We start from the raw sequence: 108,723 nt of genomic DNA on the forward strand, positions 1-108,723 counted from the left end.
TCTGGAAGCCCTCCACCTAGCTTTTTGTCAGCCGTCAACCACTGGTGTCTGGAAGAGTCCTCCACCCACCCACCAGTTCCTCCCCCAGTACCCCTGGCCATTCTACTCATCCTTCACTGCCCACCTTGGATGACCTTCTTTGACCTTGCCTACTACCAACAGCTTGCACCTAATTGGCTGCACTGACCAATCATTTATTTATCCACATACTAACTGTATAGCCTGCTCTGGGCCAGCCATAATGCTGACACTAGACTCGGTGGGCAGTCAGAGCCCTCAGTCTGCTGGGGCAGGCCAGTCAACAGCAGCGGCACGGAGGGCAGTGATAGAGAGCTGGGGAGGAAGGAAGCCAGCAGTTGTACCTTGGTGGGGGGAGGTGGCAGCCTTTTCCCTACTTCCCTCCCCAACCAAACACTTTGCTTCTTAGGGCAAGGACCACCCTGTCTCATTGATCACTTGTCCTGTGCCTATCTCAGGGGAGGCAACAGACAGGGACTCATGTTTGGAGATCTTCCCTTGGATGGACTTGCTCTTGGCCGCTCACCTTTCCGTACAAGCCCCACAAGGCCAAAGCCCTTCATGGCTAGCAGAAGGAGCAGGGGTTATGGAGTTGGAAGCTCTTGGTTGGAACTGTAACTGCCAGTAACTTGATGTGTGACTTTGGACACTTCCCTTGGCCTCTCTGAGCCTCACTTTTTTTGAAAGACAAAGGAGGATAATAACACCTTGCTATCTCACAGGGTTGCTGCAAAGATCGAACGAGATAACTAGTGGATGCAACAGGGACAGGAAGGCCTGGCACCCAGTAGGTGGGCAGGGCGTAACTGTTCATTCATCCACCTCTCTGGGCTCCCCACACTGCAGAAAACCAGACAAGTCAGTAGCACAGTGGAGCTTTCCATGGGAGACAGAGCATTTAATGAGAGCAAGAGCTGGACAGTGTGGTCAGGAATCCCCCCACCCAAGGAACCACACACATACTCGGTCCTTGATGGGGTTTCCTGAGGCTCTCATACTTTCTCCTGCCCTGGAAAATGCCATCCAGGAGCTCATCTCTTTGCTGCTGCCTCTCTTCCAGAGCAGCACAAGAAGGAAATAAAATGGACTTGTGGGGGAAAGAAGATGCTTGTCTCTCGTGTCTGTCTCTTACAGGGGGGTTCTGAAGATTCCCACAGCCACTCTGGAGTTGTTGCCCCACTTTGGGGTCTTTGTCCGAGTAACCTCAAGTAGATTGGCCCACAGGAAGGGGTTGTTTGCTGAGAGATCACCAAGCACTGCTCATTCTCAACGATCCTCTGTTGTCACCAGCCATGGCTGTGAAGGCCAGTCAACGAAGGGAAGATTTTCCCCAGAGGAGCCCAAACACCGGCATGAAAGACTCTGAAGTGGCATAGCCAGTGGAAGTTAACAGCTGTGTCCACTCTGAGCCTCAGGCGAGGGAGGACCTAGACAGCCCACTGTGGCCCCCAGAGTGCCATCACCACCCATACTTGGAGTGTGGAGTGTGATCCTAGCTATTTGGGGATGGCAGGGGAAGCAGCTCCCAGAAAAGATGAGCTGCCTGGGAGAAAAGGGGGACCCCAGAGGGTGCCGGCCAGGGCGTCTTGGTAAATGTTGGCCCAGAAAACAGGGGACCAAGGAGTTAAAGGAGGCTCACTGGAGAGGTGGGACAGGGGGCCAGTCGATTAAAACAGAACTAAGTGATGAAGGGAGTAGGTCAGCCTGTGGTGTAGTGTGGGTGAGAAGCCAGGTGTCATCCTGGAGTTGGCAACTCAGATTCCTCATCCTTTGGTGGTGGCCACAGGAGGAGTTCCCAGAGGCTTCAGGAGGCTCTGATTCCCACTCTCACTCCAGCAGTGGGAGGCTGCTCAAGACCAGGCATTCCATCCCTGGCTGGGGTGTCCCTTCCAGAGTGACAGAGATGATCTGAGGCTGCTCAAGGTGAGCTGGAAGGGACATGGGCACTGGTAGGTGGTTGTCTTAGCTGTCAGCCAGGGGATCTGATTCCCATTTAAACTACCTAGGACGAAGCGAGTGACAACCAGAGCCCCGTGTGGGGGATGCCTGAGGCAGAGCGGGTACCGGAGCCTGCATCCCGATCCCTCGGCTACCTGGCCTCCCTCACAGAGATAATGGCAAGGCTTGGGAAAGATGGGTCCAGCAGCCCACTGAGGGGTTCCCTTCATTTCCGAGCCTGCCCTCCAGCTGCCCATGACCATCTCTGCATCTGGGCCTGGAGGAAGAGGTGGCTCATTGGCTGGGTTTTGGTGGTGTGTGGGCATCGTTGGGTCATTTTGGGGTGTGAACCCCAAAACTCTCTACAAGGTGTGCCAGAAGGTTCGGTAGTCCTGAGGAGGGTAAAGGCTGTGTGCGTTGTCTTGTGGCTCTTCTTAAGTCTCAATATGTGTCACATTAGCCCAGTCAGGGAAATTATCCAAGTCAAATATGGCCCGTCCCCAGGTGTTGACAGCCAAAAACACACAGAAGACTCCAATTATGTTCATTATGACTCCTGTTTTCACCTGGAAAAGAGACAGTGTCAGAGTCAGCACCCTGAGGCCTGCTGGGAACTAGCGTTCTCAGAGATGAGGACAAAGGGTTGGCTCACTGGGCCTCGATGTCCCTGTGCCATGCTCTGTCCCTGGCTGGGGTGTCCCCAACCCCAGGACAGCATGACTTCATGTCCCCCAGGTATCCTCAGTGCTCAAGGCATCCCTGGGAAGTAGGCAGAATGGATGGGTTCTCTATGCCCGTGAGCATTTGGAAAATGACCTCAGAGAGGGGACAGGAGGCAACAGCTTAGGCCATTCAGGGAAACAGTGACACAGCCCAGTGTGTGAGCCCAGGTTCATTGCTCACCCCAGTGCCTTAACCATCCTACAAGGACGTGCCAGCTTCCCCGTGGACCTCCCCAGGCTCTTTCTGATGCCTGCTCTGCAATCTTCCCTCATGGTCACTAACCATTGCTTCACTAGCCTGTTGTAGATATTTTACTGGGGACTGGAATCAAGTTTGCAGTCCATGGTTTCTGGGACCCACCCTTTTTATGAAAATGCTCCATGGAGTCCCCGAGATACCCAGCAGAGGCTCTGAGATAATGAACACCCGATTGGTCCCAGGTACATTTCTGGCCTCCTGGGCTCACACACTTGCCCCTTTCCAAGCCCAGAGCTGCAAAGCTGCCCTTCTCCCAGCCAAGGTGACAGAGCCAATGAAGAGTTCTTCCTCTGACTACATTTGTTTCCAAGGCATCTTCTACTCCCAGGCAGTGGTCTCACTCTTCCTCTCCCTGCTTCTACCTCTTCAGACACCCCTACGAATCTCTGTGACTGTCATTAGCATCCCCCTGCTGCCTAAGCCTGCCCTGCCTATCTTCATGGTTCTTGCTAATTTGTCAAGTTCATCCTTGGCCATGTGAGTCCCTCAGCCCCACCTTCACCCCTTCCAAGGACTTCCCTGGTGCCTGCACAGGCTTCTCCAGGTGGGAGAGTCTATAACCCACCTCAGAGAAAGAACAATGTGTGAGGTTTGAGATCATCCTAAAAAAAGAAGAAAAGCTGCATTATAAATGTCAACAATGGCCGCGGGTCTGGATGTTCCGTGGTATTCCCAAGTCATATGACATCATTTTGAAACTCTGTGATTTGCAAATGGGGCTCCCTTATGACAACAGCATTATAGTCCGACGGGAGTAAATAAAAACAGCTGTGTTACCATGTCAGCAACCTTGAGGTGCCCGTAGGTGAACACGATGGCATTCGGAGGGGTGGCCACAGGCAACATGAAGGCAAAGGAGGCACTCAGGGTACAGGGCAGCATGACGTACAGCGGATTGAGGCCGATGGAGCGAGACTGCGGAAAAACACAGCACTGCAACATCACCGTACAGAACACAGAAGCTCTTGGGGACGTGATTCTGAAAAGGATTCTCTGAATGTGCCGGGTACGTTTGAACCTCTGTGCCTCTGTCTTGGTTCCTCTCCCTTTTGCCACGTCTCTGGCAGATAATTCCACCTACGGAACACTGAAGGCTGAGCTCAGAGGCTACCTGCCCTGGAAGGCCTGACCCCCTCAATTCATTCAACATGTATTTCCTGGGCACCTACTATGTGCCAGAGACCATGCTGAGTACTCAGACTGTGCTCAACCTCACAGTGCCACGTGCACATGTCTGTCTGTCCTGCCACAGACTGACAGCCTAGAGGCCAGGGTCCACATCTTCTCTCCTGCATATAAATCTGTGGATGTGTGTGTTTTTCTACATGCGTGGGGTCATTTTGCACATGGAATTTGGTAGCCACCTTTTAAATTCTACACTTTAAAATTTAGCCACATCTAACAGCACCTATCAGAGAGTAGGCACTCATTAAATATTTGCTGAGTGCATGAATGAATGATGTAATTCCTAAAATCTATCAAATCAATCATGTATCATGCAGATTTACATGTGCGTGAGGGCAAACACATGCAAACATGTTTGTTGCAACAATGTAATGGCAAAATACAGGAAGCCAACTCAATGGTCATTAATAGCAGGATGGTTAAATAAAATATGATACATACAAATGATGGAATAATATGCAGCTGTAAAGAATTGGATAATTCTTTACTAATAAGGAAAGATCTCCAAGACCTACGGTTGGATTTTTTTAAAATTAAGATGTATGGCCAGGTGCAGTGGCTTACACCTGTAATCCCAGCACTTTGGGAGGCCGAGGCAGGCAGATCACCTGAGGTCAGGAGTTCGAGACCAGCCTGACCAACGTGGTGAAACCCCATCTCTACTAAACTACAAAAATTAGCTGGGCAAGGTGGCGGTCACCTGTAATCCCAGCTACTCGGGAGGCTGAGGCAGAAGAATCACTTGAACCCGGGAGGTGGAGGTTGCAGTGAGCCGAGATCACACCACTGCACTCCAGCCTGGGTGACAAGAATGAAACTCTGTCTCAAAAAAAAAAAAAATTAAGATGTGTAATGACTATAGAATGATACCCTTTATTTAAAAAGAATGTGTGTGTGTAAAATATCCAGAAAAATACCTGAGAAATTAATAACAGAGGTCATCTCTAGGGAGGAGGCTAGAGGATTAAGGTCTGTATACATCTTTGCATTATTAGACATTTTTAGCCATATACCATCTGCAATTTAAAAAAACTATACTGTGAGCATGTTCCCATTTTATTACTCTTTGAAACTGTGATTTTTAATGGCCTGATAGTGTTACATTATACAAATATATGATAATTTATTTCAGCAAACCCCCTGTTAGTATGGACATATTTGTATAATAATTCTGTCACACATCATCATAACATATGTTGGTAGGCATCTCTGATTATTTTCCTAAGATATATTCCCAGACACCAAATTGCTGAGTTAAGGGGTCTGGGCAGGTTTAATGTTATGGTTCCTGTTGGTAAACAGCCCTCTGAAGTGACTGCACCAAGTCCCACACCCCCTAGGAATCACTGAGGGGTCCCAGGCAGGGGCCCAGCTCTTCCCTGGCACCTCTCCCCCACCAGCCTCATTTTCCTGGCTGTGGGTACCTCAAGGTGTCTGCACCTCACACTCCTCTGCAGCCCAGCTCAATGACCATCACCTTTTCCTTTCTCACAGGTGGATGTGAGACAAGAGTGTGATGGGCCTTGGAGATAACGGGGGGAATTTTTACTTGAGGTTCCTGGTTCTAGAAAAGCTTGTTTTCAAAGACCCCGTTAGGGCTTGCATTTTCCTGGTTTGGATCCTCGGTGCTCCCAGTTAGGGCTGGAGATGACAAAGCCAGGGCCTGTGCTAGGAGAGGGGAAGCATCACCACCACGTGCCCAGTATCAAAAGGTGCTCCTCCTACTGGGCGTCTATTTGGACAGTCTGCTTAGGAGAAGAGGAGACAGGCCACTTTGCTATTTTGAACACTTTCACCTCCTTGCTATTTTTAACACTTTCATCTTCACTTGGAAGAGAAAAAAACCACTTAGGTTTGCTTTTTATACATGAAGACGCCCAGGCAGCCGAATGGAAATTCACCACCTTCAATCCAGTGTTCAGGCCCTCTGTAAATCTGTCTCCCAATTCCGGAATAATGACAGCCTCTCCCATGCTCATTTTGCGGTCTACAGAGGCTTTTCACAGCCCTCATCTTACTTGGCCATCAGCACAGCTCTCGGAGGAAAGAACTGAAGGGCCATGTTCAGAGATCCCTCATCTTGAACTCGGGTCTTCTGACTGCGAGACCAGGGATCTTTCCATACGACCCTGAAGCTGGTACATCTTTGCAATGGATGACAGAAGGAAATGCAAAAAAAAAAAAAACAAAACAAAACAAAACAAAAAAACAAAACAAACAAAAAAAAAAACCATAGCCACTGATTTTCCTATAAGCTCTGCTTTCTTCTCAATCCCATCTCAAAAATATGCTTGTCCATAGAAAAGAATGCTTTAGCCTGGCACTCAGCAGCTTTTCCCACAAACAACAGCTACCTCTCTCAACTCCCCGGGATCCTTTATCCCTGTGCTCACCAAGCAAGGCTTCCAGAACTCCTCAGTCATGTGCACCATTGCCTTTACTTGCGCTGCTCCATCTTCCCAGAATTCTCTCTCCCTTCCTACCTACTCCCAAGGCCCCACTCCTCCAAGGCCTCTTCCTGGGGTTTCCAGCCAGTGGTGCTCCTGGTCTGCAGTCCTCCTGCACACCTGTGCTACATGCTCAGCGACCACGGCACTGGCCTGCTCCTCCTTAGCCCAAGTCCTGTCTCACCAGCTTGAAAAATAATCCAATTAGATTTATAAAACACACTTGAGCACTTGGTCCATGGTTGGTGCTTTGGTCAGCACGAGGGGTACAAAGAGGAGTGGCAAAGCAGCGGAGGCCTCAGGGGCAGAGGCATCCAGGGTCCACAAATCCACGTCACAGTCAGACCCGGGTCTCCAAAGCCTGGTCTGACTCTGGCCTGGATATCGCTGCCTTGTCAGGGACCCACAACATGGCCATGTGTTCCTGTGAAATGGAAGGGCCCCTCTGCACCATCAGGTTACTTACCATGGAGGCAAAGATGGGCAGGAACAAGGTGGTAGTGGCCACGTTGCTTGTGCACTCAGTGAACACGGCAACAAGCAAGGACAAGATCAAGGTGATGGCTGCCGGGGGCACTGCGTGCAAGGGCTCCATCTGCTTCCCCATCCACACGGACAGCCCCGAGGCCTGGGAAGCACCAGGAGGGCAGTCATCTCAGGGCTCCCAGCTTGCAGTTCCTTCAGGGCCAGAGCAAGCTTGGCCCATCCTCCCCTCCCGACCCTCTCTCTCTACACCTCATAGGTGACCTCATCCATTCCCACCATTTTCACCCCTGTCCTCACTCTGCTGTCTCCTAAATCTGTATTTCCAGCCAGCTGGCCTACTACGTGGATTTACATACCCATACGTCTTCTGGAAATGTCCACCCAGATGTCCCAAGAGAACAATAGACTCAACATGCTCCACCCTGCATTCATCCTCCATAGCCCAGAATCTGCTTCTCTCTCTGGGCCTCCCAGTTTGGTGAATGGACCCACTGTCCACCAGCCATCCAGCCCAGTAGGCTGGGAGTCACGCTGCCGGTCTCTGTTCCCCTCCTTCCTTATACCCAGTCAGTCACCAAGTCACCCAAACGTCTCCCATCCGTCTCCTCCTCTTCAGTCCTCCACAGTTTTGGAAGCTCAGGAGAATAACTTCGACCAGAAATTGAGGGTTTAGATTTAGAGCTTTGGGCTGAGAAGAGATTGTCCAGGGAGAAAATGAAGTGTAAAAAGAGGAGAGGCCAAGGACAGAGCCTGGGCAGACACTCCTGTTTCAGGGAGAACAGAGGAGAAGTCAGCAACAAAGCCTGAGCAGGAATAGTCTGAGTCCGAAGTAAAGCCGGAGACTGTGCTGAGCTGGGGGCCAGAGGAGGAGAGAATGTCCACAGAGTCCAAAGTTCTGAGCCTGAGTGAGATGTAGGCTGCAGAGTCTCAGCTAGTTCTCCTCCAAGCCCTGCCCAGCCCAGGCCCCCACTCCAGACATCAGAGTGATTTCCTCACGTGCAGATCTGACCAACTCACCCCCTGGCCTCAGTCCTTCAGTGGCTGGCTACTGCCTTCACCATCAAGTCCACACCCCCCTATCTTGGGGCCCTCAGAGAAGTGGCTTCTGGTAGACTCACCAGCCTCATCTTCTACTTCTCCTCAGCTAAATACCTCACATTTTTCCCTTGCTTGTGTGCCACTTCCTGAAATGCCCTTTCATATATGTGCCCCTCCGTAGTCTGTGAAGTCTGTCACGAACAGGGACCATATCTCAATCTCCTCTGTGATCTCTGTGCCTGGCCCAACACTAGGGACATAATAGGAATGATGGATGGATGGATGGATAGATGCATGGATGGATGGATAGATGGGTGGATGGATAGATAGATGGGTGGATGGATGGACGGATGGATGGATGGATGGATGGATGGATGGATGGATGGATGGATGGATGGTTGAATGGATGGGTGGATAGATAGATGGGTGGATGGATGGACAGATGGATGGATGGATGGATGGATGGATGGATGGATGGATGGATGGATAGATGAAGATGTGAATAGATGCATGGATGATGGATGGAGAGGTGACTAGATGGATGGATTTGTTCACCCCCGCAAAAACTTAGCACCCACTAGGCACCAGGCTGTGTCCTAGATATTGAAGAAACAGCAATAACTAGACCAAGTCTGTCTATTACACTCCTGGATAGCTGGGCGGGTAGACGGTTGATTGGAGGACAGCAGCAGTAAGCTGGCTCATCCCTCCCTCTGGCTCATTTCTTCCCCGGGAGAGAAAGAGGGAGGTAAAGAAAGTTATACTTTTGTGTGTTTTCCAACATGTTCCTCTCCTCCTACGCTGCTACATACTTAGCTAAAGAAAAATTTTGAAGTAGCTACCATGTTAAGTAGCCAGTAGAAGGCCCAAAGATAGTAGTAAACAATATTGACTAGGACTGGAAAGAAAGATTTCCCTCAGACAAATCAAAGCAGAGATTATTGTGATCAAGCCCCAGAGGGTACCTGACAGTCTCCTCTGCCTCTCTTGGCTAACCACGGTCACTCATTCACTCATTCCTGCAATCGCTCAAAGGTTACTTTCTGTCTTCCAGGCCCTATGTGTGGTGTAGAGTTCCTAGATGACAAGACAGAGTCCATGTCCTCAAGGAACGTGCGGTTATATGAAGGATGCAGGCACAGAAACACACAAGCCCAGGGATGGAAGGGTGGAGAAACACCACCCTCTTGACAAAGAAGAGGGCTCTGGGCAGCCTGTGGCTGAAGAAGTTACCTCGGATCCTTTAGCCAGAGCAAATCCGCCCCCTAGTAGCAGCACGATGCCCCAGGGCACTTTCTCCTGGGTTACCTTCCAGTCCAGCAGGGGAGGCGGATAAAATGGAGTTTTCCTTTCTGGGAAGAAAAATACACACACACACACACACACACACACACACACACACACACACACACCACCATAGCAGCATTAGAAGACAAAAGAAATCTAATCAAGGGGGAATAAAGCCAGTAAGGACAATGAGGTACCATCTCCCACCTATAAATTAGCTGAAGTTTACAATAATATATACATTGCTGGCGAGGATATGGTCAAACTATTACACCCACTGCCAATAGCATCATAAATCGGTACAACTTTTTGAAAAGCAATTTGGCCATACATTTTAAGGGCCATTAAGACTTTATATTCTATCACCCCAGCAATATTACTCCTAGAAGTTTATCCTAAAGAAAAAATACCCTCAAAGGAAAAGCTATATGCAAGAAAACATTAATTTATGGAAATAAAAAATTCAGAACAGCCAAAATGTTCTACAACAGGAGAATGATTACAACCCCTCAGTGCAATATAATGCCATTATTAGAGAAAATATATTTGAAGACTGTAGCAATAGTGGGAAATGTTTATGGTGTAATATCAATCAAAAGTGGAAGAAGAAACAACAAAGAAATAGGATTCGAACTGTGTGTGTTCTGATTATAATGTAATATATAGGCACATTAGCAAAGACTGGGAGGAAGAGAGAAAACAAAAAATTGCTGAATGGAAGTCAGTGTTATGGAAAATTTGAAACATTTTCTGTTCCTGTTGTAATATAAATAAAATTTCAAATGTTAAATTCACATGTTAAAAAGCAAAAAAGAGATTTTGCACTGAATAATACCACCGGCGGCTTGAAAGCCACTGTTTCCCAGGCTTTTGTAGCCAATCCTCTTGGATGTGATGGGATTTTCTCCCTCTAGGGCCCAGGGCATCCCATAGTGACCCTTTGCTTCCAGGTTCCAGTCCTGATGACTGGGTGATCAGAACAGGAGACTTACCTTCCTCAGTCTGGCTGCGGAAGTTAAACTTGGGCTTCTGTGAAGGCACAATGAATAGCAGCGTGGCCACTAAGATGGCCACAGTGGCATCGGAGACATACCTAGGTGGGGAAAAGCACAGCTCATCTGTTGCAGAGACAGTCACTCAACAAACCCATCCCAACTCCGGCATTTCTGTGTCCAAATGCTCCTATGCAAAGAAACAGGCTCACATAGCCCTAAAAGTCAAGGTCAAGAGTGGTGGCCGGGTGTGGTGGCTCACTCTTGTAATCCCAGCACTTTGGGAGGCTGAGGCGGGTGGATCACGAGGTCAGGAGTTCAAAACCAGCCTGGCCAACGTAGTGAAACCCCATCTCTACTAAAAATACAAAAAATTAGCCAGACATGGTGGCAGGCGCCTGTAATCCCAGCTACTCGGGAGGCTGAGGCAGGAGAATTGCTGGGAGGCGGAGGTTGCAGTGAGTTGAGATGGTGCCATTGCACTCCAGCCTGGGTGACAGTGTGAGACTCTGTCTCAAAAAAATAAAAAAATAAGAGTGGTGTGGGAGACTGAATCCTGGCTAGAAATCAAGATGCCCACAGTCTTGACCACCAACTTTGGGTGACCCTAAGCAGCCTGCTTCCCCCTCTCAGCGTGCATTCTCCATAGGTGTATTTCAGGACCTCTTCTTGACCAGGTTCTCTAGGATTCTGGGTTCACCAGGGTGACCATGAGGACTTTGGTGCTGACCTAAGCCGACCTTCAAAACGAAATGGCCATCATAGGCAGCATCTCCCTGCCCGCATCTTCTGCCTTTTCTAGGATGTACACATTTCTCATCCTTTCTTCCATGCTGACAACGTCTTAGCCAGGAGAGAAACTACATGTACCCCCTTTGCCAAGTGTCTGTCTATGAAGCTCCCTAGATGTGTGCCTTTGGAGGGATTTGACCAGATGTGAAGATGAGAAAGGGAAGATGGCAGAGCAGAGATTTGGAAACCAGAGCTCTGGGAGCCCTACTCCTAGCCCAGGAAATCTCTCTCATCACAGCTGTGGCCACCCTGCCTGGCCAAGGATTTTCCGCTCAGCCTACTCAGGGAGGAGAAGATACCACAGGAACACATTTAGGGTCTTATTGTGAAGCTTGGTCAGAAAACAAAAATGAGTCATGAAACCAACAGAGTGCTCTCTGAAACCAGCTCCCAAAAAAGGAGAAGTCTTGACCAAGCACGAGTGCCTGGCCCACATTCTTCTTGCCACCTGTAGCCGAGAACAGCAGCATTTAGGCACCAGTACACTAAGCCAGTGGTGTCTTTTTTTTTTTTTTTTTGAGACAGAGTCTCTCTGTGTCACCCAGACTGGAGTGCAGCGGCACAATCTCGGCTCACTGCAACCTCTGCCTCCTGGGTTCAAGTGATTCTCCTGCCTCAGCCTCCCGAGTAGCTGGGACTACAGGCATGTGCCACCACACCTCACTAATTTTTTGTATTTTTAGTAGAGACAGGGTTTCACCGTGTTGGCCAGGATGGTCTCGATCTCCTGACCTCAGGTGACCCACCCACCTCAGCCTCCCAAAGTGCTGGGATTACAGGTGTGAGCCAACGCGCCTGGCCCTAAGCCAGCGATTTCTACTGAATCAAAGACTTACTTTGTCTCACCCTCCACCCAGGCGATAGTCAGCCAGCCGGGCATGAAGCCGGGGTCTCGGGAGAACCACAGGACGATCAACAGGAAGAAGCAGATCAGGACGTTGATCTCCGCGAAGGACAAGGGTCCCAGCTTCCGGTACTCCTCCTGCAGCACCTTGAGGGCAGCCTTCTCGTTTTTCTTGTTCTCTAGCCCACAGCCCCAGTACTTTTTAAAACTGGAGAATGCAAAGATGAGAGAAGGGCAGGGCAGACTGGTTGGCTCAGGTGCTGGTCAGATGCAGCCTAAATGTTCTACAGCAGAATGTAGCAAAAAGACACATAATGCTGTCCTCGCCTGCTATGGGGCATGAAGAAAGGCCCTTCCTGCCTCTTTCCCCGTCCTGTTCTTCCATCCCAGAATGTAGTAGGGAAAATCTCTGTAGAGAGGCTAGAGGGTCTCGGCAGGTGCTCAGCCACCTGGAGACTGGCTGCTCCAGGGTCACTTGGGGGAAGGCCATAAGAAGTTCCGGAGCCTGCACAAGGTGGGAACAGGGCTCCCTTGCATGCTTCCCAAGTCTTCCTCCTTCCATCCCAGCCTGGAGCTGCCTTCGATGGTGCTGGGATGCCAACCCCCATCACCAAGGTGGCTCAGGGAGACGCAGGGAGTGAGTATGAACCCTGGCAGACAGGGCTAGTCAGGGGCAGAATGGGTCCTTGAGTTCCCTGGAGCTGCGGGTACAGGATTAGGGATCCAGGAGACCCTGGGGTTAGCAGCAGGCATGGCTAGGGCAGGAAGGAAGCCAGCCCAGGATGGGCGCCCCCATCCTGGATGGACCCCTTGGGACCAGTGTCCATTGTCCAGGGTGTCCTGCAGGGCCTCCCCTAAGGTGGTGCTGGCAGGAGGAGGCAGGGAGGAGAGGAGGTTCTTGGAGGAGGTGTAGAGGGGAGCTCAGCTCTGGAGGGGGGATAACTGGGGCCACTGTGCACAGGACTAAGGCCTCAAGGTATGCTGAAGATTCCATTCACACATTCCAGTTCCAGCCACTGTTGGTTTGAAGGGGTGGGCAAGGCCAAGAGTATTGTCCTGGAGAGCCCTCCCTTGTGAGAGCCCTTCCGGGGGCCGTGAGACATAATCACAGGAGGGCAGGGGTTGACGGAATAGGAGCTCATTCCTGAAGCCAGTGCTGAATGTGAACAGCCTTGGAGAGTGTGAGGGCCAAGTGTTGGTGTGATGGTGGCTTGGCCTGGAACATAGGGACACCAGGACATCAGGTCACAGCTTTCTGGGGCGCTCAGGGGTCAGAAAAGAGGCAACACTGATGGGATCTCAGGTGTGCACAGCTGGCTAGGATCTACCTGCTGGGCAACAGGGCAAGGCTGTGTGTCCTGAGGGTCACCCGCTAGGGACACTCTCCAGACATCAGGCATGGGGATGGCTCTGCTGGTGTAAGATGGGGCCTCTCTGCTGTCACGCCCTTGGCTTGGTAAAGTTTGTGCTCTACCAAGCATCTATCTGCTGCCAGCTGTCATCCTATAGACCCTGGGGCTCAGCCACGGGCTTCAGTTTTCCAGGATAAGGGGTGACCTTGGTATTACTAGTGGCCCAGGAGTCAGAGCCTGCATTTGGTGCTGGCGGCTCATCCCCAACACCATAGTAGCTGCAGACTCTGGGGCTGCGTGGAGTATGCAGTTGTCCAATGCTGGTGCCTCACAGTGGTACCGCCAAGCCTTCAGTCTCTCATGCTGAGCAGCTTTGCTCTCATCTCTGGGTTAGTTTCATCTGGTGATGACGAGGCTGGCATGAGATGCAAGTAAATAGATCCAGTTGGCCTGTGACGGGCCTAGGTCAGGGTCAGGGGTGGGGACCACAGAATCCTTGTGCAGCAGAACAGCCTTCACCATGATGCACCATGGTGAACTTGGACTGAATATGCTGCAGAGCCAAGGAGAGGGGAGAGATCCTTGAGCTTTGCGTGCTTCCACCCTGGCAGGGGTCCCAAAGAACCCTCATGGCTATTACAGGAGGTGAGCCCGGTTGGGACAGTTAGGCATAAGCAGTAACAATATCCCATGTAGTTCTTGGTGGTCCTGGGGTGGGGTCTGGCCCCTTTGGCTAGATACAGCCTAGGAGGCTGCACTGGGCTCCTCAGTAAGATGGTTTCTCTGGATTAGGCTAGAGGCCAAGACCTTCACCTCATTCTCCATGACGGTTCAGATGAGGAACTCAAGTGACAGCAAGAGCTGACAGTGGAGCTGCTTCCTGCCGCTGAGACAGGCGCTCCCTGGCCTCAGCTGGGGAGGTCCATGAGGCCACAAAGGCAGGCAGGGACCCCCAGGTCCTAGTTTGTGGCAGGACGTGGCCTGGGCCAGAGCGCTGTTCCCACCACTCAAACCGAATGTAAAAGCTGTCCTCTACCTTCCAGATCTGGAACCAAAACAAAGCTCCTGTGAGCTACCCCGGCCAGCCACACTGCACGCGTCCAAACTAGAGTGGCCCGTCGGGAAGGGATGGGTCTGGACTGCAGCCAAACACCCCACCACGAGCATGCTCAGAAGCCCCCTGCTGCAGACACCCTCAGGCTCCCCTGCCAGTCAACAAGAGCTGACGAAGGCCATGCCAGGCTGGGTGGACTCAGCTTAAGGTTCTTGGCTGTGAGTCTTCAGAGGCCTGACATCCGCCTCTGGCCACACAAGAAGCTGATGGTGCCCTTGTGGCCCCAGCGCCACGCTATCTCCCTCCTCTTTCTCAGTAGGCCTTGGGGTTCTAGGGCAGCCCCGGCCCCAACTAGTGCTTCTGACACCTGGTCATGCTTAGGACTGGAGGCAACTAAGTGTAGCAACCCTCAGCCTCCCCAAGAGGGGATGCCATGCAGTGGGAGCCAAAGTGCCCGGGTTCAAGTCTCAGTCCCCCTACTTCCCCGTTACACACCCTGTTGACCACATAACCTCTTCATGCCTCAGTTGCCTTGTCTGTAAATTGGGAATAATAATAATAGTGCCGACCTCACAGGTTGTTGTGAAAATTAATTAAGTTTAAGAGTGCTTGGGCCAGGAGAGGTGGCTCACGTCTGTAATGCCAGCACTTTGGGAGGCCAAGGAGGGCGGATCACCTGAGGTTAGGAGTTCAAGACCAGCCTGGCCAACGTGGCAAAACCCCGTCTCTACTAAAAAATACAAAAATTAGCCAGGCGTGGTAGTGGGTGCCTGTAATTCCAGCTACTTTGGAGGCTGAGGCAGGGGGGGAATTGCTTGAACCCAGGTGGTGGAGGTTGCAGCAAGCCGAGATCGCACCACTGCACTCCAGCCTGGGTGACAGAGCAAGACTCTGTCTCAAAAAAAAAAAAAAAGAAAGAAAAGAAAAGAAAGAAAGAAAAAGAGCGCTCAAAATCGTGTCTGGCACATGATGAGCACTCAATAAATGTCGGTCATTATTATTTCTGTTGCCCCATGAGGAGACACAGATGCTCACCTGCAGCAGGTTCAAGACCATTTCCTGAGAGACCTGTTTGATGGATGTGAGCAAATGAACAGGATTTTGACCGTGGTGCAGATTCAAGAGGCAGGGCAAAAAGAGCTACTGTCCAAGCCAAGCTGGGTGGCCAGGCAGCCATGCGAACAGTTTCCCCTGCCCCGTCCACAGGCAGGACAGAGTGGGGTTTGGGCAATGATCATTAATATTGTTATTCTTACTATCATTATTATGATTGTTTTGTATATGTAGAGCAACTTTTTTTTTTTTTTGAGACGGAGTCTTGCTCTGTCGCCCAGGCTGGAGTATAGTGGTGTGATCTTGGCTCACTGCAACCTCCACCTCCCAGCTTCAAGCAATTCTCCTGCCTCAGCCTTCCGAGTAGCTGGGGTTACAGGCGTGCGCCACCACGCCCCGCTAACTTTTGTATTTTTAGTAGAGATGGGGTTTCACCATGTTGGCCAGGCTGGTCTCGAGCTCCTGACCTCAGGCAATCTGCCCTCCTTGGCCTCCCAAAGTGCTGGGATTACAGGCGTGAGCTACCACGCCCGGCTAATTTTTGTATTTTTAGTAGAGATGGGGTTTCACCATGTTGACCAGGCTAGTTACAAACTCCTGACCTCAGGCGATCTGCCCACCTTGGCCTCCTAAAATGTTGAGATTACAGGTGTGAGCCATTGCGCCCAGCCTGTATAGCAACTTTTTAATGGAGTTTTGAAAACAGTTCCTCCTTCAGAAGAAAACTTAGGAAAATTCCCTATTTTCCCCATGAAATCACAGGTTTCCGTGGGCACTTTTGCCTCTCAGCTCTGCAGTCTCTTCCCTCTGGTCACACATTCCCCTGGTTTGACTTGCCTCGAACTCCCTGTGGATGGAGGCACAGAGAACATGCACTTAACTCAGAGCTGAGTACTTTCTATCCTGGTGTGGCCTGATCACCTTTGCACCACAGATCAATTTGTGTGTTTTAGAAAAACAATAACTTTTTTTAGCTATTTGTCAGCCACAGGTCATGGTTTCTGTCCAAAGTCTGGCTGCCATCAAAGGTGACCCCTGCTGAACTTGCCTGTGTGCTAGGAACAGAAAGGTAAACTTTCTAGGACCTGTACACTGCTGGGAACATCAGAGGTATTCAGTAAATGTCTGGGTTTGGATGGATTTGGTCGTAATCACTCCTGGTTTTACTGGACTTAAACTCCCCATGCATTGAGGAACAGAGCATATGCGCTCAGCTCAGAGCTAAGTCACAGGTTTGCCGTGACCTGGACTGATGGACCCATATGGCGAAGAGGAAGCTCCTCCAGCAATGTCGAACTGGCACGTGGGGACCAGCTTATCTTTAATTGCTTTAACCTGCCTGCTCTTCCTCCCTGTGCCGGGAGCTGTGCGGGGTGCCCGGCATCCGAGTGGCTCTGGACGAACTCAGAGTCACTGGAACCTGAATGCAGATACTAAAGGACAGGACTGTGATATGCCCAGGGGCCGCTCAGAGATGGAATGGGGGCGGGGAAAAGTCAGGGAAGCAGCATTTGAACTAGCCTTGAAGGCTGAGGAGGTGGGAAGGTAGAGAATGGCATTCCAGGAAGAGGGGACCAGGTGTGCACAAAGCTCAGTGAGCAGCCTGGGGTCGAAGGAACAGGAGGGCGGACTAGCAGGAGACAGGGCTGGAGAAAGATCAGGGCCAGACACGAAGGACTTTGTAAACCTGCCTATTGAGTCTGAAGGCTCTTCTGCAGCTTTGAGGCATAATTAGGCATAATTAGGCTGTGAGCAGCTCAAACTTACTTGAATCTCATGTAAACAAACTGGAGCCACAGCCAGGCGAACAGCAGCATTACCAGCATGTTGGGAAAGGCAAATGCAAACCAGGAGGCAAAGTTCACGAGGTCCTTGCTGTCAGGAAACAACCTACAAGAAGACACCCGCCCCCACCTCAGATGCTGAGCGGTGGGAGCCAGCCTGGCTCTGTGCGTGGGGGCGGAGCAGCAGGTGGGCCCTGAGAGGCAGGCCTGTGTGGGGGCCACATCCTCCTGAGGTCTAGCCACCAAGTCCATTGCCAAGCATTGTCCCCTAATCGAGTGGGAGCCTCAGAACATGGCCGCAGCACAAGACAAGGCCGAGAAACGACCCACTGACTCTTCTGTGTGTCCAGGCCTTGCTAAGAGTCTCATGAAAGTTATGGCCCATCCCTCCAGAAAAATACAACTTTGTGGCCGGGCGCAGTGGCTCACGCCTGTAATTCCAGGACTCTGGGAGGCCGAGACAGGTGGGTCACAAGGTCAGGAGCTTAAGACCAGCCTGGCCAACATGGTGAAACCATCTCCACTAAAAATACAAAAATTAGCCTGGCGTGGTGGCGGGTGCCTGTAATCCCAGCTAATAGGGAGGCTGAAGCAGGAGAATCGCTTGAACCCGGGAGGCAGAGGTTGCAGTGAGCCAAGATCGCGCCACTGCACTCCAGTCTGGGCGACAGAGCGAGACTTGTCTCAAAAAGAAGAAAAAAGAAAAATACACCCTTTATACACATGCATGTAATTTGGCTGATAGCTCTGGGGATCCGCAGAGACCTCAGCAATCTCACCCTGTGGGTTTCTGCATGGTCCTCCCACTTAGCAAAGCAAATCTCAAAAGCTTCCCAGAGTGGAGGCTGGAGGAGGGTCACTTCCGCGCAGGCCCCGCCTCCCATCCCTGGGGCTCTGCTAGCCCCAGGGGCGCCCCCTTTAGCTCAAGAGTGTCAAAGCAGGCGCAGAGCTTTCCCCACTCAGCCCAGACAGGCTGCTCTTCCCAAAGAAAGTTGCCAGAGAACTGGAAGGATATCATTACAGAAAACACTCCCGAAATTAAAACAAACGGGTTGTTGAACCTCAAGTTTCTGCCCATCCAGGCTCCAGACCTGTCCTTTCCACCTCCCGGCTCCTGCGCCCACTGCCCTCCCCACCCCTGTCCAGGCTCCTGTCTGCAAAGGATGGCGCCACCTTAGTTTTGTTCCTGCCCACTGCGATTAGTACATACCTCAATTAGTACATTTATTTACCAGACGTGCCTGGAAGCCCCAGGCATCTTGCCACCCTCAACAGACCATGACTACCCCGCGGCAGGGCCCGGGTTTCTCTCCCTCTTGTGATCCCAGCCCCACCCAGCAGAAGGCCAGGCACAGAAATGGGGTCCTCATGGCCTGCATCCCTTTGTGGCCAAGGCTGGAAAGTTCCAAACCATCCCATGGTTCACCTGACGCCTCACAAGGGGACTATAACGAAGCAGTGAGGCAGTGAATGACCCAACCCCAGCCCTTCATACCATCTGTAGACCTCGGCTATCATGGGACCATCACCATTAGCCACCAAAGGCAGTGAGCCAAGGGAGTGGTGGGGAGTCTTTTAGAGGTGTCTATTTTCTGCAAGTTTCAACCAGGGACCCAGCGTCTGGAAGTACATTGTCATCTGCCATGCCTTTAGCTCAGAGTTCAATCCACACTCCCTCTCTGAGCCAGAGTCCCTGAGCCCAGGGGAGGTGGTGGGTCTTGAGTCACAGCAGAAAGCAGACTTGGATGTTAGCTCCCCTGGCACCAGCTCCCTATCCTCTCTATGACTTCTGTGTGAGCACAGCAGTGCCAGGACACAGAGGCTGGATGGGGCCACATCTTTCCACCCCTGCCAGGCTCCCAGGCCAGGTCTGACTGCCCTGAGCTCCAGGACTCTGCAGAGGAGCAGAGAGAGGTAGGCAGGTCCCTCCAGCCCCGGTACCCACTTTGTTGTCCCCAGAAGGTGTGACAAAGGACTCACTCGTTCATCTGGCCCAGGAGCACCACGTTGGGTCCCGTCCCGGTCAGGGTGGCGGTGCCCCCAATGCTGGCCGCGTAGCAGATGCACAGGGTCATGGCCTTACACAACCTCTTCCGCTCTCGGTCCTCCCGCTGCCCCAGAGTGGGGCCTTCAAAAATCACTTGGCTCCCTGTGGTGGGCACAGCGCTGTTAACTGAGCCGGTCATGGGGGCTGCCCACCCAGCCCCAGGTCCTGACTCTGCTGCTGACCTGAGGATCGGGAAATCCCAGCTCTGCTGATTTAGCTGCCCCACTGGGCTCCATAAGAGTTGTTGGCAGGGATGTGCCCGATTCCTCTCTGTAAGCCCCAGGACCTTGCCCTGGGTCTGGCAATCAGGCCGTCAGCCACAGACCCTGAGTCTACTGCACTGGGCTGGGGATGGTAAGGGAACATGGCAGACAGCAAGGCAGATGCTGATTTGCCCTCCCTGAGCTTGGCACCTAGCAGGGAAGCAAGCATGGGACACCAAGGCCGAGACCTATGGAAGCAGAGAGCGGAAGGATTTGAGCTGCTCGAAGAGGTCAGAAAAGGCCTCCTTGAGGATGAGCAGGAGTAGCAAGGAGTCAGGGGCACCCACAAGTGCTCAAAAGATGCCCAAATGAATAATCAGGTGAACACACTGATTTCTGCAACTGATGGGAACCGAGCGTGGGATTTTGTTCAAAGCTCTATTAAAGGATCCAACTTTTATGCAACAATCCCCTTCCTAAAACTTATGACAACAGTATTTTCTTTTTTTTTTTTTCTCTATGCGTGTTTAAAGGAGGGCTCCAGGAAGCAGACAGGGAGAAGGAGGTGGCCAAAGCATTTGCCAGCAGAGGGAGGGGAAGTCTGCTGTTGTGGCCTGGCAGTGCCCTGGCCAGGGGCTCACCTGGCAGCTCATTGGCCTTGCCCTTGTCCACCAGCTCCAGGCCGGCCTCAGTGGCTGCGCTCGTGGCTTCCATCTGCTGCAATATGGCCTCCACAATGGGTACCATCATGGCCGTGGTTGCCGTGTTACTGATCCACATGGACAGGAGGGCTGTGACGCCCATGAAGCCCAGCATCAGCCTGCAGAGGAGGGGCAGGGAGGAAAGCCAGAGAATCCCCACCCCACCCCCGTGCTCCCTGGGGAGCAAGTGGGGACTGGGTCCACCCCTGCAGGGATGCACAGATGTTGAGGCCAATTCAAGATCGGATATTGGAATAGGGATGACAGTTTTAGAGCCTCGCCTCCCTCCCTCCTTCCCTTCTTTGCTTCCTCCATTCCTCTCTCCCTCCTGCCTCTCCCACACACATGACTAATTTCTACTCTGCTTGCTTCTGGGGTTACCAAGAGGCCTCAGATCCAGTGGTGGTTCTAAGGAGCACCCCTGCCCCACCATCTAGCAGGAGAAGCCCAGGCATCCAGATGGTGCCAACTCAATATGAGCTTGCCCTGGGGTGTGCTGGAATACCCCTGCGTGCAGGCAGCCCCAGCGTCCCACTTCTAGCTAGGAAATTCCCACCCACCCCCAAACCCTGCCGCACCTCTCAGAAGTTCAGCAGGGCTAAGCAGAGTAGAGGTAGGGTGAGCTGGGGAGGGAGCTTGGCAAAGTGTGACTCTTCTCCTGGCTGCCACTCCGCCCCCGCCATCTCCCCTCCGCCCCCGCACATACACTTGGACCCTTCCATGCTGCAGTGGAACTATCACACAAACAGTATTCAGACAAAGCCCTCCCTTTGCTTATAGCCCCTGCTCCCTTCTCTGCCGTCTGTCAGGAAGACTCCTCAGGGTCCTTCAGAGTCTGCCCAAACAACATCCTTCCTCTGGGACCACCCTCTCAGCGTGCGCCAGGTGGGGCTGGCCTGACCCTTCTCAATCCTCCTCCCTACTCTCATCATTGCTGTGCTGGGTTCAAAGCACCTGTTTCCATGTCTGTTCTCTCCTTAGGCTGTGAGCAGGGCAGGGCCTGACTCTGCTCTGTGGCTCCACATGCACCATCTGTCCAAGGCTAGGGACAGAAGGAGCTCGGCTACTCTCAGTGTGTGGGCCCCGCTGCAGCCAGGCTCCTCCTCAGGGCTCCTAGTTCACCTGCGGGCAGGAGCAGGGGCAGGGGTAGGAGCCTGAAGAAGGGACCTAGGAGCTGTTCTGCACCAGGACCCAAGCTGCTGTCCACACAGGCAGACATTATGGACCCATAAAAACAAAGCCTGGGACCCAGGCTAGGAGGAGGGGGAGAGTTTGCATGAATGGAGTTGTCTTAGAAGATCCCCATGTGTCCATGAGCAAATCACTTTATCCCTCTCTGCCTCCAATTCCTCAACCACAGAATGTGGGCGGTAAGAAGAATACTCAGCTCTCAGAGTTGTGGTGAGAATTAAATGAGGCAATGAATAAGCTCCTGGTATCATGCCTGCGGCCTTGTAGACACTCAATATACCCATTATGATCATGATTGATTCTGGTTATGATCATGATTATATTGACTCCATGGCTTAGCTGGAAGTGGCTAGCTAGATTGGCAGGGGAGATCTTGGAAATGGAGAGAGAAGCTGGGGTACTGAGTGATATCGGGGAAAATAAGTTAAGAAGCTTCTTTGCAGTGGGAATAGATGCTCCAGCTTAGAGAGAGGACCTTTCTGTTTCCCCATGAGCTGGGTAGTTGAGCCACTTCTGGCCTGCTTCCCCTACCCCATCAGACACAGCTTGATCCAGCCTCTATCCAATTTGTTCCCTGTGGAACCCTGCAGCTAGCTGCCTCCCCCAGGAAGCCTTCCAAGCCTGCAAGGGCTCTTGCTGACCCACCTCCTCTGGATTCAGAAGACCCTTACTTACTGCTGCTCACCATGTGCCACCACCACGCATGCATCTGGTCTCTCCAGCTAAAGCTATAACGCACCCCACCCAGCCAAGTCCAGGTAAGCCCATGGCCAGCCCTCACCAGTGGGTGGCCTGGTCTGTGCCACCCTCCACCCCTTCCAGCCCTGGGGCTCATGCAGAGCCATGTGGCAAGAGAGGGAAGGCGTAATTACTGTGCAGGCTTGGCCCCCACCCAGAGGAGCGTGCGCAGGGCGATCCTCTTGTGCAGGTTCCAGCGCTCCACAGCCACGGCCATGATGAGGCCGCCCAGGAACAGCATGTTGGTGTCCTTCATGTACTGGACACACACCTGGAGCGCGGCACGGAGGCCCCATCAGGACTGTCCCTTGCCACACCCTAGAGCCACCCAAGTCCCCAGATGCTGACTTCAGGGACAGCTTGGAGTGGGGAGGCAGGCTCAAGTGGCATCTCCCTGCCAGGGAGAATCCACAACTGAGGGTTTTCCGGTCACCCCCAGGCCTGTGTGGCTCACAGTGGGGACTAGAGGAAGAGACAAGGGGAGAACCAGAAAGTCACCAGGATCCCCTGGGTCTGCTCACCTGCTTGGAGTCCAGAATCTGGAAGAGTGGGAAAAGCAAGACAGGCATGAGAGAGGTGACAGCCAGAGGGATGACTTCTGTGCACCAGTAAATGGCCATGAGGATGATGACGTAGGCACACCTGACAAACTGAAGAGACAGTCCTGAGGCCTCGGCATGTGGCCGCCTCACTCTCCCCACCCCCAGAACACTCCGGATGGCGGCTGGCATGGATTGTCGACACAGTGCTGATCTCAGAGGGATTCCCCTCAAAGTCATCCTGTTCCCCAGCCCTGGTCAGCACAGCTTTCCCGGGTCAGGCCAGGGAGGCAGGCATAGGATCTATCCTCAAAGGACTCCTTCCCCATTCCCACCCCTCCTCCCTGCCTCCCTCCTTCCCAGCTGTGTGGTTCTAGGCACGTTCTTTCCTCTTCTCAAACCTTGGATCAGCTGCCTCTGAAAAGAAAAGATCAAGAATAGGACAAGGAATAAAAGGAAAAAAGGAGAAGGAGGAGGAAGGGATAGAAGAAAGAGAGGAAGGGGGATGGAGAAGGAAGAAAAGAAAGGAGGAAGAGGAGAAGGAAAAGAAGAAGAAAATACCTGGGTTTTTTTGTTATTTTATTATTATTTTATTTTTGAGATGGAGTTTCGCTCTTGCCACCTAGGAGACCATTGTTCTAAGAAAAGTGACTCAGGAATGGAAAGACAAATACTGCATGTTCTCACTTATAAGTGGGAGCTAAGCTGTGGGTACCCAAAGGTATATAGCGCGGTGGAATGGATACTGGAGACTTAGAAGCTGGCAGGGTGGGATGGGAGGGAGGGATTTAAAAACTACATATTGGGTACCACATACACTGCTCAGGTGATGGGTGCGCTAAAATCTCAGACTTCACCACTGTACAATTCATCCATGTAACCAAAAACTACGTGTACCCCTAAAGCTATTGAAATAAAAATAATAATAATTATGTAATAAAACTAGCCACCTCCCTAGGTTGTTTTATGGTTCATCAGCATATATATATATATATTTTTTTTTGTGACAGAGTTTTGATCCTGTTGCCCAGGCTGGAGTGCAATGGCACGATCTCAGCTCACTGCAACCTCCGCCTCCCAGCTTCAAGCGATTCTCCTGCCTCAACCTCCGGAGTTGGGATTACAGGCGCCGGCCACCATGCCTTGCTAATTTTTGTATTTTTAGTAGAGACGGAGTTTTGCCACGTTGGCCAGGCTGATCTCAAAATCTTGACCTCATGATCCGTCCACCTCGGCCTCCCAAAGTGCTGGGATTACAGGCGTGAGCCACGGCGCCCAACCTTAGAGTTCCTTCTTAGATGTCTCCCTGCACCCCCTCCACAGTCTGGTTTGCACCCTTCCTCTGAGTACCCTCCCCAGCCATTAGCATATGGGGTTGTCACTGTTTCCTCAACTGCCCTTCTACCACCACAACCAGTGCGTGACTCAAAAGCACAAACAGTACAGTGAGTCCTCACTTAGCATCATTGATTGGTTTTTGGAAATTGCAATGTGTAAACAAAACAACATAAGCCAATATTCCCATAGGCAAATTGCTAGAAGCAACAGTTAAATTTCTACAGCATATTTCTGGTCACAAAAACATCACGGAGATCTTAAATAAAGACCAAAACACTTCCAATATTAAACACTGAAAGGAATGTGAGCTATACATATACTTAAGAAACACTAATAAAAACAAGTTAGATAATTATTTGCCCAGTTACGGCAGGTCAGGGTCTTGGGTGACCAGAGCCTGTCCCGGCAGCTCAGGGTACAAGGTGGAAACGAGCCCTGGACAGGATGCCATCCCATTGCAGAATGCACACTGACACGCACGCCCATGCTCACTCAGGGACCATACAGACACTCCAATTCACCTAACGTGCACAGGTTTGGGATGTGGAAGGAAACAATAGTAGCTGAAGAAAACCCATGTGGACACGAGGATAATGTGCAAACTCCACACAGACAGTGGCCCCAGCCGGTAATCATTTTCTTTTCTTTCTCTCTCAGTCTTTTTTTTTTTTTTTTTTTTTTTTGAGACAGAGTCTTGCTCTGTTGCCCAGGTGGGAGTGCAGTGGCACAGTCACAGCTCACTGCAGCCTCCATCTCCTGGGCTCAAGGGATCCTTCCTTTTTTTTTCCCTCCCTCATCAACATTATAGTGAAATGATGTTGAATGAATCAACATTATTCAAGAACCTGCTGTATTTGTAGATCACCGTCCTCAGCATCCAGAACAGGCCCAACACTCAGGATATCTTTGCAAATGCTTGCTTGCTTTTTTTTTTTTTATTTATTTATTTTTGAGATGGAGTCTTGCTCTGTCCCCAGGCTGGAGTGCAGTGGTGCGACCTCGGCTCACTGCAGCCTCTACCTCCTGGGTTCAAGAGATTCTCCTGCCTCAGCCTCCCGAGTAACTGGGACTACAGACAAGTGCCACCACGTCTGGCTAATTTTTGTATTTTTAGTAGAGACAGGATTTCACCATGTTGGCCAGGATGGTCTTGATCTCCTGGCCTCATGATCTACCTGTCTCGGCCTCCCAAAGTGCTGGGATTACAGGCATGAGCCCCTGCGCCCGGCCATCTTTGCAAATGCTTATTAAAGGAATCAATAGCATTCATCTGAGTTTAACTCTGACAATGCTGCTGAAGAACAGGTGCACCTGTACACAATCCCTGCTTCTCATCACCCAGAAGAGCGTGTGTATTATTTGCACAAAACAGCGCAGGAAGACTTGGAAATTCTTTGTCGGGGTTGTGTTATCAGCCACAAAAAATAAATCTTTTTTCAGCATCCCCCGAGCAACCCAGGGCACCTCCCTACTGGGAGGCAGGGTTCCTCAGCCTCGGCACACTGACATTTTGGGCTAAATGATTCTTTGTTGTGGGAGCTGTGCACTGCAGGATGTTTAGAGCATCGCTGGCTCCACCTATGAGATGCCAGTAAGACTGTCTCCAGTTGGGACAGCAAAAAAATGTCTCTGTGCTTTGCCAGAGTTCCCCTGTTGTGGGGCAGGTTGAGGGCAGGAGAAATGATCAATGCTGGTTGACAGCCACTGAACTAAAGGCGGAACAGCAGCGTGACTGGAAGCCCAGGCTTTGACACCAGACAGATATGATTGGCGCCCACTGTCAGCCACTGTCTGGCCTTTGGCAGCCACTAACTTCTTTGGGGCTTGGTGTCAGGGGTGTACCACTGGGCAGGCCATGAGAACGATCCCTCCAGGGGCAGACAATGAGAGGGCGCATTGGAAAGAATTTTAAAACAATAATATTAGCTAAAAGTTAGTTTGCTTCTTACTACATCAAGTGATAGCAATTTTAAACAATGTCGCTCATAAATTACTCCTCCTGCTCCCAATCCTGGTCCCTGTCCCCTCTTGTTTCATGTCTTCACCTGCAAATCGTGGATTTAAGAGTGCTCATTCTTCCCATATGGCGCACAAAGTCCTCGGTAACTTTTGATTCTCTAAACTTAGAAGCAGTAGGTGGCGTGCGTCACCAGTATACACTGTGCATTCCTGGAGGAGTCAAACAGACCCACTAGGAAAGATGAGACACAAGGTTAACTGCCCCTCACCTCCGTATCACTATTTGGAAGCCCAGGAGGTGCCTCATCCCTGAAGTCAACAGGCTTGACCCCTCTAGTCTAGAATGCCTCCACAGTGTCAAGGGAGAGGGCAGGATGGGAAGCGGATGTTAGAAAAGTTCAACATTCACAAGTCAGGGTATCCTGACACACCACTTAATGAAAAAATGCAGGCAAAACCTACTGTGTGTGTGTGTGTGTGTGTGTGTGTGTGTGTGTGTGTGTTTGGGAAGAGAGAGAGAGAAGAGATTGATCTGGAAAGATGTTCATCAAAATGTGAATAACTTATGGGATTTGAGGGTACTTTTATTTTTACTTTATATCTTACAGATTTGCAAAAAAGAAACCTTTTACATTTTAATAAAATAAATGATACAATAAATCTATCATTTATTTTATTAAATTTTTTTTAATTAAAAAAAGACCCAGAGAAAGGATAGAGAGAGTGGAGCAGAGATGAGGCCAGGAGGGAATCCAGGTGGAGACAGGAAAACTGGAGACAGTCGGTGAGGAGAGGGGCCTGGGTGTTGGCAGAGGGTGGCGTGCCCTAGGAGTCACCTCCTGGCAAGGACTGTGTTGCTCAGGCTGCCAAGATCCTCCCAGCTTCTCACCAGCTTCCCAGCTGCCCTGCCCGTGCTGTGTACCCTCTGGGTTTCCTTGCACAATGGGGTGGCCATAGAGGGTGGAGGCAGGGTGACCGAAAAAGGCACAAAGGGAAAAAACAAGAAGACGAGGTCCAGGGTCCTCACCCAACCCCGTCAGAAGGAAAGCTCGTGAAGGCAGCCTTTGGAAGGACTCTCTCTGGGTTCTCCGCTTCCCCTCCCTGGTCCTCACTCACAGGACAGCTTAATCTCTCTCTGTCTTACACACACACACACACACACACACACACACACACTGAGTTGGGGTTTCCAGTTCAGGGTGTGTGTGTGTGTGTGTGTGTTTGTGTGTGTTTGTGTTTTTTGTGTGTTTTGTGTGTGTGTTTGTGTGTCTGTGTGTGTTTGTGTGTGTTTTGTGTGTGTATTGTGTGTGTTTGTATGTTTGTGTGTCTGTGTGTTTGTGTGTGTGTCTGTGTGTGTTTGTGTGTGTTTTATGTGTGTTTTTGTGTGTGTTTGTGTGTCTGTGTTTGTGTGTGTTTGTGTGTGTGTTTGTATGTGTGTTTTGTGTGTGTTTGTGTGTGTTTTGTGTGTGTTCGTGTGTTTGTGTGTTTCGTGTGTGTGTGTTTGTGTGTGTGTGTTTGTGAGTGTGTGAGAGAGAGTGTGTGTGTGTGTGTGTGTGTGTGAGAGAGAGTGGGGTCTCCTGTGGCAGGAAGGTCAGCCAAGCTAGTATAATCATTCCAGGGAATATCACTCCCTACCAGCAGAGCTGAAATCGCAGCTCTCCTGCCTGACTCCTTCCCCTGGACAATAACAGCCCCAAACTTCCTGCTACAGAGGAAGTGTGGCTGCTCACAGGTGGTGTGGCAACTGCAGAGCCTCCACAGTTGGATTTGCTGTCCTTGACCCATCCAGGGCCTGTGCTAGGCCCACCCAAGGGCTCCTCCCAGTCTCCCCCTCCCCCATCCTAGGAACTAACCTTAATCCCTTTTGATTCCCAAAGCCTTAAAGTGTCAGAACCAAACCACCTAGCCCCATTGTACAGATGAGAACACCAAGGCCCAGAGAGCACAGGCACTTGGCTAAAGTCACACAGATGAGAGAATGGTGGAAGTCCAGTTCTCTTGCAGGTTGGCTTCCTGACACCCAAGTGCACTCCCTTCCTCTAGAGCTCCCCCCCAGAGCATCCCCTGAAGAGCTCCTCTGTTTCCCAAACCTGCCTGGGGAGGGGAGTGGGGGGAGCTGGAGGTTTCCTGTCTGGGCTGAGAGTGAAAGGGCTGAAAGAAGGAACGAGGAAGGAGCAGCCAGCAGCCACAAAAGGCTTCAAAGGGCTCGGGCCTCTGCCAAACTGGCTGTGCACAGCCCAGCGGAGCCTGCCCCCACCCTGCGGCCAAGGCCATTCATTCTCTCTCTCCCTCGCAGAAGCATTAGGAGACTAGGGCCTGGGAGGAAGCTTCCCTGAAACTCCAGGTCCTGCCACCCAAGGCGTGAGCTCTGGGAATGTGTCCCGCCTCCTGCTACAGCCCCAGCAGGCAACAGGCAAAGCAGGCCAACCCCGACCTGCCTGCAGCCTGGAGCAGGATTATGAATCAGATGTGGCTCTCCAGGTTGGAAGGAATGTGGATCATAGATAGAGACACGAAGGCCCAAGGAAGGACCAGAGAGTGGCAAAGACAGCGCAGGATCCACGTGGGTGATGGTTTTTTTCCTGTAGGTCCCTCCTGACGGCAGAAGCCACCTACAGCTTGAAGTCTTCTTTGGCGAAGGGAAAAGACAGGAGAGAGAGAGGGAAAGGCAAGCTCCCAGGTTCCCTGTTGGCGCAGGTGGCATTTTGTGGGGGAAACGGGGTTATGCACTGTGGGGAGATTAGATTCGGAGCCAGGGGCTGAGGCTAAGGCTGGGATATGCGTGGCTGAGATCTGTGCTCACTTCGAGGTTTCCGTGCTTGCCTGGACGGCTCTTGCGCCCTGGGATCTGTAAACCCCAAGGGTGGTGCGCCCTGGAGTCGCCATGCCCCTTGGATTGTTTACAGGGCACCTCCCATCTGGCACCTGGGGCTCCTGAGTGCGCGCGCCCCGGGAGAGCTGTGCCCCCCGCGAAATCCGTGGGCTCCAGCTCAGGGCTCCCGGGTTCGGTGCCCGTTAGTGGGCACCGGACGCCCGGTGTCCGAAGGGCTGCCTGGAGATGCAACTGACCTTGGCGGGCATCAGAATGACGAGTGGCAGCAGCAGGAGCGGGGTGACGAACAAGATCACGAAGGACTTGAACTTGGAGACATAGCTCAGCGCCGAGGCCATTGCGCGGGAGGGACACTGGCGGGCGAGACCAGTGAGGGGCAGCTAGAGGCGCCGCGGGCTTAAGAAGGGGCCGCAGTCCCCGGGGATTGGGGAGGGGGCGTTGACAACTCCGCCCCGCACGGGGGCGCCTCCCCGCGGCCCTGGGGCGGGGCCACCCCTCGGGGTCGGTGGGACGCGCCTGCCCCCAATTCTGCCACCCGGCGGCGGTGGGAGGCGTCTTTGGACTCCAACGCTTCGGGCCAGCCCTCTAGGGGCAGGCTGGGCCCTAGTATCTCGCGCTCTCCAAGCCTCTCCTGCGCTGCCCGGGCAGAGGTGCGTCCCGGGGTTGCCAAGCGGGGCGTGTTTTGGTCACTGGTACTGCCCGCTTTGGCGTGAGGCGCCCTCCCGCGTCCGCACCTGCTCTTTCCTGGGCTCTGAAGGGTCCCGGATGAAAATCTCCGCAGGCCTCTGGGTCTCTCAGGTCTATCTCCCCGATCTCCCTCTCCTTTCCACCTCCTTACTTCCGCCCCTACTGTGTCTCTCCGAGAGGTGTCCCCCGACGCCCAGCGCCCTCCGCACCGCGGGCCTCACTTCCCGGTCCCCGCTGGCTTCCTCGCCACGTCCGCCCCACTGTAGGTGCAGGACCCTTTTCCCCCGCTCGCACTCCCCCGCCCGGAGCTTCTGGGCGATCGCACAGGGAAGCGAGGCCACTGTCCTCCGCGGTCCCAGGGGCTCTCGCGCTCCAGTGGACACTGCGCACCGCAAACGCCCGGCGGGCAGATGCGGATACGCGTCTTGGAGGGGCCCCACCGAGCCCCAGCAGCCGCAGCTGCCCGCCCGACCCAGGTCAGAGGGAAACGGAGGTCTAGAGAGGAAGGGACACAACTAAGGCGACACTGAGACAGTCGCCCATGTATTCATTCAGCCCGCCAGGCAACAGACAGGTACCGAGCACCTCTTCTCCGCGAGGCCCCGTTTTGGGCACTGGAGACACACGGATGCAAAGACATCCCCACCTCTGTGATTTTCTTCTTTCCTCTCTTCTGCCTGCCTCTCATTCTGCAGCTTCCTTTCGGGGAGTCTCATCCATGCTGGTGGCTTAACCACAGCCTGCTCCTTAGTGATTACCGTCCTCTGCCTTCAACCCAGCCACGATGCCAGAGTCCCAGATTTCCGTATGTCCAACCTTCCACAGACTGGACGTGTCTCAGGCCCGAAAATTCAACACATCCTGAATCAAGCTCATGAGTTCCTTCCTGTGACCTGCGCCCAAGGGCATGCATTCTCCCAATTCCCCTCCTGCAATTGCCTCCCTCCTGTCCTCTTCCCTTGGTAGCTCTCATTCATGTAGCCCTGGGTTTTCCCGCCTTTCCTCTTGTCTCCAGGGCACTGAGCACAATTTGTACCTCTTATATTTATTGGTGTAATTTTTACTTTTTACTTTTTTATTTTGTGTCATTTTATTTTTAATTGACAAATTATTGTCTATATTTATGGGGTACCATGTGATTTTTCAATGTGTGTATAATTGTGCCGTGTTCAAATCAGGCTAATGAGCATATTTATCACTCAAATATTTATCATTTCTCTTGTTTTTGTTTTTTGTTTGTTTGTTTGAGACAGAGTTTTGCTCTTGTCGCCCAGGCTGGAGTGCAGTGGCACGATCTCGGCTCACTGCAACCTCTGCAACCCAGGTTCAAGCAAATCTCCTGCCTCAGCCTCCCAAGTAGCTGGGATTATAGGCGTGCACCACCACGCCTGGCTAATTTTTTGTATTTTTAGTAGAAACGGGGTTCCACCATGTTAGCCAGGCTGGTCTCGAACTCCTGACCTCAGGTGATCCGCCCATCTTTGTCTCCCAAAGTGCTGGGATTACAGGCGTGAGCCATTGCGTCTGGCCCAAATATTTGTCATTTCTTTGTGGTGAGAACATTTAAAATATCTTGTAGCTATTTTAAAATATATGATACATTATTATGATGTAATTTCTATTTACTGTTTTATTCATCACCACCTGTCCAGTTAGTGCCTTTCTCAGTGCCTAATCCAGGGTGTGCACTCAAACCTTTTTGTCTGGGCTGCATGAATGAGAGCAAGTAAACAACTTCAGTTCTTTTTACTTTTCTTTTTTTTTTTTTTTTTTTAATTTTACTTTAAGTTCTGGGATACATGTGCGGAACGTGCAGGTTTGTTACATAAATATACATGTGCCATGGTGGTTTGCTGCATCTATCAACCTGACATCTAGGTTTTAAGCCCCACATGCATTAGGTATTTGTCCTAATGCTCTCCCTCCCCTTGCCCCCCAACCCCCTGACAGGCCCCCGTGTGTGATGTTCCCCTCCCTGTGTCCATGTGTTCTCATTGTTCAACTCCCACTTATGACTGAGAACATGTGGTGTTTGGTTTTCTGTTCCTGTGTTAGTTTGCTGAGAATGATGGCTTCCAGCTTCATCCATGTCCCTGCAAAGGACATGAGCTCATTATTTTTTATGGCTGCATAGTATTCCATGGCATGTATGTGCCACATTTTCTTTATCCAGTCTATCATTGATGGACATTTAGGTTGGTTTTAAGTCTTTGCTATTGTAAATAGTGTGCATGTGTCTTTATAGTAGCATGATTTATAATCCTTTGGGTATATACCCAGTAATGAGATTGCTGGGTCAAATGATATTTCTGGTTCTAGATCCTTGAGGAATTGCCACAGTGTCTTCCACAGTGGTTGAACTAATTTACATTCCCACCAACAATGTAAAAGTACAACTTCCGTTCTTAATACAACTGCTTCCAAAGGGATTCACCAGATCATGGGCTCTGAGGCTAGAGTGCCTGGGCTTATATCCTGCCCTAGCTCATCCTGGCTGTGTGCCTCAGACGAGTTGCTCTCTCTGAGCTTATCCTGTCATAAATGGAGATAATAGCACCAACTTTGAGTTTAAACGGCTGTTTTGGAGATTATATGAGTTCATGCTCAGAGAGTGCTTAACTCAGTGCGTTGGCATATAGTCAGCTGTTAGTAAACATCTGTTCTTGCAATTGTATGCAAAATACCCTGGTTGGTGAGGCCTTAAGAGAAGGATCCACCAACTCTGCCTAAGTAATGAAGGAAGGTTTCACAGAGGAGGTAGCAGAGCTTGCAGTGAGCCATGATCACGCCACTGCACTCCAGCCTGGGCAACAGAGCCAGACTCTGCCCCCAAAACAAAAAACAAACAAACAAACAAAAAGACTTAATGGCTAAGTAATAATTTGCCAGGCAGCGGTGGAGGATAGTCAAAATTAGCACCAAATGAAAAAGAATATTAAGATTGTTAAGAAAAATTCCAAGGCCAAAGTGCTACAACAACAACAACAACAAGCTAAATAAATGGAGAGATTATACCAAGTTCGTGGATAGGGAGACCACACATTGTAGGACTATCCATTTCTCTCAAATTAACCTATAAATTCAATTCAATTCCACTTAAAATCCCAACAGGATTTTTAGTTAACAAGCCTAAAATTCAGGTAGAATAGCAGGTAAGCCAAGAATAATTACGACACTTCTGGAAAAACATGGGGGAAATTGCTATTTAGACTTCAAGAATGACTAAGTTGTAATACTTGATGAATTCATTAACTATTGGCACGAGGTTAGAAAAAGAGTAGAATAGAGCCTAGAAATAGACCCATGGTTGCCTGGAAACTTTATTTACAACAGAGATTGCATGATCTATCCAATGTGTACTCTCAGTTGCTGGATCAATTAGTTTTTAGCAATATAGACATTGTTCTTTCACTAAGTATGCTAAATACATGTAGGAGAAGTTTGAGCATAATTTCTAATAATAAGGTTATTTCTGATTTTTTTTTTTTTTTTTTTTTGAGATGGAGTCTTGCTCTGTCACCCAGGCTGGAGTGCAGTGGCACAATCTTGGCTCACTGCAACCTCCGCCTCCTGGATTCAAACAGTTCTTCTGCCTCAGCCTCCCGAGTAGCTGGGACTACAGGTGCGTGCCACCACACCTGGCTAAATTTTTTTTGGTATTTTTAGTAGAGATGGTGTTTCACCATATTGGCCAGGCTAATCTCGAATTCCTGACCTCATGATCTGCCCACCTCGGCCTCCCAAAGTGCTGGGATTACAGGCGTGAGCCACCGTGCCCAGCCTATTTCCAATTTTTAAATTTACGAGTCTTATTTAATTATTCCCAAGAGCTGAACATAAGAGTTCAATTTATGCACACAAATTTTTTTACCAAAGGAAAGCCCTACCTCTTGTCACACTCCTACTTCACAGATAACTTAAAATTTTAGCCACATATTACATTGCACTATAAAAAATAAAGTAATGAAAAAGAAAGTGCACCCGAATTTATATCTTGTATTGGTAACTTACCATAAAATGCATAAATTATATTAGGTCATGATAATTTTATCTTGATGTAGCTACTTTTAGTAACCTATTAAGGGAGGAGACCACCCCTCATATTGTCTTATGCCCAATTTCTGCCTCCAAAGAAAGAAGAAGTAGAAACTAAAAGGCAGAAATGAAATCCACAGGCAGACAGCCCAGCACCACACCCTGGGCCTGGTAGTTAAAAATCTGCCCCTGACCTAACTGGTTATGTTATCCATACATTACAGGCATCGTAAAAATCCCTGTCCTGTTCTGTTTCATTCTGATTACCGGTTCATACAGCCTCCAGTCACATACCCCCTGCTTGCTCAATCGACCATGACCCTCTGACGTGGACCCCCTTAGAGTTGTGAGCCCTTAAAAGGCACAGGAATTGCTCACTCAGGGAGCTCGGCTCTTGAGACAGGAGTCTTGCCGATGCTCCCGGCCAAATAAACCCCTTCCTTCTTTAACTCGGCGTCTGAGGAGTTTTGTCTGTGGTTTGTCCTGCTACACTATCATCAGACTGTGTTCTGAATTTCTCAGGTCTTTCAACAGTATTTCTCAAAATATAAATCTAAACATTAGAATATACTTCTCAAACACAAAAATACATTATTCCCTAACTTAAGGTATGTTACTGACCTACATAAAACTATTTGGGAATATTTAGTTATAATGGTATATAGTACATAATTGTGTGATGCAACTCTTTTCCCTACTTGAATCATTTAATATAATTTTAATCTTAAAACTGAGATAGTAAAAATCTACTTTTTGGTATAGAAATTCTAAAATGTGGCGTGTTACATCAATTTGACCTCAGGTTCACTTTGCAGTTATTGGAGAAATGGTAGATGGCAACCCTCTGTACTATTTCGTAACACCTGATGAGTCAAACTATTTCAAAATAAAAAGCAGTTTTAATTTGTGGCAAATAAAAATATACCTCAGACTGATGAATCCAATTCTTTCCAGTTTATTTTTTTATTTTTTATTTTTGTTTTATTATTATTATTTTTTTTTTGAGACAGACTTTTGCTCTTTTGCCCAGGCTGGAGTGCAGTGGTGTGATCTTGGCTCACTGCAATCTCCACCTTCCAGTTTCAAGCGATTCTCCTGCCTCAGCCTCCCTAGTAGCTGGGATTACAGGCACCTGCCACCACCCCCAGCTAATTTTTGTATTTTTAATAGAGACGGGCTTTCACCACGTTGGCCAGGCTGGTCTCGAACTCCTAATCTCGTGATCCACCAGCCTTGGCCTCCCAAAGTGCTGGGATTGCATGCATGAGCCACCACACCCGGCCCCAGCTCACATTTTATGGTTGATATTGGTAGCTAAGAAAATTGTGATACTAGGCTAGGCACTGTGGCTCGTGCCTGTAATCCCAGCACTTTGGGAGGCCAAGGCAGGTGGGTCGCTTGAGTTCAGGAGTTTGAGACCTGCCTGGGCATCATGATGAGACCCCCATCTCTACTAAAAATACAAAAACTTAACCAAGTGTGGTGGGAGGGTCCCTTGAGCCCAGTCGGTGGAGGTCGCAGTGAGCCATGATCGCCCATTGTGATGAGATTGTGACAGGCAGACAAGCCAGGAAGTGCAGCAAGTGACTAGGATTTTCTTAGATTTTGGATGCTTTCATTTGTATCTTACTTATTTAAACTTACTTAAATAAGTAAGTTTATTTACACTTACTTGGGCATGGTATGTGAGTATTTCTATGGACAGAGCTGCTCCATTGGTCACTAGAGTAGCCTTATCAGTTTTTTTTTCCCCACATTTTAACTTGGGAACACTTTTATTTGTAAACAAGCTTTGATTGCTAAAAAGGCAGGTCCTGGATGTTGTCAACAGAAGAGAATATTGGTCAGTGTTCCCTGGGTTAGACTTAAAACTATTATATTTATGGGGGTGCTGCCAGTCAGCTGGGAGTCTATGGTTTGGCAACTCTGCTCCAGGCTGTAGGGAGATGGTGGGCGGCTCCACAGTCTTCTCGTTCTGCACTGTAGAGGGGCTTCACCCAGATTGAGGAAGCAGAGGCTCTTGGGGACACGCTCTCATGACAGGAGCCAAGAGTGCTGGTGGGAATTTGCAGTACCTCTTAAAGCTTCTGCTCAGGTACAGCACGCTCACCTCTTTCACCTACTAGCCAATGCAAGTATCGTGTCCAAGTCCAAAATCAATGGAATGGGGGAAATATACTCTGTCTACAGGGAGGGGTGGCAAAGGTGGGGGGAATTAATAATTGTGAACAAATAATATAATCTACCACCCACAGTAAATATTATTAAGTCCAGGGCAAGACACTTGTGTCTCTCTCTTTAAAGTGTATGGAAACGGTATCAACTTATGTGAGTTAGAAGAGCTCAGTTCTATGAGTTACATAAATTCAATGATGGCTGTCACAGGGATGATAATTAACATACATATTCAAATTGGAAAATGAAATCTGACTCTTTTTTGGGGCAGGAATTAAGTCTGATTCGGATGATTAATTTGACAGTAAAGACTAACTTTGCCAATTAGTGTTTACAGAGGATGCTTCCCATAACCAGCTGAGCTAAATTTGTAGCTCCAAGGTTTTGGCGAAAGTATATTTAAAACACATGCTACTAGAAAATCATTGTCTATTATGTTGGCCAAGGTGTGTTGAAGTTAACATTTTTATTACCCAAGATCTTTCTGAGTATACTGGGTCTTAAAAGATGCTTCTCAAGAGGATCAGTTGAACCCAGGAGTTCAAGGGTACAGTGAGCTATGATCACGCCACTGCTCTTCAGCCTGGGAGACAGAGCAAGACCCTGTCTCTAAAAAAAAGAAACAAAAGGAATATAGGGATAAATAAACACCAAATTTAGTTTAGCTTTAATCTGTGGGCAGGGGGGCATGTGATTAAAGAGTGACACTTCAGCTGTATCTGAACCGTTTTATTATTTGTAACTGGCTATGATACAGAGATTTTTATCATATTATCCTTTATTCTTTTAAAAATATTTTAAAGATGGCACAATAAATATTTGTAACATTTTAAAAGGGGCCCTCATGCATTTAATACTAGAAATGTATTCATGAGGTGCAAGGTATAAGATAAAGAAAAAAAAGTATTTCCTACAAAATAAAGAGAGCTGATGTCCCGCTAACTGAAAATGTAGTCCCCTCCTGCACGATCCTTTTTTTCTGGAAGCAGGGGTTGTTACGTTAGAGAGAGCAGCCCAGGATGAAAAGGCTGTACTGTGTGTTTTTCACTTAGGCAAATTTCTTTTTATCCCTGTGTATATAAATGATGTCTGAATTAAAATGCAAACTTTGATCTCTTTCCAAATTGATGCTGAGTCCAAAGTTGTGTGTCACTGTAGTATTAGTAGCCTTGAATCCACAGTTTCCTTTGGGCTGAGTGAGGTTTCACATTTTCCCCTTCACTCTATTCAGTTCTTTTCTTTGCTGAATGGCATGCAAATCTTAAGTCCTTTTTCCCCGCTCCAGATGCATTCAGCAATAGAAAAGATGAAAATATTTGTGTTGGGGGGATATCTTTCCATCAGTAAAATGTGTACTTTTGTTTTTTTTGAGACCGAGTCTCCCTCTGTCGCCAGGCTGGAGTGCAGTGGCGTGATCTCTGCTCACTGCAACCTCCACCTCCCAGGTTCAAGCAATTCTCCTGCCTCAGCCTCCCGAGTAGCTGGAACTACAGGCGCCCGCCACCACGCCCAGCTAATTTTTGTATTTTTACTAGAGATGGGCTTTCACCATATTGGCCAGGATTGTCTCGATCTCTTGACCTCGTGATCTGCCCACCTGGGCCTCCCAAAGTGCTGGGATTACAGGCATGAGCCACCGCCCCTGGACAAATGTGTACATTTTTATGGCACATTGCATATCATTGTTAAAGATGCCATATAAAGTTTACCCTCTGAATTAAATTAGATGATGATTTCTTTTTTAAAGAAAATTGTCAGAATCCCAAATAAGACATCTGTGTTGGGAATGGAAGGAGAGGATTAGTGTCAGATATTTCAGAAAAAGACTCTGTAGGACAAACTTTTCCCTCTACTGGAAGATTCTCAATAGTGTACACACACTTGGTAACGTCTATCTCAACAAAACCCTCTCTTCCTTACACACCCGTCCCTCATCTGTTTTTCTTGTGGCCTTGGTGGCAAAGCTCCTGGGAAGAGTTGTTTATACTCAGTGTCTTCACTTTTTCTTCGCCCATTCTCCATTGAACCCATTGCAATCAGGATTGTGCAACTCCATTCAGATCAAGTGTCAAGGTCACCAGTCACTTCCAAATCACTGATCTAAGGGCCACTTTTCAGTCTTTATCTCTCTCCCCCTTGGCAGCATCTGTTACTACTGAGCACTCTCTCTTACCACACCTTCTCTACTTGCCTCCAGACGCCACACTCCCTGGTTTTCCTCCCACCATCTCAGTGGCTTCTTCTCAGTCTCTTTTGCGAGTCGAGTTCTTCTGAAACTCCAAACATTGGAGTGTCACAGGGCTCAGTTCCTCCCTGATTTCATCCAGTCTCATGGCTTTAAACACCATCACATGTAGACAGCTCCCAAACGTACATCTCCAGGCCAGCCCCAGCCTCTCTCCTAACTCCACATTTGCATCTCTGACAGCCTACTTGACAACTCTACTTGAATTTGTAATGGGCATCTCACACTTAACATGTCCAAAGTCACTCCAGAATACCATTCCCCAACCCAAACTGCAATCTTTCCCATCTTAGTAAATAGAAAGTCCTTTTTTTTTTTTTCCAATTGCTCAGGCCAAAAGCACTTGGATTGGGCCAGGAGCAGTGGTTCACGCCTGTAATCCCAGCACTTTGGGAAGCTGATGCAGGTGAATCACTTGAGGTCAACACCAGCCTGGCCAACATGGCAAAACGCTGACTGTACTAAAAATACAAAAATTAGCCAGGCGTGGTGGCACGTGCCTGTAATCTCAACTACTTGGGAGGCTGAGGCAGGAGAATGGCTTGAACCCGGGAGGCAGAGGTTGCAGTGAGCCAAGATCACGCCACTGCACTCCAGCCTGGGTGACAGAGCGAGACTCTGTCTTCCCCCAAAGCACTTGGATTATTCTTGACTTTCTCACACCCAGGCTTCCAACCCAGTCCTCTGGGCTTTAACTTCTAAATATATCTATCATGCAATTATTCTCATCACCTCCATGGGAACTAACCTGATCTAGCCTCCATGCCTGGATTTCTAACTGATCTCCCTGCCTTCACACTTACCTCTTTTCAGTCTATTCTCAGAACAGCCCCCAGAGACAACCTTTTAAATGATCATTCCAATCATGTCACTTCTCTGCTCAAAACCCTCCACCGACTTTCCACCTCACTCACCGTAAACCCAAGGCCTTCCAAATGGTCATGTGTATATTAGTCCATTTTCGCATTGCTATAAAGAGATACCCGAGACTGGGTAATTTATAAAGAAACGAGGTTTAATTGGCTCATGGTTCTGCAGGCTGTACAGGAAGCATGATGCTGGAATCTGCTTGGCTTCTGAGGAGGCCTCAGAAAAATTTCACTCATGGTGAAAGGCAAAGCGGGAGCAAGCATCTTCACATGGCTGGAACAAAAGGAAGAGAGAGCACAAGGGGAGGCACTACACATGGTTTTTGTTTGTTTGTTTTTGGTTTTTTAGATGGAGTCTCACTCTGTCGCCCAGGCTGAAGTGCAATGGCGCGATTTCGGCTCACTGCAACCTCCGCCTCCCGGGTTCAAGTGATTCTCCTGCCTCGGCCTCCCGAGTAGCTGGGATTACAGGCGCCTGCCACTATGCCCAGCTAATTTTTTTGTATTTTTAATAGAGATGGGGTTTCGCTATGTTGGCCAGGCTGGACTCAAACTCCTGACCTCGTGGTTTGCCCACCTCGGCCTCCCAAACTGCTGAGATTACAGGTGTGAGCCACCGTGCCTGACCAGTGCTACACACCTTTTTTTTTTTTTTTTTTTGAAATGGAGTCTCACGCTGTTGCCCAGGCTAGAGTGCAGTGGCGCAATCTCGGCTCACTGCAAGCTCCACCTCCCAGGTTCATGTCATTCTCCTGCCTCAGCCTCCTGATTAGTTGGGACTACAGGCTCCCACCACCATACCCAGCTAATTTTTTGTATTTTTATTAGAAACAGGGTTTCACCATGTTAGCCAGGATGGTCTCGATCTCCTGACCTTGTGATCCACCTGCCTCGGCCTCCCAAAGTGCTGGTATTACAGGCGTGAGCCACTGCGCCTGGGCTACACACTTTTAAACAACCAGAGCTCGTGAGAACTCTATCATGAGGCAGCACCAAGGAGATGGTGCTAAGCCATTCATGAAGGATCCACCCCACGATCTAGTCACCTCCCATTGGGCCCCACCTCCAACATTGTGGTTACAATTCAACATGAAATTTGGGTGGGGACATAGATCCAAACCATATTAATGTGATCTGGCTTCCTGCTACCTCTGTCCTCTCCTCCTACTTCTCCCTGCCTCCCTCACTCTACCTGAACTGCTCCTCCTTGCTCATCCTGGAACACACCATGCCTGCTCCCACCTCGGGGCCTTTGCAAATGCTGTCCGTTCATCCTGGAATGCTGTCCTCACAGATATCCACACCACTGGCTCCCTTACTTCTTTCAGATCTCTAAATAGTCTCATCGTATAAGAAAACCTTTTCTGGGCCAGGCGCGGTAATCTCAGCACTTTGGAAGGCCAAGGCCGGTGGATCACTTGAGGTCAGGAGTTTGACACCAGCCTGCCCAACATGGTAAAACCCTGTCTCTACTAAAAATACAAAAAATTAGCTAGGCATGGTGGTATCCACCTGTAATCCCAGCTACTTGGGAGGCTGAGGCAGGAGAATTGCTTGAACCTGGGGGTTGGAGGTTGCAGTGAGCTAAGATCATGCCACTGCACTCCAGCCTAGTGACAGAGCAAGACTCCATCTCAAAACAAACAAACAAACAAACAAACAAACAAAAACCCTTCCTTACACTCTATACAAAAATTAATTCAAGATGGATTAAAGACTTAAATGTTAGACCTAAAACCATAAAAACCCTAGAAGAAAACCTAGGCAATACCATTCAGGGCATAGACATGGGCAAGAACTTAATGATTAAAACACCAAAAGCAATGGCAACAAAAGCCAAAATAGACAAATGGGATCTAATTAAACTAAAAGCTTCTGCACAGCAAAAGAAACTACCATCAGAGTGAACAGGCAACTTACAGAATGAGAGAAAACTTTTGCAATCTACACATCCGACAAAGGGCTAATATCCAGAATCTACAAAGAATTTAAACAAATTTACAAGAAAAAAACAAACAACCCCATCAAAAAGTGGGCAAAGGATATGAACAGATACTTCTCAAAAGAAGACATTTATGCAGCCAACAGACACATGAAAAAATGCTCATCATCACTGGTCATCAGAGAAATGCAAATCAAAACCACAATGAGATACCAATGAGACACCAGATAGAATGGCGATCATTAAAAAGTCAGGAAACAACAGATGCTGGAGAGGATGTGGAGAAATAGGAACACTTTTACACTGTTGGTGGGAGTGTAAACTAGTTCAACCATTGTGGAAGGCAGTGTGGCAATTCCTCAAGGATCTAGAACTAGAAATACCATTTGACCCAGCCATCCCATTACTGGGTATATACCCAAAGGATTATAAATCATGCTACTATAAAGACACATGCACATGCATGTTTATTGTGGCACTATTCACAATAGCAAAGACTTGGAACCAACCCAAGTGTCCATCGATAGTAGACTGGTTAAGAAAATGTGGCACATATACACCATGGAATACTATGCAGCCATAAAAAAGGATGAGCTCATGTCCTTTGCAGGGACATGGATGAAGCTGGAAACCATCATTCTGAGCAAAATATCACAAGGACAGAAAACCAAACACCACATGTTCTCACTCATAGGTGGGAATTGAACAATGAGAACACTTGGACACAGGGCGGGGAACCTCATGCCCCAGGGCCTGTCATGGGGTGGGGGGCAGAGGGAGGGATAGCATTAGGAGAAACACCTAATGTAAATGACGAGTTAATGGGTGCAGCAAACCAACATGGCACATGTATACATATGTAACAAACCTGCAAGTTGTGCACATGTACCCTAGAACTTAAAGTATAATAATAAAAAAAAACAGAGAAAACCTATTCTGCTTACCCCACACAAGTAGCAATCTCAAGCATAATTCACAGCTGCCTTCCATGCTTTGTTTATTTTCACCACCTGATAGAGTATAACTATTTTGTTTGAATCTTCTCTCCCCTAATAGAAGATAAGCTCTATTAGAGCAGAGACCGTCTGTTCTGTTCAATGCCACAGCACCCATCACCTGGAATTTTCTCTTCCATGGTAGATGCTCAACAAACACCTGTTGAAGAAATGAAGGTGGGAAGAAGAGGGACAAGCTAGTGTGACTTCCAGGTTTCTGGCTTGGGTGGTGGGAGGCTGGTGATGTCATTTACTAAGATAGGGATATATCACAGGAATGGAGGTGGGTGGAGGTGGGGAGGGCAAGCTGGTGAAGTTTTATTGTTGCCTGGTTGGATTGGAGTCACCTGCTGTCTGGAAGGCAGATAAGTAATTTAGATTTCAGGAGAGTGGTCCTGCTGGAAACGGAGAGTTGGAAGTCATCTGACAATGATTTCCCCAGAGAGAAGATTTTATGCTGAAAAAAAGGAAAGGGCTCTGCCAGAACCCTTGAGACACCAGCCTTTAGCAAATGGAAGGAGGAAAAGATGCTGATGGAGAGGACAAAAAAGGTGCACCAATGGAAGAAGGAGGAAAACAAAGGCAGAGGAAACCAATGGAAATCAAGGATTGGAAGGGATTCCGGAAGGAGAACCAATGGAAATCAAGGATTCAAAGGGATTCAGGAAGGAGAACCAATGGAAATCAAGGATTGGAAGGGATTCAGGAAGGAGAACCAATGGAAATCAAGGATTCAAAGGGATTCAGGGAGGAGGGAGGGGTCTACAGTGCTGACTGTTGAGTGCTTGAGGACTGGGCAACAAAGTCATTGCAGATGGAGTGGAGTTCAGTAACAGTGGAGGCAAAAGCCAGGTTGAAGCAGAGTAGGGAGAGAATGGGAAGCAATGCAAAGCAACACCAGCAAGATTAGATGGCTCCTTCCAGAAGTTTGACTGTGAGGAGAAAAGAAAAGCGAGGTGTACTTGAAAGGACTAACGGGTCAAAGGAGATTTTCTGTTTGTTTATTTGCTTTTTTAATGGGAGAGACATGCACAAATTTATATGTGGGGATGAGAGAAGAGAAGAGGCTATAGGAAGTAAAGAAAAAGAAAGAAGAAATAGGAATGGGAATGCTATGAAAGAAAGCTGCGGAGGGCTGAATAGAATTGCCTTTGATAGGAAGAAGGAGCTTGGGTAGGGACGAGTGAGAATGCAGAGGTGCAGGGATCAGGGAAGATAGAGCTATATCAGTAAATAAAGCCAAAAAGAAAGCAGAAAAAGCTGTGCGTGTTACCACAAAGCTAGTGACGGGACACTGGGACCTCTGCTGATGTTATACTCAGAAAATCCCAAAGCCTCCAGGAGTGGGCTGGCCAACAGAAAGAAGAAGGAAGCCCAGACTCCACCTTCCCTCTTTCTTACAAATCTCTTGCAATGCATCTGATTGTTGAAATGCGAATCACAACTGAAGCCATAGCTGCAAAGAAAACTGCAATGTAGGAAATTACACAGGAGGAGGGTAGAATGGATATTGAGTCCCAATGTTCCATATCCAGCCACCCATGTTATATATATATATATATACATACATATATACATATACAAATATATATTATAATATATTTTACATAAAATATAAAATTATAAAACAATGTATAAAATATATAAATATAAATTTCTAATAATATATTTTAAATTTAAATATATGAAGATATTTTTACATATACAATTATGCATTATATGTTATATATATACACTATATATTTTTTTTTTGAGAGACAAGGTCTCACTCTGTCACCCAGGCTGTAGTACTGTAATGTGGTCATAGCTCACTGCAGCCTTGAACTCCTGGGCTCAAGCAATCCTCTCATCTTGGCCTCCCAAAGTGCTGAGATTACAGGTGTGAGCCACCATGTCAGGTCTATATTTGTTTTTTTATATGTAAATGTAATGTATTTAGACATATATCATCTTTACTGAGATATAATTCACATCTCATACAATTTACCCATTTAAAGTATACAATCAATGGTTTTTAGTGTATTGACAGAATTGTGCAACCATCATCACGATCAATCTTAGAACATTTTTATCACCCCACAAATAAATCCTGGGGGTGGAGCAAGATGGCCAAATAGAGGCCTCCACCTGTCATCCTCCCTCCTGCTGCCTTCTGGACAGCAGGCGACTCCAATTCAACCAGTCAAAAATGATATAGGTTCTGCTGTATCATTTTTAATTCTGGTTTCTACCTCCACTGCTACTGAGCTCCACTCCATCTGCAATGACCTTGTTGCTCCGTCCTCATGCTCTTGACAGGAGGTGGTGCAAGATGGCCGAATAGAAGCCTCAACTGTCTACACACAAAAAAGAACCACTGTAAGAACCAAAAATCAGGTGAGTGATCAAACAACCTGGTTTTAACTTCATATCACTGAAAGAGGCACTGAAGAGGGTAGGAAAGACAGTCTCAAGTTGTCGATGCCATCCCTCCCCCATCCCCTGGCAGTGGTCATGTGGTACAGAGAATTTGTGCATTTCAGAGAGGGAGAGTAGAGTGATTGTGGGACTTTGCTTCAGAACTCAGTGCTGCCTTATCACAGCAGAAAGCAACACTGGGCAGAACTCAGCCAACACCCACAGAGGAGCATTTAGACCACCCCTAGCCAAAGGGGAATCATCCATCCCAGCGGTTGGAAGCTGAGTTCTGGCGAGCCTGGCCACTGCAGGCTGAAGTGCTCTGGGGTCCCAAATAAACTTGCAAGGCAGTCTAGGCCACAAGGACTGCAACTCCTAAGCAAGTTCTGGTGCTATGCTAGGCTCAGAGCTAGTGTCTTACTAGGGCATGAATCTTGTGAGACACCAGCCAGGGTGGCCAAGGGGAGTGCTTGTGCTATTCTTCCTCCAACCCCAGGCAGTGCAGCTCATAACTCCAAGAAAGACTCCTTCTTTCTGTTTGAGAAGAGGAGAGAGAAGAGTAAAGAGGGCTTTGTCTTGAATCTTGGATACCAGCTCAGCTACAGTAGGATAGGGCACTGGGCAGAGTCCTGAGGCCTGATTCCAGGCCCTAGGTCCTGGATGACATTTCTAGACATGTCTTGGGCCAGAAGAGAACCCACTGCCTTGAAGGGAAGGACCCAATCCTGGCAGAATTCATCATCTGCTGACTATAGAGCACTTGGGCCCTGAATAATCAACAGTGGTAGCCAGGTAGTGCACACCGTGGGCCTTGGATGAGACTCTGAGATGTGCTGGCTTCTGGTGTGACACAGCTATAATGGCTATGGAGAGAGATTCCTTCTGCTTTTCTAAAGCAGAATAAAATGGACTTTGTCTTGCAGCATAAGTACCAGCTCAGCCAAGGTAGAGTAGAGCACCAAGCAGGCACTTATGGTTCCTGATTCCATGCTGGGCCCTTAGATGGCATTTCTGGACCTGCCCTGGGCCAGAAGGGAGCCCACTGCCCTGAAGGGTGAGACCCAGGCCTGGCAGCATTCACCACAAGCAGGCTGAAGAGCCCTTGGCCTTGAGTGAACATTGGTGGTATCCTAGCAGTACCCCACCTTTGACCCTGTGGGCCTGTGGTGGTGGTGGCCATGGGGAGAGACTCCTCTGCTTGTGGAAAGGGAAGAGAAGAGTGGGAAAGATTTTGACTTTGGGGCTTGGATGTCAGCTCAGCAGCAATACAACACCAGGTGAATTCCTAAAATTTCTGACTCCAGGTCCTGGCTTCTAGATAGCATCTCTGGACCTCCCCAGGGCTGGGGAGAACTTGCTGTCCTGAAAGGAAAGACATGAGTCTGGCTAGCTTTACTACCTGCTAATTGCACAGCTCTAGGGCCTTGAGCGAACATAGGTGGTATCCAGATAGTGGTCACGGTGGGCCTTGACGAGACCCAGTGCTAGGCTGGCTTCAGGTCTAACCAACTGCAGTTCCAGTGGTGGTGACAACAGAGGTGCTTGTGTCATTCCTGTCTCAGCTGCAGGCAGATCAGCACAGAGAGATGAACTCTTTATTTGGGAAAAAGTAAGGGAAGAGAGCAAGAGCCTCTTCCTGGTAACCCAGACAATTCTTCTGGATCTCATCAAAGACCACAAGCCAGATCAACTCTGCTATTAAGAGAGTGTGATGCTTTCTTGAGTATGACAGATGCATTTTTCAACTCCAGAATTTCTGCTTGATTCTTTTTAATTGTTTAAATCTCTTTGTTAGATGTATCTGATAAAATTCTAAATTCCTTCTCTGTGTTATCTTAAATTTCATTGAGTTTCCTCAAAACAGCTATTTTGGGGCACATCTTCTCAGGACCTCCTGAGGGCTGTGTCATGGAAAAAAAAAAAAAAAACAGCTATTTTGAATTATCTGTCTGAAAGGTCGCATATTTCTGTCTCTCTGGGATTGGCCCCTGGTGCCTTATTTAGTTCATTTGGTGAGGTCACATTTTTCCCAGATGTTCTTGACCCTTATAGATGTTCACTGGTGTCTGGGCATTGAAGAGTTAGGTATTTATTGTAGCCTTTGCAGTCAGAGCTTGTTTGTACCCATCCTTCTTGGGTAGGCTTTCCAAGAATTTTGAGGGACTTGGGTTTTCTGATCTAAAATTTTGGTCACTGCGACTGTATCTGCACTTGGGGCATCCCAAATCTAGTAACACTGTGGCTTTTGCAGGATTGGCCAAGCAAAAGAAAAAATCAGTGAGTTTGAAGACAGGCTATCTGAAAATTCATAGTTGAAGGAGTCAACAGACAAAAGAATGAAGCACACCTACAAGAATTAGAAAATAGGCTCAAAAGGGCAAATCTATGAGTTATTGGTGTTAAAGAGGAGGTAGAGGTAGAAAGTTTATTCAAAAGGATAATAACAGAGAACTTCCCAAACATAGAGAAAGATATCAATATTCAAGTACAATAAGGTTATAGAAAAACCAAGCAGATGGCTGGGCGCGGTGGCTCACGCCTGTAATCCTAGCACTTTGGGAGGCCAAGGCTGGCAGATCATGAGGTCATGAGATCGAGATCATCCTGGCTAACACGGTGAAACCCCGTCTCTACTAAAAACACAAAAAAATAGCCGGGCGTGGTGGCGGGCGCCTGTAGTCCCAGCTACTTGGGAGGCTGAGGCAGTAGAATGGCGTGAACCTGAGAGGTGGAGCTTGCAGTGAGCCGAGATGGTGCCACTGCTCTCCAGCCTGGGTGACAGAGCGAGACTCTGTCTCAAAAAAACAAACAAACAAAAAAAGAAAAACCAAGCAGATTTAACCCACAAAAGACTACCTCTAGGTATTTAATAGTCAAACTCCCAAAGGTCAAGGATAAAGAAAGGATCCTAAAAACAGCAAGAGAAAAAACACAAATGACATACAATGAAGGTTTAATACATCTGGCAGCAGACTTTTCAGTGGGAACCTTGCAGGCCAGAAGAGAGTAGCATGGCATATTTAACGTGCTGAAGGAAAAAAACTTTTACCCTAGAATAGTATATCCAGTGAAAATATCCTTCAAGCATGAAAGACAAATGAAGATTTTCCCAGACAAATAAAAACAGAGAGATTTCATTAACATCAGAGCTGTCTGAAGGAAATAAATGCTAAAGAGAGTTCTTCAATCTGAAAGAAAAGGACGTTAGTGAGCAATAAGAAATCATCTGAAAGTACAGAACTCACTGGTAACATTAAATACACAGAAAAACACAGAATATTATAACACTGTAATTGTGGTGTTGAAACTACTCATATCTTAAGTAGAAAGACTAAAAGATGAATTAATCAAAAATAATAACTACAACTTTTTAAAGACATAGTAGAATAAGATATAAATAGAAGCAACAAAAAGTTAAATAGTGGAGGATGAAGTTAAAGTGTAGAGTTTTTATTAGTTTTCTCTTTGCTTGCTTGTTTGTTTATGCAATCAGTATTAATTTGACATCAGTTTAAAATGATGGGTTATAATGTATTATTTGCAAGCCTCATGGTAACTTCAAACCAAAAACCAACAGATACACAAAAATTAAAAGCGAGAAATTAAAACACACCACCAGAGAAAATGACCTTCACTAAAAAGAACACAGGAAGGAAGAAAAGACCACAAAGCAACCAGAAAACAAATAACAAAATGTCAGGAGTAAGTCCTTACTTATCAATATAACGTTGAATGTAAATGGACTGAACTCTCCAATCAAAAGACATAGAGTGGCTGAATGGGTGAAAAAACAAGACCCAATAATTTGTCGCCCAGAAGAAACACACTTCACATATAAAGACACACATAGACTGAAAACAAAGGGGTGGAAAAAGATATTCCTTACCAATGGAAACCAAAAAACAGAAGGAGTAGCTATAACTATATCAAAATTATATTTCAAGACAAAAGCTGCAAAAAGAGACAAAGAAGGCCATTATATAACAATAAAGAAGTTAATTCAGCAAGAAAATATAATGATTATAAAAATATTTGCATCCAACACTGGAGCACCCAGATGTATAAAGAAGATATTATTAGAACTAAAGAGAGAGATAGACTCAATAAAATAACTGCTGGAGACTTCAGTACCCCACTTCCAGCAGTGGACAGATCATCCAGACAGAAAATCAATAAAAAAAAAACATTAGATTTAATCTGCACTATAGACCAAATGGACCTAATAGATATTTATAGAATATTTCATCCAATGGCTACAGAATATGTATTCTTCTCCTTGGCACCATTCTCAAGGAGAGATATGTTAGGCTACAAAAAAAGCTTTAAAACACTCCAAAGGATTGAAATAATATGAAGTATCTTCTCTGACCACAATGAAATATAACTAGAAATCAATAACAAGAGAAAGTTTTGAAATTATAAAAACACATGGAAATTAAACAATATGCTCCTGAATGACCAGTGTGCCAATTAAGATATTAAGAAGAAAATTGAAAAATTTCTTGAAAAAATGATAATAGGAACAATATGCCAAAACCTGTGGGATACAGTGAAAGCAGTACTAGGGGGAAAGTGTGTAGCTGTAATAAGCACTGACATCAAAAAAGTAGAAAAACTTCAAACAAACAATCTAATGATGCTTCTTTAAAAACCAGAAAAGCAAGAGCAAACCAAACCCTAAATTTGTAGAAAAAAGAAATAATAAACATCGGAGCAGAAATAAATGAAATTGAAATGAAGAAAACAATACAGAAGATCAATGAAATGAAAACTCGGTTTTTTTGAAAAGATAAACAAAATTGACAAAGCTTCAGCCACACTAACTAAGAAAAAAAATACAGAAGACCCAAATGAATAAAATCAGAGATTAAAAAAGGAGTCATTACAACCAATACTACAGAAATCCAAAGGATCATTAGGGCTATAATGAGCAATTGTATGCCAACAAATTGGAAAATCAATTAATAGAAGAAATTGATAAATTCCTAGACACATAAAACCTACTAAGACTGAACCATGAGAAAATCTAAAATCTGAACATACCAATAACAATGAGTAATGAGCTCAAAGCCATCATAAAATGTCTCCCAGCAAAGAAAAACCCAGGACCCAGTCATTTCACTGCTGAATTCTACCAAACATTTAAAGAACTAATACCAATCCTACTTAAACTATTCTGAAAGAGGAGAAAGGAAGACTTCCAAACCCATTTTCCAAGACCAGTACTACCCTGATACCAAAACCAAACAAAGGCACATCAAAAAAAGAAACTACAGATGAATATCCCTGATGAACATTGATGGAAAAATCTTTAACAAAATACTAGCAAACTGAATTCAACAACACATTAAAAAGATCTTTCATCATGACCAGGTGGGATTTATCCCAGGGATGCAAAAATGGCTTTAACATATGCAAATCAATCAATGTGATACATCATATCAACAGAATGAAGGACAAAAAACATAAGATCATTTCAACTCATGCTGGAAAACCTTTGATAAAATTCAACACGCCTTCGTGATAAAACCCTAAAAACACTGGTTATAGAAGGAACACACGTCAACATAATAAAAGCTATATATAATAGACCCACAACTAGTGCCATATTGTATGGGGAAAAACTGAAAGCCTTTCCTCTAAGATCTGGAACACGACAAGGATGCCCACTTTAAAACTGTTATTCAACACGGTACTGGAAGTCCTAACTAGAGCAATCAGACAAGAGAAAGAAATAACATACAAATTGGAAAGGAAGAAGTCAAGTTATCCTTGTTTGTAGATGATGTGATCTTACGTTTGGAAATAACTAAAGACTCCACCAAAAAACTATCAGAACTAATAAACAAATTCAGTAAGGTGGAGCATGCAAAATCAACATATAAAAATCGATAACATTTCTATTTATTAGTAGTGAACAATCTGAAAAAGATATTAAGAAAGTAATTCTCTTTACAGTAGCTACAAGTAAAATTAGATACCTAGGAATTAACCAAAGTGAAGGATCTCTACCATGAAAACTATACAACACTGGTGAAAGAAATGGAAAGGACACCAAAAAATGGAAAGTTATTCCATGTTCAAGGATTGGAAGAATCAATATCGTTAAACTTTCTGTAGTATCCAAAGTGATCTACAGATTCAGTGCAATTCCTATCAAAATACCAATCACATTCTTCTCAGGAATAGAAAAAAATTCTGCACTTTGGGAGGCCGAGACAGGTGGATCGTGAGGTCAGGAAATCGAGGCCATCCTGGCTAACACGGTGAAACCTCATCTCTACTAAAAATACAAAAAATTAGCTGGGCGTGGTGGCGGGCACCTGTAGTCCCAGCTACTCAGGAGGCTGAGGCAGGAGAATGGCGTGAACCCAGGAGGTGGAGCTTGCAGTGAGCCCAGATCGTGCCACTGCACTCCAGCCTGGGTGACAGAGTGAGGCTCCATCTCAAAAAAAAAAAAAAAAAACCGGGAAAGAGAATAAGAGTAAGTATATAACAGGGACTTCATCAGGGTGAAAGTATTGGAGGGTACCTTGCCACCGAAGATCTTCTATCCACTTAAAGAGAGACTTAAGGGTGGCAGTCTGAGGTAAAACCAGGAGCCACTAAGTACCAAGAGCCTGAGAAACTGCTTGGGTGATTTGACTAATAAAGGCCGGTCTGTTATCAGACTATATAGAGGTAGGAAGGCCAAACCGAGGAATTATGTCTGACAGAAGGGAATAAATGACTTTGGTGGTCTTCTTAGACCCCATGGGAAAGGCCTCTACCCATCCAGTGAAAGTGTCTACCCCGACCAAGAGGTATTTTAGTTTCCTGACCCGGGGCATGCGAGTAAAGTCAATTTGCCAGTCCTGGGCAGGGGCAAATCCCTGAGCTTGGTGTGTAGGGAAGGGAGGGGGCCTGAACAATCCTTGAGGGGCAGTAGAATAGCAGATGGAACCCTGAGAAGTAATTTCCTTGAGGATAGATTTCCACAATGGAAAGGAAATGAGAGGTTCTAAGAGGTGGGCTAGAGGCTTGTAACCTATATGGAAGAGGTCATGAAATGACGACAGAATAGAATGGGCCTGTGAGGCTGGAAGGAGATATCTTCCTTGGTCCAAGAACCGTTTGCCTTGTGTGGGAAGAGATAGGTGGAAGTTTCAATGAGGGAGTAGGTGGTAGTGGCCAGATGAGAAGGAGAAAAACTGCCGTGAGGGGCATAAGTTGGAACACTAGCTGCCTTTTTAGCTACTTTATCAGCATAAATGTTGCCCTGAGCGATGGGATCTGATGCCTTTTGATGGCCTTTGCAGTGATTGGCTCCAGCTTTCTTTGGAGGTAAAGCGCCTTTGAGAAGTGTTTTTATTAAAGAGGCATTATTGATGGAGGACCTTTGCATAGTGAGGAAACCTTTCAGCCCATAAAACAGCATGGTGCAGGATATGGGGCCAGTATAAACACTGACGTGTAGTCCCTTTGCAAGAGTGAGGGCCCGAGTTAAAGCAATGAGTTCGCTTGCTGAGAGGTAGTGGAGGGGGGCAGAGTGGTAGCCTCAATGATAGATGTGGAAGATACTATAGCATAGCCTGCCTTTGCTGGTGAGTGGCAATTAGGCCTGGTGGAACTGCCGTCAATAAACCAAGTGTGATCAGTGTGAGGAACAGGAAAGAAGGAAATATGGGGAAATGAAGTGAATGCCAAGTGTATCAGAGAGATACAGTCATGGGGGCCAGGTGTGGTATCAGGAATAACGTGGGAGGCCGGACTGAAGTCCCGGCCAGGAACAATGGTAATTGCGGGAGACTCAACAAAGAGTGACTACAGCTGAAGGAGCCGGGAGCAGAAAGTATATGTGTCAGGTGTGAGGAAGAAAATAGATTTTGGAAGTTATGAGAACTGTAGAGAGTGAGTTGAGAGAAGTTTGTGATTTTGAGGGCCTCTGAAAGTATTAGGGCGGCAGCAGCCACTGCACGCAGACATGAGGGCTAGGTTAAAACAGTAAGGTCAAGTTGTTTGGACAGAAAGGCTGCAGGGTGCGGTCCTGGCTTTTGTGTAAGAACTCTGACCACACAGCCCTGCACTTTGGCTGTGTGTAATGAAAAAGAGTTGGGATGAGTTAGGGAGAGCTAGTGTGGGGGCAGCTTCTAGGGCTGTTTTTAAGGAACGGAAAGGAGTGGTGAAGGGATTTAGGATCTATGGGGTCAGCCGGGTTTGGTTTTGTGAGTTTACATAATGGTTTAGACAGGATGGTAAAACTAGGCATCCAAAGGCGGAAGTACCTAACCATGCATAGGAAGGAGAGGAGTTGTTTTGTAGAAGGGATGGGGTTTGGGGAATTAGCTGGACACGATCAGCAGGGAGAGCATGTGTGTTTTCGTGAATAATTATGCTGAGACAGGTAACAGATAAGGAAGAAATTTGGGCTTGACTGAAGTAACGGGAGCTGTCTGTGAAGCCTTGCGACAGTATAGCCCAGGTAATTTGTTGAGCCTGATGGCTGTCAGGGTCAGTCCAAGTGAAAGCGAAGAGAGGCTGGGATGAAGGGTGCAAAGGAATAGTAAAGAAAGCAAGTTTGAGATCCAGAACAGAATAATGGGTTATGGAGGGGTTGTAGAGGGAGGTGTTGATAGGAGAGTGTATGGCTTTGGCACCACGGGGTGGATAGGCCAGACGATTTGGTTGATAAGGCCAGATCCTGAACTAACCTGTAATGCTTGTCTGGTTTTTGGACAGGTAAAACAGGGGAATTGTAAGGAGAGTTTACAGGCTTTAAAAGCCCACGCTGTAACAGGCGAGTGATAACAGGCTTTAATCCTTTTAAAGCATGCTGTGGGATGGGATATTGGCGTTGAGTGGGGTAAGGGTGATTAGGTTTTAATGGGATGGTAAGGGGTGCATGATCAGTCGCCAAGGAGGGAGTAGAGGTGTCCTATACTTGTGGATTAGGGTGGCGGGATATGAGAGGAGGATGCGAAAGAGGCTTTGAACTGGGGAAAAAGCGGCAACGAGGTGTGGCTGTAGCCCAGGAATAGTCAGGAAAGCAGATAACTTAGTTAAAATGTCTCAACCTAATAAGGGAGCTCTAGGCAGGTGGGGATAACTAAAAAAGAGTGCATAAAAGAATGCCCAAGTTGGCACCAGAGTTGGGGAGTTTTTTAAGAGGTTTAGAAGCCTGGCCGTCAATACCCACAACAGTTATGGAGGCAAGGGAAATACACCCTTGAAAAGAAGGTAATGTGGAGTGGGTAGCCTCCGTATTGCTTAAGAAGGGGACGGACTTACCCTCCACTGTAAGAGTTACCCAAAGTGTCTGCAATGGTCCAGGAGGCTTCTGAGGCGATCGGGCAGTGTCAGTCTTCAGCTGCTAAGCCGAGAAAATCTGGGAAGGAGTCAGTCAGAGCCTTGGGCCAGTTGGACAGTCCAATTTCCAGTGGGGACCTGCATAGATGGGACATGGCTTAGGAGGAATCCCAGCCTGCGGGCATTCCTTGGCCCAGCGGCCAGATTTCTGGCACTTGTAGCAAGCTCCTGGGGGAGGAGGTTCTGGAGGAACCCCTGGCAGCTGCGGTTCGGGTATTTGGAAGTTCTTGTGTGCTGGATGTGTGGCTGGGGTTTGTCTCACAGTGGAGGCAAGGAATTGCAACTCAGAAATACATTGCTACTTGGCTGCCTCTACTCTATTATTGTACACCTTGAAGGCGAGGTTGATTAAGTCCTGTTGTGGGGTTTGAGGGCTGGAATTTAATTTTTGGAGCTTTATTTAATGTTGGGAACAGACTGGGTAATAAAATAAAATGCATATTGAGAATAAGATGGCCTTCTGACCTTTCAGGATCTGGGGCTGTAAAGAGTCTAAGGGTTGCTTCTAAGCAGGCCATGAACTGGGCTGGGTTTTCGTCTTTACCTTGAGTAGTTTCTTTAAGTTTGTCATAATTAACAGCTTTGTAAGCTGCATTTTTAAGCCCTTCCACTAGGCAGGAAACCATGTCATCTCACCTAGCTATACCTGGGGAATAGCCTGATAGTTCCATTGCGGAATCTTCTTGGGGAACTGCTCTAATGCCTTCCTGGAGGTCTGGCTCATGAAGCCGGCAGTTATCAGTGTGAGACTGGGCTAGAGAAAAAACTCTTTCCCATTCATCTGGGGAGAGGGTAGAAGTTAGGATGACATTTAAGTCACTCCAAGTTAAATTGTAGGACAGAGTTAGATATCGGAATTCCTGTATATATTTAGTGGGGTCTGATGAGAAAGAGCCTAAATGCTGGCTGATTTGGGAAAGGTCTGATCGAGAAAAAGGCACATGTACCCTGACTATGCCTTCAGCTCCAGCCACCTCTCTAAGAGGAAATTGTTGGGCAGGTGGGGAGGGCTAGTCATGGGAACAAAACTGTAAGCCAGACTGGGTGTGAGGAGGAGAGGTGATAGAAGGATTATAGGGTGGGGGAGCAGAGGCTGAGGAAGAATTGGGACCTGGCTTGGCCTGGCAAGGAGCAGCCTGGGGAGAAGGGGAGAGGTCAGATGAGTCCGTAGAAAAGAAGGATTCAAAGGACTCAGAGCTTGGGGTGGAGACTGAAGGAACAGACAGGAGAGAAAGAAGAAAGATTTAGGACGAGTCGCATTGGGAGCAGAGACTAGGGAGGGACCGATGTGTAAAAGAATGCCTGGACATCAAGCACCTCACACCCTTTGCCCATTTTTGATGAAAATTATCTAGATCTTGTAAAATGGGGAAATCAAAAGTGCCGATTTCTGGCTATTTAGAACCATTATTGAGTTTGTATTGGGATCAAGCGGTATTGCAGAAGAAAATAAGACGCTTAGATTTTAGGTCGGGCAAGAGTTGAAGAGGTTTAAGTTCTTGAGAACACAGGCTAAGGGAGAAGAAGGAGGAATGGAGGGTGGAAGTTTGCCCATAGTGAAGGAGGTAAGTTTAAAGAGAAGGGTAGAGACATGGAGAAGGGGGTTGGGGAGCAGCCCTGGGCTGCAATGTGGGTGAGCAGCCAAAGCAGGCGTCCCTGCAATTGACTTGCCACCAAGGGAATGTGGGCGAATGACCAAGGCAGGTGTCCCTGCAGAGATCAGGCACCAGTGGAACGTGGGTGAATAATCAGAGAGGCATCCCCGCAATGATTAAACACCAAGGGAAGGCTGCCTTCCTGAGTCCGTGACCAGCGCCAGAGTTTTGGGTCCACGGATAAAATGTGTCTCCTTTGTCTCTACCAGAAAATGAAAGGAATTGAAATTAAGAGAAGGGAGAGATTGAAGGGTGGCACCAAGATTGAATGGAGAAAAAGGTTGAGGGATAGTGAGAGAGGTTGGAGAAGAGAGTAAAAAGTGGCCGCTTACCTGATTTAAAATCGGTGAGATGTTCCTTGGGTTGGTTGGTCTGAGGACCTGAGGTCGTAGGTGGATCTCTTCACAGAGTGAGGGTGAGGACAGGGGACTGACTGGTCTCCCAAAGTAGTCCCACTGACCTGGGTCTTTGGCACCACATGTTTCACGTGTCTGTGAAGAGAGCACCAAATAGGCTTTGTGTGAGCAACAAGGCTGTTTATTTCACCTGGGTGCAGGCAGGCTGAGTCCAAAAAAGGAGTCAGCAAAGGGTGGTGGGATTATCGTTACTTCTTATAGGTTTGGGGATAGGCGGTGGAGTTAAGAGCAATATTTTGGAGGCAGGGGGTGGATCTCACAAAGTACGTTCTCAAGGGTGGGGAGAATTACAAAGAACCTTCTTAAGGGTGGGGGGGAGATTATAAAGTATATTGATCAGTTAGGTTGGGGCAGAAATAAGTCACAATGGTGGAATATCATCAGTTAAGGCTATTTACACTTTTTTTGTGGATCTTAAGTTGCTTCAGGCCATCTGGATGTATATGTGCAGGTCACTGGGGATATGACGGCTTAGCTTGGGCTCAGAGGCCTGACATGCACCAACAGTGACCAAGCTGAGAGTCAGATAAAGAACTCAATCCCTTTTACAATAGCTGCAAAAAAATGAAATGCTTAGGAATATACCTAACCAAGGAGGTGAAAGATCTCTACAAGGAAAAATATAAAACACTGCTGAAGCAAATCACAGACAACACAAATGAATGGAAACACATCTCATGCTCATGGATGAGTAGAATCAATATTGCAAAAATGACCGTACTGCCAAAAGCAATCTACAAATTCAATGCAATGCTCATCAAAATACCACCATAATTCACAAAACTAGAAAAAACAATTCTAAAATTCATATGGAACCAAAATAGAGCCCACATAGTCAAAGCAAGACTAAATAAAGAGAACAAATCTGGATGCATCACATTACCTGATTTCAAACTACACTATAAGGCCATAATCACCCAAACAGCATGGTACTGGTATAAAAATAGGCACATAAACCAATGGAATAGAATAGAGAACCCAGAAATAAACTCAAATACTCACAGCCAACTGATCTTCGACAAAGCAAACAAAAACATAAAGTGGGGAAAGGACGCCCTATTCAACAAATAGTGCTGGGATAATTGGCGAGCCAGATGTAGGAGAATAAAACTGGATCTTCATCTCACCTTATACAAAAATCAACTAAGGATAGGCTGGGTGTGGTGGCTCATGCCTGTAATCCCAGCACTTTGGGAGGCCAAGGCGGGCGGATCATGAGGTCAGGAGATCAAGACAATCCTGGCTAACATGGTGAAACCCCGTCCCTACTAAAAATTCAAAAAATTAGCGGCATGGTGGCGGGCGCCTGTAGTCCCAGGTACTTGGGAGGCTGAGGCAGGAGAATGGCGTGAACCCAGGAGGCGGAGCTTGCAGTGAGCCGAGATTGCGCCACTGCACGCCAGCCTGGGAAACAGCGAGACTCCGTCTCTAAAAAAAAAGAAAAGAAAAGAAAATCGACCGAGGAGGGATCAAGGACTGAAATTATAAAAATTCCAGAAGATCATATCGGAAAAACCCTTCTAGACATTTGCTTAGGTAAAGATTTCATGACCAAGAATTCAAAAGCAAATGCGACACAAACAGAGATAAATAGGTGGGACTTCATTAAACTAAAGAGTTTTGCGTGGCAAAAGGAACAATCAGCAGAGTTAAGAGACTACCTACAGAGTGGAAGAAAATCTTCACAATCTATTCATCTGACAAAGGACTAATATACAGAATCTACAAGGAACTCAAACAAATCATCAAGAAAAATACAAACAATCCCATCAAATAATGGGCTAAGGACAAGAATAGACAGTTCTCAGAAGCAGATATACAAATGGACAACACAGGATAATGAATTAAGAACTTGGGGCACAGTCATACAATTGGACATCTTATAGCAATTAAAATGGATAAACTACAGCTATGTTTGAATAAGCATAAATCTTAAAAACATAAGACTGAGGGAAATAAGTCAGCTGTAGAGAGATATATACATTTAAACTCCATTTGCACAAGGCTTAACGTACAAAAACAATATTATATATTATTTATGGGTCCATACATGTGTAGTAAATGTTTAAAAATTATGCAAGGGAATAATCAACTTCAAATTCAGGAGAGTAGTTATACATATGGGAAGGCAGGGAAGCCAAACTGGAGTACAGAGGAGACTTCAACAGTTATTTCTAATATTTTATTTCTAAAGCTGAGCAACGGTGAACAGATTATTCATTATATTTCTGTGGTTTTGCCATTTAAAAATATTCATAATAATGTTTTTACTTGTATGACATAGTGAGGGGATTAGTTCAAAAACACACTTAAGGTTTATAGGAAGACGAAATTTTATTTAAAATATAAACAGAAAGGGAACTTCGGAAAGTCAGGTCTCTGCTTAGAAAAGTTAGAATATAAATGCAAGGACAACCAAGAAGATATCACCAAAACCCTGGCTATCATTTACAAGATGTAATTAAATAAAAACCTAATTTGCTTAATTTAAACCCAAAAGGGACAGTGACCTGTACCCAATCAAGAAGGAATTGCAACAGAAGAGAAATTGTGCAAACAAAAGGTAAGATTTCCTAGCACACTAAAATGACTTCCTCTATTATACATAAAAAGAGTGGCCTATATGAACCTAACTTGGAAATTGGTATGTGCGGTACTTGTCTTCTGCCCTGGGGAATGGTACAGATGGCGCTGGAAGTATGAGTGGAGGAAGGAAAGGAAGCAGAGGGGTGGAGCTTTCGATCATACATGATTTGCATGTTCTCAACCATATGCCCCAGAATGTCTTGGTGACTCTGGACATCTGGTGTTTCTTCCCACCAACAAGGCTACTGTACAGGTAATGTAGCCTGTTCAGACCTTGGGGGACTGAACAAAGCGGGGCAAACGGGGGGATAAAAGACAAGAGACAAAAGAGTATATTTGGAAGAAGGGGTCAGAGGGCACCTTGCCTCTAGTGGAAAACGGCCCTGAGCTTTACACAGCCCTCCGTATTTATTAGGTAAAAGAGATAGCGAGAAAGGAGGGGTGATTGTTGGGTAATTGTCAGTCGGCAGTTTGGTTCACAGCAGGCTTCTAAGACTGCATCCTTTGAACAATAGGCGCTAGATTTCTCAGTAGATAACTTCAAAGAGCCCGGTGCCAGGGAGTGAGGCCCCCAGCAAAACTTTTGGTGGCAGGCACAGTGTGAGTTTTCTCACATCCTGCATTAATGATAAACAGTTTGCTGTTTGATCATATAGCCCCTAGTGGAAAGCTGAGTTGGTCACAATCCCTTTGGCCTTTTCAGCTCCCAACAAGGTAAATATAAGCCAGTGTGGCCCAATCTGTATTGCCTCACTTGATTTTGCCATCAGCATCCCTACATGTAAGTGTCCCTGTAATGAAAGATGACAGAATTCATTCTCCTAGTAGCATCCTCTTTTCTTTGTTGTTGTTTTTTCTTTTGAGACGGAGTCTCATTCTGTCACCCAGGCTGGAGTGCAGTGGTGGGATCTGGGTTCGCTGCACCTCCACCTCCCGGGTTCAAATGATTCTCCTGCCTCAGCCTCCCAAGTAGCTGAGACTACAGGCATGTGCCACCATGCCCAGCTAATTTTTGTATTTTTAGTAGAGACGGGGTTTCACCATATTGGCCAGGCTGGTCTCAAACTCCCGACCTTGTGATTTGCCCGCCTCGGCCTCCCAAAGTGCTGGGATTACCGGCGTGAGCCACTGCACCCAGCCAATAAATTGTATCTTGATCTTGGAAAGAAACAAAAAGAGCCCGAACTGAGATTTGAGACTCAAAGATTGCCTTTGCATCCAGCCAGTTAACTGCCTGCAACAAACAAACAAACAAAAATCAATGGTTTTCAGAGGGAGCTAAAAGAAGCCAGCATCTATACAACATAATATTCACAATGTCTAGAATTCAATCCCAAATTACTTGACAAGCAAAGAAACAGATAAATGTGATCCCTTTTCAAGAGAAAATACAATCAAAGGCCCAATCCAAGATGACCCATATGTTGCAATTATTAGACAAGGATTTTAAAACACCTCTTGTAACCATGCATAATGATGTAAAGAAAAATACATATCTGTAATAAATAAACAAATGGAAAACCTCAGCAGATAAATAAAAACTATACAAATAAACCATGTGGAAGTTCTAAAATTGATTAAAATATCTAGAATTAAAAATTAACAGCAGATAGAAGATGACAGAGGAGTCAGTGAATTTGAAACTAGATCAACAGAAATTATCTAGTCTGAAGAAAAATACAATAAAATAGAAGAGATCCTCAACATCAAAATGTCTAAGATACTTTTAATGAGTCCTAGAGAAAGAGACAAAGAATGGGGCAGAAAAAAATCTTGCAAAACAGTGGCTGAAATTTCCCCCAATTTGGTAAAAGACATTAATTTACAGCCACAAGAAATTCAGCAAACCCCAGTCAGGATAAAGATGAAGAAAACCATGTGTAGACAAATCATTATGAAACTGCTGAAAACCAAAGATAAAAAGAAAACCTGATACCTGTCAGAGAAAAATGACAGATTACATACAGGGGAATAACAACTCAAATGACCATGTACTTCTCACCAGATACTATGGAGGCCAAATAACATTTGTAATATACTGAAGGAAAAAATGAACTGTCAACCCAGAATTCTACTTCCAACGAAAATAGCCTTCAAGAATTGGGGCAAAATAAAGGAATTTTCAGATAAAAGAAATCTATAAGAATTCATTGCCAGCTGAGTGCGGTAGCTCATTCCTGTAATCCCAGCACTTTGGGAGGCTGAGATGGGCAGATCACCTGAGATGAGGAGTTTGAGACTAGCCTGGTCAACCTGGTGAAACCCTGTCTCTACTAAAAATACAAATATTAGCCAGGCCCAGTGGTGGGTGCCTGTAATCTCAGCTACTCAGGAGGCTGAGGCAGGAGAATCACTTGAACCCAGGAGGCGCGGCTTGTAGTGATCCGAGATCGTGCCATTGTACTCCAGCCTCTGTGACAAAGTTAGACTCCATCTCAAAAACAAACAAACAAACAAAACAAAACAAAAAACACCACCAACAACAAAAAGAATTCATTGCCAAAAGACCTACACTACAAAATAAAATGTGCTTTAGTCTGCAGGGAAATTAAAATGTATGGAAAGACCTTCAATAAAAACTCTGGACACTAAAGCTCAGGTGAGCTACCTGGCAGGTGATCATACATCAATGTGCTAGGAAGGTGCTGCATCCCCAAGCATAAATTAAAATGGAATTCGAAAAAATATTTGAAGAATCCAAAAGAAGGCAAGAAAGGAGGAACACAGGAACAAAAAACAAGAGGCATACAGGAAAAATGACAATAATGTTGCAGACCTAAATTCAACCATATCAACAATCATATTAAACGTTAATATACTAAGCACTCCAGTTAAAATACGGAATTGGACCCTGTTCACAAGATGGCGCCAAAAGCGAAGAAGGAAGCTCCTACCTCTCCTAAAGCCGAAGCCAAAGCAAAGGCTTTAAAGACCAAGAAGGCAGTGTTGAAAGGTGTCCACAGCCACATAAAAAACAAGATCCACAAGAAAAGAAGATCCACCCACCTTCTGGCAGCCCAAGACACTGTGACTCTGGAGGCAGCCCAGATATCCTCGGGAGAGTGCCCCAAAGAGAAACAAGCTTGACCACTATGCTATCATCAAGTTTCTGCTGACCACTGAGTCTGCCATGAAGAAGACAGAAGAAAACAACACACTTATGTTCATTGTGGATGTTAAAGCCAACAAGCACCAGATCAAACAGGCTGTGAAAAAGCTCTATAACGTGGATGTGGCCACAGTCAACACCCTGATCAGCCTGATGGAGAGAAGAAGGCATATGTTGAACTGGCTCCTGATTACGATGCTTTGGACGTTACCAACAAAATTGGGATCATCTAAACTAAGTCCAGCTGGCTAATTCTAAATATATGTATATCTTTTCACCATAAAAAAATATGAAATTAGAAGTAGCTCCCCAACTTACTGCTTGCTGAAGAAAAGGCATAGATCATCCATTCCCATTGCTTCCATACTCATATGAAATATTTGGTATTTATCTACCCAAAAGTAATATGCTGTTCCACTCCCCTGTACTCTGCCTTCTGCCTCGAATGTCCTTCCTATCTCATACCACCCTCACCTCCAGCATTCAACACACACACACACACACACACACACACACACACACACACCACACACACACTTACACTCCCTCATGTCTTACCTTTCCGTGAAGGTGATATGATCTGACCACTCCACTTACTCCAATTAAAATAGATCATATCTATGCATGGGTGAGATTATATCTTGCTATGCAAGCTCACGAAGAGCTGAGACTTCATTTTGTTTGTGATTGTAGCCCCTGAGCCGGGTGTATATAGGCTATTTAGCTATCAAAAACATTAATCAGTAATCAAAATTAAGTAGTGAATATGGTAGGCTGTTCTCCACGAATACAATTTATAATAACAAACTTGAATAGGGGAGTAATTCAACCCAGACTATGCCCTCTGCTTTATAAAATAATATCCTGCCAACTTGGCATGACATTGTATTTTTTTTTCCTGACCAATACTGACATATTTGCTCAAGCAAATTAATATTCTTCCTTTGATTCATTTTGTTTTGGAGGAAATAAGTTCACATGTCAATGTAAAAGCTGATCCTTACAACCTCTCCTCCAAATGAATTTTCATATCTTCATGATAAGAAGATAATTAAGGAACAATAAACTTTTCTTTAACTTTGTCTTTTTTTTAGACATAACCCTGGCCTTCTGCATGGAGCCTCATTACTGAGATAGAAAAACAATGATGTGCTGCTAAATATTTAACAACCAGATCTTGGGGATGGGGATATACTCTGATTTGTAGCATTTGCCCATTTCCATGGTTTAAATACTCTCACTATGACCAATTTTAAGGTATCAGCATGACCTTACAAATGGAACATTAAGAAGAGGTGGACGGATCAGGCCCAGTGGCTCATGCCTGTAATCCTAGCACTTTGGGAGGCTGAGGCGGAAGGATCACGAGGCCAGGAGTTTAAGACCAGCCTGGCCAAGATGGTGAAACCCCGTTTCTACTAAAAATACAAAAATTAGCCTGATGTGGTGGTGGATGCCTGTAATCCTAGCTACTCCGGAGGCTGGGGCAGAGAATTGCTTGAACCCGGGAGATGGAGGTTGCAGTGAGCCGAGATGGCACCACTGCACTCCAGCCGGGGTGACAGCGAGACTCCATTTAAAAAAAAAAAAGAAGAAGAGATGGACACAATATCTCAGAGCCAGTGTGAATCATTGTAAGAAAGACAACATGATGTCAAGGACAGGGTAGGAAGAAATACTTATAAGTTTCCATTTTTAAAAATTAAAACACTAGTTATTCTCTAAAATGAGAGTCTGAGTGGCTGTTCATTACCACAACTTAACCATATGAATAAGTTCACCCCAAATTCTGAGTGAAAAGACCCTGAAGCTCTAAACTCTTTCTCTTTCACCTCCCCTACTCCACCATAAAAAGCAACAAAAAAAATTTTTTTACATATATGGTCATTTGTCCTGAGTTCCATGAGATTTGCAGCAACCAAGGGGACCATACCATGATCAAGCTATTAAAAAGTTGGTTGGATGCAGTGGCACATTTCTGTAATCTCAGGGCCTTCGAAAGCCGAGGTGGGAGGTTCACTTGAGACCGGTTCAAGACCAGCCTGGGTAACATGGTGGGACCCCATTTCCACAATTTTTTTTAAAGTTAGCTAGGTATGGTAGCGTGTGCCTCTAGTCTGTGTGAAGGCAGGAGGATTGCTTGAATCTGGGAGTTCGAGGCTGCAGTGAGCTATGATCACCACTGCACTCCAGCCTGAGTGACAGAGACAGACTTCATCTCTTTACCCAATATGTATAATCTGGGAAAAGGAGAAGGCTCATAACACTGACCCTTGTAAACATCAGGGAAGAGACCTTGACATTTGGATTGTGGTTGCTGATTGGACAGGAATGGGTTGGTGGGGGAAGTGGGTGAGATGTTTTAACCAGGAAAAAGGAAAAAAAAAAAAAAACTATGAATGTGTGAAAAGAGACTTCTCACAGAAAGAAAGGAAGAGAAAGGTACTGGTCACTCCCCACACAGACAGAATGTCATGGAGTTGCTCTTTCTTGCCATGAGTTTAATGACAAGCTTCCTTCCCCTTCATATGCCAACTAAGCAGCAGCCAGCAGGTCATTCCCCATCTTTGCTGCCCAGCCAGGCCTACAGTCTTCCCCAAACACAGTCACAGATATTCCCAGGCTTGAATGCCATCCAGAGACTAGTCATCTGATGCAATTGCCTGTGGTCTGACAAACGAACTCCCATCCAAACACGTTGTGCTTGGGGAGTCTGACTATATGATCACATCTCCCAGGACTCAGGCCCACTCTGACCACAGGATTCTTCTAAAGACACCACCGACAGAAGTGTGTGCAATTGCACCATATAATTTTTGTCTGGGAAGTGAAATATCTCTGTCGTTACATCATCTTCCTTAGCGTAGTGATCCCTTAAAAGAAGAAATCCTAAGTAAGATCCCTTCTCAAAGCCAAACTATTAAAACAATCCTTTTTAAATATTCTCTCCTGTCTTCCATGCTGTACAAGTACAGCTTTCACACAATTTCTCTTCTGATCTTCAAAACAATGCACGGAGGGGTGTATTATTCCTGTGTCCTAGTCCAGCCAGGACTTCCTGCTCCCCTTTTCCCCCCATTCCTGCAAAGGTGACATGGCCAGCCCAGCCAGTTCACGTCTGAGAGACTGGCTTCCTGTGACAACCTTCACCCCCCTCCCCTGACCCACAGGCCTGACACAAAGAGACTGCCGGAAACTCCCAACAACGGCCAAGCGGGTAGCCACAGCGTCCTGGAAAGGAATTCTAAGCCCACAACACAGAGTTTCTCATTTAGTTTTTTTTTTTTTTTATGGGATTGGGGTTGGCGACCAGCCAAAGACGGGTGGCAGAATGATGAAATCATACAAGCCCACAGCACAGACTGAAGTTGTAGTGGAAATGGGGACAGGCTTTTGTGCTAACCAGAATGTTCCTGCATACACTCTCTGATTAATAATAGTGACGGCCCAGGAACAGCCATGATAGTCAAAGAGAAACATTGCTGTATCTGTAATATTCCATTTTTTTAAAGAGCATATATTCATATATTCGTTATGAAATCTAAGTTATCTTGAGAAATGAAAAGAAAATGGCCATTGCTGCCGCTTTGAGAGCCCTCTGACTTGGGGGTGTTGTGTGGGTGGGGGGAGATTTCTAACTCCCTGCTTAATTATCTCAAAACACCTCATCCATTCGGGTCAGCCAGCATTTGACTGCCTGCTACTGCGAAGCTCAGTACTGCATTCTGCCTAATAAGCACAAAGCCAGCAGGTCTCTCCAGGAAGGCAGGGGTGGTGGGTCAGAAAGAGGTGGCTCTCAAATCGCCCACGCCTGTGATTGGATGGGGAAGAGTTGAGACAACAGACACACAGCCAACTAAGCAAAGCCAGAGACGAAGGAGGTAGGTTCTAGATCAGTGTTGGCATAGGAGTTGGTCCTGAAGAACTGCTGGGATTTTGATGAGGAAGGGAAGGGGTGGTGTGGGTGGGACAGTCTGCAGGAGGAAACATCTTGGAAGAAAATTAGGATGTAGATGAGAAGCAACATATGGTCACTTCTAATTCCACTCCCATCCCCTGGCCACACATTCCATTCCTCTAAGATGTCCAATCTATACACCCCTGCCACCACCACATCCCATCTCAGCAGGAGACAATATGTGAAAAGAAAGCTCTTCATTTTTCTTTCTTTTCTATTTCTTTCTTTCTTTCTTTTTTTTTTTTTTGTAATGGAGTCTCACTCTGTTGCCTAGGCTGGAGTGCAGTGGCGTGATCTCGGCTCACTGCAGGCTCCGCCCTGGGTTCATGCCATTCTCCTGCCTTAGCCTCCCGAGTAGCTGGGACTACAGGCACCCGCCACCTCACCCGGCTAATTTTTTGTATTTTTTTAATAGAGACGGGGTTTCACCGTGTTAGCCAGGATGGTCTCGATCTCCTGACCTCATGATCCACCCTCCTTGGCCTCTCAAAGGGCTGGGATTACAGGTGTGAGCCACCGCGCACGGCCCTCTTTTTTTTTTTTTTTTGAGACAGAGTCTCGTTACGTTGTCCAGGCTGGAGTGCAGTGGTGCAATCTCGGCTCACCGCAACCTCCACCTCCTGGGTTCAAGCGATTCTCTTGCCTCAGCCTCCTGAGTAGCTGGGATTATAGGCATGCACTACCACACCCAGCTAATTTCTGTATTTTTAGTAGAGACGGGGTTTCACCATGTTGGTCAGCCTGGTCTCGAACTCCTGACCTCGTGATCCACCCACCTCGGCCTCCCAAAGTGCTGGGATTACAGGCATGAGCCACCGCGCCCAGCCCACTCATTTTTCATTCTTGGTATTGACAGACTGCCCAGAGACAGGAGTGGGTAGCGAGGGTCAGAAGGATTAAGGAGCTTGCCTAGCCGATGAGGAAGGGAACAAGATAAGATGCAAACCTCAGTCTCTGACTCTCAGCCAAGTGCTCCCTACCCCAACTAGCTGTCAAATGAGGTGGATGGGCTCTCGGTCAGGTGCATAGACACCTGAGTCATATCAGCCTGGTGTGAATCCCAGCTTTGATGTCGAGCGATTCACCTAGCCTCTCTCTGCCTCCATTTTCTCTCTTTTTTTTTTTCATTTTTCTTTTTTAAGGCAGAGTCTCACTCTGTCACTGCCTCTGTTTCCATAGCAAAACGAAGTTAATAATGCTTATATGAGGGATTAAAACGAAGTCAATGCCTAGTTAATGCTTAGAATGGTGCCTGGAACATAGACAATGTTGAAACAGTCCTTCATTCTTCCCTCCTATCACTGTGATCATCAGTACCACCACACACTGCTTCTCATTTAGTGCCTGAATTTTAGAGCCTGCCTGGAGGCTGGAGCCCTGCCTGGACATTTCGCTTAATCTTGTTATCCTCCTCAGAGAGCCGGCACCCACCCCACTGGCAGACTCCACGGGAATTCTCTGGGCCTGCTTGTCATCACTCCAGATGTTGTTTAGAGTTCTTCTGTTAGCACAGCTGTTTCTAGGGTCTGGAAAAACTCTAAGGACCCCGGAGAGGATACACACCAGATTGGGTCTGGGCTCACACCACCCTGCATCCCCGGAGCCTCCCTGGACGCTGTTTGCAAAGTCCTCACCGCCTGGAGGTCCAGGAGCCATTTTCAGGGAACAGCATTCAAGCTCAACACTGCAAGTTCCCTCTTTCCTGCAGGGGAGAACCAGAAGGGAGCCAGAGATGGGGGAGAAGGGTGGGAGGTGGATGGTCTGGAAAAGGGATGGAGACCCAGACAGAGCGAAGCCAGCCAGCCAGGGTGAGGGAACAAGCTGCTGTGCTGCCCAGGAGAGGCCTGGCCTCAGGCTACCACCCTCAGGGAGGTAGACACGGCTGTGACAGCAGCAAAAATGACGGCCAAGGGCGACAGCAGGGGCTGGCCATGCTGTAAAGGGGCTTCCTGGGAGGGTCCAGCCACAGGAATCAACCGGGAATCCTGAGCCGAGAATTCTGAAGATCTCCTCCCTCCCTGAGGCTGTGGGCTGGGCCGTCGGAAGACTTTCAGTTTTGTTTCCTTGCCTGCAAGAAACGAAACTCAACCGAAAGACTCCAGAGAGCCGACCATGGAAGGAGACTTCTCGGTGTGCAGGAACTGGTGAGAAAGCGCTTTCTCCAGCGGCAGACCCGAGCTGGCAAGGGAGAGACGCAGACGAGATAGGGCTGTTTCTGAAGGGAGCAGAAAATGGTTCCTGCATAAAAACACTTAGGAGGACAAGCAGCTGGAGGCCGTGGGCCCCAACGGTAGGAGGGTTTAAACTTGGTAATCTCTGGGTGAGGGTGGGCAGCATTACCTGCACTTCACTGCAGCCCCTTCCCCCCAAATGTTAGGCTTTCTGGGACAGTTCTGAAGCCGAATAGCCCGGCCAGTGGTCCCAACTGGGCTACTCATACTTGTGAGACCTTGGGTCCTAATTTGGGGTTCTGATACTATGACCTTCACACCCATCTGTGAAAGAAAGGCTCCCACGGAGATTCTCCAGGACTACTCTCACCCTCCTTGGAAAGGGAGCCGTGGGGCAGGGCAGGGAGGACAGAGCAGGAGGCTGGGACCACACCTCTAACCGGGGGGCAAAATCTGACCCGTCGAAAAGCCCCATTCTCAAAGCTCCCTACCTGTGGCAGGGACCTGGGTGGAACCTCCCCAGAGGGCTTTGCTACAGCCAGACCCTTCGAGTACTCTGGTTTCTCAATCAGCCCAGGAAGAGCAGGGGGAGAAGGGACCAGGCCAGGCAGAGGAGAGAGAACAGAGGAAGGGAAGATGCTGCTGCCTGTGGGCCCGCTGTGTGCAGAGCAGAAGCAAAGAGCTTGTTCAGATCAAGAGGAGTGAGGCTTTGACAGTCCCTCTCCGAGCACGTCCCATGTGACAGGAACATGGGCATGTAACTCTTCTCATCCTCTGGGCCTTTACGGCTACGGCCACCCCATTTCCCTTCTCCCGAGCTGCCACAAGCAAGAGCTGATGGAAATGAAAGGGGTCATTTTTTTCTTTCTTCTTCTTTTTTTAAGATGGAGTTTCACTTCTTTTTGCCCAGGCTGGAGTGCAATGGCACGATCTCAGCTCACTGCAACCTCCACCTCTCAGGTTCAAGTGATTCTTCTGCCTCAGCCTCCCGAGTAGCTGGGATTACAGGCGTGAGCCACCATGCCCGGCTAATTTTGTATTTTTTTAGTAGAGATGAGGTCTCACCATGTTGGCCAGGCTCGTCTCTAACTCCTGACCTCAGGTGATCCACCCACCTCAGCCTCCCAAAGTGCTGGGATTAGAGGTGTGAGCCACCACACTTGGCTAATTTTGTATTTTTTAGTAGAGATGGGGTTTCTCCATGTTGGTCAGGCTGGTCTTGAATTCCCGACCTCAGGTGATCCGCCCGCCTCGGCCTCCCAGAGTGCTGGGATTACAGGCGTGAGCCACCACGCCCAGCCGAAAGGGGCGCTTGTTGGCAAAGAGGATGGTTAGAGAAAAACGCCCTGCCCAGGAAGGGGGAGGCTCAGAACCCTTCCTTCATTGTGGTCTCCAGGAAGAACCTCAGAGTCTCTGTGAGTTAGTGCAGGTGAACCTGAAGGCAGGGGAGACTTGGGAAGCTCTCGCTTTGGAGATTCTGGAAGTTGGCATGGCCGTGGCAGGAAGCATGAGCATAGCAGGGCTGCGTTCCTAACACTGTGGACCAAACAGGGGCACCAGAAAACAAGAAAAAAGATTCAACAGAGTTTGGTACTTCTCTTGAATTAGTTGAATTGAAATAATTTAATTATTTACATTATTTAAAATGGAATGCTTCATTTTAAAAACAGCCTTATAGAGGTATAATTGACCTACAATAAACCTCACATTTTAAAGGGTAGCAGTTGATAAGTTTTGGCCTGTGTTATATGCATCCATGAAACACCATCCCCATAATTGAGATGATGAAGCTCCCTGTCACCCTGAAAGCTCCCCTATGTACCTTTGTAATTGCTGCTTCCCATGCCCCACCCCAGCAATGTAAGAGCTCTGTAGAATGTCCTTATTCTTATTAGATGCTGCTGCACTGTTCTGATTTTGGACCCACACAGGGAGTGTGGGGCAGGTGGTGTCATCATCATCACATGTTCAGTGCTTAAGGCTTCTGGAGATCTAGCCCTGGGTGTGAAATGCAGCTCCATGTTTTATAATATGAAAATAAGTCTATTTTCCTATCCCCCCATCTTGACCCTGTAGCAAAACACATGTAGCCTCTGCCCACTTCGCCCTCCACGAGGCTTACTGCCTGCGGTTACTGGTCCTGTGCCCAGAGTGTGAGGAGCCTGTCCCCAGGGAAAACATGGAGGAGCACCGCAAGGTTGAGCACCAGCAGGTGAGGAGGCGGCAGGGAGGATGGGATCTGGGAGTCGGGGCGAGGGTGCAGTCCTGCCTGCAGGAGAGATGGGGTCTGGGAGTCAGGGAGAGTGTTCCGTTCTCCCTGCAGGAGAGATGGGGTCTGGGAGTCAGGGAGTGGGTCCAGTCCTGCCTGCAGGAGAGATGGGGTCTGAGAGTTGGGGGACAAGGGTCCAGTCTTCCCTGCAGGTGAGATAGGGTCTGGGAGTCAAGGTGGGTGTTCAGTCTTCCATGCAGGTGAGATGGGGTCTGGGAAGGGCAAGTGTTCCTTCCTCCCTGCAGGAAAGATGGGGTCTGGGAGTCAGGGAGTGGGCCCAGTCCTCCCTGCAGGAGAGATGGGGTCTGGAAGTTGGGTGAGGGCTGCAGACTTAAGGCAAGGGTCCAGTCCCCCAGGCAGAGGCTCACTTGAGGGCCATGAGAAGTCATTTAGCCTCTCCACACAAGGCCCCATGGAAAGGAAATGTTAATCCTGCCTTTTTCATGCTAAGCTGAGTCTACCTCCAGTTCTCCCATTTCCAGTCCTTTCCCTACAGGCTTATAGGCAAGAGGTTCTGGTTTCAGGAAAGACTGGCTGTTGTCTTGAGATGTGTAAAGAGAGGATGTGAGAAAGGAAGGTCCTGGAAGGCAGTCAGATGGAGCCCTGTTTCCCGCCTTTCCATGTCCATTCCTCCTGGGGCCCCTGATCTGTCTCTCTGGAGATACTCAGGCTCAGGCAGCCATTGCCAACTCAGACTGGTCTGGCAAACACTTCTTGAACACTGGGCTGGGTGCTAGAGAGACACTGAGGTAGCCACACCGGATCCCTGCCCTCTGGGAGTTCACAGACCCAAACCGTGTGTGTGTGTGTGTGTGTGTGTGTGTGTGTGTGTGTGTTTAGGTTGAGTATACGATGTGTCAGCAGAGCGTGCAGAAGTCCTCGCTGGAGTTTCATGAGGTAAGAGCCCCATGTGATTTCTCCTTTACAGCCAAATAGACCAACCTGAGAAAAGGAGAGGAAGGGGAAAGGGGAGGCCAGTAATAGAGATTTCCACCTGACCACTCTTTTCACCCCATTAGGCTCAGAGAGCAATGGAGAACTAGCCCACCACATAACACAGGTCTTCCTGTCCCCCGGATACTGATCAGAAGGGCTTTCCATGGTCCATGAGTCCATCAGAGCTCAGATCCCCCGAGGGCAGTCCCCCACTCTGACCCTTCTCATCTGCTTTCTCATACTGGCCCCAATACCCTAGGCAGATGGGCACAAGTCCTTGATCTGCCTACAGTCAAAGAGGCCAGTGATCGGCCAGGTGCAGTGGCTCATGCCTATAATCCCAGCACTTTGGGAGGCTGAGGCAGGCGGACCACAAGGTCAGGAGTTCGAGACCAGCCTGACCAACATGGTGAAACCCCGTCTCTACTAAAAATACAAAAATTAGCTGGACGTGGTGGCACACGCCTGTAGTCCCAGCCACTGGGGAGGCTGAGGCAGGAGAATCGCTTGAACCCGGGAGGCGGAGGTTGCAGTGAGCCAAGATCAAGCCACTGCACTCCAGCCTGGGCGACACAGTGAGACTCTGTCTCAAAAAAAAAAAAAGGCCAATGATCATGCCCTTCCTGCTACCTCCCACAGGCCAATGAGTGCCAGGAGCGCCCTGTTGAGTGTAAGTTCTGTGAACTGGACATGCAGCTCAGCAAGCTGGAGCTCCATGAGTCCTACTGTGGCAGCCGGACAGAGCCCTGCCCAGGCTGTGGCCAGTTCATCATGCGCCGCATGCTTGCCCAGCACACAGATGTCTGTCGGAGTGAACAGGCCCAGCTCGGGAAAGGTGAGCACACAAACGGGGGCGGAAGAGAGACGTTCCAAGGGCCAGAGCCTTTCCTGGATGGGATGCAAGGAAGGGAAGCTCCCAACAGGACGGATGACAAGTGTATTTGCTGTATAGGTCTCAGTTCTTCTGGCTATTCTAATTCTAAACCATGCCTCAGAGTGGCCTTCCAGTGTGTCTGCTGTGGTCTTCAAATGACTGGTCCAGGGAGACCAGGAGGCCGGGGCTACAGCCTAGCTACCACAAAGGTGAGTAAAGAGGCCATGGAGAAGGCTAGGCGGGGGTGGCTCATGCCTATAATCCCAGCACTTTGGGAGGCCGAGGCAGGCAGATCACCTGAGGTCGGGAGTTCGAGACCACCTTGACCAACATGGAGAAACCCTGTCTCTACTAAAAATACAAAATTAGCCGGGCGTGGTGGCGGACGCCTGTAGTCCCAGCTACTTGGGAGACTGAGGCAGGAGAATCGCTTGAACCCGGGAGGCAGAGGTTGCAGTGAGTCGAGATCGTGCCATTGCACTCCAGCCTGGGCAACAAGAGCAAAACTCTGTCTCCAAAAAAAAAAAAAAAGAGAGAGAGCATGGGGAGTCCTAGGAAACAGGAGGCTTTCTTTGAGCACCTCTAGCACAATCCTAACCTGGCAGAGATCCATTGCATCCTTTTACAGATGAGAAACCTACACACAGAATAAAGCAGGTGCTTGCTAGAGGTAGAAATAAGACTGGACTCCCACATTTCCTGGCACCGAATCTAGGGCTTTTTCCATTATCAGCAATGGCCAGAAGGGAGCTAGCGATAGCTCCTGGCCTGGGGGCCTATGTATTGGCTCCCTGGTACCATTTTATGTTCACTTGACTCACTCACCTCTTTATGAGGGTGTATTTACTGTCACACAACCATCAGTGTGACAGATCCTTTGGTATCTTTGCTAGTTGTTTTGGTAACATGGTAACATGGGAGAGAGCCTAAAACTCCCCAGACAGTAACGTTCTCCTGATAAACAATCTACCCAAAGGCAAAACTGGCCAATGAAAACCTGGAAAGTGTGAGAGTCATGTACATTTCCTTCATCCCAGCATGGCTGGACGTCAGCAGAATCAAACACAGTCTTCAACCCCACTTCAGTGCAACACAACACAACACAACACAGCTTCAACACTGTCAACAAAGATGTGTTCAGCCAACACCTGGTCTGATCACAGAGCCTGGAAACTGGTGGAACGAAAGAGCACAGTCAGACTGGAGAGGGTTGGCATCCGTGGCTACAGCTCCATTTATCTCCTTAGAAACCAGCCCTGTTCCAGGAAAATGTCTCTCCATTACGGCTGCTGCTGCCCTGAGTGCACATCTGTGGCCGTAAAGGAAATGATGTGGGTGACTCGGCCAAGAGTTACCTGTGTGGTCAAGGATGTTGGCAGCGCAGGAAAGTCAAGGCCAGGCAGGTCCGGGGGGCGGTTCATGCTCATGAGCACAGGCCACGTAGGCAGTTGTGGGAGAGCTGGGCTAGCCATTGACAAGGACAATAATGTGTGGTGTTGTCTCTCTGCTTATTCAGGGAAAAGAATTTCAGCTCCTGAAATGGAAATCTACTGTAATTATTGCAACCAAATGATTCCAGAAAATAAGTATTTCCACCATATGGTGAGTAGCAATTAGTAACTTTCTAATGGTGCCAATAGTTGGTCCGCATTCTGAAAAGTGTGATAGGAAAGACAGATTCTGGGCCCAATTTTACATAGCATAGATATTAAAGGGCCCCATATTTATTTTTTGCTTTGTTCAAAAAGATAGTTTAGTGACTTGCTTAGGCTAATCAAGCAGACACAACTAGTCTTCATTTGTGCCCAGCCCTTCAAAGGGGCCTCCCTTACCACTCCCAACACCCCCTGATCACCTCTGACCATCTCCAGCCTTCATGGCCTGGACATTGCAATTTGGTCCTCAATAGGGCCTGTCTTACTGTTTTCTGTCCCATGTGGGAGTCTGCTCTATTAGACTGTGAGCTTCCTGCAAAACTGAATGACTTTTATCATTTTCCTGACATCAGAGCTTGGTGCAAAAAGAGGACTCTGTAGAGACGCAGTTATGTGATTGACTGACTGACTGATTTTGCCTGGGAACACTCAGGCTCTTCCCTCCATAGCCCTAAGCACCTTTTAGTGCATTGCTGTGCCAAGTTGCTCCCTTCTTTTGCACAGAATGAAGTATTTCTCCTTTGGGAAACTTATCAAGGCTTCTCTCCAAAGAACTCTTCTCCTTCTCCTTGGGCAGAAAGTTGTTTACCTTTCTTAACACTTCAGTTCCTAAAACTACAGAATATCAAAACTAAAGAAACCATAGAGATGATCCAGCTTTTAGCTCTTTTTTTTTTTTCTTTTTACTATTGTGGTAAACCACATATAGTGTAAAATTTGCCATCACTATAGAGACATTTGGTACATTCACAATGTTGTGCAATCTGGTTCTAGAATATTTTCATCATTCCAGAAAGAAATCCTATACCCATTAGCAGATACTATCCATTCCCTCATCTTCCCAGTTACTGGCAACCACTAATCTGCTTTCTATCTCTATGGATTTGTCTATTCTGGACATTTCACATCAATGGAGTCATATAATATGTGGTCTTACGTAACTATCTTCTTTCACTTACTATAACATTTTCAAGGTTCACCCGTGTTGTAGTTGTGGCATGTATCAGCTTTTCATTCCTTTTAATGGCCTTTTCTTTTTTGGGGGGTGGGGGTACAGGGTCTCACTCTGTTGCCCAGGCTGGAATGCAGTGGTGTGATCTCGGATCACTGCAACCTCTGCCTCCCGGGTTCAAGCGATTCTCCTGCCTCAGCCTCCAGAGTAGCTGGGACTACAGGCGCCTGCCACCACGCCCGGCTAATTTTTGTATTTTTTTTTTAGTAGAGACGGGGTTTTACCATGTTGGCCAGGCCAGTCTCAAACTCCTGACCTCAGGTGATCCGCCTTCCTCGGCCTCCCAAAGTTAATGGCCCTTTTACGGTCATCCACATTTTGTTTCTCTACTTGTTGGTAAACATTCGGATTGTTTCCACCTTTCAGCTCTTTGCTTTTTGAAGTGCAGTCTGTGGACCAGCTGCATCAGCATCACCTAGAATCCTGTTAGAAATGCAGAATCTCAGGCCCTCCCCCTAGAAATGCTAAATCAGAATATGCAGGGTCACACGATTTCCCAGGCATTTCAAGTCTGAGATGGGCTGCCCCAGCCACGGGATTCTCAGCCTCGGCTGTACATGGAAATCACCTACTGACTTGTTTTCCTTAGTACTGATGTTTATTCGATTCTGTAAGTGGTCCATGTCTTCTGTTTGAGTGAGAAAATACTTGGTGAACACCAAAACAAGAGTGAAGCTGAGGCCGGGCGCGGTGGCTCACGCTTGTAATCCCAGCACTTTGGGAGGCTGAGGCGGGCGGATCACGAGGTCAGGAGATCGAGACCACGGTGAAACCCCGTCTCTACTAAAAATACAAAAAATTAGCCGGGCGTGGTGGTGGGCGCCTGTAGTCCCAGCTACTCGGAGAGGCTGAGGCAGGAGAATTGCTTGAACCCGGGAGGCGGAGCTTGCAGTGAGCCGAGATTGCGCCACTGCACTCCAGCCTGGGCGACAGAGCGAGACTCCGTCTCAAAAAAAAAAAAGAAAAAACAAGAGTGAAGCTGACTACTTCCCTTCAAATGTCCAGCCTGGCAACCAAGGCACCTACACACTTATTTGAAGGCTACAGGGAAGTGGGGAGCTCCAAAACACATGGAACTGGATTTGTGCTCAGAAACTCTGAATTTTAGTTCTGCTCTGCCCCTTACTGGCTGTGTAACCTCTCTGAGCTTCTTTCTTCTTTTGAGGAAAATGGGGATAATGGTTTATCTCCTTGTTCAGGAAAAGAAGACATCCACAACCAGGCAACACCAGATCTATCTCCTTGGCAGCATCCACATTCACTTACTTTGCCTTCCCAACTCTTAACCATAGAGGAGCTTTCTATGTGCCTCTCTAAAGCCTATCCCCACCTACTCGTATACTATATCCTCTCTTTTTGCCTACACAGGGTCACACAAGTTTTTTGCTACACGGCTCCAGCAATTCTTCCCTCTCTGTCCTGCAACAGAGAGAGGTTAAATGAGCTGTACACACAGGCAACAACAAAGTCTCAAAATTCTAGGATGTCCTAACATTTCTTACAATGTTTTTAAAGGGGTACCACTATTGAATATTTATATATCAATGGTGAATCTTTGGCCTTGCACGAAAAGAATTTTTTTTTTAATTTTGAAAATTAGGATTGAAATCATATATACTAGGTGGTTTTGTGGTTTTCAGTCTTTAACTTTTTATTAATATGACCCAAAGCCAGAAAAACATGAAATACTTCTGATCCCATTTCCTATAAGCTACGATCTTGTTTCTTTGTTCCCCTCCGTAGAAAAACATTTGAACTAGTTGTCTGTAAGTCACTGCCTCCATGTTTTCTTCTCCCATTCTTATTCCCATTCCAGTCTGGGTCTCCATTGTAACCAAATCTGCTCTTGTCAAAATCAATGACCTCTGCATTGCTAAATCCAATGCTCAGTTCTCAGTCCTCAATTTATCGGGGGCATTTACTGCTCATCACTCCCTCTTCCTCAGTGCACTTTCTCAGCTTGTAGGGTACCACACTCTCATGGTTTTCAATGACCTTGGTGGTCTCTCATTCTCTACCTCCCCAACCTCTTAATTTTGGGGCCCCAGGGCTTAGTCTCTGGTCTCTTTTCTACCTATATTCACTGCCTTGATTATTTCATCCTACCTCCTGATTTTTAAAAATGCCATATGTAAGGCCAGGCGTGGTGGCTCATGCCTGTAATCCCAGCACTTTGGGAGGCCGAGGCGGGAGGATCACAAGGTCAGGAGATCGAGACCATCCTGGCCAACACAGTGAAATCTCGTCGCTACTAAGAATACAAAAAATTAGCCGAGTGTGGTGGTGGGTGACTGTAGTCCCAGCTACTCGGGAGGCTGAGGCAGGAGAATGGCGTGAACCCAGGAGGCGAAGCTTGCAGTGAGCCGAGATCGCGCCACTACACTCCAGCCTGGGCGACAGAGTGAGACTCCATCTCAAAAAATAAATAAATATAAGAAATAAAAAAGAAGCCATATGTAGTCAGACACTTCCAAATTTATATCTCAGTCTGGGCTTTTCTCCCCAAACTCTAGATTTGTCTATTACTATTTACTGGATCTTCACTTGAATGCTTGATAGACATCTTAAATGTAACACATCTGAAATGGAATCCTCTCTGCCACAACTTGGCCCATCTCAGTTGATGGCAACTCTATCCTTCCAGTTGTTCAGGCCAAAATCTCAGGTTCACTCTTGACTTCTCTTTCCCTCCGTGTTGCTACCCTGGTATGAACCATCATCCTCTCTAGCCCAGATGCTGCAGCAGTCTCCTAAATGGCCTTCCTACTTCTCACCTTGCCCCCTACAGTCTATTCTCATCACAGAGGTCAACGTGATCCCTTAAAAATACAAGTCAGATTGTTTGGCTCCTCTGTTCAGATCTCTGTACTGATTCTTGCCCCATTTTATGCAAACTCAAAACTACAGTAGCCTTAGAGATCTACATCATCTTTGCCTCCTTTCTTACCTCATCGCCTCTTTGATCTCATGTACTACTCCTGTTCAGCTCACTGACCTCCTGATTGTTTCTTGAGCATACCATGCCTTAGGGCCTTTTCACTGGCTACTGCCTCTGGCTGGAAGCTACCTCCTCACCTTCCCCACCTTATTCCAGGGGCTAACTCTCTCACTTCTCTCAAGTCTTTGCCCAGATGGCACCTTCTCAAGGAGATGTACCACAACAACCTATTTAAAATTGCAACCCCCTCTCCATCACTTATTTACCAACCCCTTACCTTCTTCTATTATTTTTTTTCCATAGCATTTGCCAACTTCTAACATATCATCTAATTTGCTTACTTATTATGGCCCTTGTTAATTGTCTCCCACCACCTCAGAAAAACTATAAGCCCCACTGGTCCCCTTCATGCTAACTACTCCCCAGACACAAATACTCTACTTTCACTTTTAGCTGTTTCTTCTGGTAATCACCTTCATATGTCTAAAGCACCTTCTTATATTTTTTCCAATTTTAGACATTACCTATTGACTCATAAGGATTTAGGAATATAGATTTCACTTTTTTTATACCACCCATCCCACACACACACCTCCAAAGTTCTTCACTTCATCCTTCCAATTTATTGATTTCACTCATTCTGGTTAAATAAATATTCAGTATTACATTAGTATAACCATGTAAACATTATAAATGGTTTTCCACATGAACTATGATTATGTGTGCTTTCTCCTACAACTTTTTGTTTTCCCTGGACTTGATAATTGCTTCAGTTTTTCATTTGTTTCACTTTCTAGGTACCTATCACTAAATCATCCCTAAAATTCTCTACCAGATCTGAAAATTCCCCTGAGTATGACTAAACACATCAGATAGTCTATCCATTTCATTTTGGGAGCATGTTATGCCCCAGGCTTGATGATTAGCTGTTGGTCTGGAATTTCTTCCACTCTCTCCATGGTTGGAGTTCTGATTCCCAAATCTCACATCTCATCTTTCTCTTTCTTAGGTTACTCCTTGTTTGATCGAACATATCCTCAAATAGTTTCTTGAGAAAGAAAGCATGAGAGGCAAATTTTTTAGGCCTTATATGTCTGAAAATGATAGCTTGGGTGGCTATAGAATCTATTGACCGTTTTAATTTGTTTTTTAAAAATTTTATTACAATTCTGATTTGGCTACTGTATACATGTATTAGAAGATCACTCTGTATTCTATAAGTATGTATCATTATTACTTGTCCACTAAAAATAAAATAAAATTGATTACAAAACTTTCAAACAAATATGACAGTAGAAAGTTAATACAACAAACGTTCATGTATTTACTCCCCAGATACAACAGTTGTTGTTCTAAACAAGGTGAATAAAAAGAAATCTACTCTTAGGTACATTACAGGTAAAAGGCAAAGGTTGATTTCTTTGAAATCAACCGAAGAAGATTACAAGCAAAGGAATGGCAGTTAGGCTAAAAGCAAATATATCAACAGCAATAATAAAAGTGGGTATGCAGTGGAATAATCTTCAAAGTGCTAAGAGAAAATAGCTGTTAACGTGTGGAAATCAAAAGTTTTCCAGACTTAAACTATTCTTTGTTTTTTTTTTTCTAAAGTACGTTAAAGCAAATCCAAGACATCCTGTTATTTCACCGTCATTCTTTAATATCTCAAAAATACAGTCGTTTTCTTAATCACAATGCCTTTATCACTCTCAATGACATTAACAATAATTTTCCCCCATCGTTTTGGGGCCTTGCATTTACCACTCTTGTTCATTACTACTGCTGGTGCTGCTGCTGCTTGCTTCTCCTTTGTCTTCTATTGGATTAAGCAAGATTTCTTTATTCTCTTTCTTCTTTTCTACTGATTAGGCAATTTTACATTTATTTCTATCATTTCAGTAGTTACCCTTAACATTTTAATATAAATACTTGACTTAAATAAAGTCTAAAGTTAGTCATTATCTCTACTCTCCTTACAAACAGTATATAGATTTGAGAACGTTAATACTGATCGTCTACTCCTATCTTACATGAAAATGCTGCCAGAATTTTGTTTCATTTTGCTTTCATACTACCCCCTTTACTGATTATTGTTGTTATTTATGTAACTCATGCCTGTTTAGATATACTCACACAATTTTGGTTTTGCTTTTTTGTTTCTTTTTTTTTTTTTTTTTTGAGACAGAGTATCACTCTGTTGCCCAGGCTTGAGTGCAGTGGCACGATCTTGGCTCACTGCAGCCTTCACCTCCTGGGTTCAAGCAGTTCTCCTGCCTCAGCCTCTCAAGTAGCTGGTACTACAGGTGTGTGCTACCATGTCTGGCTAATTTTTGTATTTTTAGTAAAGATGGGTTTTTCCATGTTGGCCAAGCTGGTCTCGAACTCCTGACCTCACATAATCTGCCCACCTTGGCCTCCCAAAGTGCTAGGATTACAGGTATCAGCTACTGTGCCCAACTGGATATACTCACAAGTTTACCCTTCCCTTTGCTGACATTCTTCCTTGGATCCTAAGCTTTCCTTCTGGGTATGATTTCTCTCTTCCTGAAATATATCTCAGTAGTTTCTTCACCAAGAACCTTGAGTAGTAAATCGTTAGTTGCCTGAAAATACACTTTTTGTTTTTTGCATCCATGAATGATAGTTTAGCTGGATATCAAAATCTAGATAACAGCTATTTTCTCTTATCATTTTGAAGATTATTCCACTGCCATCCCACTTCTGTTACTGCTGTTGATGTATTTTCTTCCAGCCTAATTGCCATTCCTTTGTACGTAATCTTTATATTTGGTTGATTTCAAGATCCTCTTTGCCTTTTACCTGTAATGTGTTTAAGAGTAGTTTTATTTTTATTCATTCTGTTCAGAACAATGTACTCAAATGTGTTTGCTTTTCTCCTGCTCAAGATTTCTCTTTCCTTAATATAAAGATTTATGTCACTAATCAGGTCTGAAAATTCTCATCTATTATCTCTTTGAATTCCCAACATTCCCCAACTCTCCCACATTCTCTCAACTCTCCTTCTGGAACATAACACATGTGTATTAAGCATTCTCATTCTAGCTTCATGACTTTCTTTTTTTTTCATGACTCTCTTTTTTTTTTTCATTTCTCTCTTTTAATAGCCTTATGTCTCTTAACCTTTCACATTTTTCTCTATTTCTATCTCCTATATTCTGGGTAATTTCCTGAAATTATCTCCAAGTTCATTCATTCTTTCTTGGCCAAATCTAATCTGCTGTTTTTAGCCCATCCATTTAGGTTCAATACCTGCATTTTTCATGTCTAGAAGTTCAATTTATCTTTCTTTCAAGTTTGCCTATTTTTGTTCTCACTACAAAAAAAAATGATAGGTATGTGAAGTGATGGGTATGTTAATTAGCTTGATTTAATCATCCCACAATGTATACATATATTAAAATACCACATTGTACCCCATAAATATATAAAGTTATTATTTGTTTATTACAAATTAGAAAATTTCAAATTTACCTGTTCTGTTTTTCATGAGGTGTTATTCTTTTCCTGGATTTAATCATTTTTAATTAATTTATTTTACAGTCTCTATCCTATAGTTGCATTACCTGAACTTCTTGGAGGCTAATCTGACTACTTTTGCGTCTGTGACTCTTACTCAAGGTGGATTGCTTCCTTGTGTGTTTGTAATTTTGGATTGTGAGTTTCTATCTGGTGGGACTCTACCTATGAGGATTCTCTATGACCTATTTTGAGGCTATTGTCCCTCCAGAGGAATTTTGTGATTGCTTCTGCCAGACATCTCAATGTTTATGTTAATTCTTCTGCTCAGGGATTCCCAGACCATGAGGCTAAAGTAAATCCTAATCCCAAACACGGGAATGGCATGGACCTGTGATTTTGAGTTTTCAGGGACGTGAGTTTTCGTCTCCACACTCAGATACTGACCCAAGAAGGAAAAGCTTCCTTGCCACTTTCCTTTTCTCATTAGCTGATACTTTTCCTCTTGCCCACTATAATTTACCCTTTAAAGTTTCCAGCTTTATGCAGGGTCAATAGAGTCTTACTTCCAATTCCCCACCTGTGTGGATGGGACTTTCCTCTCACCCAAGCCCCTAGTTACAAAGTTGACCCTACATCTCCCATAAGCAGTGTCAACTCCTGGGCTTAACCAGTCCATTTGTGCTTCTATAACAGGATGCCACAGACAGAGTAACAATAAAGGACAGAAATTTATTTCGAACAGCTCTGAAGACTGGGAAGTTCAGATCAAGGCACCACCATTTGGTGTCTGTTGAGGGCCTTCTTGCTGCCTCCTAGCATAGTAGAAAGCAAAAGAGTAGAAGGCTGTAGCCAAATGCTTCATGAAGCCTCTTTTATGAGGACCCTAATCCCATTAAAAAGGGAGGAGCTTTCATGATCTAATCACCCCCAAAGACCCCACCTCTTAATACCATCACATTGGCAGCACCTGAATTTTGGAGGAGACACATTCAAACCATAGCAACCAGTCAGACCTTCATTCCTGGAATGCAAAATTTTCTTTCTGTCCTGCAAAGCCAGCTATTAAATTGAATGTCTGTCACATTTTTTACAGCATCTAAAAGTGTTTACAGTGGGAAGTTTTTGTGTTATCTAGTCTACTGTATTTTCTGACCATTAAAGCTGAAGTCATTTTAAAATTTGATACATTATTCACAATTGCAGGGTAAATGTTGTCCAGACTCAGAGTTTAAGGAACACTTTCCTGTTGGAAAGCCAAAAATTCTTCCTTCATCTCTTCCAAGTCAAGCTGCTGAGAATCAAACTTCCACGATGGAGAAAGATGTTCGTCCAAAGACAAGAAGTATAAACAGATTTCCTCTTCATTCTGAAAGTTCATCAAAGAAAGCACCAAGAAGCAAAAACAAAACCTTGGATCCACTTTTGATGTCAGAGCCCAAGCCCAGGACCAACTCCCCTAGAGGAGATAAAGCAGCCTATGACATTCTGAGGAGATGTTCTCAGTGTGGCATCCTGCTTCCCCTGCCGATCCTAAATCAACATCAGGTACTTAGCCTCTGTTCTCTGCTTACCTTGCTGTGAACCATCCACACAGTGTCTTAAAAAAATCCAAGATCTGAAAGATATTCACAAATGTTGTGGCTGAAAAGGCCCTTTTCTCTTACTCCCACTTCTTTGGGTGCCCAAATGCACTCTCTCATAGCACTTACCACCTGTTTATTTGCATCACCTCCAAGAGACTGAGTCACCTTTGACTCAAGCCAAGTCTTTGAAGGTAGAGCGAGGTCCCTCTTCTCTGTGTCTCCAGCTTCTAGGCCAGGGATTGATTCGGAGCAAGTGCTCCAATACTGTTGATTAAATGAATGAAGCAGAGGATACCCAGTCTATCTCTCTCATGGTGTAGATATGGCACTGAGGCCCAGAGATGAGATGTCTTGGTCAAGATCCTAAGCCAGTTGGTGGCTTACCTCCAGCAGATCAAGGTTTGCTTCAAGAAGATCAGGGTTTATAGGCATCTCCCTGAATATCCTGATTTTTATGTCCTAGGTTATTTTCTAGTAAAAATAACAACTGGCATTAGAGGTTGTTAACCATTGTGTGCCAGTTACAATACAGAGCTCTTTATAATCTTCATCATAAACAATAGGCATGCATTTTATCCCCATTTTACAGATAAGGTAAAGTAGCTTCCCAAGGACTATACAATTAGAAGGTGGCAGTATCCAGCCTGAGTCCACATGTATATAGCTCCAAAGTTTATGCTCTTAAGCTCCAGACTAAATGTCTCACTTAAAAAAAATTTTTTTTTTCAAAATACATAAGTACTAGACTTTGTTGGAGCTAGTTGATATAATATCATATAAAGAAGTATAAAAGCAAAGCTAACCCTACTTCCCCAACCCCATACCCTGAGATACCAATTTGGACAGTCTTAGGGGCATCTTTTCAAAGCTCTATCTTTGCGTATACAAACCTAAACAAGTTTTTACTTGTTTCTTTTTCCACACATATTATCTTACTATACTTATTACTCTGCCACTTGCCTTTTTCACTTAGTATATTATGCATGCTCCTTACAAAAGACTTACTAGGCCAAAACCTTTTTTTCTAACTTCCTTATGCATCATGTATGCATATAAGCATATAATTTTACAAAAATGGGCTAATTTCATATTTGCTGGGGGTGTTACTAGTGCCATTTTTCCTTGCCTCCCACGATTTGGTATATTTCCTTTCATAATTTTCTCCATCCTTATATAACAGAGATGCCAGATTTAGCAAATAAAAATACAGGACGTTCAGTCAAATTTGAATTTCAGAGAAACAAAGAATTGTTTTTAGTATAAGTATGTTCCATGCAATGATTGTTTTGCTGAAATTAAAATTTAACTGGGGCACCCTGTATTTTATTTAGCAATTTCTTATATAACCACATACAAACATACACATTTGGAGTCCTGTTATATACATTTTTTTACCTTTCTTTTTTTTTTTTTTTTTTTTTGACAGAGTCTCGCTCTGTCACCCAGGCTGGAATGCAGTGGCGGAATCCTGCTCACTGCGATCTCTGCCTCCCAGGTTGAAGCGATTCTCCTGCCTCAGTCTCCTGAGTAGCTGGGATTACAGGCACCCACCACCACACCCAGCTAATTTTTGCATTTTAGTAGAGATGGAGTTTCACCATGTTATCCAGGCTCGTCTTGAAATCCTGACCTCAGGTGATCCACCTGCTTCAGACTCCCAAAGTGCTGGAATTACAGGGCATGAGGCACCATGCCTGGCCAACATTTCTTTACATCCTAATGTAAATTCAGCAATACCCAAGGAAATCCCTGCAAGCCAAACAGTGTGGCTTATTTTTATTTTTATTAATGGCTGCCTAAGATTCCATGGTGTGAGTGTTCTCCCATCTGTCCCTCCACCCAGTGATAGCAACAGGCCCCTGTTAAACTTTGCTGCAAGCCTCCTATACTTCTGGCTCAGTGGGCTCCTGACCTTTTCTATGCCATTACACTCCAGTCTTTGGGCAGGGCTCATGCTCTGTAACAAGGGACAGCAATATCCAGAGATATTCTAGGAGCTACCACTTCCTACTTTAACCATATCAAACTTTCTTTATATCCATTTCTTAGGAGAAATGCCGGTGGTTAGCTTCACCGAAAGGAAAACAAGTGAGAAATTTCACCTAGATTTGGAAAAGAAAAGGTACTACAAATTCAAAAGATTTCACTTTTAACACTGGCTTTCCTGCCTACTTGCTGTGGTGGTCTTGTGAAAAGTGATGGGTTTTGTTCGTTGGGCTTTAAAAGAAAAGATTTGGCAGAACTAAAAACAAAACCCACGTATCATCTCAATAGATACAGAAAAGCCTTGATAATATTCAACTTGACTTCATGTTAAAAACCCTCAGCAAACCAGGTGATGAAGGAACATACCTCAAAATAATAAGAGCCATCTATGACAAAACCACAGCCAACGTCATACTGAATGAGCAAAAGCTGGAAGCACTACCCTTGAGAACTAGAACAAAGCACTTCAGTCCTATTCAACATAGTACTGGAAGTCCTCGCCAGAGCAATCAGGCAAGAGAAAGAAAAGGCAACCAAAAAGGAAGAGAGGAAGTCGAAGTATCTCTGTTTGCAGATGATATGATTCTATACCTAGAAAACCCCATGGTCTTGTCCCAAAAGCTCCTAGATCTAATAAACAACTTCAGCTAGCTTTCAGGAGACAAAAATCAGTAGCATTTTTATACACCAACGGCATCCAAGCTGAGAGCCAAATCAAGAGCGCAATCCCATTCACAATTGCCACAAAAAGAATGAAATACCTAGGAATACAGCTAACCAGGGATATGAAAGATCTCTACAACAAAAATTACAAAACACTGCTGAAAGAAATCAGAGATGACACAAATGGAAAAACATTCCATGCTCATGGATAGGAAGAATCAATATTGTTAAAATGGCCATACTACCCAAAGCAATTTATAGATTCAATGCTGTTCCTGTCAAACTACCAATAACATTCTTCACAGAATCAGAAAAAAAAAATGCTTTAAAATTTATTTGGAACCAAAAAAGAGCCCAAAAAGCCAAAGCAATCTTAAGCAAAAAGAACAAAGCTGAAGGCATCACATTACCCAACTTCAAACTATACTACAGGGCTACAGTAACCAAAACTGCATGATACTGGTACAAAAGCATGGTGCTGGTACAAAAGCAGACACATAGATCAATGGAACATAATAGCCCAGAAATAAAGCTACGCACCTACAATCATCTAATCTTTAACAAAGTTGACAAAAATACACAATGGGTAAAGAATTTCCCATTCAGTAAGTGGTACTGGGATAACTAGCTAGCCATATGCAGAAGACTGAAACTGAACCCCTTCCTTACACCATACGCAAAAATCAACTCAAGATGGATTAAAGACTTAAATGTAAAACCCCAAACTATAAAAACTCTGGAAGATAACCTAGGCAATACCATTCTGGACATAGGAACGGACAAAGATTTCATGACAAAGATCCCAAAAGCAGTTATAACAAAAGCAAAAATTGACAAATGGGACATGATTAAACAGAACTACCATTTGACTCAGCAGTCCCATTATTGGTTATATACCCAAAGGAATCTAAATCATTCTGTCACAAAGACATATATACACAAATGTTCACAGCAGCACTATTCACAATAGCAAAGTCAGGGAATCAAACTAAATGTCCATCAGTGGTAGAATGGATAAAGAAAATGTGGCGGCCGGGCGTGGTGGCTCACGCCTGTAATCCCAGCACTTTGGGAGGCTGAGGCGGGTGGTTCACCTGAGGTCAGGAGTTTGAGACCAGCCTGGCCAACATGGCAAAACCCAGTCTCCGCTAAAAATACGAAAATTAGCCAGGTGTGGTGGCAAGCGCCTGTCATCCCAGCTACTTGGGAGGCCTAGGCGGGAGAATCGCCTGAACCTGGAAGGTGGTGGTTGCAGTGAGCCAAGATCATGCCACTGCACTCCAGCCTGGGCGACCGAGCGAGACTCTCCCTTAAAAAAAAAAAAAAAAAAAGAAAATGTGGCACATACACACCATGGAATACTATGCAGCCATAAAAAAGAATGGGATCATGTCCTGTGCAGCAACATGGATGGAGCTGGAAGCCATTATCCTAAATGAACTCACTCAGAAACAGAAAACCAAATACCACATGTTCTCACTTATAAGTAGAAGCTAAACATTGAGTACACATGGATACAAAGAAGGGAACCACAGACAATGGGGCCTACCTGAGGTTGGAGCATGGAAGGAGGGTGAGGATCGAAAAACTACCTATCTGGTACTATGCTTTTTATCTGGATGATGAAATAATCTGTACAACAAACCCTCGTGACATGCAATTTACCTACATAGCAAGCCTGCACCTGTGCCCCTGAACCTAAAAAAAAAAAGTTAAAAGAAAAACGTTTGGATTATTTTCCTTCTTTCGAACAAAGACATTGGTTTGCCCAAGGACTACAAATAAACCAACGGGAAAAAAGAAAGGCTCCAGTTTTGTCTGAAAATTCTGATTAAGCCTCTGGGCCCTATGGCCTGGAGAACCTGGAGAATCCTACACCCACAGAACCCAGCTTTGTCCCCAAAGAATAAAAACGCCACTCTAAAAGCCGCTCTTCCACCTTTCTTTGGGTTCCGCACTGGTTTTCCAGGGCCAGGGATGGCAGCAGCCGGGACCCCAGGATGAGGGCAGTGCCCAGGGAAAGGAGAGCAGAAGATGTTCAGGGAGGGAGAAAGAAATGAGGCTGGGACAGTGGATAAGGGCCAGGTGAAGGGCAGAGGGGCGGCTTCTGAAGGCTTCGGGCAGGGAGAGTGGCTGGGGGAAGCCTAGTAATGCAACCTATCCAGCGGCGGCTTCGAAAAAAAACCGGGGCTGGGTCAGGATGGGAAAGGCAGCCCAAGTTCGGGGCCGAATGACTTCCCTGTGCGCAGAAGCAAGGGCAGGGGCGTGCCATCCTCACCCGGAGTGCCGGCCGAGCCTCCCGCCTCCCAACGCCTGGCCAGGGCCCCGTCTCGCCCTCTGCACATGGGATCCACTGACCCGGCAACTGCAGGTTTGGGGCTCTGCGAACCTGGGGGCAGGAACAGAGCCTTGTAGGCGGCGGCGCGTCACAAAGGCGGCCGGAGCTTGGCATTTAGCCTGGGCCAGAGCAAGGCGCAGACCCCGGGCGCCCATGGAGTTGGCGTCGGAGCAGCAGCTGCGCGGGCGGAGCAGGCAGGCGCGCTCCAGTCCCTGCAGCCCAAACCGGACGCAGCCCGAGCGGGGCTCGGCGAACGGGTAACGGGCGAACGCGGGCGGGAGCAGGCTGGGGTGGCGGTGGGGTGCCCCGAGGCCTGCGGGGGGGAGGCGGGCTGCTTTCATCACCTCCTCTGGGAAGCATCTTTGGCTGCAGGAGTTGCCCGGCCAACTCTCCTCCCGCGGTGGGTAGGACATCTTTAGATTTCCTTCCCTGGTTGGCAGCTGTGTGATGTGGTGGACCAACCCTGGGTTCGAATCCCATCTCCCCACTTACTACACGTTCTCCCTGGGAAACTTTATTCACCTTCCAACACCTCTGTTTCCGTATTTGTGAAATGGATGTGTCTGTATTCCTATCTTCCTTGACGAGACGTTGCAGAAGTACCTCGGCACCAACTTTCTTATTAATGGCAGCCAGCTCTTGCATAACGTTTACTATGTGGCAGGCATGTTCCCGGTGCTTTCCCGGTATCAGCTCACTTAATCCTCCCAACACTAGGAGAAAGGCACTATTATTACCCCATTTACAGATGTGAGGACTGAGACCCAAAGAAATTGACTTGCCTAAGGTCATCCGACTGTAATGGGCATAGCTAGGATCCAGCCCACTAAGCTACACCGCCTCTGCTGGGGTCTGGGGGGGTAAGGGGAGGTTCCCAGTCATTAAATAGAATTTGGAGTCTCCTTGCAGCAACTCTTCCAGACACACATATTCTTCCAACCCCACCCTTACAGCACCAGTATCTGATGATTCTTCTGACCTACGACCTTGCTAGGCCAAAAGGTTTCCTGGAGCATTTATTTATTTATTTATTTATTTATTTTATTATACGTTAAGTTCTGGGATACATGTGCAGAACATGCAGGTTTGTTACATAGGTATACATGTGCCATGGTGGTTTGCGCATCCATCAACCCATCATCTAGGTTTTAAGGCCTGCATGCATTAGGTATTTGTCCTAATGCTCTCCCTCCCCTTGCCCCCCACCCCCCGACAGGCCCCATTGTGTGATGTTCCCCTCCCTGTGTCCATGTGTTCTCATTGCTCGACTCCCACTTATGAGTGAGAACATGCGGTGTTTGGTTTTCTGTTCCTGTGTTAGTTTGCTGAGAATGATGGTTTCCAGCTTCATCCATGTCCCTGCAAAGGACATGAACTCATTCTTTTTTATGGATGCATAGTATTCCATGGTGTATATGTGCCACATTTTCTTAATCCTGTCGATCATTGATGGGCATTTGGGTTGATTCCAAGTCTTTGCTTTGTGGAGCTTTTAAATTGGTTTATCTCTTCTGCAGCACCTTTTAGGAGCTTTGCTCGGTGGTGAGTGCTGTGGAGGCCCCTAGCCTTGGGCAGTTTACAAGTGATTGAAGAGACCTATTTCTTCATTTGTTAAATGTTTAAGTACTTCTCAAAAGCAGAAGGAGGATGTCAAGGGGTGTGTGGATCCCTTGGGAGAGAAAGGCAAGGACACAGGTTATACAAAGAGGGGCACTGGCAAGAGGTAGCAGAAGGAGGCAGACTAAATGTGGACGCAGCCATGCTGGGAACCACTGGGGTGCCATGTCATGGGTGGGGCGGGCTGCTGTTAAATCCTTTATGGAAGTCTGTTCGGATGTGGAGGTGGGAGGGCCAGCTGGAGACTGGGGCCAAATCGGTGAGTGGGTGGTGAGAGAAAGTGATGCGATAGTGAGGACAAAGCCTGGAGAAGGTCCCTGGGGAGGCCCACACCTGTGCTTACTTGAGGTTGCTCACTGCCACTGTGGTGTTGGTGGGAGCTGGAGGAGACTTGGAGTCCATCAAAGGAAAGAGGATGGGAGACAGGCAGGGTACCTGCCATGGGTTCTATTCAGCTGCTAGACACAACGGGTGAAATGTACACAGAGCCACAGGAATAAACAGTAAGTTTATTCCCACAAGCAGTAAGTACACATTTTGCAGGCACACATACAAACAAAAAGATGCACATCAAACACATTTGAACAGTTGTCTATGGTGGGGGCAATGGAATGGGACAGAGGGTTAAAATGGAACACGTGAATAAATAAAACCAGAGAGGGGTCTTGCACAGACAAATAATGTCGGTCCTGAATTGAGAAATGTGATTCACTTGCCCCTACACCCTTGAGGCCCAAGAGGTGGGGACAGGAAAAAAAAGTACAGAAGAAAGAGTCAAAAAGCCTAAGTTCCAGTCTGGGGCCTGATACTAACTTGCTGTGAGACTATAGGTGAGTCCCTTCACCTCTCTGGCCTTCAGTGTTCATCTGAAAAGAAATCGATTCTCAGGTCTCTTTCCAGCCCCACAATTTTATGAGCCATGATCAATAATCTTAGGTTTACTTGGTAAAGTAGTCAGTGAGAGCTTTAAGGAGTGGTAGGGCTTGAGCTTTGAACAGTGGGGGTTTGGGAGGGGCAAACAACATGAGGAGAGTTTTTAGGCAAATGAAACTTTGAAAGCAAAAAACTGTAAAAAGTTTAGCAGATGGCTATAAAATATCTATGGATGAAGCAGACACTCGCCCAGCTCTCTGCTGGGACTCTGTAGTTGGGTCAGAAGCTTTCCAGCCTTCCCTACCTCTTCCTTCAACAGTTACCAAATCATGTCTTCTAAAGAACTTGCAAACACATCCCCATTCCCACCACAATGCCTGGACTCTGCTCTTGACCGTCCTTCCTCTATCCCCCAGAGTGTCCTTTCCATACCTCAAAACTCACCACATGGCTTCCAGACATTTGACCCATCAACCTTCATGGGTCTCCGTGACCTCAGCTGGGGTTTTCCACCCTGTTCGGCTGTTACAGCTCTTGAATGTAAACACAACTGTCAGCAATGTAAGAAGGGGACAGGCCATGTCAGGATTCCAGAATCTTGGGGAAAGGGGAAGTGGGACTCTCTGGCTTCTAGGACATAATCTTTATCACATCACGCAAGACCCCTTGATCCAGCACCTCCCACTGCTCCCACGTGATCCAGTTCCTCCATTTCCAGCCCACTTAACAAGTTAAGTGCCAGATGACCAAACCATTTTTAGTTCTCTGAATGGGAACACATCACATACATTCACAGTTCTGGGCTTTGCACGTATTGTTCCCTCTGCCCAGAATGCATCAGTTCCTCCACCACTACCACTAGGCTCACCTGATCTGCCTTGCAAATCCTACTCACCTTTCAAAACCCAACTCAGACGTCACTTCCTCTGAGCAGCCCTCTCTCTACTTCCAAACACTGTATTTAGTCAAACAGTAAGTCACCTTCCAAGTGCGCTACCCCACACTATGAGTCCGCCTGAAACTTCCCGCTCTCTCACAGGGTTATAATTGAGTACTGGTCTGTATCCCTGGATAGACTGTGAAGTCCTTGCACAGTCCTTGTGGACTGTGTCATGAATGTATCATTGAACCACCCACACCTGGCACAGTGCCTAATGCACTTGGGACCACAGGGAAAGCTGGTTCATTTGAGTTTAATCTCTGTTTGACAGCTAATGGCTCTTCCTTTTTATTCCCCACAGAAAGCAAGTGATTGCTTTCCTTTCCTCAGTTTTGGAAGCCCTGCCTAACACACAGCTGCACTGTACATCTCAGTTCCTGGATGGACGAAGAAAGTGAACTGATCCAGCCCCAAGACCAGAGCTGCTGGGCCACTCTGCCCGATGTGTGTCTGTGCCGTGTTTTCTGGTGGCTAGGAGACAGGGACAGGTCCAGAGCTGCTCTTGTCTGCAGAAAGTGGAACCAGATGATGTATTCTGCTGACCTCTGGCGGTCCAGGACCATCACCTTCAGCGGGAGACCTTCCAGGGTACATGCATCTGAAGTTGAGTCAGCTCTTTGGTATGTTAAGAAGTTTGGTCGTTATCTGGAGCGCCTGGAGGTCAAATTCCTGAATCCTTACAATGCTGTCTTGACCAGGAAGTTCCAGGTCACCATGCGGGGCCTCCTGTCTCGTCTGAGTAAGAGCAACAACCGTCTGAAATCTCTTTCCATCCAATACCTGGAGCTGGACCGCCTGGTGTGGAGGAACACCATCAGGAGCTCATTCATCAGGAGCTTGAGCCTCTTCTTAAAGAAGATGGGCAAACATCTGGAATATCTCAACCTAAAAGGGGCCAGGCTGACCGTGGAGCAAGGCTGCCAAATTCTCGACTCCCTCAGCTACATGAGGAATGAGAATATGATCTCAGAGCTCAACATCGAGGACTATTTCAGCCATCACCTTGCTGTCTACAGCAGCCCCCAGTTCAAAAAGACCATGTCCACCTTCCACCGTCTTGTGTCCCTGAACCTCAACTACAACTGTATCTCCGACGAGCTGCTTGAGAACTTGTGTGAGAACGCCAGCACCCTCCGTACCATCAACATCAAATGCCACATTCATGACCCCCACGGACAGGTCATCTGGGGTATGTCCTGGGCCAAGCTGGCCAGGCAGGCCACCAATCTGAAGGTGAACTTCTTCTTTGAACGGATCATGAAGTACGAACGCTTAGCCCGAATCCTCTTGCAGGAGATCCCGATCAGGAGCATCAGTCTGAGAAGCTGCTATTTCAGTGACCCAGACTGGTCAATGAGACCCACTCTGATAGATCTCCTGCCCACCTTCCGGCACACTCTGCAGGTAGGTAGGACTTGTGAGGAGTGACTGCTGTTCAGGTGACTGGCTTCCCCAGAAGAAAGTCCACTGCTGCCTGCTCTTGGCTGGGCTCCCAAATGTTCACTCAATCTCAGATTGAAGTTCTAGGAAATATCACCAACTAAGCCTCCTGCCCTCCTCCCAAGACGACAGTAGGCAACAAAAGCTGCTACTCACTTCCTACATGTGGTACAGACACAAGGAATTATCTGGTTAGCTGTCAGCCAGGGAAAGCCCCTAAGTCCCCACTCAGAGCTATGAATCCCGAGCCTGGAGGTGCCTTGCAGGTGAATAGCGGCTGGGCTGCCTCTTCCTACCTTTCCACGAGGCCGCAGCAGCATGCAGGAGACCCTGTGGCTCCTATGATCAGATCTCAGTGGGGGATCTGTCTGGTTATAGCAGTGCCAGTTCCCGGTAATTGGGGAGATAGAATGGGGAGGACCAGGCCAGACACAAAGTCAAATTTGATTTACACAACTGAAGAGCTCAGAGCTTCTGGGCTTTTCCCTAATCTAATAGCTTTCTCACCTGTAAGATCAGGATAATTTTGTCTTTCCAAGGACCTCACAGTGGTTGTGACAATTGATATTCACAGGTTTATGTATCTCTACAAACATGGATGGACTCCAAGTGCTAATACCTCATTAGGTACCCACATAAACCAAAGGTGGGGTAGGGCACACATCATCATGATCCTTGTGTGCTGCAGAAGAACTTGAGGTTCAGTGACCAGCCCACAGTCACCCAGCCAGTCCACTGCAGGGCTGGGACGAGCACCTTGTATACTCCAAGTACACTGCCTCCAAATTCCAAGTTTTGCAACCTTAGATGAGATCACCATCATTCTCAAATCTCTTCCTCTAAGAACTACATGTCCAATGTCCCTTATCTGAAAAGTCCCCAAATTCCATTAACACCAGACCTGTCCTACAAGAAATGCTAAAGGGAGTTCTTCAGTCTGAACGAAAAGGGCATTAATGATCAATAAGAAATCATCTGAAGGTCCAAGATGTATAGTTACTATTACTTACTGGTAATAGTAAGTACACAGAAAAACATAGAATATTGTAACACGGGAATTGTGGTGAGGAAACTACTCATATCTTACGTAGAAAGACAAACATATAAGCCGATCGAAAATAATAACAACAACAACTTTTAAGACATAGGCAGTACAGTAAGATACAAATAGAAATAACAAAAAGTTAAACAGTAGAGAGACAAAGTTAAAGTAAAAAGTTTTTATTAAGTTTAGTTTTGCTTGTCTATTAGTTTGTTTATGCAATCAGTGTTAAGTTGTCATCAGTTTAAAATAATGAGTTATAAGATATTGTTTGCAAGCCTCATGGTAACGTCAAATCTAAAAACATACAACAGATAAAATAAACAGCAAGACATTAAACATACCTCCAGAGAAAATCACCTTCCCTAAAAGGAACACAGGAAGGAAGAAAAGAAGGAAGAGAAGACCACAAAACAACCAGAAAACAAATAACAAAATGGCTAGAGTAAGTCCCTACTTAGTAATAACATTGAATACAAATGGACTAAACCCTCCAATCAAAAGACAGGTGGCTGAACAGATTAAAAAGAAAGACTCAATTATCTGCTGTCTACAAGTAACACATTTCACCTATAAAGACACACATAGAATGAAAATAAAGAGATGGGAAATGATATTTAATGCCAATGGAAACCAAAAAAGAGCAGGAGTAGCTATACTTATATCAGACAAAATAGATTTCAAGACAAAATCTGTAAAAAGAGACAGAGTCATTATATAATGATAAAAGAGTCAATTCAGCAAGAGGATATAATAATTGTAAGTATATATGCAGTCAACACCGGAGCACCCAGACATATAAAGCAAATATTATTAGAGCTAAAGAGAGAGATAGATCCCGATATAATAACAGCTAGAGACTTCAGCACCCCCCTTTCCCTATTGGATAGATCTTCAAGGCAGAAAATCAACAAAGAAACAGCAGACTTAGTCTGCATTATAGACCAAAAGGGCCTAAAGGATATTTACAGAACATTTCATCCAATGGCTGAAGAATACACACTCTTCTCTTTAGCACATGGATCATTCACAAAGATAGGCCATATGTTAGGTCAAAAAAAAGTCTTAAAACATTCAAAAAATTGAAATTATAGCAAGCATCTTCTCTGACCACAACAGAATAAAACTAGAAATTAATAACAAGAAACTTTGGAAATTAATGAACACACGGAAATTAAATAATATGCTCCTGAATGACCAGTGGGTCATGAAGAGATTAAGAAGGAAATTGAAATATTTTTGAAACAAACAATATGGAGACACAGCTACCAAAACCTGTGGGATACAGTGAGCAATACTAAGAGGGAAGTTCATAGCTATAAGCGCCTACATCAAAAAAGAAGAAAAACTTCAAAGAAACATTCTAATGATACACTTTAAAGGACTAAAAAAACCAAGAGCAAACCAATCCCATAATTGGTAGAAGAGAAGAAATAATAAAGATTGGAGCAGAAATGAGTGAAAGTGAAACAAATAATGCAAAAGATCAATGAAATAAAAGTTTTTTGAAAAATAAGCAAAATTAACAAACCATTAGCCAAAAGAAGAAAAAATGAGAGAAGACCCAAATAAATAAAATCAGAGCGGAAAAAGGAGACATTACAACCAATACCAGAGAAATCCAAAGGATAATTAGAGCCTACAACGAGCAACTATATGCCAATAAATTGGAAAACCCAGAAGACATGGATAAATTCCTAGACACGTACAACCAACCGAGATTGAACCATGAAGAAATCCAGAACCTGAACAGACCATTGACAAGTAACAAGATAGAAACTGTAATAAAAAGTCCCCAAGCAAAGAAAAGCCCTTGACCTGATGGCTGTACTGCTGAATTTTATCAATTTTATCAAATATTTAAAGAAGAACTAACACCAATCCTACTCAAACTATTCCAGAAAAATAGAAGCAGAGGGAATACTTCTAAACTCATTCTACAAGGCTGGTATTACCCTGATACCAAAGCCAGATAAAGACACATCAAAAACAAGAAAACTATAGGTGAATATTCCTAATGAACATTGATGGAAAATTCCTCAACAAATTACCAGCAAGCCAAATTCGACAACACATTACAAAGATCATTCATCCTGACCAAGTGGGATTTATCCCAGGGATGCAAGAATGGTTCAAAATATGCAAATAAATCAATGTGATACCTCAAAACAACAGAATGAAGATTATTTTAATTGATGCTGTAAAAGCATTTCATAAAATTCAACATTCCTTCATGATTAAAACTCTCAAAGAACTGGGTATAGAAGGAGCATACCTCAATACAATAAAAGCCATATATGACAGACCCATAGCTAGTATCATACTGAATGGGGAAAAACTGAAAGCCTTTTCTTTAAGATCCAGAACAGAGCAAGGATGCCACTGTTACCACTGCCATTCAACATAGTACTGGAAGTCCTGGCTAGAGCAATCAGATGAGAGAAATAAAGGGCATCCAAATAGAAAATGAAGTCAAATAATTCTTGCTTGAAGATGGTATGATCTTATATTTGGAAAAACCTAAAGACTCTACCAAAAAAAAAAAAAAACTATCAGCTAAACAAAGTCAGTAAAGTTGCAGGATACAAAATCAACATACAAAAATCAGTAGCATTTCTATATGCCAACAGTGAACAATCTGAAAAAGAAATCAAGAAAGTAATCCTGTTTACAATAGCTACAAATAAAATTAAATACCTAGGAATTAACCAAAGGAATGAAAGATCTCTACAATGGAAAGTATAAAATACTATGCAAGAAATTGAAAAGGACACAAAAAACGGAAAGATATTCTATGTTCATGAGTTGGCCTCATAAAATGTGTTAGGGAGGATTCCCTCTTTTTCTATCAATTGGAATAGTTTCAGAAGGAATGGTACCAGTTCCTCCTTGTACCTCTGGTAGAATTCAGCTGTGAATCCATCAGGTCCAGGACTCTTTTTGGTTGGTAAGCTACTGATTATTGCCACAATTTCAGAGCCTGTTATTGGTCTATTCAGAGATTCAAATTCTTCCTGGTTTAGTCTTGAGAGGGTGTATTTGTCAAGGAATTTATCCATTTCTTCTAGATTTTCTAGTTTATTTGTGTAGAGGTGTTTGTAGTATTCTCTGATGGTAGATTGTATTTCTGTGGGATCGGTGGTGATATCCCCTTTTTCATTTTTTATTGCATCTATTTGATTCTTCTCTCTTTTCTTCTTTATTAGTCTTGCTAGCGGTCTATCAATTTTGTTGATCTTTTCAAAAAACCAGCTCCTGGATTCATTAATTTTTTTTGAACGGTCTTTTGTGTCTCTATTTCCTTCAATTCTGCTCTGATTTTAGTTATTTCTAGCCTTCTGGTAGCTTTTGAATGTGCTTGCCCTTGCTTTTCTAGTTCTTTTAATTGTGATGTTAGGGTGTCAATTTTGGATCTTTCCTGCTTTCTCTTGTGGGCACTTAGTGCTATACATTTCCCTCTACACACTGCTTTGAATGTGTCCCAGAGATTCTGGTGTGTTGTGTCTTTGTTCTCGTTGGTTTCAAAGAACATCTTTATTTCTGCCTTCGTTTCATTATGTACCCAATAATCATTCAGGAGCAGGTTGTTCAGTTTCCATGTAGTTGAGTGGTTTTGAGTGAGTTTTTTAATCCTGAGTTGGAAGAATCAATGTTGTCAAAATGTTTATACTATCGAAAGCCATCTACAGATTCAGTGCAATCCTATCAAAATACCAATGACATTCTTCACAGAAATACAACAAAGAATCTTAAATTTATATATATGTATATATATACATATATATGTGTATATATACATACATATATGTGTATATATACACATATATATATACATACATATATATGTATATATATGGAACCACAAAAGATGCAGAATAGCCAAAGCTGTCCTGACCAAAAAGAACAAAACTGTGAAAACCACATTACCTGACTTCAAAATATCTTACAGAGCTATAGTCACTAAAACAGTATGAGACTGACATAAAAACAGATTTTGAGCCCCTTATATATTCTGGTTATTTATTAATCCCATAAAGACCAACGGAACAGAATAGAGAACCCAGAAACAAATTCATTCATCTGTAGTGAACTCATGTTTGACAAAGGTGCCAAAAACATACATTGGGAAAAGGACGATCTCCTGTTCAGGAAATGGTGCTAGGAAAACTGGATAGCCATATGCAGAGGAATGAAACTAGACTGCTATTTCTTGCCATATGTGAAAATCAAATCAAAATGGACTAAAGACTTCAAGCTAAGGCCTCAAACTATGAAACTGCTACAAGAAAACATTGGGGAAACTCTCCAGGGCATTGAACTGGGCAAAGATTTCTTGAGCAATACCCCACAAGCACAGGCAATCTAAGCAAACATAGACAAATGGGATCACATCAAGTTAAAAAGTGTCTGCACAATGAAGGAAACAATCAACAAAGTGAAGAGACAACCCACAGGAAGAATGGGAGAAAATATCTGCAAGCTACCCATATCACAAGGGATTAATAAATAAACAGAATATATAGAGCTCAAACAACTCTATAGGAAAAAAATAGTAATCCAATTAAAAAATAGGCAAAAGACCTGAACAGATACTTCTCAAAAGAAGACATATAAATGGCAAAATAGGTACATTAAAAGGTGCTCAACATCACTGATCATCAGAGAAATGCAAATCAAAACCACAATGAGATATTATCTCACCCCAGTTAAAACGATTTTTATTCAAAAGACAGGCAATAGCAAATGCCGGAAAGGATGCAGAGAAAAGGAAATTCTCATACACAGTTGGTGGGAATTTAAAGTAGTACAGCCACTGTAGAGAACGGTTTGGAAGTTCCTCAAAAAACTAAAAATAGAGCTTACATATGATCCAGCAATCTCACTGCTAGGTATATACCCCAAAGAAAGAAAGTCAATATATCAAAGAGATGTCTGCACTCTCATGTTTATTGCAGCACTGTTCACAATAGCCAATATTTGGAAGCAACCTAAGTGTCCATCAATGGATAAAGAAAATGTGGTACATGTACACAATGGAGTACTATTCAGTCACAAAAAAGAATGAGATTCTGTTGCTTGCAATAACATAGATGCAACTGAGGTTGTTATGTTAAGTGAAATATGCTAGGCACCGAAGGACAAACTTTGCATGTTCTCACTTATTTGTGGGAGCTAAAAATTAAAACAATTTAACTCATGGAGATAGAGAGTAGAAGGATGGTTACCAGAGGCTGGGAAGGGTAGTAGGGGGTGCAGAGGGAAGTGGGGATGGCTAATGGGTACAAAAAAAGTTAGAAAGAATGAACAAGATCTAGTATTTGATAGCATGACAGGGTGTCTATAGTCAATGATCATTTAATTGTACATTTTTAAAAAACTAAAAGAGTATAAGTGGATTGTTTGTAACACAAAGGATAAATGCTTGAAGTTAAGGATACTCTATTTACCCCATTGTGATTATTACATATTGTATGCCTACATCAAAATATCCCATATACCCCATAAATATATATACCTATGTACCACAAAAATTAAAGATTAAAATTGAAAGCCCCCAAACAATCACGGCTATCAGGCCCAGAGCCAGGTCATGGAAATGTTACAGAACAACTCAGTCTCAGCATCTCTGCCCACACGCATCTTCCCTTTTGGTGCTCTTCCAGAAATTAACTTGTGAATTCAACAATAACCATGAGTCACTCGACGAGGAGCTGCACCTCCTCATCATATCCTGCAGGAAGTTGTTTTACTTCAAAATCTGGGCTTTCCTTGATGTTAGTTTTGTGGAGCGGATCCTGAAGAGTCAGAAAGAACGGCAGTGTGCCCTGCGTATATTCAAGGTAAGAGGCCCCCAGGCTGGTTGCACAGGGTAGAGTGGGGACATCCAGGAATGGTGCTTCTGCTCTGGAACGAAGGGCAGAGATAAGGCAGTGGGGGACAATCATCTGTTCATTGGAAATCAGCAGTTTCACAGAAGGGAATCTGGAGCTCTCTTTTCTAGTAGTTGGATTTGGTCTTTTTCTGATTCTGCCAACATATTTTCCTGATTCAACAATTGTACGTGGAGATCATTTAAGTTGTTGTCAAGCCCTGAAAAGTGTAGTCACCGTGTGTGTGTGTGTGTGTGTGCGTGTGTGTGTGTGTGCATGCTCATATGTGGATGTATTTCTCTGTTGGCACAGGTGAGAATTTATACAAACAGAAATGACACGAACGAAGAGGACAAGACCTTGCGGGAAATTTACAGGAAGTACAGAAAGCTGATCGAATCAGAGCTTAGCTATTTGGTCATCGCTTACTCTATAATGTAATGAGTGCTCTCCAGATGAAGAAAGCTAGGAGCACTTCGAACTTGAAAATCATTTCTCTTAGAACTACACTTGGGCACTGCCAGCCCTTTTGTTCCTCTCTCTCCCCACTTTTTTTGTCAGCTCCACAACAACACGAGCAGCCCAGCAAAAGCTGCGACTGCCGATAACCTGAAGGCTCCAGGTGGCTTTAAAGCTTTAAAGCGCTATGTTTACCAACGATCCAGGTGTAATTTCTCTTTTCGTCAATTTTGCTTTTTGACACCCTCACTCATCCACAGAGCTAAAAACCCAAAGCCACTCAGAGTAGCTTCCTTTTTTTTTTTTTTTTGAGATGTGTTGACAAAAAGAATCAAACTCTGTAAAATATTTTTAGAGATTTATTCTGAGCCAAATATGAGTGACCATGGCCTGTGATACAGCCCTCAGGAGGTCCTGAGAACATGTGCCCAAGGTGATCGGGGTACAACTTGCTTTTATATGTTTTAGGAGGAATGAGACATCAATCAAATAGATTTAAGAAATATATTGGTTTGATTCAGAGAGGCGGGGCAACAAAGCAGAGGCTTCCAGGCTGTAGGTAAATTTCAACATTTTCTGGTTGACAATTGGTTGAGTTTATCTGAAGACCTGGGATCAACAGAAAGGAAATGTTTGGGTTAAGATAAAGGATTGTGGAGATCAAGTTTTACTGCGCAAAGGAAGCTCTCAGATAGCAGACTTCAGAGAGAGCAGGTTGTAAAATGTTTCTTATTGGAATTAGAATGGTCCCTGGCTCTTAGTTGATTATCTCCTGGAACAGGAAAGAAAGGAAGGAAAACAAAGCAGAAAGGAGATTCTCTATAGAATATGGATTTTTCCCACAAGAAACTTTGCAGGGCAATTTCAAGGTATGGCAAGAAAATATGTTTTGGGATAAAACATTTTGATTTTCTTCCTTGTTACGCCAGAGTCAGATTGAAAAGTCACCATATACAGGGTTAACTAAAACCCATCTGATTAGAATTTATGGCTTGTAGGGCATGATTCCGCAGACCCCTTAGATTGGAATTTGGGCAAGGTTTAAAAAAAAAAAATCAGAGCTTAGTCCTCAGACAGAGTCTCGTTCTGTTGCCCAGTCTAGAGTGCAGTGGTGCAATCTCGGCTCACTGCAACTTCTGCCTCTCAGGTTCAAGCAATTCTCCTGCCTCAGCCTCCAAGTAGCTGGGATTACAGGCACGCACCACCATGCCCAGATAATTTTCATATTTTTTGTAGACATAAGGTTTCACCACATTGGCCAGGCTGGTCTCCAACTCCTGGCTTCAAATGATCCACCTGCCTTAGCCTCCCAAAATGCTGGGATTACAGGCGTGAGCCACGGCACCCAGCCCCAAAATAGACTCTTACTAGAGGACCCTGACTCCTGATAACCTGTGCACCTGAAAAGGTATGTGTAACCACTGAGCAAATAGAATCACGTTTTCTGCTGACTGACATTATCAGTTTAGAAATCCGTTGTATCCACTGACCTTCATGCGGGAGCCTCCTGACATTGACATTGTGTGGGTCCAATCTCAGATGCATAGAAATCTGCAGCCTGCCCTTGGATGAAGCAGGAAAAGCCCTACTTTTAGGAGGAGTCTGCTCAGAGCTGGAACTCCCTCCCACAGGAGGAACTCAGCCCCTGACTTAATGGCATCATGGACTCAAATCTCCTGCCTCTGTTTTTCCTGTGTCTCCTTTATTTTTCCACAAATATGCTGAGACCGGGTCTGTGATGTTGGACATAGATGTGAATGGCCAAGTTTGATGGCCCCAAACCTGGCTTTTGGAGCCAGGTGTCTGGGTGAGTACTGGCCTGCCATGAACTTGTCTTGTGCCTTGGGGCAAGAATTTAACCTCCCTGAGTTTCAGCTTCTTTGTGTGTAAATGAAGAAAAAAATTAATTACATGCATTGCAACACACACACCTGGCCCGTGTTGGCTTTTATCTTGTTTGATATATGAAGGAACAGGCTCTAAGGAAGTTAACTTACCCCGAGTCATACAGCCAGTTTGTGGCAGAACTAATACCAAAGTCTCCAGATTTAGAACCCAAGACTCTTTCTTCTACCCAAACAACAAAATGAGAAGAACCCATTCCCTCTCCCTTCCTCCACCCAGCTTGTCTCGACAGATATTAAAGTGATCACTGGTTGAGTGTTTACACTCTAGACATAAAATTTAATCCTCACACAGCTCTAGAAAGTAAAGACTACTGTTATCCCTCTTTTAGAGGGATCCTGAAGGGTTGGCAAGTCTACCCTGCCCCGGTCACACATTTAGGAAGTGCTGGAAGTGAGTGTCAAACTCAACCTAATTCCAGAGCTCTGCTCTTAATTCCTACATATTATCCCCCACAGCAAGAGGATTTGGGGTCTGTTGTACCATAATTCTATTAGGTGAAGAGCATGGTTGGAAGAGAGGATCAATGATAATAATAAATTCCTGAGCCCATGCCATAGACATTGTATTACTTCTGGTCCTTTGACGGTTTTGTGCATGCGGTGGCATAGAGTTCTGTTTTTCAATAGATATAAATTAATAAAATCCCAGAACACTTTTAACAAGTGACATTTCAGATTTTGTTTGTCTTGCCTCTTGTGTGCTGTGCCCATATTTTTGCTTAGCTGAGGTTTTCAGAAGTGAGAAATGTTGGTGACATTGTCAGACAAAGGATTTGCCACTGTTATAGATTCACCATCCACCACATGGCACTCACAGGTGGCATTTATTCACAAACAGACCTCAAGGACTCCAAAATACTGAAGATTTCCCATGGTATCCAGAGATGATGAGGGAACAAGGGTCTGTACCAGCTTGAGCAACAGGCACCCGTCAATATGGCTTGTTACTGACACATTAATCTCCATGGCAACAGAAAGCTATCCTTTCCTTAATTTTAACCATCCCAACAAATTTGAGAAATGCTAACTCCCTCCAATAAAGAGTTTGTGAACCTAATTGAGATAGTCCTTTTAAATGCCATTTATGACATATGGCAGGCAATGGGAAGTATTTTCTAAATAACTTGTCTTCTTTAAGGATTTTAAGGAATATATGCCAGGGGCTGACAGCCACAACTCACACAAGCCTCAGAGCAAGCTCCCCTCTGCTCCATAATGACTTCACTATGTAATTGGTATGAAGGTAAACACAGAAAAAAAAAGCTGGCTCAGGCTTTTTAGGTATTAATGAGACTTCAGTGTTTGGGGTACAACTCGGTCGATAGCATTCTGCTACTTCCATTTCTGGGCTAGACTAGATACTTTTCAAAGTCTCCATTCACAGCTTTAAGGTTTGTGCCTTCAAGACACACTTACTTTTTAGGGCTGTAGGCCAAATTGAAAGAAGCCAACCTGGCATCTTATAATGTTGACTGTAGGTTTGCATGTAGTAAACAGGGAGATGTTTCACTATTTCTTCTCTGTCCCATTAGCTTTTCTCAGTCCTTGAGGCAATGTATGTACCAGCAGACAGCAGAAGTTAGTCAATTTCTTTTCAAAGTCCGGCCAAAGATAAGCATCTTTAAGCCTCTGCCACACCACTGCACTCCAGCCTGAGCAACAGAGCGAGACCCCATCTCTAATACAAATAAACAATAGGTAAAACAGAAATAAGCCTCTACACTTCTTGACTTCTTCCTCCAATACTCTTTTGGAATTGCCTTTGGCAAAGTGTCATTGGGGGCTAATTGCCAAATCTAGAGGATGCTTTTCCTTTCTTAGCTGACTCTCTGGAGGCTTCGACCTGCTGACCCAGTGCCTCAAAAAGTGGCACCCATGACGGCCATGCTCTCCTGGCTTCCTCCAGCTCCTAGGATGTCTCGCTCAACCTGAGAGTGTTGGCGCTTCTCAGGGCTCAGCCCCTCCACAGCTTCTACCACCACTGTCTGCAGATGTCTCCCAGCCCTCTTGCTACAGCCAGACCTCTCTCCACCCACGGGCTCCTCATAGCGAGAGAGCTTGCCTCCTTTGCTCTCCCACCCTCACCCTTATTTTATTATTGTTTTTTAAGACAAGAGTCTCACTCTATTGCCCAGGCTGGAGTGCAGTGGCACTATCTCAGCTCACTGCAACCTCTGCCTCCCAGCTTCAAGCGATTCTCTTGCCTCAGCCTCCTGAGTAGCTGAGATCATAGCCACCCGCCACCACATCTGGCTAATTTTTGTATTTTTAGTAGAGATGGGGTTTCACCATGTTGGCCAGGCTGGTCTCGAACTCCTGACCTCAAGTGATCCACCCACTTCAGCCTCCCAAAGTGCTAGGATTACAGGCGTGAGCTGCCATGCCCAGCCTTCACCCTCATTTTAGAAGCCCTCCTTCTACATTCCCTCTCAGCATTCCACTCGCTGTGCTACTTAAGCCAGAAACCTGGGAGCTACCCTAGATCCCTCCCTGTCCCTCGCCCTGTATAACAAATCAGTCTCCAAACCACTTAGCCCCTAGACATTTCTGGACTCTGTCCTGTCTTCACTATTTCTATATTCATGTCTTAACTCAGCCTCTCTTATGTCTCCCTGGATTACTGGGCCTTCTACATTGCCTTCAGGCCTCCCAGTCCAATCTCTCCGAGCCTCCAGCCCTCAGCCCCATCTACACTTATCTAAAAGCACCCTGCTCTTTCAAGCATCGGTTTCTTCCCTCCCATCTTCCTGGAATGTCCTTCCTACCTTTTTCCTTGGCTACTGAATTTCTGCTCATGTTCCATAGCAGGTGCTCACCAATTGGTAATGGCTGTTTCAGACAGGCTCATCATCATCCTTCCTGTCTCAGTTTAGGCGGCTCCTCTTCCAGGAAGTTGTTCCTGATCCCCAAGGCTGTTCTCACAGCTATCATGGTTATTGTCGCTTCGCCTCCCTCACCACTATGCCTGCTACATGATAGGTGCTCAATAAATGTGGGATATATTATTTTGAAATTTGTACTTTTCTGCGGTCCCAGCTACTCAGGAGGCTGAGGCAGGAGGATCACCTGAGCCTGGGGAGGTCGAGGCTGCAGTGAGCCCTGATCACGCTTCTGAACTCCAGATTAGGTGACAGAGCAAGATTCTGTCAAAGAGGAAAGAAAAAGAAAGAAAGAAGAAAAAAGAAAGAAAGAAAGAAAGAAAGAAAAGAAGAGGAAGGAAGGGAAAGAAGAGGAAGGAAGGAAGAGAGGGAGGGAGGAAGGGAGGGAGGAAAAGAAAAAGAAAGAAAGAAGAAAGAAAAAGAAAGAAAGAAAGAGAAAGAAAGAAAGAGAGAGAGAAAGAGAGAGGAAATTTGTACTTTTTATTTTTATTTTTTTCTTTTTTTGACACAGAGTTTCACTCTGTCACCCAGGCTGGAGTGCAGTGGCGTGATCTCAGCTCACTGCAACCTCTGCCTCCTGGGTTCAAGCGATTCTCTTGCTTCAGCCTAGCGAGTAGCTGGGATTACAGGAGCCGCCACCACGCCTGGCTAATTTTTGTAATTTTAGTAGAAACGGGGTTTCACCGTGTTGTCCAGGCTGGCCTCAAACTCCTGACATCAGGTGATCCACCCACCTCGGCCTCCCAAAGTGCAGGTATGAGCACTTTGCCTGGACAAATTTGTACTTTTTAAAGCCCTGGTACTACTTTTCAATATTTACTCTTAGTTCGCAGATGCTTTTTCTCAAAATACTGGAAATTAACTCATTTAAGAAGAAACTGGGTACCATTTAATGGGAACCCACTACATCAGGCACTATACATACCATAACTCATTTTATCTTCACAACATCCTGGCAAGAAGAATGTTCTTCATCTGATTTACAGACCAAGAAAATGAAGATCAGAGAAGTTAAGTAACTTCCCTGAAGCCTCACAGCCACTTCGTGCAGAGCAGGAATTCAAATCCCACCCTCTCCTTTCACCGTCCCACACTCTGTGCTGTTGCAGGGGCGGTATCCTGGCAAGACGCTGACTCAGGCTTTTTAGGAAATGGTGATTTGGAACTTGACAATGATCTTTCAAAAACTTCAGTCTTAAATTAGGCAGTTACCTGCTGATCTGATACATAGAAACCCCTGCCTAGAGAGGCGCCCTTGGGATGTATCTACACTTGCTAAGAGGAAGAAATTTCCCTGACGTGCGTTGGTCAATTGGAAACCCCAAGAATCTCACTAGCCTCCTCTATCCCAGGGCCTGGGATGGCAAAGGGCTACACCAGAAAAGGGCTGTGTGGATCACAAGGACAGTGTAGGCCTCATGACTCTGAGATAACAGAACAGCGGCACAGAGAGGCTAAGCAACTTACCCTAGGTCACACAGTAAGAGGAAGAGTGAGCCAGGATTTGAACCCTCGTGTATCTGACATAAAGGCCAGCATCCCATCTATAAAATGGAGCTAGTAATCATACCAGCCTCTTCAGGTTTTTGTAAAGATTTGATGAGAACATATACAAGAAGTCACTTTATGAACTGTGGATCACAGCTGAGTGTGACAGGTCATCACTATTGTTGCCCATCAGTCAATTATCTGGGATGGCCTGAGGTTGTGTCATACCTACGTAAGCCACAGAAAAATTGACTCATGAAAGAATCAGGGCTGGGCATGAATGAACGAGAAACTATGTTTAAATGGAGCCCAGACTGCACGGGAACCAAAGTTGGGTTCTAATACCATCAGGTTGATTACCTATGGCAGAAACAGCCCAAGCAAATATGTGACCAAATGCTAACATCACACCTAAATGTCTAAGCCCTTCTGTAATTTTGAACATTAATCTGTTTTCAGGGGATGATCCGGGGAAAAGAATAAATCAAGCCATTACTGTGGTAGTTGGCAAGTGGCCACATGCCATTGACTTGGTGAGAACAAGGATGCAGATTTACTTTCCATGCTCTTAGGAAGATAATTCTAGGATCTGGGTCCTCTCTGAGGAATCTTTCCTCTCCACTCCCACTGGCTATTAGGAATCTTAGGAGCCGATAAGCTAGGAACTTGACTGTTTATACTTTCCTCTTATTTGTTTCAATGGATTAAGGTACCTAATTGTTCTATAACACCCTACGGTTTCTAACTGGCTTTCATTTAACATTGACACCGTTAATGCCACCATGCAAGAATGAACTGTTTACTTGCCTGAGAAATTGCATGTGGGATTTAAAACTTTTTCTAATATTCATTTTTTCAACTGATTATCTCTCAGGAGTTTTTTTCTGGTGGTGTTGGAGACAGTGACTGATGTTGGCGTTTTCCCAGGGTGTGGAAGCCCCCAAGTTTAAGGCCCAGCTGACTCTGTGTGTCAGATCTTCACACAAGAAGGACAAGTGATATAAGGGGTTCTCCCATTATAAAATTAACAACTGGGAGGGATAAAAAATCACACCACTAACTTTGGAGAATTCGCTGAGAAAAATTTTATGCAGAGAAAAAAAGACTTGGAACATTGTCTTCTGAATTAAACATATTAGTCTTCTTCAGGTAGCAGCAAATAGAACAATTGATTGTGACTGAGTGGCTTTCTTTCTTTCATTTTTTTTTTTTTTTTTTTTTTTTTTTGAGACGGAGTTTTGCTCTTTGTTGCCCAGGCTGGAATGCAGTGGTGTGATCTCGGCTCACTGAAATCTCTGCCTCCTGGGTTCAAGCGATTCTCCTGTCTCAGCCTCCTGAGTAGCTGGGTTTACAGGCACCCGCCACCACACCTGGATAATTTTCGTATTTTTTTTTTTTTAGTAGAGATGGTGTTTCACCATGTTGGCCAGGCTGGTCTTGAACTCCCGACCTTGGATGATCCGTCCACCGTGGCCTCCCAAAGTGCTGGGATTACAGGCGTGAGCCACCACACCAGGCCTCCAAGTACCTTTCTTATGGACCAAGTTCATTCCCAGTATTTTAGCAGTGGCGTTAGGTAGACTGTATATGATGATTCTCCTAAATAAGATTATTCTCTTTCTGTTAAATATGGTTTTCATTGATTTATGGATGTATCTGGAACTATTATTTTGGCAGGTTTTACAAGGCCTCAGAATCAGTTTGGATGCAGGAACTGTGTTTGATGTTTATGTCGAAGTTCTCATCAAAGCCTGGAAAATGTGGAGCCTTTTTGCAAGAGTGGAAATGGTTGCCTTTAAGCCAGATCTGAAACACTGTTGCCTCATTGTGAAAAACACAAGTGCCAGTGATTAACAAAGAATGTTTACCTAATTTACTTCAGATCTGTTCTCAGTTAAAGGTTAGCTCATCCTTATCAGGTGGCCACAGAAACTAGATCCCAGTAGCAGAGTGACCTTTGGAAGCTAGAATTCTAGTCAATGGACTTAAAGTGAGATTGTGGGAGCCAGTTCTTCACTTCATTAAGCAGAGTTGAAAGACTTTCTTCTTTCCAGCTCCCTATTTTCCTTCCTTGGGCTATTTTCTGTAAGTCAGACTTGGTTTGCCTCAATACTACCTATGCCCTGTAAAAATAAATTAACTACATGAGACTGTTGACTGTATGGCCACCAGCCCTGCCCTAGTGTGTGTCCTTTGCAACACCAGTATCTGAGGTGGAGCCCTCCATTCCTTGTGTTTTTCATCCACTCCCCCTTTCCTTCCTCTCCCTCCAACAGAGGACTCTTTGCACAAGAGACCAGTGGGTTAGCCAGCAGGTCTAGGAAGCTGCAAGGATAGGTCTCTGTTTTGCCCTGGGGGAGGGAGATACCAGCTTGACTCATGATCAGGTACTTTATTCCTTGTGACAGGGAGCTCAGAATCCAGCATCAGTGTTCCTATTAATTTCTTGTTAGTTTTGTAGCTTTAGGTATCTGCACTTGTTGACAGTAGGCTATAAGAACATTTATTGGAAACCACAAGAATCTCACTAGCCTCCTTTATCCCAGAGCCTGGGATGGCAAAGGGCTACACCAGAAAAGGGCTATGTGGATCACAAGGACAGTGTAGGCCTCATGACTCTGAGATAACAGAAGAGAGGCACAGAGAGGCTAAGCAACTTGCCCAAGGTCACACAGGAAGAGTGAGCCAGGATTTGAACCTTGGTCTATCTGACATAAAGGCCAGCATCCCATCTATAAAATGGAGCTAGTAATCATACCAGCCTCTTCAGATTTTTGTAAAGATTTGGTAAGAAAATATACAAGAAGTCACTTTATGAACTGTGGATCACAGCTGAGTGTGACAGGTCATCACTATTGTTGCCCACCAGTCCATTATCTGGGATGGCCTGAGGTTGTGTCATACCTACATAAGCCACAGAAAAATTGAGTCATGAAAGAATCAGGGCTGGGCATGAATGAATGAGAAACTATGTTTAAATGGAGCCCAGACTGCACGGGAAACAAAGGTGGGTTCTAATACCATTACTCATTACTGTTAGCCGGTGTGTCCTGCTCCCCTGGGAGGGGAGTTCTGACCTTGTCACTCCC

General features: G+C 45.8%; 3 protein-coding genes and 1 pseudogene across 11 annotated transcripts; 3 read left to right on the plus strand and 1 right to left on the minus strand.

Moving 5' to 3' along the window:
* Positions 1-558: 558 nt before the first annotated feature.
* Positions 559-87,099, minus strand: SLC13A5 (solute carrier family 13 member 5). Of its 8 annotated transcripts, XM_058431482.1 has the most exons (14): positions 87,060-87,099; positions 55,478-55,636; positions 53,413-53,568; positions 22,653-22,781; positions 22,266-22,402; positions 20,143-20,321; positions 19,232-19,400; positions 17,235-17,357; positions 12,001-12,216; positions 10,373-10,473; positions 9,327-9,445; positions 7,036-7,197; positions 3,715-3,852; positions 564-2,522 (listed from the first exon to the last, which is right to left on the minus strand). In XM_058431482.1, the coding sequence occupies exons 4-14, from the start codon at positions 22,749-22,751 to the stop codon at positions 2,391-2,393; spliced, it is 1,575 nt and encodes a 524-aa protein (XP_058287465.1). In that variant the 5' UTR covers positions 22,752-22,781; positions 53,413-53,568; positions 55,478-55,636; positions 87,060-87,099; the 3' UTR covers positions 564-2,390. The 8 variants fall into 8 exon arrangements, with proteins under 8 accessions (XP_031994399.1, XP_031994395.1, XP_031994396.1 ...); XM_032138504.2 differs by lacking the exons at positions 53,413-53,568; positions 55,478-55,636; positions 87,060-87,099 and adding exons at positions 29,037-29,153; positions 29,651-29,755 and having other exon boundaries at positions 562-2,522; XM_032138505.2 differs by lacking the exons at positions 53,413-53,568; positions 55,478-55,636; positions 87,060-87,099 and adding exons at positions 29,037-29,153; positions 29,535-29,618 and having other exon boundaries at positions 563-2,522.
* LOC116458751 (large ribosomal subunit protein uL23-like) lies at positions 61,010-61,489 on the plus strand (annotated as a pseudogene).
* Positions 67,317-86,707, plus strand: XAF1 (XIAP associated factor 1). 2 transcript variants are annotated; one of them, XM_058431488.1, is made up of 6 exons: positions 67,317-67,504; positions 69,462-69,597; positions 71,230-71,425; positions 72,981-73,066; positions 81,753-82,094; positions 84,182-86,707. In XM_058431488.1, the coding sequence occupies exons 2-6, from the start codon at positions 69,565-69,567 to the stop codon at positions 84,236-84,238; spliced, it is 714 nt and encodes a 237-aa protein (XP_058287471.1). In that variant the 5' UTR covers positions 67,317-67,504; positions 69,462-69,564; the 3' UTR covers positions 84,239-86,707. The 2 variants fall into 2 exon arrangements, with proteins under 2 accessions (XP_058287471.1, XP_031994459.1); XM_032138568.2 differs by lacking the exons at positions 67,317-67,504; positions 69,462-69,597; positions 71,230-71,425 and adding an exon at positions 72,734-72,863.
* Positions 87,100-87,263: 164 nt separating the features above from the next.
* FBXO39 (F-box protein 39) lies at positions 87,264-99,561 on the plus strand. Its single transcript, XM_058431484.1, has 4 exons — positions 87,264-87,376; positions 90,851-91,953; positions 98,695-98,871; positions 99,214-99,561. The coding sequence occupies exons 2-4, from the start codon at positions 90,931-90,933 to the stop codon at positions 99,340-99,342; spliced, it is 1,329 nt and encodes a 442-aa protein (XP_058287467.1). The 5' UTR covers positions 87,264-87,376; positions 90,851-90,930; the 3' UTR covers positions 99,343-99,561.
* Positions 99,562-108,723: the final 9,162 nt, after the last annotated feature.

This window comes from Hylobates moloch, unplaced genomic scaffold, assembly GCF_009828535.3.
Source record: "Hylobates moloch isolate HMO894 unplaced genomic scaffold, HMol_V3 SCAFFOLD_19, whole genome shotgun sequence".
In the NCBI taxonomy this organism is placed as follows: Eukaryota; Metazoa; Chordata; class Mammalia; order Primates; family Hylobatidae; genus Hylobates; species Hylobates moloch.

What these genes read in the sequence shown, in the direction of transcription:
- SLC13A5 (XM_032138504.2), bottom strand. Translation starts at nt 29,138, where the DNA reads ATGGCCTCGGCGCTGAGCTATGTCTCCAAGTTCAAGTCCTTCGTGATC. An exon ending in GTGGGGGCCAAGCCTGCACA is followed by an intron (nt 20,322 to 22,265) that starts GTAATTACGCCT and finishes CCTCCTCTGCAG; the next exon opens with GCTGATGCTGGGCTTCATGG. An exon ending in ACCTCAAGGTTGCTGACATG is followed by an intron (nt 2,523 to 3,714) that starts GTAACACAGCTG and finishes TCTCTTTTCCAG; the next exon opens with GTGAAAACAGGAGTCATAAT.
- XAF1 (XM_058431488.1), top strand. Translation starts at nt 69,565, where the DNA reads ATGGAGGAGCACCGCAAGGTTGAGCACCAGCAG. An exon ending in GCAAGGTTGAGCACCAGCAG is followed by an intron (nt 69,598 to 71,229) that starts GTGAGGAGGCGG and finishes TACCTCCCACAG; the next exon opens with GCCAATGAGTGCCAGGAGCG. An exon ending in CGATCCTAAATCAACATCAG is followed by an intron (nt 82,095 to 84,181) that starts GTACTTAGCCTC and finishes TCCATTTCTTAG; the next exon opens with GAGAAATGCCGGTGGTTAGC.
- FBXO39 (XM_058431484.1), top strand. Translation starts at nt 90,931, where the DNA reads ATGGACGAAGAAAGTGAACTGATCCAGCCCCAAGACCAGAGCTGCTGG. An exon ending in CCTTCCGGCACACTCTGCAG is followed by an intron (nt 91,954 to 98,694) that starts GTAGGTAGGACT and finishes GTGCTCTTCCAG; the next exon opens with AAATTAACTTGTGAATTCAA. An exon ending in GTGCCCTGCGTATATTCAAG is followed by an intron (nt 98,872 to 99,213) that starts GTAAGAGGCCCC and finishes CTGTTGGCACAG; the next exon opens with GTGAGAATTTATACAAACAG.